Raw genomic sequence first — 116,792 nt, 5'->3', positions numbered from 1 at the left:
AGCTCTTATCCTCGTCATTAAGTAATTGATATGAAAAATGAATTAAAAAAGAAAACTAGTTCTGTTTAACAGAAATAGTGGGAAAACTTTTGGCATGACAAAGTCAAACATAGTCTTCCAAAGTCAACTACGGAAGTGAGGTAATTAAGAACATCACAGTTACACAGTCTTCCATTACAAAAGTGGTTGAGTGACTCATAGTTAATTGTGTTACACGTGATTAATGTGAGAGAAATCATTGGCTTACACTTGCAAGAAAGGAAATATTAAGAATCTGTTTATAAGGAGTTAGTTAGGGGTTGAGAATTCAATGTGAGATTTATGGGAAGAATATCAAGAGTTTAATAGTTATATAAATTATTAATTTATATGGTAAACTTCTAAGTTAATATTTTTTATAATTGGTATAATCTTTTCTAAGTTAATATTTTACTTTATTTTTTTAATTTTAATCTTAAGAGTGAGTTTTTATCCTTAAAAAGTACAAGTTAACCATAGTATTAGGTAAGGGAACTTAAATATTAAAAAATGTAAATATATAACTTCAAAATTGTAAAAAGGAAAATAAGTTAAAACTTTTGTAATGAATTGTAGATTTCAAAAAATAAATGTTATGAATCATTTAAATGCCGGATTCATCTTCATAATATTTTTCAACATTCAGATCAGTTCAAAATTAATGAATAATAAATATAACAGTTTTATTATAATTAATGATTTTATATTTGTTTGATACAGACGTGGTGGCAGAGAAGCTAGTTCGGCTATAAAGGAATTTACTTTGGGGGTGGGGTTCTGATGGTTGGAAGATCGCTTGGGTCTCCTGGAAAAAAGTTTGTGAGCCTTGTGATTATGGGGGCCTTGGTGTTATTGACCTTAGGAAGTTTAATCTGGCTTTGTTAGGTAAGTGGATTTGGAGGTTGGGTACGGATAAAGGAGGTTTGTGGAAAGAAATCCTTGTTTCTAAATATGGTGGTTGGAAAAATTTGAGAGAGGTGGGTAAAATCAGAAAGGGTTCCCTTTGGTGGAAAGATTTGATGGAGGTGTGGGCTTCGGAGGGTTGGGGAAGAAGTTTTGAAGATGGTTTTCAGTGGGATGTTGGTGATAGGAAGGGTATCTCTTTCTGGGAGGACAGTTGGCTGAGTTGTGGAGCTTTGAATGTCGTTTTCCCAAGACTGTTTTCCCTTAGTTGGCTAAAGATGCAAAGGTGGCTGAGCTTGTGAATTGGATTGATGGTGTTTGGGTGTGGCACTTTGTTTGACGTAGATCCTTTTTCGAATGGGAGAAGCCTCTGGAGGAGCAATTGGTTCAGCTGTTGCAAGGGGCGAAGTTGGAACTAGGGAAGGAAGATTGTTGGATTTGGAAGGCTGGGGGTTCAAAACTTTTATGGTTAACTCAGCCTATGTTCAAGTTAGGAAGGATACAGTTGGGGAGGTCCCTCCAGTTTACAGTAAGTTGTGGAGGTGCAAAGCCTTGCCTTCTGCTTTGTTCACAGCTTGGAGGGTGATAGAGAATAAGGTTGCTACTAGGGTAAATATGGAAAGACGCGGGGTGGTGATTGAGAATCCTTTGTGTTGTCTGTGTGGGATGGTGGAAGAGTCGTCCAGTCATCTGTTTTCCGTCTGCGATTTCGCTTGGCGTGTTTGGTGTCTTTGTTTTAAGTGGCTAGGTGTATCCTTCGTTATTCATAAGGATCCTTTGGCAAACTTTCTACAATTCAGGTTAAGTCAGGCTTCAAATTCGGTTAATGACGTTTGGGGTGCAATTTGGGTTGGAGTTGTGAGTGGTATTTGGAATCATAGGAATTGTGTGTCCTTTGATAGGGTGGTGGTAGATGCGCTCGAAGTATTCGCCTTGGTACAGGTAAAGGTTTGGTCGTGGATTTACGCAGAGTTTCATTGTGCTTCCTTCGGGTACTCTAATTGGGTTTTGAACCCAGTGGATTGTATGAGGATGATAATTTAATGTTTTCCTATAGTTAGTTTGGTTGTTCCTTAGATATTCAGGTAGGTGTTTCGTGGTAGGAGTATGGTAAGGTGTTTTGCTCTTTATGTATAAGGGTTGAACCACCCCTGAAGTGGTTCCCATTTATTTATTTTTTTATTGCCGATAAAAAAAAAACAGACGTTCTTATATGGAATTTTGATTCTATGTATGTAATGATGAGTATTAACATAAAAATAATTAAAATTGAGTTATTATTAAATTGGTTACTATAAATATACGATAGAATAATATTAGAATTGATATTTATAATCGAACTATTAAAATAATTTATAGGATTACTCAGTATTTTGATCGATAACCAACTTATTAATATTTTTTGAGATATTTAGATGTGGGTAGATTAATAAGCTTTTAAAACTTAAAATCCAAATTATTAAACGATTTGTTATTTTTTTGGGGGGATGGACCAACTTTATGATTTTCTAAACTTTTTTAGTTCAAAATTTTATGTCTGTCTTTTTGAACTCTTTCTTTTAACTTGAGTTGGAATTCATACATAAATTATAGGTCATTGCATGCATGTAAATAATGAATTGAGATTGCTATCTTATTATGCATTCTAAGGCAACATTTTGACTATATATGATGTAAAAGTTATTATAATCCTTCTTTTCTCATGATGAAAAATCTCATAACTCACTATAAAGCGTAAACTTTTAAAAGACTTAGCATGTTGTTAGTTGAGATATTACTCAAGGTAGTACTTGAGTATGGAACAGTTGATTTTGGAAATCATTATTTTCATGTGTTTTGAAACAACATTTTTGTTTAAAATTGTCCAATAACAAGTTAATATCTTATCATTTTTTAACAATCGTTTAAAAAATATAACTTTTAGGGAGTGATTCTTTATATATCATAAGTTAAATACTATTTAATAAAGACTCCGTCACCAAATGTCAAAATTTGGTAGAAATATTGCATAACTATAGGAAAATGAAATTTGAACGATGGGAAGCTTAATTTTGCATTTCCCAATCAAACATTTTATATAGAATGGTGTACAATATTTATTACAACACAAAAATATTTCAATTATTTGTATGGATCAATGTACATGGTTATTTAAAAAATTGTGCACAATATTTAAATTAATCTGTAACACAGTGTTTTTTTTTTTTTAAACCAACAGAACCCTTCTCCCTGTCACGCACCATTCTTTTCCTTTCTTCTTTCTTCCTTCATCTCTTTTTTCTATTTTTTCTCTTAATTTCTCACTTCATACTTCATCTATTTTATAATCTGATCATACAACGTTGTAGTTAAGGACTTAAGGAACATCTCTACCCGATCAGATTTTCAAACAGAGTAAGTTCATTTTTACTCTAAATATCCTTTGTTCTCTATTTTTCCTTATGATTTAGTCATCAATCTTGGTGGGTCACTTGAGAAGTTTAATCCTCTCAACTTATTCTATTATATATTGATTTTTTGTTGTGTTTGGATAATTTGCATTAGGCCCGTAAATATTGAAGCTTATCCAGACTGTGGGGAATAAAATTTTAGAAGTTGTTTGGAAAGCAAACAATTGAGATAAGGGAACCTAAATTTAATTTTTAATAAAATCCTAGGCTAGAAGATCTGGATGTGGAAGGGGCGTGGTCTCAATATTCAATTTCTCTTGTAGGGATGTTGTGTGTTTATATATATTGGGTTGTTTGTTTATATATTATTTAAATTTGTGGAAATATTAGGTTTTGATGATTTAGTATTAAAATGTTGTTTTTTTTATGTCAAATAGACTTTTGAATATTGTGGATCACTTTTTGAATGATATTGTATGACAAAATGGTATGGAATTGAATTCATACAATTGGGATAATGTATAGACTGAGGTTTGTTGTGTATTAAATATTGATGCCTATGTGGTAATAACTTCACCGATGATCTAAGTCACATAGACTAAGATATCAAGTGGTGAGAAGTTGATGGGGAAGTTCATGCACACCGTGACATATGAGATGTACGACTTGGGTTGTATTGAACTTACCATGATCCTTTTTGTTGGATTCGCTGGTAATTTTTGGATCAGGTGTTAGTATCTGGTAGGACTTACTTAGTACGGGTCTTCCGAAAGACGTTGTTTGTTGAATATTCTAGATGTGTAGATCCAAGTGAGATTTGTGTGATTATTTTATTGTTGAGATTTTAAGAAAATCGAATAATTTGATAAATTGATAATGTAATTTGGTTTTCTCTTTGGATTTAAGTGTGTATATTATAAAATTCTATTTTCTTTAGCTTACCCTTATTTTTCTTGTTGTGTTTGAACTGCGATGACTGTACTATGTACACGAGTAGATGACCATACAGGTGCAGGAGAGCTTTAGAGGTTTTAGAGTTTTATTTTGAACTATGAACATGTAAATATTTGTATTTCTATAAATCCTAATCATGTATTAGGAATGTTTTGAAAAACTTCAAGTTTGTATAGAAACTTGTAAAACTTTGATTGTAATAGTTTTAGGTAAATTATGAGGTGTTACATAATCAACAATATTTAAACTCTTTATGTAATTAGCTGTATAACTCAGTACAAAGATCGAAAATATTCATTTATGTATTTTTATATAAAAAAAATGTTAAAGACATTAAGAGCAAGTTAAAGATATTAAGAACAGTCTAAAAATCATTAATATTTAAAGTCAAACAAAATATATTTAAGGTGTGAAGTTGAATTAAATATATTTTCATCTTCATTAATAAAGAATTACGATGAAGTTGAATAAAAAGTCCTAAATTTGTGTAACCAAACTATGATGCTGAAGACGTTAAACTAAATTAGAAATGTTACACGCATTGGACTCAACTTAATTGCAACATCCAAAACTTATAATACAAATACAATATTTTAATCATATTATTATTGGATAATTTAAATATTTTATTATTTAATAACAAATTGTGGAGAGACACTCAAATTTTTAAAATACCTATTTGCTCAACTCTTTTATGAAACATTCTAAATTTTATTCTAGAACTCACTTTTTAAGTGATTGACTATACACTTACATTATTTATTATGATGATTTGTGGGTACTTATTAAAATATGGATTTTATACTTTTTAATAAGGATAAATGATTAAATGATTTCAGACAGACTAGTGTTAATGTTAATATTATAACACAGATAAATTTTATTATTTTATTTCACTAATTATAATTTAAATGTGTTATTTTAATATTGGTTTATACTATGAATTTATTAGTTTTTACAGCTTTGGAAAAATTCCAAGTAGGTGCAAGAATTAATCTTCATCTGCTTTCATGAGTTGAAACAAATTCATGTGCCCAAAAATTGTCATACGCTTATAGTTGGTTTGATTTTTTTTAAGGGTGCGTTTTTATTCATATGAGGCTACAAATTGTGTGCATTCACATTTTATTGATTATTTATTTCTATCAAAAGAGTGTAAAAGATGATAAATAACAAAAAAATGATGGTAAAATTTTCACCCGTTGGTGACATGTTTAATGGTGTGTTTGTATGGCAACTTGAATCAGCTTCCAAAATTAAAAAATTGAACTCAAATTGTTTTGGCTTTCAACTTGGAATTGGAATTGATTGAGAAGAAATTGAATCTAATCAAATTATATAATAAGTAAATTAACCAAAGTTTGATTATTCACATTAATGGAAAGGGATTGTTTTGTTTAAAATTTATTTAATGGTATTTATGCCCTGAAAAGAAAATAAATATCCGACAAGAAGAATATCATTTACAAAACAAAAGGATATGTTTTTTAACATTTTAAATATTAAGATAGGAAAAGAAACATTTATTGTTTTTAAAATATACTATATTATTTTTATTTGGTAAGGTGTCTCTAACATATTTTTTTTTATTATATGTTCCTTATGACTTTAATTGTTTAGCATGATGAATCTACTATTTTCGATTAATGTGAATATGGTAAGTAATATTTCATATATATATATATATATATATATATATATATATATATACTATTATCTTGTATATTCATTCAATGATAAAATAGGAAATGAATTTTATAGTAACTTTTAATTTATAAAAAAATATGGATAATTAATAGTATATATATAAGTATAAATTAGTTAGTGGTTAGGATTAAAATGAATAAATATAAAGAATCTTGCATCAACTATGGTAAAAGGCATTTATTTCAATCTACTACAAAATTAATTTAGATTTCGCCATACATTAAAAAAACTAAAAAATTGATTCTTATATTTTGTTGAGGAATTAAAAAAACATTTTAAAAAAGACCAAAATTATATTTAAATTTATTTTATTATTTATAATTTAACTTAAATTTTCTGATATTTAATTTATATTTCACGTGAGTTTTAAAAATTACATGTCACGAGTTATAAGTGGAGTGATGACATTTATAATAAAATTTTATTTTAATATATGAAGTTATAAAACATTCCAATATTTTTATTTATCTTTGATAACCGTATATTCAAATTGAAATAATATTTAATTATTATTTATTTAGTCACTTTTGAACTTAAGATGAGTAATTTTGTGGGCTTTACGATTAAATTATGAGTTTGATTGGGAAAACATCTCTCGAAACTAATGTAAAATTTCTTCGAATGCTTTCCTTGATCTTCAATATACTTCATATTTTTTTCATCTTTTGTGTTGCTTATTGATATTAGTTAGTTATAAGACCATCTCATAGCCTTTTGTATAGCATAAATACAATTTATTTATGGATCAAACCCTCAAACATAACATGAAAATGAAAATGGAGAATAGATTCAATTTTTAAAAAATAAGAATGTAAAATAAGATAGAACATAATATTAAAAACCACACACAAAACAATTAAATATAGTTTAATTAAAAACTTATATATATTTATATGTCTCTTATATATAGATTTAATCATGACTCAAAATTTATTGGTTTCGTGTCTTTTAAGTTAATCTTCACTTAACGAACCCAACATAACTTATTTTTGTTTAAAAAATACTAAAAAAAATGAATTTTAGTTACATTTTATATTTTTTAGTTTCTGATTGTTTTGAAAAGATAAAACAAATATTTGAACTAAACAAAAGAAGGGATTATTAAAATAATTCTCAATATTTTTTAAGAATTATTTTATCTTATTGGAAATTCAACACAAAACCAAAACCGGTCTCTTTTTTTATGGTTTTAATTTTCTTACACATCTAGAAAAATTTATGCTCATAATTTTTTTTAATATTTTGGTTTCACAAATAAAATGTGTTATCTATAATTCAATTATTGAGATACATAAAATATCATTTTACATTAAAACTTACATATATATTATACTATAACTTTTAGTTTTACTTTTTTTTATAATTTAAATTTGTAATTATATTTCTTATTTTAGCGTGCTTCAATGCATATATAATTAAGAAAAATGTTTTTTATACACATTCAAAATATAAGAGAACAAAATAAAAGAAAAAAGTAAATGTTTATGTACTTGTGTATAGACTGGTAGAGTTTAGATAATACTTTGAACTGATTGTAAAATTGTTGACATGTTAATTGCCTCATCGCTCTTCTTTTCAAGTATTCTCCTTTAATTGCTAGAGTTTGGTTGTGTTTGACTCTTCTCCTTTAATTGCTAAAGCTCGGTTGGGGTTGACCTAAAAAAAGTGTTCTGACGATTAAGTAAGTACTTTATGTAAAGACGGTATAGTGAAAACTGATTAAAATATACCTTAAACATTTGTAGAAAGTTTATTTATAGTGTTTAGTCGTGCACATTTGTTGTGATGAACAAAATCTATCAAATATTTAACTGATTTATAACATGATCCCTCATTTATAGAGATATATTTGAATAATATCTTTAATGAAACAATATTTTTCACTAGACCAATGTTAGTTGATTTTTCGGGAATGTCATCCGAATTTGATGGGACATGATCATGATTCGAATGAAGTTCTCATAACTATCATTGTTGTCACTTATCAAGTGTCTTAAATGTCTTTTAGCACGGTCGTTTACTGTTTGGTACTAACCGGTATAATTTATAAAATATATGATTGATAAGATGAGAGATAAAAATAAACAAGAGAATATATATAATAAGTGGTTAAAAAAATATGAAAGTGTTTTATTGTCCTTAAAATGTACATAAATAAAACAATAATTTTAATTTATTTGTAAAAATAATACAAAAAAGTATCATATATATGCGGGTATAAAGCATTTTAATTTAGAAAGCAACAAAATACTAATTGATAAGAGAGTTATGTTCGTGACGAATTATAAATATTACACTATATATCTAATGATGATTTAAAAATAGTTAAACATTATTAAAATGAAGGAATTTAATTGCATAATTATTTATAAATAAAAAGAAACACGTGTCAACCTATAACTGAAATAAAACTAAGTAAATTTAATTCCACTTTCAAGTTAAATTCAGGTTAAATCACAAGTCAATTTTTTATCTTAATTTCAGCCATCTTACTCTTTTTAGTCGTCAGATTTGAAAAAAATTGTAATCTTATCCATATATTGCATTCTGTATGAAGGTGTGAAACCAGAAAACATAAAATGTCTGCGTAAAGCATTACAAACTTTAGCCACCATTTGGGATAATGATATAGTAACCATTTTAATGTTACTATATGTTTTCCAATATTGGATAAATGACAGTGATAGTTTTCAAAGATAACCAAATTTGTCAACTAAAACATCATTCTGTATCCACGTTATCACTACACTTTTGCACTCATCAAATGGATTTTATTAATTATTTTTTAAAATCAACAAATGCAGTCAACGTTTCATCCATTTTCAACTATACAATATTTACTCCACAATCACCATAAAATATTTTACATACTATGATGATTTTCAAATACTTTAATCATTTGTTAATATGTTATGATAATTACAAATAGAATCACTATATATAAAATTGTGCCCGTATATATATATATATATATTTATGTATTTACCTTTTACATATATTAACAAGTTTGACTAGATTAATTACAAATATTGATAGTTAAACATTAATTATTATTTTTAAACGAGGAAACAAAATTAATCGTGCAAAAATTTAATTTAATATTTTCATTCTTAAAATATTAAATTTACATGTAAAATTAAAATTGTATTTTATTTTCAACTTTTAGTTAGCAAATTATAAATATACATCTATATTAAAAAGCTCTAAATTTAATTTTGTGATTATTAAATTCAAAATTACCAATCTATGTTTTAGATGAATTATATCTTTAAAACTTTTTTTTATCGTATTATTAATATATTTTTTAAAATAAAATTTTTCATGTTACACATTTGTGTGCAACTTGACCTTTAACTGTGCTAACACCTCAAGTAACAACAATAATTTGTCATTACATAAAAAAAATATTATTAAAAAAAAATACAAAAATATGGGAGGACTAGACCAAAACCCATATGTTAATAAAAAGCGATACATATGTAGACTATATTTATTCATAAAGAATTATAAAAATATATTAAATGATAGTCTATTATACCAATGAACAAATTATTTATGAATAAATCATAAATTAATCAACTTATCTGCACACACATTTCCTTCACGAAAAATATGAGTAACCCTAAACCTATTTTTTTCACAAGAATTAAGACAATTATTCCATCAATTAAGAAGCATCAAAGGAACATTGGTTGGTCCTAGTAGTAAATACAACACAAAGCAAAGCAAAATCACATTCCAATCAGACATTAGTAAGCCCCATCTTTTGAGTTTCCTTCATAGTATGTATAACTCCATAAAACTCAGCAATCAGAGCAATTTGAACTTCAAGAAACACAGAGAAAGCTTCAATAAATTTTCCCATACTCCCACGGAAAATACTTCCACAAGTAGCAAGACCAGGATATTCCTAACAACCCCATCAATGTTAATTTTAACCAGTTTGGTGAAGGAAACTCCTATCTAACAAAAAGAGGACGAGAAACTTTAACAGTACGAGTATTAATACAAAAAAACTTGATCACGTTGAAATCCAACATATAATTTTTCATTAAAATTTTAGACGAATTTTCCACTAGACGAGTTAAATCTTTAATAACTGAAATAACTTTAAAAACCTCAATTTTATCCTGTAAACAAGCATAATTACTGATACGTCATATCATTAAAATTAAAAAAATTATCACAATATCTTATTATTAATATAAAATTCCAACTAATCATAAAATATATGATATTAATTGAATGTAACTACAAAGTGCATTGAACCAAATTAAATTAATGATGTGCATTTATAATTTAGTCTTTAATGCAAACCAAACTTTAACAGTTTTATGGGATTCTTTTTTTCTGTGAATTATGTTAATTCCAAACCATTTGTTCTATCTCTTCTCTACTTTTTTCCTAGCTAATTCAAACATTTACATGATAAACAAGAAAATATTGTTGGAATATAGAAAAAAAAATTCCAGTGCAAAAATAAGTGTATACTTTCTCTCCACATCAATACACATTTACCTTCACGGCATATTCACAACTCGTGCTAAGTACTGCAGTTTTGACTATTTGTATAGTTTAATAATTTGAGAAAATTATATTAATCATTTATAAAATAACTGTTGAAATGGACGTCTCATCATCTAAAAATGAATGCAAATAAATTATTTATAAGATTAAATTAAATTTAAATTTAAATCTGTAATATAATATTATAATTATTTAAAATTTATTTTAGTTATACTTATTAAATTAATATGGTCTCATACACGAAATAATAATATTGATCGATGTAAAAAAGAAAAATTAAATTTTTTAAAATCTTATAAATTAATTTTATGAAACTAAAATAGATTAAATGAGATTTAAAGTGTATTTTTTATTAAATTATATGTTTATATTTTATTTTTACTTTTATATGAATTTATTCACTTATTTATAAATATTATATTAAATATTTATAAATATTATATTAAATATTTATAAATATCACATTAAATATTTGAAAAGAATTGATAATTTTGATGAAAAGGCTGTAAGGTTGGAAAACGTGAAATTAATGTCTGCAGTCCTGCAAAATCTAGGTTGGTGTGAATAGCTTTTGATGTCTAAAAATGAGAAAATAATTAATTTATTATTGATAAAGATGATTGCTCCTTCTGAAAGAATGAAAATGAAGGAGGAAAAAGTAAACATACCACATCTGTATACAACTGAGCATTGATTTGCTTCACCGGTGAGACCGAGTAGCGTGCCAAAATTCGACGCAATGAATACAAGACAGAATCAGAGTCAGACTACTCAGAATTCACTTCAGAAAAGATAATTCAGCTATCAAACAAGTCTTATGAGAGGTTGCAACACGTATTCTATTGTATTGTATTGAATTAAGAAAATGGACAGAAACAAACACCGTATTTTAATATATTATTTTTTATTAATTAAAATTATTAAAGTTTGTATTTTGATCTCATAAGTTTGATAAGTATAATTGATACAAATATTAAAAATGTGGTTAATTAGTCAAATATTAATAAATTTTGAAGAAAAAAAAATTAAGTTTGATGAAAAACACGCCAACCAGTATGTACAAAATTTGGTGGAATTTATAGTATTTTTTTTTTATAAGAAGGCGTATTATTATAAAATATGATGGACACCTATATGTATCTGGCTAAACTGCGCAACCACCAAAGGGGAAATACTAACTTACGCACATGGTGTCCCGTGGTAGGAGCAATTTAAAAAAGACGATTAATAAATAAATAAAAAAGTAGATTTAACTCGCATGAAAAAGAAGAAAACGTAAAATCACTAAAATCATCGATATCCCCTCTTCTTGAAAATAGAGGAGAAAGAAGAAAGCACAAGAAGAGAGAAGAAGGAAAGAAGCATGGTTTCTACGAGACGGAGTGGATCTCTCTCTGCCAACAACTCCAAACGATCTTCCTCATCGGAAAGCAAACCTCCTTCGCCGAAGCGTCAAAAGGTTCGTCTTCTTCTTCTTCTTCCCTTTTTCTTTCCCTTCTTATCTTCGATTCACTTTATTCCGGACGCTTCGGTTTCGGAGATTTCCGGCATCGAAGCCGTTACTTAGCGTAGATATCTGCGATTGAGGCGTTGCAATTTCTTCCAATTTTTTTAGGTCGACAATGGCGGTTCGTCGGAGAAGCCGGTGTCGACACCGGCGGAGAATTCAAAGGATTTACGTACTCCGGAGCCCGTGCCTGATCCCGGGGAATGTGGCTCTGCCGACGTTCAGATCGCCGGAGCGGGTTCCGCCGATGTAGTGAGCTCCGGCAAGGTTGATGCTACGCCGGCTGTGCCCGTCACGGCACCGATTGCTGATGCTGCATGTTAGTATTCTGAATCTTTTTGGTTTTTTTGTTAGTTTCTTAATCGCTGCTTGTGTTGTGAATTGATTCAATCATTTTTTTACATTTCTTTCCGTCGTTTTACTGTAAAGGCCCGTCCTTCTCTTCGTGGAGTGTATATCAGAAACAGATTCCGAATATCGAGGGAGGACCGTGGTGTAGGTTCTTGTCTCAGTCTGCACAGGTAAATTCGTGTTCAAACGAGTGAAGTGATTCATAAAAGTTTCGAATGTAGTAGTCACTGTTCACGCTTTTTGAGTGTTGACTCCATGTGAAGCATGTGGCGTTTTTGTTTAGTTCTAATCTTTTTGACTTGGAATTTGTGTTACTGCTGCAGAATCCTAATGTTGCTGTTTGCATACCCAATTTCACGATTGGTTCTAATAGAAGTTGCAACTTTGCACTGAAAGATCAAACTATAAGTGGAAATTTATGCAAGATCAAGCACACGCAGGTACATTTGAAGACTATATAAGTTTACTCCATGAAGCTTTGGATCATTGATTAGACTCTGTGTATGGCTAGGCTCTCTTTTGTGCTCAAAAGTATGCACATGTTAGTGGATCATTGTACCCTGTTTCTTCTACGCAAAGTTTTCTTATACAGTAATCTCTATAAATACTTTTTGAGCTTTGATTGCTTTTTCTGCTCTTTTATTATTTTTAGTTATTTGAGGTGAATATGATAGGATATGTAATTGTTTCTGAATATGATCAGCGTGATGGGAGTGCTGTAGCTGTGCTAGAAAGTACGGGTAGCAAAGGATCTGTGCTAGTAAATGGGACGCATGTGAAGAAGAATACCAACTGTGTGCTTAACTCGGGTGATGAAGTGGTGTTTGGTGTTCTTGGAAATCATTCTTATGTATCCTCTTCATTTGTTCAGTTGAATGGGTTTTATTCTCAATGAGAAGTATCTAGAATACCAATTATCAATTGTTTCTTTTTTGTCTAGATGTTTTATTTTTTAACTTACAATTATATAGGTGATTTTTCTTAATTAATCTTCAACTTAGATTTTTCAGCAACTAAATACTGAGGTTGCAATTAGGGGTGCAGAAGTTTCTAGTGGTGTTGGGAAATTTCTGCCGCTTGAAAGGAAAAGTGGAGACCCTTCAGCTGTGGCCGGGGCCTCTATTTTGGCTTCTCTTTCCATCAAACAGGACCTTACAAGATGGAAATCTCCAACTCATACCTCTAGTAAACCTCACCAGGGTTCTGATGTCTCGAGTCATCCTGTCCTTCATGATAGTACAGAAATTGAGCTTGACGGCTCAGAGTCAACTCCAAATGTGCATACTGATAAAGCAGCAGATGCTCAAACAAATGAGAAGAATTCAACAATGGATTGCAATCCGGATGCTGGTGCAGAGGCAGGCAATGTAAAACTCTCTGGGGTGAATGATTTCCTAAGGCCTTTCTTCAGGATCTTAACTCGACCTAGTTGTAAACTGAAATTGAGCAAAAGTATCTGTAAACAGGTATTGGAAGAAAAAAATGGGACGCTGGACATGCAGGCAGCATCAACTTTGGGTACATCTGTGCGCTGTGCAGTGTTTAAAGAAGATGTTCACGCTGCTATTCTGGATGGAAAAGAAATAGACGTTTCTTTTGACAACTTCCCTTACTATTTAAGGTATACTTTCTTCTGTTTTGTATCTATAGTCATGTTAGTTAAGAATTCCTAAAGATACGTTTCTTGTGCCAAGCTTTTTTCTAAATATTTATCCTAGGTGTTCAGGCACTAATTTATTATTTGCTTTCACTTTTCATGTTTTTGTTTTCTTGTAATATCTATATATTTAGAATGTAAAGGATATAACATTTGACATTTAATTTAAATTTGTTTGCTGAGGTTCATTTGATTTTTAAAAAATTTAAATGTTATTTAGACTATGTTTAATTTTTGTAACTTGATTGAGTCCTTCAACTTGATTTACTCTTTTATTTGACGGATTATTAATTTATACTGTATTTATGTTTGTATTCATGTCTTTTTGTAGTGAGAGCACAAAAAATGTCTTGGTGGCTGCTTGCTTTATGCACCTAAGGCATAAAGAGCATGAAAAATTTACTTCAGATCTTACAACCATAAACCCTCGTATTCTACTCTCAGGACCTGCAGGTGTGTGAATATTATATTACTTCTCTCCATCTTTTTCTGAAAGTATTTGTTCCCTTAATAGCCAAATTTTGCTGGTTACAGGGTCAGAAATATATCAGGAGATGTTGGCAAAGGCACTTGCAAAATACTTTGGAGCTAAGCTGCTCATATTTGATAGTCATTTGCTTTTGGGTGTAAGATAAGGCTTTCTTTTTGGGCCGGGTTCTTGATTTTTTTTTTTGCTGAAAACTCTGACAAGAAACTTCACTTCCTGTGTTATCATAGGGTTTATCTTCCAAGGAAGCCGAGCTACTCAAAGATGGACTAAATGTTGAAAAATCCTTCAGCAGCACTAAACAAAGTCCTACAGCAACAAAAGTGGCTGGGAGCATGGATCCACCTGCTACTGAAACAGAGACACCTAGCTCTTCAAATGCACCTTCATTGGGCTTTGACTCTCAACCTAAGTTGGAAACTGATAACATGCCATCCGCCTCTGGGACAGCCAAAAGTTGTTTGTTCAAATTAGGTGTGTACTCTTCTAAATTTATTCTGCTTTGGTTTGGTTTTACATGAAGCATAGCTTTTGGTGCGACATTCATGTCACACACACACACATATATAAAATGTGTATACTCAGTCAAAATGTTATCTTTTTTTCCGGCTTCATTATGGTTGGGACATGGCCATTTAATAAATGAAACCGCACAGTGGTTCAGTCAGTTTTTAACTCTTAAGCAAATTTTAATAATAAAAAAGGAAATAAGATGTGTGCTTTTGTCATATACATTAACCCATTTGCTCTGACCTTTTAATTTCATTTTAATACATACATACATATGACATTTATCAAGATTACTATCAATATTGAAACCTATATGTATTTATGATGTTATGAATTTAAATTATAAGTATATGTACTGTCATATGTCTCAGTATGTGCTTTGTACCGTCATCTTAAGCTAGTTGTATTTTCGATATATTATCAATGCAGGTGATAGGGTGAAATTTAGCTGTTCATCTTCTTGTGGCGTATATCAAACATCTCCAAGGTATGGATTTGTAGAAAACTTAACTGAATTGATTTGTTTCATTGGTATTTTGTATTCTATTTTGCATGTTAGTTGAACTATTGAGCCCATGCTACCCATGAATACTTATACTGTCAAAAGTAGTGTAATAAAAGGACCTTTATATGCCCAATCAAATTGTAACTAATGTGCTAGTTTTTATATGTTATCATTATAATTTTTATTGGTGATTTCATATATAGGGGACCGTCTAATGGAGGTAGGGGGAAGGTTGTCTTACTATTTGATGATAATCCCTTGTCTAAAATTGGTGTGAGATTTGATAAGCCCATACCCGATGGAGTTGATCTTGGCGGTGCGTGTGAGGGAGGTCAAGGATTTTTCTGCAATGGTAATGTGCCACTCTGATACAACTTTTATATCTTTAGAAATTATATATTGTATTTTGATCCATATATTATATAATGTTGAATAATACTAATTTTATGTTTCCAGTCACTGATCTTCGCTTGGAAAGTAGTGCTGTAGAAGAACTGGACAAATTACTTATTCATTCGTTGTTTGAGGTTGGCATTTACCCTGCCTTGTAGTCTAACAATGTCCTTAAATAATTTTGGTTTCAATCTTGCAATTACCGATATATATATTCAATTTTTTTCCAGGTTGTTTTTAGTGAGAGTAGAAGTGCACCATTCATTTTGTTCATGAAAGATGCTGAGAAGTCTATTGTAGGAAACGGAGATTCATATGCATTTAAAAGTAAGCTTGAAAATCTTCCAGACAATGTGGTCGTAATAGGTTCTCACACTCAAAATGACAGTCGTAAGGAGAAGGTATTATGTTTTCTGTTTAAACTAATCTGTAAACAATAAGAACCTATAATGCAATATATTTAAGTCTCTTCTTTTAATGTATGTGAATAGCTCTGTACCAACCTTTTGATTTTGAGCCCTAGGCTTCTTTTGGATAAACTTGTCTATTATACACCTTAGCTTTTGAAGAAGTTAGTTGAAAATAATTTTATGTTAAGTGTTGGAACTTGGATTAAATAGTCTTTAACATAATTTATTGTAAAGGTGTTGTGTGCTTTGTGTTGCACCTAGTTCCTAGATGAAACTTTTCAGTTTCTCTTTTCTTCCCCCTCATACATTGTATTTGATGTATCTAAAGCTCATATAAATGAGATCCTAAGAGAGGGAAATAATACACTCTCTAAATTTCTAATTCTTATGTATTATTCTCAAGTTGGCATCAGAGTGTGTCGATCATGCTTTGCTGGTCTTTGTCTTCTTCGGCATTGTTTTTGACGGCGCTGCCGCCATTTGTCGTTGTTTGCCGTCACAAATTTCTTTGGTGACCATCGGATTTAGAGTGTCTCTCCGGGCGACAATCAACCCCACTGGTCCCTTAAACAGAGCTTGCTCCATGCCCTACCATGCCCGCATTTTCCATTCGTTGCTGCCTCGTGCGTGCTGTCCACGCACTGTCTTCCTCTCATAGGAGTGGCGTCGCGCCTCCTTGTCATTGTTCTGACCATCGATTCTTCTTTTTCTGTGTGGTTGAAACCTAGGGTTTTCTCTCTGTTGGTCTTTATTTTTCTTTCTCTGTTGGCCCCTTCAGACCCCGCAACAATGTCTTTTGACTCTACTGTCTTCGTCTTTGGAACTCTTGCCATTACTTCTAAAAAACTAAATGGAAAAAATTATCTCTCTTGGTTTGCCTCAGCTGAACTGTGGTTCCTTGGCCAAGGTTTCCATGATTGTTTAGGAGAGAGGAGTTCAGTTCCTTCGGATCAAATTCAACTGTGGAAGAAAACTGATTTTCAGCTTTGTCTTATACTTTGGCAATCAGTGGAACCCAATATTTTGAGCACTCCGAGGTCAATCAAAACATGTAATTCCTTTTGGACCATGGCCTAAAATATTTTTGCGAATGATAACCAATGCCTTTACAATTTGGCTAATCAATTGGTTTCTCTCGAGCAATCTAATAATGACATGAGGTCTATTATTGCTGAAGCTCAATCAGCAGTTGATGAATTGAAGATGTTCCTGGAAGTTGACTCATTTGAAGAGAAAAAAAAGAAGTTGGATAAGTTTTATATGGTTATGATCCTCCTGCAATGAATTCAAATTTTGATCATGTTAGAGATTAAATTTTAACTGGTCTAGAAGTTCATGTAATGAATTCAGATTTTGATCATGTTAGGGATTAAATTTTAACTGGTCAAGAAGTTCCTTTTATGGAAAACTTGACAACAAATGACTCCTTCGTCTTCTTATGATTTTTGCACGTGGAACTAGAGGAGGCATGGTGGTAAAGGACATTATCAATGCACATATTGGAAAAGAATAGGCCACACCCAGGAGAATTATTACTCTCTACATGGTTTTTCTGATAAGACAACCAATATTTCCAAATGTGAAGGTTCTGAGTCAAAGTTATCCAATGAACAGTATTAGGAATATCTAAGGTTGAAATCTAACCGCCAAGCCTAATAATCTACAACTCCCAATTTGTCAATAACTTGCATTTCAGAATCTGTTGAAAGTCAAAATCCATGGATAATTGTCTTTAGGTGCATGTGATCATATTTTTGGTAATATCTCTTTGTTCACTTCTCTCTCCTTTCCTAAACCACCTCATTTTATAACACTAGCAAACGAATCTAAAGTAGCCTCTCAAGGAATTGGTCAAGTATAATTGTCCAGTTACCTTTGAAGCCAACTCTTTTGTTATATAGGAACAATGTACGAGTTGGATGATTGACGAAGGATATCTTGTGTTGCATCTACATCTCCTAAACTGCTGCATGAATGCTTAGGACATCCTCATTTGACAAAATTAAAGAAGATGGTTCCTGAACTTAGTATACTCCAAACTTTGGAATGTGAATCATGTCAATTATGAATATCAGGTCTTCTTTTCCTAAACATTCTGAATCTAGACGTGACTATGCTTTTTCTATCATCCATTCTGACATTTAGAGGCCAAGCTATGTGTGATCTTTTGGTACTTTCATTGATGAATTTTCTCTATGTACTTGGATTTATCTAATGAAAGATCATTTTGGACTTTTGTCTATTTTTATGTCTTAATGAAATCACAAATCAGTTTGGAGAAGTAATCAAAATCTTGTGGAACAATAATGCCAAAGAATACTTTTCCTTTGATCTATCTAAACTCTTAAGCTCACAATGGTTTGCACCAGTCCATTTGCCCTCATCAAACACCTCAACCTAATAAAATTGACTTGTAAGGTTAGGTTTGTGTCCACTTAAATTGTATTATTTAGTCATATCTTTAGTCGATGTGTATGATCTCCAACAGGAATCATTGAGGCTCTAGGTATTTGTTTAAAAGTCTGAAAATATAGGGACTTACATGCTATAACCTTTTTTTAACATGAAAAGTCTATAGTAGTCAATTCTAAATACTGCAGTGTAGAGCAGCTGACCTGAAAAATGCTACTGTAGGTAGTTTGGAAGACCACTATTATGAAGTTTTAAGATGCATATTTCATAATTTATAATTCACACACTGAAAAATAAAATAAAATGGTCAAATTAAAGACATGTAATTAGTGATATAAAGTCAGGATTTGAAGCTTAATAAGTATGTCATATCAGCAACGGTGATGGGCATGATGGAAGATGGCCGTTGAGCAAGCCTAGAGATGAAACGAAAGAACTAATTTTAGGGACAGGGAATATCTAGGCTGTACTTGTTGGCTATAAATAGTATTGGATTCACTGGAAAGTGGCTATGGGCACAAGAGATGACTTGAAACTAAGGAACAGAACGAGACTGCAGAAGTCAGCAGAAGGTAGAAACTGTCATCACATGTTTGAAAATACTGGGAGAATATGGAAGAATTCTAAAGAAGGGTGGGGGGTGGAGGTACCCAGCGAGGTGTTTATGGCTCCAGCCATGAAGCATTAGAAGCGTTGAAACTCAGCAGTCTAATACAATGTACCTGGAAATCCTTGTGATATAATTGATTGATGGCATTGTTGAAAGTAGTTGTTGTTGTTGTTGGTATAATTAGTCTCCAAAAAACCATTTTTTAGTAGTTGTTGGCTTGGCTTTCTCTATCCCTTTGCTTTGTATTAAGATACAATCTGGATTATGTATATATTTGATTTATTGAATTTACTTCCTTCACTGGTTTAAATTCATAAGTGATTATTTAATTGATATATAACTTTTTTCCCCTGCAGTCACATCCTGGTGGTTTGCTTTTTACAAAATTTGGTAGCAATCAGACTGCCCTTCTGGACTTGGCTTTCCCTGTAATGACTAATATCCTTTTTTCACTTCTATTACTTCTATTTTGGAGGAGAGAAACAGGAATTGCTGACCTATGTTTGTACTTTTGTGTATTACGCTTTTTACCCACGACCTTAATAATACTATTTTTGAGCTTTCTGAGTGAAATAATTGTTGTGCTCTTCAATTTTTTTAGGATAGTTTTGGACGATTGCATGACAGAGGGAAGGAAGTTCCAAAACCAAATAGAACTTTGACTAAGCTCTTTCCAAATAAAATTATAATTCACATGCCTCAGGTATATACAGTGGATTGTTTGTCATGAATTTTATTCTCCTTATACAATATTCATAATATATTTTCTGGTATAGGATGAGGCTCTTCTAGCATCTTGGAAGCAGCAACTGGATCGAGATGTTGAAACTCTCAAAATCAAAGGAAATTTACATCACTTGCGTGCAGTGAGTGCCTTGTGTGTTGCTTGTAAATTTAATTTATTCAGCATAATTGAAAGGTTTTCATATCATCACATCTGCATATTTTGTGTAAAAAATAAAGTTGGAAGCAACACTTCTTCATCCTATTATTTCACTGTGGTACTAAATAATTCAAAGTAGGATTTATATATGAATGGATGGGATACCAGTTGAACATCCAGTACAAGTTATGTTTGCCCTTGGAAGTTTGTCTCCCTTGCATGTATGACAATCACCACTTTTTAAGGTTTAGAAGACGAGCTCTTGTATCAGTTGTGGAAGGATGTTTCGCTGGTCTGGAATTCTATTTTTTCTAAGGGTTTTTACCTTGTCTCTATCATCTCTCTAGCTTTGCCTAGTTTGGCCATTAAAGTTTTAGTTCGTGGTTGGTATTTTACTTTGAATTTTCATTTTTGTATGAATTTTAGAAACTGAGAAGTTAGTCAGAATCTACTATGGCCTTTATTTGATTATGTAATTTCTTACTTGTGCATATATAGGAAAATTTAGATACATCTGATTTATTTGGTCTGTTTTAATGGATGTCCTCCAATAACTGCTATAATTTTCTGAGGTTCATTTTATATGAATTCAGATTTAGTTGAAAGTCAAGTACCTTCTGTAAATTTTTTTGTTTGAATAAGGGTGCATAATGGGGTTACTTGACACAGATGTTGAACCGAGTCATAAATTCATAATGTTAATTATTGTTGTTCAGAGTTGCTGTTCTGATGTTTTAAATTTTCAGTAATCATAGTCTAGCTCATTTTATTTATAGGTTTTGGGACGATGTGGAATGGAATGTGAAGGACTTGATACCTTATGCATTAAGGATCAGACACTTACAAATGAAAGTATGTTCTAAGCATTCAGTTATTTTGGATTTGTCTAGAAGCTCTCTCCTATATCATGTTTGCCACATTGCAGATGCAGAGAAGATAATTGGTTGGGCTTTAAGTCACCACCTCATGCAGAATTCAGAAGCTAAGCCTGATTCGAAGCTTGTATTATCATGTGATAGGTAATTGCTAGTTTACACTGCTTGTGATTTGATATATTATATTTAGTTAATTGTATTTTACAATTTTTATATGGTATTCCTCCAGCATTCAGTATGGAATTGGGATCTTGCAGTCCGTCCAGAATGAGTCCAAGAGCCTGAAGAAGTCTCTTAAGGTGATTGTTTGTGATGTTGATGTCATTCCAGCTTTGCCCTTTAGTATTTACAAGTTACTCTGTTGGTAGAGCTCGTAAACACTGTATCTTAGAATCAAGTTGCTTGTTCAGGATGTAGTAACAGAAAATGAATTTGAAAAGAGGCTTTTGGCTGACGTTATTCCACCTAGTGACATTGATGTTACCTTCGATGATATTGGAGCTCTTGAAAAAGTCAAGGATACATTGAAGGAGTTGGTGATGCTTCCTTTACAGAGGCCTGAGCTTTTTTGCAAGGGGCAATTAACCAAGGTTCATTTCCTTTAAAGATTGAAATTTGTTTTATTGTTTAAAAGGTTTTACGTTTGTTCTCTTTACTTTGGTTGACTACCTGTGTTGATTTGATTGATTGATTTTGTGATGTTTTAATTTGCATTAATCTTTTAGTGTTCTTCCTCTGTCCCCACTCCAAAAGTGAAGAAAACGAAGGAAGTGAAATCGGTTGCCATGTATTAATTATGTTTGATTGTCATACTTGACATCTAGGGTTTGCCACATTAAGATCTTATATTGACCTCTGCATTCTGCAGGATATGCAACTCATTTGTTTATTGAAAAATTCCATTAAGTGTGAAAAGCTAAAGGCAACTGTTATAGTTTTTTTGGAGAAAAATTGGAGCGTTATTTTCCATAATCGATAAATATTTCTTTTTGGCATTACAACAATTAAATAAATCATATAATTTTGATGATCATCCAACTGACTATCAAAATATATCCATTCTGCTATCTCAGCTCTGAATTACCTTTTGTGCAGCCATGCAAAGGTATCCTATTATTTGGACCTCCTGGAACAGGTAAAACAATGCTTGCAAAGGCAATTGCTACTGAAGCTGGTGCAAACTTCATCAACATTTCTATGTCAAGTATTACATCTAAGGTTAAATTTGTACCCCTCTTAGTGTATTTTGATCTCACCTTTATCAGTTTGTTGTGCATATCAACTTACATTCTTGATTTTTGTTTCGCTTTAGTGGTTTGGTGAGGGTGAGAAATATGTGAAAGCTGTTTTCTCTCTGGCGAGTAAAATTTCTCCTAGTGTTATATTTGTTGATGAGGTAAGCCTTTTAACTAAAGTGTGTTATTTTTTTATTGATTCATTGGATATAACTTTTCTATCCTTGTTTCAGGTTGACAGCATGTTGGGTCGAAGGGAAAACCCAGGGGAGCATGAGGCCATGCGAAAGATGAAGAATGAATTCATGGTAAATTGGGATGGCTTACGTACCAAGGAAACAGAGAGAGTTCTTGTGCTGGCAGCCACTAACAGGCCTTTTGACCTAGATGAAGCTGTTATAAGGAGGATGCCAAGAAGGTGAATACCTTGTTTAATTGTGCTTCTACTCCCTTTTCCATTGTTTTGTTAACTTGAGGGGAGACCTAGCATATTATATATATTTTTTAAAATATTTGTTTTCTGCAGATTGATGGTAAATTTGCCAGATGCTCCCAATAGAGCAAAAATATTGAAAGTCATACTGGCCCAAGAAGAATTGTCTCCTGATGTTGATTTGGATGCAGTTGCTACTATGACAGATGGATATTCCGGAAGTGATCTTAAGGTTGCTGGTGTTATTTTTCTTGTTACCCTATTTAGAAATTAATTGATAACTACCTAAACATTTTGGGAAAAGAACCAAATATTTAAATATACATCAAACATCCCATACTACCTACTTGATGTTGGACTTAGACACTCCACGATACCCAAATAATCATTAATGTCAACTTTTAGTCAATATCTGATTCTTGCTCTTGTACTGCAGAATTTATGTGTTACTGCAGCACAACGGCCTATTAAAGAGATATTAGAAAAAGAAAAAAAGGTACGACTCTTCTATATGCTAGTGTTATTATGCTTGGTATCTATGGGTTGAATGCATGAATCATTCCGTAAAGTCTACATGCTATTTGTATGTGGTATTTAAAATTATGACCTTAGTTGAGACAGTGCAATGATAGACCTGGATAGTTTTTTATTTCTTGATGATCTTGGATTTTGAACACATTCCCTGATTAAGTTGTTCGTCAGTGCTTTTTAATGAAAGAGAATTATAGTATCCTTACAAAATATGTGTTTATGTTTAAAAGGAACTTATGCTTACTTATTTTGTTTTGATGTATGGCAGGAACGTGTTTCTGCTCTAGCAGAAGGTCAACCAGCTCCAGCGTTGCGTAGCAGTGGGGACATCAGATCATTAAACATGGAAGACTTCAAATATGCTCATCAACAGGTATGAAATGAAATTCCATTAATAGCCCTCTACCGACCTTTGAGTTGTCCCGTCTTTCACTTTTAGTAATACAATACTTTGTACATTTTATGGACGCAGGTTTGCGCAAGTGTTTCTTCTGAATCAGTAAATATGACTGAGCTTTTACAATGGAATGAACTATATGGAGAAGGGGGTTCAAGAGTAAAGAAAGCACTGAGCTATTTCATGTGAGTTTTTCTTTAGCTGGCATGTTTTTCCCCAGTGCTGCCTAGCTCTCCTGAAGCCTGCATTTATAGTTTGCCAATTTTTATGGCTTCCCAGGGGTTTGCTGTTGAGCCATTTCGTTTGTAAAATGAAATATAAAATTTTATTAAAAAAGTAATTTTAGTACATTTGGGATGATGGGTTTTGGAAGTAGGGAAGAAGCCGTCCAGAATTTTGGTCTGTTGCGCTACTTTTGTTTTGTTCCTCATCCCAATGCAAAGGAACATCTTTTTATTTTTATTTTTTAAAGTTATAAAAGTTCTACTAGATGAAATAGTCAGGTTGTCATGTGCATAATAAGCATTTAGATCCTGTCTCTATCTGTTTTATTACTTTTATGTACATAACAGACGTGTTAGATCCTCTTTTATTCATTCTTGCTGGATGCTAGCTATTGAAGATTTTTATTTGGATTCTGCAATGTTCAGGATACCTCTTTTTACTAGTTTTTATTGTTTTTTAAATAAGTTTTTACTTTCAAGTCGGATCAAACCAGTTATTATTAGTACCACTTCCAAACAATCAAATCAATACTAATTTAACTTTTGGATTAAAATAATAACTTAAATATTGCTTCCGTTTTTGTTTCTTTTTCATATATATATATATATATATTTTTTTTTATGTTGCCAAGTGCTTTAATTTTATTTTATCATCTAAACTCTCGTATGTAAGTTTAAGAAATTAATGATGTGTAAACTAACAATTGTGAAAAAATAGTGTATTTTAAATAAAATAATTAGGTAGTAAAAACTAAACTTGTATAAAACCTAAACTGCTTTTACGTATCATTAATATAATTTTTAAAATTCATATAAAATGTATTGTAAGTGGAAATAAAAATTTGAAAAATAGCACATGATTGTAATGTAACCTATTCAGCTTAGTTTTAATGGATTTAGTTAAGTTCATTTTGATAGACTATTTTTAAGATTTAATCAAATAATTCAATTAAATATAATTGCTCTGCATATAATTTTATCATAAATTCAAATTGATTCAACTTGCGAACGCCTTTACTTTTTATTGAATGCTTTATAAATTATTTTATAAATGAACTATCACGCCAAGATTTTTAAGTGCCCGGAATGTTGATGTCGACCGTTGGAGATTTTGATCACTAATGTTAGTTACAGGAGTACTCGGAAAATTTACTTGTGGGGTGCAATTTTAATCGCTTATCACTGAAATATGTAATTTTTTTACTACAAAAATTGGATAAGTAGTGACTTTGAGACGATTTTGTTAAAATGAAAGTGAAATCATGTGATCCAGGTACAACTTTAGTGTGTATGGTAAAATTGTGTTGACAAAAAATATTTTTCAATTTATTTTAATAGATTAAACGACTTTAGTTGTGCACTTCTTATTTGATGGTGAAAGTTTCTTTTATTTGATTATGGATACTTTTCCGTATTTGTGTTTAGAAGGTTATGGTGTTTGATTCTGATTGGTGTTGAAGTATTTGTAAAAGATCATTCAATATTTATGTAAATACTCAATATTCAATGGTTGAGATAATAAATGTTATTAAATACGTATCTTGGTTAATTTATTTATAGGGTTGCGATGGTGAGTTATTAGACCCTGTTAGTAGAGGATTCACTACTAATCAATTGTGTTAGTCCGACATAGTTGAAGGATAATTACGTAAAAGATGTTGTAGATTAAAAGGTTTTATTAGGTTAGTACATAAATGAAGGAGAATAATAATGTTTCTCAACATTTGATTCCCATTAAGTTTCCCTTTAGTACTCCCCTAAAAGGTATGATTTCCTTTGGAAAAAAAATACCAAAATCGGTGACTACAAAATCATAACCATAAATGTAAGATTTTGTTGAAGATTCTCCTACGTCAATGACGATTATGACATGTGACCTTGGTTGAATGTCTGAGAAACGATGCTTTCCTATATGTGATCTTGAGTTCATCTTTAGCGATAATAGACCTCAATTTGTTCAACGTGAGCCTCTTGGATGGTTACAACATGTTGATGTTGGTGCCTCCAGGATAGTTCCAACTATAACCACACTAGCACAAAGTGTTGGAAATCTCAACAACATGTATTTTTTGAAGCTTAGGGTTGAAAATAGATTGAGGTGTGAAAGAGGATGCATTACCACTCAAGTCGTGCAGTGTTTACACGACTTCAGTTCAACCTTTATCAGAAAAATTGTCATAGACACAATTTCATATAGTAATATCTAATCTTTGAAAGTAAAGTTCTATTTTTTCATTTTTTTTACTTTCATTGTTGTAATATGATTATATATATATTGTTAAGAGCATGTGGTATGGTTAATGATGCATTTAGGTTAACACTGGAAGAACAAATGTCTTTTTTCATTAATTTGGGAGATTGTTAGTTACCATTTACATAATATGTTGAATGTTATCATTGAATTTGTTGATAAATCTTTAGTGCAACCACTAAGAAGGGAAGTCCAACTAAAGATCATGAATAATAATAATTTAACTCATATTTCAAAGTAATATTTTTTAAACTTTTGTTAAGATAATCTTGTGTGTGACATAAATTAATTTTTTTAAGGTTATAGATAAAATCTGTGTTCGATTTAAGGTGCTAAAAAGGCACGTTCCTCATTTTCAATATAGGAAAAAGTAATAAGCTAGTAATTTCAACATGAAATTCATATATTCAAGTTGAGTGGAAAGGAACAACATTATATTTTAAGATTTTAAAGGATGCACTTGTTAGGGAGCATCCACTTATCATATTCAATTACAAGATGACCATAATGTAGCTGAGAACTTATTGTGTGTAGCAAACTATTATTTGATGAAAATTGATTTCAAATTAAAAGGTCAAATTATTACACCATATTGTGAAGTCAAATAACACCTTAAAGAATATTTATAAATGATCTAAAAAAGTTCACGAAAGTTGTTTAATCATATTAATTATTTTTTTAAAAGTATAATTACCTTATTCACAATCAATATTCAATTTAGTACAATAATTAAAAAAAAAAATCAACTTGGTCCCTATATTTTTAAAAATGTATCCAATTGGTTCTTTATGTTAAAGTGCACCTTACGACGTCAAGTGTTGCTTATGTGGTAGAGAGAAGTGAGATTGGGTGTTCTCTGAGGTGTGAGGTGTCAAGTGGCGTGGATTGAGAGATTAGTTTAGTGAAAAATCAATTTGAGGATTAGGGTTTTTGGAATTGCAATTGGAGGCTAATATTTTCTAATTGAAGCAATGAGTTTCTGAATTGCAGGTTAGTAATCCCATAGAAAGTTTATAACTAAATTGTACAGATGATTTGTAGGATTTGGGTGCTGATGATGATGAAAGTGAAGAAACATTTGTGCATGATAGAGATCCTAATTGCTATAAGTCTTGCAAAAAAAGTATGGTTGTTAAAGTTTCGGAAGATAGGAAACAAACAATTGTGGAGCATATATTGGGAATGAAGGAGACACTAGTCTTACTCGAATGTCTTATTCAAATAGGGGTGTGAACATATACAAGAAAAGGTATAGCCTGTCCCTCTAATTGTGAAAGAATTAAAGCTAGTGGGTTATAAGGCATTTCTCTCTCTTCGGCTTGTTAAAGGATCTAACTCGAAAAATGAGTAATTTATTTCTTACTCATATTTTTGATGTTTTCATTTCAATTTCAAGGGAATGCTTATGATGTATATAGTTGTCTGGCGATCCGAAAAAGAGTTGGTAGATGGGGATGTTTTCTGCCCACTGGAAGAAGGGGGTCTTGGTTGTGTATGGAAGAAAGAAACAAAGGTTGCATGATGAAACTCGCGTGATGATGTCTAACTAGCAATTAGAAAAATCCTAATCCCTAATTGATTTTCACTAAACTAATATCTTAATCCACGCCACTTGACACCTCACACCTCACAGAACATCCAATCTCACTTCTCTTTGCCACATAAGCAGCATTTGACGTCGTAAGGTGCGACTTAACGGAAAAATATCAATTTGGATATATTTAAAAAATTATAAGGATGAAATTGATTATTTTAAAAATCACTGTACTAAATTGAATATTGATCCTAAACATAGGGACGAATAAGGTAATTATACATTTTTGAAAAATATAATCGAGAGTGTTTAGGATGCTAAAAAAGAGATGTCATGTTTTATATGCATTTTACATGTCTATGCTACATTATTAATTTCTAATAGGATTTATTAATTCCAAATATGTGTTTTGAACTTTGAATTACATGTGTTTTTCATTATTATTTTTGTTATTACGCAAATTTTTGTAATAGGGTGATACTAAACAAAGAAAAATATCTATTATCAAACAATTAATAGCTAATGAATCTTTTAGTTTACCAAATGGATGAATAAGATGAGGATGTGTTTGTTGATTGCAATAGATAAAAAAAGAAAATGAGTGAAAACAAAGTAGATAGTGGTTGGGTAGACCATGCATATGCAAATGCAACTGAAAATTTAAGACAATTTGGATTTACTAGAATTAACAAAAATAGACAAAATAGTTTAAATGATAAATGTCAACGAGTTTATAATTTGTTTATTAGTCTAAGTGACTCTACTTGGAGCGATATCTCAAAAGGGTTTAAGATTGAAAATGAAGTGTGTGAGAAATATGTGAATGTATTATAAGTTTCATGACATTCTTTATATTACCCAATTACACTATATTTAACTAAAACATTCTTTTTACATTAGGATAACTTAAAGTCAATAACAACTAAATTATGGGATGTCAACTATGTCACATAAAACATGGTTGGCACAACAAGACAAATCCATCAAAGTGTGACCCACAAAAAATTAAGTGTGGACTTGAATGATGCACTTTGAGAAAATCTTATGAAAAGTAACTTCATGAGAGCATTTGAAGACATATTGTTGTCAACATCATAGATGAATTTATATAGTTTGTGTGTACCTCAATTCATCCTTTTTTGGTGGAACTTGTTCATCCTAAGACATAAGGATAAAAATCCATATGGTGGATCTGATTGATATATACTTTGAAAACTAACAATGAGATTAAAGAAAGTAAATGATACCTTAGGGGCTAAAGAAATTATCGTAAGTGACAAAGTGTAAATGTTAGTTTTGAAAATTAAGAAACTAAATAACCTCATGAATGAACAAGTTAACATCACAAGACATAACTCAACCATACACAGGTTGATATAAGAGAAATGTTGGCGATGATGGACTTATAAGATGAATAAGTACTTCTTCAATGTCATGAGTTTTTATGCAACAACACCAATGTCACATGACACAACTATTTGAAATGTCATTACATTTAGGACTAAACCATCCATTAGAGCTTATGAGAAATTGTTTTTTGTTAAAGTAATGATCACAAATATGTATTTTTTATTTTGTATTTCTATTATAGTATAGTGATTAATTTCATAACCACGTTGTAAATTTAGCAGGATAGGTAAAAATGTCTTTTAACTAAGGTAATGACAAACTTATGCATACTATTTTTATGGTAAAAGTTGATATATGTTTTATTATGTACTAGTTGACCGTGTCTAATTTTGAGATTTAGGTTTTATGTAAATTTAAATAATGAAATAATCATTATCATAAAAAAGTAAAAAAGAATGAGAGGATAAGGAAAAAAAATTAAGTAAAAAGTTCCATATAAATTGATGATATTTTTCCTCCAAAAATTTTCACTTTGAAGCATATTTTAAATCACAATTGGTACATTTTAGTACAACACATGGATTGATGAAATATACAAATAATTTTTTATAAAGACAAATTGTCCACTTGAAAGTATTTGACTTCTTTTTTATTTTATTTTCTAATCTTTATTTTTTGCTAGTATCTAAATTTTTAAAAGTTGAATCTATTTGTTTCACATACAAGTATTACTATGATATTATCAATCACTTTTAATGAAATTTAAAAACCAAGATTAGTTAAAACTCTGAAACTAGTTGAGGGTGATTGATTTGATACATTAGGGACACATGTTTAATCTTTCTAACATTCCATATGAACTTAAGTATGACCTATATATAACATTTATTTAATTGATTAGACCAAAACTCATTTAACTTGATGGTTGAGGAAGACTAATACATTATGTTTATATTCTTATTTTAAATGTCTCAGAAAATGATTATACACAACTTATGTAAGAAGACATTTTCATATTTTTGGTCATGAAACAATTTTCAAATTAATTCACTGTAACATATAAAAAAAGTACAATGACATCTCTTTCCTTTATAATATTCTTATTACTCGCATCCTGCAACATTATTCTGATTTGTTATTCTCAAAGAGGGTGATAATTAGTTTAATGAAAGATCTTTGCAAAAATGGAATGTGATTGATATTGTTAGTGTATGAGAACATTATAGAATAAACCATAAACATTAACATGACATTGAGGAAGAAAACCTTCCCAACAATGATGAAGGTGTTCAGATTAATTTTTTTTTTGGATTAAGGAGTAGAAAGTTGAGGGTGTGGGAAGTGGAAATGTGAAGATGTGAAAAGAAAGTGTGAAGAAAGTAAAACAAATAATAATTAATAATTAATTTTGTGCAATTTTAGTTAATTAAACTAATGTAAAATTTCAATTATAAATAAAAGAATAAAATAATGTAGAATTTAAATAAATAAATAAATAAATAAAATTGAAAATTGAAATATAATTATATTGTTTTTCATTTTATTAACTTAAATTATTTTTTAGTTAAATTAATGCATTTAGATAATTTTAATATTATTTATGATTTTTTAAATTATATTATATATATATATATTAAAAAAAACACATACTTGAACAAGAGCATAAGAACATCTGTGGCAGAAATCAATACATATTTTATTAGAAAAAAAAAAATTCACACAAAACACAAATTCAAAAATTCTGGAAAAAATATGAATATAAATTACCCTATGCCTTAAAAACACAACCTAATCGATTATCCAAAGGTTTCAGAAGTATAATCGACTATGCCTTCAGTTAGAATTCAAACATAATTGATTAAGCTCATATTTACACACATCAGATAATCAATTATGCTCCAAATAAACAACACATAATCGATTATGTATTTAACTCCTTTCAATAACATAATTGATTAAGTGTTGTGTTACCTTTTTCAGTGGTACTTGACTAGGCACGTTATAAAACTCACTGAATGGCAAGCCTGATATCAAAGATGCAGTAAGAAACTCACTCTCGTAGCACTCTGCTAACTCACGAAGCTCTCCAAACCTACTCAACGAATGCAAAAGTCTGTTTGAATGAAGAGTTTGTTTCAAAGCAATATGTGTTTCAATGGAACAATGTGTTGTCGTGCATGACATGCTCGTATACAATGATGCTCTTGTCATCGTGCATGGCATGGCAGTGGATGGAGTTGTTGTTGTAAGATAAATTCACTTTAAAAAAAGCAAGGGAAGCATGGTATTTGTTCCTCTCTGAGGTGGTTTTCTCCTCACAAATCCCTCTTTTCTCTTCAAGCTTGAGAGGATCGACGACCTCCTCCACTTTCTCTCCCCCCGCTCCCTCACCCTCAAGTCTGCATTAAACCAAACAGGAGTGACACTCTCTCATCTGTCTTCAACTACAGTATCATCCACACATTGAAACACATCGTAAGAGAACACAACCCAACTTTCACTAGTTAAATGTAGATTAATATTTATGAACTACAACAAAATTTAAATTATTTAATCAATGTTTTAAGAAAGATAATAAAATATTCGATGATTTTAAAAATATATATTACCCTAAACCCTAAGAACTTCATGATACCATAAAATATGCATCATATATATATATATAATTCCTTTGGTTGATTTTTAAAGAATTAGTATTTGGTCATTTGTATCCATACTATGTCTATTAATGTAACCGAAAGATGTCTAATTTTTCTTTCTTTGAACTTATACCATTGATTATAGAGGACCCATAATTGAGTGATTAAACCTTTATAATAATTAATTAGTAGGCTATTAACCAAAATATGAATGAACGACTTACAACAAGAGTAATATTATAGTTGTAAAAATAACAAAACTATCATCGATTTTTCATATTTTTTAAATTAAATTTATAAACTTTCTATTTAATTTTCTAGTATCTTTCATCTAATATAAAGAATTTTACTTTTCATTTTATTTATCTTTGTGTGTTTTTTCTTTCTTAATTTTATTGCTTAATTTAAATAACGACAAAAATAATCTTTAGTAACATTTATTTATTTTTATTCATTATATTTTTTATACAATTTAAATATATTTTTTATTCTATTCATTTATTTATTTTTTATACTAGATTATTATTTTTTTACTTTTGTTTTGGTAGTGAAATTTATGATGGGATGTTTAGTTTTTGTAATATCTTAAGAAAATATAAAAATTTCAACATTTCACTACTAGAAAATCATAAAATAGAAATCAATTTTAGAGAAAAAAAATAATTAGTTGCTATAATGACTAGATTAGAGACCATTTTAGAGACTAAAAAAATTTTTGGTTTCTAAATTAGTTTATATTATTGTTAAATAATTTCTAAATTGATATTTAATTAGCTACTAAGGTTTTAACTACCAATTATTTAGATTCTAAATTTGGTAGCAAAAACCTTAGTAGATAATTAGATACCAATTTAGAAATTATTTAATAATAGAAATTAATTTAGAAACAAAAAATTTTAAAATTTTTAAAATCGTCTTTAATTTAATCATTATAACAACTAATTATTATTATTTTTTTAAAATTGGTTTTTATTTTATGATTTTTTTTTAGTGTTTAAAAAATTGATGTGTTCCATTTTATATAATTTGTTTAAGTCTTAATGCATATATCATTGTAATTATCTTTTTATTCCTAGGAAGGGATTCATTTAATCAATTTTTTTTACATTACATGGCATTACTAGTAAAATCTTGACACATGGTTAAAAATAATTTTTATTATTTTTTATTTTTTAAAGTTACATTTTTGCTTACATTATTTATCATCATGTTTTCACAACATTTTTCAAATAAAAAATCAAATCAACTTTCTCATAAAAATATAAAATAAATAAATTTTTATTATATGTGTTAATTTTTTATTAATACACCACCATACCATATACGTAGACCACTGAGGGAATAAGACTAAATTTTTGTCTTCTAGAAAGTAGTAAGTTAAGTCGAATAATCTTAAATAGTTTTAATTGTAGAATTATAACTGAAAAACATTATTATATATATATATATATTTATAATAAGCTATTATTGATAATAATATGATAAACCATTTTTAATTATAAATTACATAATTATAAAATTTTAAAAATTATAAAAAATACACTAAAATCATACAATATATGAGATAATAATAATATAAATGAGATAATAGTTATAAAAATATATGAGATAATAGGTAATAATAATAATATAAATGAGATAATAGATAATAATAATATAAAAAAGTATAAATGGAAAAATTGCGAAGGATTTCGTGATTAGAAAGAAGAGGAACAGTCTGGTAGGCATAGTTGCGGTTTGCTGATACCAAATTTCAGCCAGTCAGACACAAACAACCAAACGGAAGGGAATCATAATGGCGGATCCGATCCCGGCACCACCAAGATCCGCCACGGACCTCTTCTCCGATCCCCTCGACGCCCACCCGCTGTGGTTCAAACCGGCGTCGTTCCTCTCCCCAGACTTCGATTCCGAATCCTACATTTCGGAGCTTCGTACTTTCGTCCCCTTCGACACGCTTCGCTCCGAGCTCAACAGCTACCTCTCTTCCCTAAACCACGAACTAATTGACCTTATTAACCGTGACTACGCTGATTTCGTCAATCTCAGCACCAAGCTAGTGGACGTCGATGCAGTTGTGGTGCGAATGCGGGCCCCGCTGGTCGAGCTACGGGATAAGATCGAGCAGTTCAGAGGATCCGTTGAGGTTTCGCTGGTTTCCATTAAGAACCGCTTGAACCAAAGATCGGAGGCGGCCTCCGCTAGAGAGACTTTGGAGCTTCTACTTGACACGTTTCACGTCGTCTCTAAGGTAGTATCGTAATTTTGACTCTTTAGTGTTGGTTACATGTAGTGGAATGGAATTAACTATTTAGGTTCTTTAATGCAAGATCTCCTGAAGCATTTATTCTGTTTTTGGTGAAAGTTTTTCAGGATGAACCTAGTCTGATCTCACTCTTAGTTCTGATATGATGTATTTATGATTATGAAAAAGAGTACGCTCAGTGAAATGGTGTTAGATCTATTGGATCGCTAGTTATCCGAGTATCATCTATAGATGTTTAGTTCTAAAAAATTTACGCCTTAGATGTCTAGTGTTTGATGTGAGAGATCTGCGTTGCAGGTTCTACAATAACTTATGATATTAAGTAAGGTGCAAATCCCACCTTACAAGTTGCTTTAGTAGGATTCACTTAGGATCAAAACCCAAACTCTAAATATTTGGTTGAGAAGGAAGATTAATAGATTATGCCAGTCTCTGTTAACCTCTGTAGTGTGAGCAAGGGTCTCTAGTGTCCATTTCATTCTTAGGTTTGGATTGGTTGTTGATTACACTATGGAGGTTTCTAGAGCTGGGTAAATTAATCATAGGTACGTTGCATTTGACACATGGTGTTTGTTTTGACTGTGTCTTGTATTGGTTTTGAAATGTTGGGATTGGGACAAAAGGTATTTGCTCAAAATTCATTTTTTATTGTATAATTTGTATGTGGCAAATTTGTTGATTGCAGGTCGAGAAGCTAATAAAAGAGCTGCCTAGTGTACCCACGGATTGGTCAAATGGAGATGTAAATTTGTCAGAGAGGAATTACTTGAGCAATGGAGTGTCTGTGCAGCAGGTTGAGAATGAGACAAGTATCAGAGAGACTCAAAGCATGCTGTTGGAAAGAATTGCCAGTGAGATGAACAGACTAAAGTTCTATGTCACACATGCAAAGGTTTGTTTTAATTTTTTTTTCAATTTTATTGATTGTTCTGTGTATTTATGCGTTGATGCTTGTAGTGACAATTGGAATCATTTGTAGTAAAATTTAGTTGGGAACGGAGTTGGAATTGGATGCAGAGGCTTGGTAAGAAGCCAGCGATATACCGTTTTTGGGTGTGCTGGTTGTTATTTCTCATTGTCAACTTACACATACTGCCTGTTGCCATTCTGACAGAAATAAACGGGAAACTCTTTCTTGTCAACGATACAGTATTCTTGAATTTGATGCATTATTGAAATTAATGCAAAATCTGTTTCTTGAGCATTTGTCTCAGGTTTGTGTGATGGTGTGTACTTAAATTGTGTGTAGACAAGGTAGTTGAAGCTTGTAAAGCAAGGTTATTGAATCAAGATTCAAATTTTGAATCACCAAGCAAATTTTTTAATCATGAATCTTAGTCTTGTATCAAATAGTAAGATTTAGTTACAATGAAAAATTACTTAAAATATATCATATAGATGATATAGTGTTGAAATTTAAACATCTTAAAGTGTGTATATGTATATATACACTGAAGTCAAACAAAACAAAATTATTAGTTTAATAGAGTACATGCATTGAATGTGAGTGACAAATAATGGTGGAATAATCAAATTGGATAATCACAAGTTTTCTTTCAAATTCCTTTTCATTTTAAAAATTTAACTCACATGATTATTTTTTTTTGTAAGAGTTGATGAAAAGGTACAAATCTCCAAATGGTTGAATGATTCATTCATGTATAGTAAGATACAAAGTTAATTAAGATTTATCTTGAGATATGAATTGGTAGATTGCCAAAATGTATTGAATTATAAGATTCAAAGTGTGAATCGTCCCATAACTAGTAAAGTGATATTTTGAAAATGAAATTTGGTTTAAGAATCGCATTGTTGGGTCCTGCATTAGTTAATAGCCTTTTGAGTTTTGTCAAATATATGTGGTAGATAGAAAGAAAAATTGATATTTATATTCATTTTATAACAATAGATAGACATGTGCCCTTAAAGTTTTGTGAAGGTTTAATGGATGCTTATGTATTTAATCATTTTTTGTCTTCTACTAGTGTTCTGAGTTTTGTGATTCATTGTAAAATAGAACTTTTGTTCAAGGCCTTGATACATTCTGTGCTCATCTCTTTTTCTCTATTATGCCAGTACAGAACCTTCCTTTTATTGAGAATATGGAGAAGAGGATTCAAAATGCAAGCCGAACAGTAGATGCAAGCTTGGGACACTGCTTTGTAAATGGTTTGGAGCACCAGGATGCAACTGCAATTTACAATTGCTTACGTGCGTATGCTGCTATAGATAACACCAAGAATGCAGAAGAAATCTTTCGAATTACTGTTGTGGCTCCATTGATACAGAAGATAATTCCACATGGATCATCAGCTGCGGTGGCTGGACCAACTGGAGATGGTCTTGAAAATGATTATCAACTAATTAAGGAATGCATTGATAAAGACTGTAATTTTTTATTGGAAATTTCTTCAGCTGGTATGTTGTTTGACTTTTTTTTGCTACTTACTTTCCAAGAACAAGTTGGACCTTTCTGGTCATTACATTTCCTCAGATATCCTTATGATCCTTGCCTTTCATAACTGCAATTATTTCTTCGACCTGCCAATCCTTGCTAAGGCATTCATTTGTCCTTCTTCATTTTGAAAACTTAAACTTTTTTAATCATCTACATGTATTGTTTGCTAGATCATCTGTGTGTGGTCATGCTGTGTTTTTTCTTATGTTTACATATCTGAAGCTTGGTTCTGGTGCAGAAAATTCAGGTTTGCATGTATTTGACTTCTTAGCCAATTCAATCCTTAAAGAGGTTCTCTCTTCGATTCAGAAGGGAAAACCAGGTGCATTTTCTCCTGGAAGACCGACAGAGTTCTTGAAAAATTACAAATCAAGCTTAGATTTCTTGGCTTATCTAGAAGGTAGTCATATGGACCTCATTTCTTTTTAACCTTGAGAAACAAAAATGAACAAAGAAAACACGCACTTCAAGTTTTAAAGAACTTTGTTGATTTTATATTTGATTTATAGTGTACATTTGCTAAATTGTATTATTCATACATGTCTTTAAGAGTATATATTCACTAAGATTACAACATTTATTTTCTTGCAAGGCTACTGTCCATCCAGATCTGCTGTTGCTAAATTTCGATCTGAGGCAATTTATACTGAATTCATGAAGCAATGGAATATTGGAGTATATTTCTCTTTGAGGTGCCTATGCTGCTTTAAAATGTTCGTAACTTTAGAATACATGTTTTGCTCTGTAACATGGAAATCATATCTGCAATTACCGCAGGTTTCAGGAAATAGCAGGGTCTCTAGATTCTATGCTTACAACATCCACTCTTATCCCTGTTCAAAATTCAGATGGTGGTGAAAAAAATTACCAAGGTTTAACATTAAAGCAAAGTGTTACTCTGTTGGAGAGTTTGAGATCCTGCTGGAGAGAAGATGTTCTTGTCCTTTCTTGTTCTGACAGATTCCTTCGGCTATCCTTGCAGCTTCTTTCTAGGTCAGTTAAATGTGGGATGTTAAGAATTTGTGTTGTTTTTTTTTGGTGCTGACTGAACAAAAACCAACTTCTCTTTGAACATGCAGATACTCAAGTTGGCTCTCATCTGGACTGAATGCACGGAAAAACCACAACACAAGCACTGGTTCTGGGTGTGAATGGGCTATTTCAGCTGTCATAGATGACTTCATTTTTGTATGTATCGAGCCTTCACTTTATTTTTGTGCCAAGTCGTCATGCATTAATTTAACCTGCATTCTGTATGCACAGTAAAAGTTGGTTCGTTGCTTCAAATGTTCTATACCCATACATCCACAAAATTTTGCTCAAGCCTTCTATCAGACTTTTTCTGAAGTTCCAGGAATTGGTAAAATAATTGACAATGATCGTGACGGAATGACATTATGGATATATGGATTGTTTCCATATATGCAGTATGCTATGTGAAGATATTGGTTGTACTTTTCCTGAAATATAACAGATGCTAAATCATTTGTAGGTCATTCATGATATAAGATATTTGGAGGAGCAGGTTCGTGGTGATTACCTACAATACGTGCTTCAGCTTTTGTCTTCATGCTCCCCTGATGTTCTGGAATCAATAAGGCAGAGCATTTTACTGGGTGGTCAATCATTAAAATCTATAGAACCTTTAATCATCAAAACAGTGGTGGAGTCACTAGTGGAAAAGTCAGTTGAGGTGGGTGTATAATCGATGTTTATTCTTTAAAGTGGTTGCATTGTTCAGATATGAGGGTGTATATTACTATATAATATTTGCCATCTTCTATATCTTTTTTTTTCTTCCATTCATTTTTAATTTATTCATTTATTTTTCTTGTTCAAATATTATCAAGGACTTGAGACAAATGAAAGGTATAACAGCAACCTATCGGATGACTAATAAACCTCTACCTGTGAGGCATTCACCATATGTTTCAGGGGTATTGCGTCCTCTTAAGGTATGGTTAAGTATTATTTTCGCCTGTTTTCCTTCTTCTCATGAGTAATTTGTAAGAAATATTTTTTAATTTTCAATGGGAGTGCATGTATTACACCTTAAAGCATTAATATATATTGATGGCATGCCTATACATCCCAGGCTTTTTTGGATGGGGAGAGAGCTACAAGATATTTAGCTAGTGACACTAGGAACGAAATACTCCTTTCTGCTGCAACGGAGATTACAGACCGTTATTATGAATTAGCTGCTGACCTTGTTAGCGTGGTATGTGCCCAAATCCAAATTGCACTATTGGAAATTTTGGATCTCTTCGATTCTACGTTAATTTTTTTTTTAAACTGTTATCATGAGTAGGCAAGAAAGACAGAGTCTTCGCTCCAGAAAATTAGGCAGAGTGCACAAAGACGAGCTGGAGCAAGTTCAGATATTTCAGATAATAATGTGTCTGACACTGATAAAATCTGTATGCAGTTGTTCCTTGATATTCAGGTTGGTGGCATGATACTTGTTATTATCGTAACCAGTGTGATCTTCTCATTCTTGGATTGTTAATGAGTTTGAGTGTCCAGCTAATTCTTGATTGCTTTCATTTACGTAATTCCTCTTGCAAATTGTCACCAGGAGTATGCCCGTAACCTCTCTGCACTTGGGGTTGAAGCAGCCAATATTGCATCCTACCGTTCATTGTGGCAATGTGTGGCTCCTGCAGATAGGCAAAACACAATTAATCTCTAAGAGTTTGCTCCAGTGGAGTTGATGCGGCTTGTAGATTGTTTTCTTTTTGGGTCAAGAGTTTCTTTTTGTAATTTACTTATGAAATCCATATTGCACAATAATCACAGGTTATCACGGTTCTAATATTGGAAGAAAAAAGTATATTGCTGGTAAATGTTTATTTGTTGCATGTTTTCTTATTATCATTCTTTTTAATAGCTTTTGTGCAACCTTATGGCAACGGTTTTTGATGGTCTGGCAGATTGAAATATACGCTTGTATACGCCTACGCTTCATTTGCTTGTCGAGAAATTGTGGGAATATTAGGGAGAAGAAATAGGTGATAACTAGAAAATGGGGTGTATTTGATAGAGGGAAAATGGTACGGGCACTTTTTCGCAGAAACAAAATAGTAATTATGTTTCTTAAAAAAATAGTTCATTTTTAGTTGTCTTAGTGTAGTAAAGAAATAGTTTATTGTTTCGTTCATAAATCATTTTCATTTCAATAATCGATTGTTAGAATGAAGAAAAAAACAATTGATATATCATTCTATCATCTTTTTCTGTTTTCTGCATTTTTTTTAGTAAAGTGAACACTCTAGATTCAAAAAGCAACTCATTTTTTTAATATTTTCATCTGTTCATTTCCTTTCTAATAAAATAGTTAAATGTTTGCATTTCTGTGATAGTCCGTAATGTAATATACCAAGTGCCAGAAAACATTGAGTTTCAAAAGAATTTTGAAAGGTTTGACTGTATACAAAGAATATATATAACGATTCCTTGTGTCAGTTTTAGATAAAAAGCTGGAAGGATGGCAAGTTTTCAGGCAGCAAAGAAACAAGTGGTGAATTCGTGATATTTGTAGTTTAGGACTACGCAAGGATAAAAGGCTTACCCATTACACCCACGACTTGAAACGAAGGTTTTCTTGAATCTGGTGGTTGTTCATGATTATATGTGTTTACTCATCAAAATCAACATTATACATTATTATTTGTACAAATGTATAGAAAAAAAAAATCCACCAACTCGGTCGGTTAATCTAGGTTGACTCAATTGAAAAGAAAATTCCAAAAAATACATCAGACTCAAAAGAATCCAAAACCAGTTATTGTCAAGAACCCTTTTTAGCTGCTGTGAACAAAGGATAACAGAAGCCAAGCTCACTAGCAAACATGAAGTTTTGCCCCGACCCTAATCTGGTTCCGTATGGACAATTAAGTCAAACATCATCTCTCTAAGGGTGTAGCTGCTCATATATAGAGCACTGAACTCCAACATCTGTTCCTGTTTTTTTCCGTCGTAATCTTTTTGTTTTGCTTTCATACTACAAATCGTCCGTACCAAAGTAGCGGTCTCCAAATTCTCCCAACCCTGGTATAACCTGGAACTGGTCATTTAATCCTGCTTCGATCTCCGATGTGACAATTTTCAGATGCGGAAAACGTTTACATACACATTGTATTCCCTCAGGAGCCTGAAATGATTTTTGAAATTCACTGTACTGGTTTTTTCATCAAACAAAGGGTCTTACTGCTGCTCAATTGACTATAACTCACAGAAATGAGGTTAAGGAATATTATCTGGGACTCTGGAACTCCCTTCTTTATGAGAAGCTCGATTGCTTCGCTCGCAGTGTTACCTAGATTATCATTCAAGTGCTTAATACCAGCAGAAAAAAGGCGCGGTGTCATGCATAAATGAACAGAAAAAAAAAAGTGAATGAAGAATTCGGTTCACCGAAGCTTCGTAAATTAATGGTCTAATGTGTTCGGCGATCTGGTACAATCTTTGCCGCATGTACCGGAGTAATTGGTTGTACAACAGCGTTCAACAATAAGACATTAACAAATCTTATAGTGAAAATTTGGAAATTTTAATAAATAAATAATTTTTCAGCGTTAAGTTTTATGTAAAAATAACGAAGACGATGCATGCAAAATGATAACAACTCACCTGTACCAAGTACTGGGTCCATGAGAAGAACATGTCTCTCCGAAATATCTCTAGGAAGCTTCTCATAAATAAGCTTGTGGAGTGGAAAACATTGCAACAATTAGCATGTGCAGATTCTATCATCTTAAACAGAAATCTAACATATTAAAGTTAGATACGAAGGTTAATACCTGGGTTTCATCACCATCGCGGTGAATCAGAATTTTTCCGATCTTTATTCCTTTACAGCAAGCACGCAAGGCATTTTCCATACTTTCGCCACTGAAACATTTTAAGGGAATTCTACGTTCATAGAGTTGCACAATTACTGACATTTTTATTTTTTAAATAAAATGACTGAACTATTAACAATAATATAGAAACAATCCAGCGTCAAATTCCCATGAAATCACATAGACATGCATTACACATCTCAGCTTAGGATTGGTTTCAGACTGAATAATTTTTTTATCAGATCAAATTATGTTTTATTTGAAATTAAGATTTAGCAATGGACAATGGTATCTTATGTATCTTATAAGAAAATTCTAATGAGTTTGTTTTCCAACTTTGCTGTAAGACTAAGAACATTTTAATATAACCAGTTTTAGAAATTAACAATGAAGGAGTATGGACAATCTTTTTAACAGGGAAAGATACCTTCGAACAATGGATACGCCGCACAATTTCTTACAAAAATCAACTCCAGTATAAATCGAGCCTGAGAAATAACAAGAACAATTTCGGAGTCTGTGTATTTACAATCAGCATGAAAATGTTGAGGTGAGGACGGTAGCAATGCTAAGCAGTTTACAGCATTATTCAAACAAAGTTTTGTTATTTAATAACACTTTCTATCGTATTATGCTAAAACATGAATAAATTATATTACTTCTTTAGACACACCTGTAGGTGTGATAACTTGTTTTTCTGTAAATGGCAAGTAACCAAGACCGTGTTCCACTACCTGTGAAGTCGGTGATATTAAGATTAGTTGTTAAGAGCGGCTGTAGAACCTGTATAAAGCTCATTGCCGTTACCTACCAAGCGAATTAGCCGATCTGAATAAAAAGCAAAATCATGCTTTGATATGTCCCTATCACGAATAAGAGTGTGCATGCCTCTGGTCTGTAAGAAAACTTCAAAATTAGAAATAAATTAGCATAAGACATTTCCTTGGGGGAAAGAAGCAAAAAGAAAACTTTTAGAGAGGAGGAAGAAGCAAGATGAAAATCACCTGGAAAGTAGATTTTAGAACATTCAAATTCGGATATATTTTGCAGAGGTTATGTTGGCCAAGCTTAGTACGGATATGTTGAACAATCAAGTCAATTGCTACACGATTCTCTCCCCCGCGAGGTATTATGATGTCAGCATATTTTTTGGATGGAAGAATAAAATCTTCATAAGCAGGCTTAACAAATTTTGCATACTGAAAATGCAACAAATATTTTTAACATCAGCCACTAAGTCTCAGAAATTAGAGTTAAAACCAAACAGAACCAAATCAGAGTACAAGATCAAACAAAGTCTTTCATGCAGGCTATAACGGTCGCATGCACCGATGAGATTCAATCTGTTAAGTACAAATTTCAAAGTTACTTCCCTCCAACCACTGTATTACCATTGGCACATTGTTTCGAGCTCTCTTTCGTGCTTAAGTACATATATAGGACCCCAGAACAAGACATCAAAATATTGTTTTATTCCCACATAAAGATTTTATTTTGCCTTTAGGACAAAAAAGAAAAACCATTTTAAAAAGAAAGACAACGTCATAATACAAGTAGCATTCGTTGGTCACTTACTATATCATATTTCAATCCGATTTTGACTTAAAAAGCTTGTCCTTTACAATTAATGCGACTGAATCATTGTATAGGACAACGGTTTATTCCCACATAATTAGTTTTCAGAATAAGCATTGGTAGCATTATTTATTTATCATCGATAAAAATCAAGCTAACCTTCTTTTATCATCTCAGCAATTTTAGGATATCGGTTCAAAAAACTATTAAGTTTTGATAAAGGGTAATCCTAATTCCCAGTTCCTGACGATTGTCAATCTGGTGAAGTTAAGATATTGTAAAGAATAAAGATAATAAGTCTTGCCTGTTCCAGTACCGATTGTACATCTCTACCCCTCTCAACTGTATCACGTTTTATTCTGCGGGCAAGCCTCACATCCGGATCTGCGTAATATGCATTGCAATATCAGTGTGACGAGAAGAACATATAAAACCACCCACATTTTCAAAAGAAAATTGTTGCCATTTATATCTCTATTTACTGACGAAAAAAATCTGCCAGAGAGGATCAAGAACTATGGCTGGACAAGCAGAACATGGAGCAAACTCTCCTCGCTGTGCTAAATCATCTGATTTTCAATGCTTAGTCATAGTTATTTAGCGTACTCTTCCAAAACGAATGGAGCAAGCATGTTGGTTTGTCCATAACAACTGCCTAATTATACACATGAAAACAGATAACCCGACAGGATGTATAGATCCAGAGAGAGATTCATGGTGTTGAAGAAATTACAATACAACAATTTATATTACCTCAAATTATCCAAAAGCTTGTTTATTTTTGTTGAGTAAAAGTGATGTTAGAACTTGAAAGGCTGGACCACTATACCTATAGTTCAGACCAGGTTTGATCAATTCCAACAATAGTGAAATTTTGTAAAAATGAAGTTATTCCATGGGATCTCAGACTGAACAAGGCTTAGTATATGGATACATGCTAGATCGAGGTAAGTACTAAATACAGTATGTACCATTTTCCCCTTGTCTCCAAACATTCTTTTTTTTTTCCTCGTGACAAACAAAATTTTGTATATTTTAAACTTCACTCATCATGTAAGAGCAATAGATGGGAAAAAAACTTGAAACGATCTAAAATGTAAGAGCAGTAGACCTCCATCAACAAATATCTTCATATTCATCATGTTGCGGACACGTTGTTCATGAAAAACCAATATACCCTCCATAATGATTACATCAGATGCATTGACCTGCCAACCAATAATAAAATTAATAACAGCCTGCCTAAATTTTCATTCTATTCGAATGCAACACCTCCAATCATAATTATCTGAAAATATCTTCAACTCAGGTCCAATAGTGAAGAAAGGGTGTTAAACTTTAAGATCATTCAGCAATGGTATGAATTCGAAAACTATACCCTTTCTTCTTCTGAATAAAACAAATACAATTTCAGGTATGCTTAGCTTAGATAGATACACAGGCAAGTCTAAGAAGGGTATGAATGATTTCGACCTGGCTCTCTAGGAGCACTGTAACTGCAGATCATCTCGCTACTGGCATAATTGAAAAGATTCAATCTGAGAACAAATGAAATTAACATTTAACATCTCAGTTTAGGTTAACGTGTCAGAAAGAAGGGAACCTGTCGGGATCTGTCGGTAGATCTCTGATGAAGCTTGAAATCATATATTGGAATCTGAACAGACTGTCCAGATTTAAGCTGAGCGAGGGTTTCTACTAGTTGCTCTGTGTCAAATGCATCTACCAAAACATAACACACGTATAAAATTAGAATTCTAGAAGATCTATTCAATAATCTCAATTAAGTTTCTAGCAACCGTACTAGGATGATCAAAGTTATACTCATGAACGCGTTGCAACTCATCATTCGTCAAACCGCGGTAGAATGAATCCTACAACAATAACAGATCATCAAGTTATTACTAGTAGTAATTAACATGAATTCATTTTTACTCGGTTTCAGATTTAGCATAATGCAAATAACACGATTGGCATTACAAAGAAGAAATCCAATGATTCAGTTCATGAATCCACTACGATCCAAATCCAATGCCATCGCATCACAATATTACAAACAGAGACCTGACAGAGGAGCACAACTCTGTGATCTTTCAGCTGCTGAATGATAATGTCGCACACAGTGGTTTTCCCCGATGCAGTGCCTCCAGCGACACCTGATCCACGTTGACAACGCAAATCGAATCGAAGCACACACAAACAACACGTGCCATTAGATCCTCTCCGATGAGAAAATGCAAGAAAGTCATACGTTCAGATTTCCGTTTTCAACTGTAAGATCTTATCCATCCGTAAACAGAAGCAATTATATGATAAAGCGAGATGTTAATTCAATCAGAGTATAAAAGAAAAATGAAAAACAGAAAAAGAAAAAAGCAATGCTGTTTGGTTTCCAAGAAAGTGAAACGCTATTTATTTCTTATTTTCTGGTGAACCAAACGGATTGAAATAAAAAACGGTGAACGTAAGAAGAAAAAAGATTAATGGTTGTAACGTAATATGATACATATATATACATATAGTTACCAATGATGAAGGGAGGGTGAGAAGATGATGAAGAAGAAGAAGAAGACGTCGTTGAAGGGTGCCAACCGGAGAAGTGGGAACCGGAGGAAACCTCTATGACCATATCTATTGGAATGCGTTTCCACTGTGCCTTTCTCTTCTAACGCTCTTATATACGTATGCGTTTGCGCCCTCTATCACCGCTCGCGGTTCTTGATCAAATAATATAAGTGAAATCAATACAAATGAGATGGTGGTGGAACGAATAATTATGACCGATAAAAATTCTTTTATCATTATTTTAGTATTTTCTATATATTTTAATGAATGTTTTGATTTTTCACAAGTTTATGAGTTAGGAAAGTGATTTCATCAAGATCAATTTTTTATTTTTATGTTTTAGATGTTTTCTAGGTTATCAAAGTTCCTTTAGGAGAAAATTAACTCTAAGAAAAGTTAATTAAAATAAATATATTCAGTTGTATTATGAAGGAATGTTGCATTGAGTTTGAATTTAACTGTTGGATCATATATTTTTTTGTGTGGAAGAGTGAGGGTTGAATTTTTTTTTATTTTGTGTGTTTTAAGTAAATTAATCTTGCATTTTAATGTTGAATGAGTGTTGGTTTGGTTAGAACTAAATTCTATTTGTCTTAGATGTAATAATGCACTATTGTTATGAATTGAAATGAAAAATCCTAATTTTTGGGTTGTCACGTAAAAGTATGAAAGTATTAAAATATACATGTGCTAAGTTGCATTGGGGTTTAAAATTGTCATTTGAGCTGTATTGGATTTATAATCATGTTAGATTGGAAATATTTTTTGATTTGGGTGTTTAAAAGATATTGGAAAAGGATAGAAGTGTGTAGAATGACTTTTGGTTGGTTTTTGAAATTGGTCAGATTTTTGGTGCGTTACATGCAAGGAAATTTTTGGGGTCTATCATATTCAGATCAAAGAAAAATCCCCAAAAAAAAAATATTCGTAATTGAATCTGATTCTCTAGGACATTTTGATAAAATGTAAAGCTAAAATCGAAAATTAATTTTGTGAGAATATTGGTTAAGTGTTTGTACTGGTACAGTTTTATTCCCCCTTAATATCTGTTTATTCAAATAAATCAGGGTTTCATGACCAAATGCATGCAAGAAGTAGAGAATCTTCGATATTAGAAGTAGCATTAAATGCTTCATTATATACGAAAAGAGCACATTAGCATCGTTATAGTGATGGAATTTAGGTAGGATATAAGGTCTTAAGTTTTCATTTCAGTAAAAATTTGTATATAAATCAGAAATAGTGTGATGATTTAGATAGGGTTAAAGAAACAAAAATAGTGTTACTTTGTATGAAATGTAATCGATGTAAAACACACGTATACGTTTTCTACACTTTGCTTTATTATTGAAGTACATTCCGAAACAAAAAAAAATACTTCCTTTATTTTCGTATATGCTTTGTATGACATTTTTATAATTGATTTATTTTACTCTTTATATATATATATATATATATATATATTAGATAGACAAAAGAATCACGAGTGTATTTGAATAAATATATTAATTAGAGTTTTATTGAATAAATATGTATATGTATAAGTTATTTTTGTAATTGAAGAGAAAATAGAATCACCCTAATAAGATATCTTTGAGAACTTGTTGAAATAAAATGGACATGTGTTACATACTTACCGTTTATTTCATAAGAATAATTCAATATAAACAAAAAAAAGTGCTTTTTATTATTAAAAAAATATTTATGAGTTAGATTGGGCTAATTTTATTACTAGATTATAATTAGTTGAGACAATTCTTAAATATAGGTTTTTAGTGCTAATTTTTTTTTTAAATAAATGTATTTAACTATTTTTGTGTTTTTTCTACTTCTTTTATTTATTCTACTATATTTCTCTTTCATTTTTTACATTTTTTATATGGTAAGAAAAAGTGTTTTTTTGTCATGCTAAATGTAATTAACATTCTTTATAGTACTCGATTCGATCTCGCCAATGACATAATACTTACAAAAGTACTATGATGTCCAAGTTAGAATTTAGTATAAGATAGATGAAAATAATAAATATTGTTTAATGGTATTTATCTCTGTTGTGAATGCATGTTTATAGAATATGATGGATAATCAGTTATGAACATGTGTTAAAGTAGATCGCAAAATTAATCTTGATATTAAAATAAAAATTTATACATTTAATTTAATTGTTGTTAGTTTCTTAAAAATCAAACTCGATCCTATCATCATATATTATTCGATTTTACAACTGATAAAATATTCGATATAGTAGAACACTTGATTATTGGTAATACATCACCATTATTACCTATTATTTCCTTTTCTATTTGAGATAGGTGAGATGAATTGGAAATGTAGTGAATAAGTTAAGTGTATGGTATGTTTAAATTACAAAATCGACCTTCAACTAAATCAATCTAAAAAGTTGATAAATTAATTAAGTTTTTTTTTTTAATTAGCCTTCAATGTATGTGGCCTGAGAAAAGTCATCATCAAATTCCATAATGGGTCACTGTCAACTTTTCTATAGATGGTCTATGTCATCATTTGCATAATCTATCTTCTCTTATCTATTGATTACTCAACTTCCATGTTATTTAGATTAATTTCTCCCAATTCACTACTCTTTTCCTTCTCAACCAATTTATTTAAACTGTATTAATTAAATCAATAATAAGAAACAATTAGCTTCTTTACAACGCCATTTAATATGATATTTCTAAGTTCTTTTTCCCTCATAGATACTCATGTATTAAAAAATAAAAATTAAATATGTTTTTTCAATCTAATTTGTATTCATTCTTGTTTGTATATTTACTGCACGTTACAAAAATGTTAATGTGGCTGATAGTGGTGGGGTTATCAAGGATCATGTGTAAGAAATAAAATTTTTAAAAAAAAGTAAGATATATCCGTAAAAATAAGAAATTATGTATTTTCAAGATAAAAATAAAATAAAATATTCTACAACTTTTAAACTCCATAAACAATGGTGAACAAGATAATATTATCTGATGAGTCACACACATGACATCACTGACGGAGGATTATAGGGATGAGATACCGTGGTCCCCAAAATGTTTAATTTTTTTATATATAATAACAAAAATTGAATTATGAAGATTAATTTAATTTCTTTTTATAATGCATGTTATTTAATTTTAATACATATTAATACATAAAATTAAATATAATAAAAAATAAAGTAATTAATATTACGAAGTGAACTTTAAGCCTAACTCAACCCCATAAAACCGGTTCATAGGGTTGAGGTTTGCACCCACTTATATATTATGAAATGTCCTTATCCACACCCCTCACGTCGAGAGTGATAGATAGAAACTCGTGCGTGGGACTATATATTATGGGTGGTCCGATAGCGACCCGATAGCGGGTGACACGATAGGCCCAACACAAACACTCGCTAGGATAGGCTCGAAATGGCTCTGATACCATATTACAAAGTGGACTTTAAGCCTAACTCAACCCCATAAAACCGGCTCATAAGGTTGAGGTTTGCACCCACTTATCTCTAGTCGATGTGGAATCTCCAACAATTAATGCATGTATATAGGAAAAAAAAGTTTAAGATATGTTTTTTATATTATTTTTTCTCACTGTTAATATAAATTCTTTGTTTATTCTTATTTGTTCTCTTTTATTTATAAAGTAAAAAAAGAAAATAAAGTAAAAAATTATTGTTTCAACTGATTTCTCTCACTTATTTGATTTCCTTTCTAAAGAAGAAAAAAGGTAATTTTGTCTTGATTCTCTTAACAGTGAGATATTAGTTTCATGATATTTCATACATCCAAATTGTTTTACACAACTCACTAATGAGTATTTTTTTTAGTTTAATTGTTTTAAGCTAAATAAAAAATAAAATAGTATGTAAAAAAAATTGTGAATTGTTATTCTAAAGAGTATATGAAATTATAGAAAAACTAGAGTTTTTAATGATGTTAGGGTAAATGTCGTGGAGATTTTATATATATATGTACGAAATATAATTTGTCATGTTTTAGTTTTTTTTTTTAAATTGGTATTTATATCTGATTTAGTGTATGAGGTGTATCAGTTATACATGAAAATAAAATTTATCTATAAATAAGTGAGGTGGTGTGTGCTTTTTTGGTGTTGGTATTTTGTTCAATTGTTTGTACTTGAATTGGTTGAGGATTGTGAAAGGTACATATATGGCTGTAGGTATATTGTACTTTAATCTTATATATAAGTATTTTTATAACTAGTTTTTAACCATGAGTTATTTATTATAAGTTTCTTTTTTAAAATTTTAGTTCTGATTTAGTTATTCATAATCTAAAAAAAATTTAAAAATAAAAAATCATCTTTTAAATATACATCATTTTTTATAATTATATTAATTGTGTATTAATTTTTATTATATTAATAATATATATATATATATATATATATATATATATATTGAGGATATTATCCTAATCGCATGTGTATTGCCTGAAAATATGAAGACATGGATGATGTCTTAAATTCCTTTGCTTAAATAATGCAACTCGACACAAACAGAAGGAAAGTGTTCAAATAAGACTATATAAGTCAAAACCGAGTTTGAAAAAAATGAAAAACTTATACAATTACATGAATCAAACACACGTTTAACACACAACAATAAAGAACAAAGTTGATTCGATAAATTATTCTTTACAGGGGCATAAGTTATTTTTCTAGCTTCCTAATTTTATCTTCAAGCATTCGAAAATATAATCCTATTTTCCATTATAAAAAGTAAATGAAAGAACAAGTCTGAGAATCGTAGATATTGATACAATCAATAATTTTTTTATTGAAGGATTTCTTCCAAAAAAAAAAACAATTTACAAATCCAGGATGTGTATGGATGAACAAAATAAAGAATTAATATTAAGCAGAATGTACAAAAAAAATGAATAAAATTGAAAGACAGCAAAGGAAGGTATAGACAGTGGAGCTAGAATGATGATTATTAGTTCATCATAACTCTGAACTCTTCAAAGCTAAGCATGCCATCCCCATTCAAATCAAAGCGAGCAATCATGGCTCTGCACTGATCCATGGAAGTGAAATCACCCAACTTCTTCAGCATCCTCTTCAAGGCTTTGGGGGTGATGAAGCCACACCGTTCCGTGTCGTACAAATCAAAAGCTTCCCTCAAATCCTTCACCTTCTCTTCCTCTTCCACTCCCTCCATCATCTTCATCAAATCCTCCAAACAAAGAAACCCATCGCCGTCAGAATCCAACCCCTCAATCGCCATCTCAACCTCTCTCACCCCAACCTCCCCACCCAGCATCCCTATTCCGTTCCTCAGCTCACTCGCTGAAATCTTCCCATCACCATCCCTATCCAAGTACCTCAGCACTCGCTCGTATTCACCACCCTTCATCATTATTTCTCTCAACAAACAATTAAACACGTGCACAATTAATCTAAGTTGTTGTCGTTAAATGTTTGTTGCCGTGGGGGTTTTTATATAAGCTTTGGCTTCTGTAAATTGCGCGTTTATTCTCTGGAATAGTGTGCGAAGAAAGAGAAGAAAATACTGAGGTCATTACATATGCACTTTGAAAATTTACGCGTGGCCAATGAGGGATAAGGAAGAGATAAAAAAAAGTCATATATCGAAGAACAATTAATGGTTATGGTCAAAGGAATAGTGAATCATTATTTTATGGCTGTGTCTTTGCAAATTGGAATTGCATGTTGGCAAATTGGCTTGGTGAGACGAGGAATGAGCGTGTGGGTGGCTCAATTATTATTAAATCTTATCCTTTCCCTTTCTTCTTTTCATTTTATATAAAAACTTCTCAGTAACATCCTCAAAGCTTCTAGCCTTTTCAAACATACCCATTTTCGCTGATTTTTTCTCAATAAATATTCTTATATCACAATTGTTGGTTTTAAATTCTCAACTTTAAATTGTGTTCATATTTCAATTGGATCGAGTACATACTGTAATTATATTAGAATTTGTGATTTGTGCAATGTTGTATAACTATATTATACATTTGAGATGCATATTGAGATAGGACATTTTATAGTATATATGAAATATATATATATATATATATATATATATATAAAAGTCTTATCTTATAATATAAATTTTGTATGTAAATGGTGTTAAAACAGTTATAGAAAGATAAGAGAGAGGGAATGTAGGAAAATTATAAAATGGTATTTTGTTGTTTGTTTGTTTTAATAAATTGATTGTAAAAATAATTTAATTTATTATAGTACTTTTAGTAAAAGCTGTTATGATTTCATTATATATGACAATTTTATAAACTTAATGATCATTTTTTTTTTTTACTTTAAATAGTTTTTTAATAATAGAAAATAATTTTATCAATAATGTTTTCTTTCACCAAAATTTTCTTAAAGTTGAATTTTATGTTTGGATAAAAATAATTAGAGGTTAATTTATTTTTCTAAAGAATTTAAATAACTTTATTATGTTCTTATTAAAATTATATTAATTTTATTATTTAAAATTATATTTTTAAATTATACTTAAATGATTTTGTGATGCTGTCCCATAATCAGTTGATATCACAACATAATAATTTATTGAAGTCGGAGTATCAGATTAATATATTTTTTTCTTATTAATGTTTATAATTTTTAAATTAAATGATTTTAATTATTTTATTATTATCATTCCCAAAGTTATTTTTTTATATAGATGGGCAGACGTTACTCATAACTTATTAACATCATTAGTTTTTTTATATTGACTAAAATTGCTTCTTTAGTAGCATCAATCAAAATATATTGTAGTTACTTTTTTCATGGACAATGATAATAATTTTTTCGATTAATATTAATATCATTATTTTTTAATTGATGTCAACAAGAGTGTTTTTTTTTATCAAGAGTTAATAAATTAATTTTTAATCCATATAAGTTAGAATTTTTAATTGATATTGATAAAATTTATTTTCTCTGTTGACATTACTGAAATTGCTTATTTATTAATGTAGGTCATGATTATTTTTCAATTGATATTTGTTTAGGTTTTCTAGATCAATATTAGTAGGTTTTTTTTATCTATTTATATATTTTGTATGTTTGAGTTTGTAGTAGTTATTTTTTTCAATATTTATATAGATTATTTTTTTTATCGAAGTCACTAGTGTTGTTTTGTAGTAATTTTTTATTTGATAATAATTGAAACACTTTATTTAAATTAAAATGAAAAATTAATAAATTTAATTTATCTTTTAAAAAAATATAAAATAAACTATTTGAAATGAAAGAAATTTAAATTTACTAAATCTGTAAAAAAAATGCATCCAAATATAAAGTAAAAGAAATTGGTAGCTCTAACTAACATTTATAGTTCTCTAATTTTAAAATAAATAAGCACATCCATCCTACTTTTAATAAACTGATACTTACATTTCTCTCAATTTTAAATAAACATTAATCTTGATATCTTTTAATAGACAGTATTCATATTCCTTATACTTTAATAAAGTGACAAACACTTCCTTTATTTTATTTTAAAATATCATATAGATTAAAATATAAATGTAACTAAATATTTAAATATAAAATTAAGAATAGCAAAAAAATAAATATTTTAATTATATTATATATTAAGATTAGATAAATTTATTATTATATTTACATATTCTTACTTTAGTAATAATATAAAAGAAATAAATGTTTATTTTAAAATTAAAGTGTGGTATCTTTTCTTTATCCTGCAACAAGTTTTTGTTTCTCTCCGTGAGTCTGACAATTTTTCTTGAATAATGTGAAAGTCAAACATAAATTCCGTATTACATAAATTGTATTTAAAACGTGGACGTCATATAATAAATTATTGGAAAAGATTAGGTGAATTTCTCCATAATTAAAGTATTCGTTTTTTTATATAATGTTTTTCTTTTTATATTTTAAGAATAGGAAAATAGAAGATAAGTTATGAAATGATAATGTTAATTACAAAATTATTTATGCTTAAATTTATGCATACGTAATTCTTTTTCTCAATTATAATAACTTTATTATGTTGACAAACTAAAAAAAAACTCTTTTCTTATGAGAGTTGGGCTTAAAGAATTATTGAGAATATTTTTTTTTATCTTTTATAGGTTGGTTGTAGTGTTTTTTAGTTTCCTTCTTTGCGAACTCTTCGCTCTTTCTTCCTAGTCTCGGTTCTCAGTCTTTTCATAACTCAGACTCGGAAGTACTTGCAGAAAGCACTTTGTCGCTCAAGTCAGCAAAGGTGATCGGTACTCGGTTCTCAGAGCACGGTATATAATGACGTATATGATTATTGAAATATGTGTTATTTATATTATCTTTGGTGGACTTTCTTTATTGGATTAGGTTAAAGAGTTGGGCCGCATTTAAGACTGCATTACCTAACTCTTAATTGTTGAATAGTTTCGCTTACTTTAATTGAGTGTAATTGAATTTGTGTTATCGATCAACCTTATAAACGTGGATCTTTATTTCGGTCGGTCCAGCGATGAGGACCGAGACGTGACATCATTCGTACCTCATCGATATAAAAACTATATAACAATGCCAATGATTAATTTTAGAGGAATTTGAACAGGAAGTTCAAGAATGCAAATTTTGTAAGTTGACACAACAACAAAATTTCTAAGTCCTTTCTTTGAAGAAATCATAAGGTAGCTTGCAAATTTCTAATTTGTTTACTCAAATATTCTCTTTTCAATTCTTTGAACATGAATTTGACTTTAATATATTATTAATAGAAAAAAGTTATACTATTATATTATTCAATAAATTGAACCTTTAAACTAAAAGATTTTATAATAATATAGTTTTAAATGTTAACATAATTGACTTTATTAAATGATATATTAATTTTAAGAGTATTCATTGATAATTGATACAATATTGTAAAAGAAACATCTTGTAACGCAGACTTTACTTTATCTGCTATTACTTTGAATTCGACAACGACTTGACTTAACCGTCACTTTCAAACCGGAAGGAAATATTCTACTAGTAACAAATAGACGATAATGTTGTGGCCTAAGTTTCTTGAAAAAAAAAATAATGATATGGATAATTTTTAATGTAGAAAGATATTTTTATTTCAAAAAATAAAAATTTATGAGACTTAATTCAAAATATAATATGTTTTTAGTGTTTTATTATAATTTATACTATTGTAATAAGGTGAATATTCATTTTTTCTTTTATTTATTGTATTTTTTTATTTGTTTGTTTTTATTTTTTTCACAAGTTTCTTTTAAATAAAAAATAAAAAATATATTCATAAAGAGATTATGAATAATTTAATATTTGTCACATCTTAAAAATATTATCTTTAATTTTTTAGTTGAATTTTATAGTTTTTAGATATAATTTCAAGATTTTGTGAATGTTTATCATTAAAATATATTTAATAGATCAATCACCAAAATTCATTGGACATATCTTCCATTAATTTTAATGTATTTAAAAGTTAATTAGATATTTATTAATTAAATAGTTTATTTTGGTTAATTAAATAGATTTAAATCAATATATGCATATTTATTAAAAAAATATAAATGCGGGTATATAAATACTATTTAACATGATAATTTTTACACTCACACAATATATAATACATTTATTATATTTTATAACTGTTAACTTAATATTTTAACTCTGAATTCTTAATTACTTTCAATAATTCTTTTACATATATTATGTAACTTTTTTTTACTTATTCATTTTTTATTGCTTTAAGAGCAACTTTAACATAGTTGTTTAAAACATTGGTTAATATTGTTTTATTATTGAAATATATGGTATGTTTCTATACACTGAAATATATGAAACGTTGTTGCTTATAATAACAAGGTTTTACATATCTATACTTATATATAAAGGATTTCCCTCTTAATTGCTCTTAATTTTTGTTCCTATTTTATCCTTGCTTAATATTTTGTTTTATCAATTTATTTTGGTTATTTGGACATTTTGGATTCTCCACTTTAACTGCTCTAAATTGTTTTTCTATTTTATCCTTACTTAATATTTTGTTTTATCAATTTATTTTGGTTATTTGGACATTTTATAATTTTAGAAGTTAATAAAACAGTTTTTTAATTTAATTTTATTTGTTCACTACTTAACTGACAGGAAAGTGGAAAGATTTGTACGTTAATTTATTTTTGTTCTCACTTAACTCGCAGGAGAGTGGAGAAATGAGTTACTTTTCTGTTTTAAACTAATATTCTTCTTTATTAAATAAACATTTTTTTAATTTTAAAATTTTATTTTATTTGTTCTCATGGGCAGGTGAGTGGAGAAATTAGTTACTTTTCTGTTTTAAAACTAATATTCTTCTTTATTAAATAAGCGTTTTTTAATTTTAAAATTTTATTTTATTTGTTCTCACGCAGGAGAGTGGAGAGATTGATACGTTTTATTAGAGAATAGTGGAGAGAGAGGGGTGAAATGTGGGTTTATGCACGGTTACTTTTTTTTAGGCAAAAAAAATGATATATAAGAAAACTATGAGAGAGGAAGAATATAGAAACATCTTAAAAACTATTGTCTGATGCTATTTGATATTCTTTCTACAGAGTCTCAAGTGCGCGCAAATTCAATTTTGGTATTCTTTCAATAAATTCAATTTTGGTGCGTTTTCTTTCATATTTCTCAAGCACAAGAGGAAGAAGGAGATAGAGAAGAAGAAATCGTGAAGTTCCAATCTGTGATGCTCAGCGGGAGCAAACGCCTTCATTGTTGACCCTTCCAACATCTAAATGCAAGCGCACACAGTCTCACAATCTTCCTTGGCTGTCACTATGCCTCCCGCCTCCTCAAAATTCTAATTTTGAGATTCTGAAACCGTGTATTACTATTCCTCTTCACATTTCATCACAGCCACTTCACCATGTATTCCGTCTCATGTTTCAAAAACTCTAATTTTTAGATTCTGAAATGTGTATTGTTAATTTTTTTCATATTTCATCTCTTTTATTTATCTTATTTTGCTTTTCCTATTTCTTTAATGTATACATTTTATTTTATTTTTTCCAATACAGATATTTAGTTTATTTTATAAATTAATAACTTCAATTTCTTTACTCATTAAGAATCACATTATTAAAATAATATTACATTTGATTTATTGTGATAAAAATATATAATTATTTAATTATTTTAAACATATTTAATTAATATACATTTGGTTACTTTTCAAACAGTTGCATAGAAAGAAGAATGTCTCTTCAAATTTGAGAGAAAGAAAAATATTAGTGGAAATACTGGAGAAGATGAACGGTTTTGAATTGCAAGAGTGGTTAATGTGTGTGACATTCTTAGGAAATAAAATTTGTAAAGAATAAAACACTTAGAATGATGATCAATTACTCGCATTGGTTAAGCCAATTCACACAAAGTATAATAATTTTACATAATAATGATAATGTCATTTTTTATTTATAATATACTATAAATTTATATTGTTAAGATAATTGTACAAATAATAAATTTTAATATTAAACATAAATATATATATAAATGAAAAAATAAAAAATGCGGATACACAGGCGCGTGAGCGCCTAATATACTATAAATTTATATTGTTAAGATAAATGTACAAATAATAAATTTTAATATTAAACATAAATATATATATAAATGAAAAAATAAGAAATGCGGATACACAGGCGCTCACGCGCCTGTTTTCCCGCTAGTTTGAAATAATAAAAATATATATATTTTCAGGCCATCTAAACAACTCATTTTTATGTTTTTTTTTATTGGATAATAGTTAATAGAAGTTCTCAAAGTCGAAAGTAGAATATAAGACTCACCGAAAATCATTTAAAAAGCTCAATAAACAACTGTATATTAGGGATGTTCTAATTCAAAATGATAGTTCATCCACGATCTTACTGTATAATAATAATATATGATTGGATGATTGTATAAATAACTTTTAATTTTTTTAACAAACCTTATCTTAATATATGAAGATATTGGTTGTATGATATAAGTATTATCACCTTATTTTCAATTTATTTAAGAAAAAGTTGAAATGACTGTGTTGTGAAAATTTATGAGTGAGAAATATTATTCTTGTAAAAAGGATACGTGTTTTTGAATTAAATTAGAAAATGTCAACATATATAAGAGAAAGATGTGGCATCAGAATTTTCACCAAGAAAGTAGTGTTTAACAATAAGCATCGCAAAGCCTATTCCTACCTGTGCCAAGAATAGAATCATGTGATTTTTTTAAGCAAACCAAAGTATAATTAATATTCAATTAACTCTCGAATTGCAAAAATTAATTTGAGTTGAGGTCCTTCACCAACGGAGCATACTTCGGATCTTACATAATATAAGGGTGTTCTATGTGATCATAAAAACAAGAACATGAAACGGGTTCCTACTTAGTAATATCACTTTGCTAAAATTTCCATGAAAAACCAATCATAACATAATAGCTGTCTCATTCATAAATCAGAAGAGAAGATGGTAAAGAGGTATCAATTCTCATTTCTTGTTTCTTCAGTAAAGTTACATCTTGAGTAACTGGTAGCCATGATTAGATTTAATTTAGTTTTCAAATACAAAAGTTCGAAAGGCTTGCTATAATATTAAATTCACATAATTTGTGTTTTTACATAGGATTTGTTCCAATAGTTGATCACAATTCATGATATTTTCTTTTCCTTGGAGATTAATAAATTCATTTTGTGCATTTGCTCCCCGATTTTTTACTTCGTTGCCTTTTACTTTCTAATGAATAGTCTTTTGCAATGTTGATTATTCAATTTCCATATTTCTTATATAGATGATCCATGGATTTTTGTGTAATTTAGGTCTGGAGCTGTCATGCAAGATGTAGATAGCAGAGATTATAAACAGCGAAGAGCAAAAGATAACAGTGAGGAAAGTTATGAAGGAGATCTTATCAACCAATTACCAGAGGGAATCCCTGTAACCATTTTATCAAAATTGCCAATAACTGATGCTGCTAGGACCAGCATCCTCTCAAGAAAATGGAGATATCTATGGACATTTTTTTCTGGACCCTTGGAATTTGATGGTTCACCTATCATGAAAGACATGAAAAGAGACATTAAGAAGGCTGCAGAAAACAGGCATTTGCAGATGGCAATGGAGATCATGTATGATGCTGAAAGCCAAACATATACAAGTTGGATCGATGAACTGTTGAGTTCACTTAATGGTTCAACTCTACAAGGATTGAAATTTTGGTTTCATGTGGGTCCTGGGTGTGATACTGATAAGTGGGTTCACTTTGCCATTCAAAAGAAGGTTCAAAAGCTTGAGCTGTATTTTGGGAATACATTTGAATATGTTCTTCCATTGCACTTGTTTAAACTGGAAAGTTTTAATTCCTTGCATGTTTTACGTCTGAAATGCATTACTGTGACCGAAGAGATGCTAGAATACTTACTGCGGTGCTGTCCATTACTTGAAACGTTGAGCTTGGCTGACTCAGTAGTTCCAAAAACTATGAAGGTTTCGGGTCAATCACTCAAGCTGAAATCTCTAGAATTGGTGAGATGTTGGGAGCTGCTAAAACTTGAAATTTTTGCAGAGAATTTGGTGTCATTCAAATACTACGGATCCCATTTGGATACAGAATTCAAGTGTGTTCCTAGTCTTCTGGAAGCAACATTTGGAGGATCCTTTGTGGAGTTCACTAGAGAAAGCTTTTTACCACATTTGGAAGTGCTTACATTGGATATTACACAAAACATGCCTGAAGTGGTACCCTTTTTTAACCATTCCTTTCTTTAGATTGCGTTCCTTGTTCACAAGAGTGATATCATTTTTCTGTTTTATTTTCAGATTTGCTCGCTAGGTCAACTTCCCAAGTTAAAAAATATGAAGCATTTGGAGTTGGTTGCCTGTGTTGATGATGGCATCACACTTGGTGCTTGTGCTTTGTTATTAAGGCAATCACCTTCACTATGGAGGTTCACACTAAAGGTGAATATCCTTTGGCAGTCAAAAATACTCCAGAATATCCGTGATTTGACTCTTTTTATTGTGCATCAAGCAAGGTATAAAAAGCTAGAATCCTCATATATTTGAATCTGACTTTTTTTTTTTTCATGTTCCAGATGATACACACCAAACCCTCTTTAAGAATAAAACGCAAAATTACAATGAAATGTCAACACGGTCTCAAGGAATTGGAATTGATTGGGTTTTGTGGAGCATCATGTGAGGTTGAGTTAGCTACCTACATACTGAAGAATGCAGTTGATCTCCAGAAGATAACCATTGACACAAGATTACCAACTAGACCGAAATTAAGACCACTGGGGGAGCACTTCAAAGCTTGGGATCGTGAGGAAAACAGAAACCGTGCTAGGGAACTGCAAGAAAAAGTACCACCTTGGATTGAATTTGTTTGTATTTGAAGAAGGAATACAAGCTCAAACATCATTAGTATTGGTATTGAAAAAAAAATACTTTTAAAGGACTAAACAAATATAAATTTGCTTTTTCCATGCATACTACTATTTATTTATCTTTTTTGGAATCTTCTCTATTACCACTGTTACTACTACTAGTTGGAAAAAACAAATCTTTTATTTCATATCTGGCTTTGAATTTATTATGGTTTGGATCTACTAACAATCCATAGTACTCTAGCTTCCATAATGAAAAACATACAGGAGATGAAATCAAGAACATGTTGAAATTAAATTAACACCTAGAAGCCCTGCTCAAGCATTGCTCGAACCCTCATAGGAAGACCATAAAGCCGGATGAAGCCAGCAGCATCAGCTTGATCATATATCTGGCCACTTTCAAATGAAGAAATATCTTGCCTATACAGGCTAAAGGGACTTGTACGACTGGTTACAATAACAGAACCTTTGTACAATTTCACAGTCACAGAACCTGTTGTGGTCTCTGTGATCTTCTGCATAAAGGCATCCATGGACTCCCGAAGCGGATCAAACCATCTGCCAGAATACACTAACTCTGCATATTTAAGGGCTAATGAATCTTTCACTTGTATTGTTTCTCGATCAAGTGTCAAAAACTCCAACTCACGTGCAGCAGCAAACAGGATGGTTCCTCCAGGAGTTTCATAAACTCCACGGCTCTTCATTCCCACAAGCCGATTCTCAACCATGTCAACCCGGCCAATTCCATGCCTTCCACCAATCTCATTGAGCTCAGCAAGTAATGATGCTGGCGAAAGCCTCTTCCCATTGACTGAAACAGGAAGCCCCGATTCTATCCCAATTGTCACATATCTGCAAGGCATAATAAGTGCTTTTAGAAATGTAAAAGTACAAGTGTACAACATCATTAAAAAAGTAATAGAAACATGAAGGCTATATTAGTTAAAGTGAAATCACAAGAAACAAGCTTACTCTGCTTGATCAGGAGCATCCTCAGGGTCTACAGACATCATGTACATGTCCTTCTTGGGCTCATTAGCTGGGTCTTCCAAAATATCTCCCTTCAATTCAATGTCACACTTCATATATCAGAAAAAAGCAACATGACATTTCATTTGCAAGTAGATTTCTATCATACCTCATGGCTAAGGTGCCAGAGATTCCTATCCCTGCTATATATGGATTTCTTTGTCACAGGAACAGGTACGTTATGCTTTTTAGCATACTCGATAGCATCTTCTCTCCCTGTAATATCCCATTCCCTCCATGGAGCCACGACGTTTAGCTTGGGGTTCAGAGCAAAGAAAGTGAGCTCAAATCGAACCTAAAAGTTTGTATAGAAATGTGTTAGAATAAAATCATTAACATGAATCAGTGTTGTGAGCCATATATTAAGACTTGCCTGATCATTGCCTTTTCCGGTACACCCATGGGAAACGGCATCAGCTCCAACTTCTTTGGCAACATCAACCATGGCCTATCAGTCAGCAGATATCAATCAAAATTCCACTATCATCATTGTGATTCTTCTTCGGTATAAAAATAATGAACACTGCACAAAAAACTAACAGAAGGAATTGCCTTTCCCAACGAAGATGAACATACAAAACTTCAAGCAGAAATACCTTTGCAATTACAGGGCGTGCCATTGAAGTCCCAAGCAAATACTTCCTCTCATAAACTGCACCAGCACGTAGGCAAGGAAATACATAATCTTTTACAAATTCCTCCTTTAAGTCTTTTACCACTAATTGACAGGCCCCACTGGCTTTAGCTTTCTCTTCTAAACCTTCCAATTCTTTTATACCCTAAGAAACTTAGCTTTGTTATGACATTCATGCAGCAATTAAACAACAAATTGACTAAAGCAATTCCCCAAATCAAAAGTGCAAAATCTTAAAACACCCTTTAGAATAACAGTTTTACACAGCAACAATCTTGATTACAGAAGATGAATTCAAAATCTCAAAAGTCACAACATACTTGGCCAACATCAGCAGTGAAGCAAACGACTTCACAACCATAATTTTCTCTGCAACAACAAAAATCAATAAAAGAATATATTATAATAGTAATAATAATAATAATAATAATAATACAAGCTAAAAGGTTAATTGGCATTGACACGAATCACTAATTTCAGTCCCCTGCTTTACTACAAAACTGAAGCCTGGTTAATAAAACCCATAAGATCATCAGCACATTCTCAACATGGTCTCAGATCTCCATTCAGACATTCTAATAAAAATCTAAACTTTTTTTTTATGAAAAACTTGTGATTGTAATAGAAAACTGGGAGGAAAGAAAAAGGAGAAACAATTATATACCTGAGCCATGGAACAACGACTGATGTGTCTAATCCACCACTGTAAGCCAGCACCACCTTATTCAATTTTCCACGTAGGCCACCACCTGCAGCTGCTTCAATAACTGCATGTCAAGTAACAATTTTGGAATTGGGAAAAGAAAGAAATTCACAAACAATGGGACCTGTTGTTTGAAGGGAAGGAGTAGTAACAGGAGATGCATTCAACTCAGCCATTGTTACAAAACACACCACTGCACAAGGACAACCACTGATACTGTATAAAACAATATTTGTTACAGGAGCAGCCCTTTTTATCGCATATATATCTCACAATAATTTTATTTTCAATATAAAAAAAATCTCCAGTTTTAAATAAATGAATTTTAATTTACTTTTTTATTTAATGGGACTATTCTTCAAATACCTTTCGTTAATCGAAGTTTTATTTTCAGTAATTCTCTTTTATATTTATTATCATATAATAGTTTTGAAAAAAAAACATTGTAAATAAAATCCCATGCATATTAACGAGCTTTATTAATTTGCATAAATAAGTTAATTTTCTTATACAAAAAAAAAACAAAAAGAGAGAACAGGGAAAAAAATGAATGGCAAAAATTAATTCCTTGATGCAAAATTGAAGCACACTCACCAAAAACAAAGAAAGAACAAAAGTTAGACAGAATGGGACCATGGACAAATAAACCCACCAGAAGGGGCAAAACCCTTTTGTTATGTACTGTAGGTGATGGTAAGTTACGTAATTGTACTTACAATAGATATAGATATAAATTTATAAATTCCTAGATCAAAACTAATAATGCTATGCCAAGAGTTTAAAATTTGAGTGGATTAAGAAAAATATATTATTTGTTACCAATTGACTTTATGTCTAAATTATCAACATTCCTAAAGCCAATAATAGGAAAATATGAATATTAAAATATATTAATAATATTTTTAATTTTAGATTAACATGTATGAATCGAAGATAAGTAATTATATGTAATATATTTAGTCACAAATTTTAATACTAAATTATTAAACTATAAGCAAAAATATTATCTGTTAACAATTTATGTTTTTATACCTCACTATATTGTTTTATATTATTTTATATTGTACTACATAAATGTAAGAAAAAATATTTATAAGACGACAACAAAAGCTTGAATTTTAAGCAAATAAAGAAATATTTGTATACAAAAAGTATTATTCTAAATATAATTTCTACGAACATATGAATGGCGATTTTTATTATTTATTTGACTAGGAATATTTTTCATTTCACGAATATGTTTATTTACTTTCCTTCAATTCTTTTATGTAACTAAACGAGAGAGAAAATCATCTTATCAACGTTATTAAAAAATATCCTATCTATTCACCTTTTGTTTTCATTATATTTAGTTTTAGAATGTTAAAACATCAATGTACACGATTCCTGATATCTTCTAAAGTGATTCGCAAATTTTATTAGCTAAAGAGAATAAACCAGTAAGTGTGAACTGGTTTCTTACAATTTGCTATGCTAAACTGCAAGAGTGATCTCCAATTAATTTTTTGTACATTTGGAGTTAAATAAATAGAAACATTATTTGTTTCCTTCTAAACTACTGTCTGCAAATATCACCACTGATAACAATGATAGTCAAACCAAACAGACTTCTAAAAATCTGATATGAACTCAGCATGAATGTTAAATACTATTCCTTTTATTAGGATTCTAGAGATCTACTAACAATCCACAGTACTCTGTAACTTCAATCCACATTTTTAAACAAGAAAATCAAGAACATGTTGGAATTAAATTAACACCTAAATGCCCTGCTCAAGCATTGCTCGAACCCTCATAGGAAGACCATAAAGCCGGATGAAGCCAGCAGCATCAGCTTGATCATATATCTGGCTGCTTTCAAATGATGAAATATCTTGCCTATACAAGCTAAACGGACTTGTACGACTGGTTACAGTAACAGAACCTTTATACAATTTCACAGTCACAGAACCTGTTGTGGTCTCTGTGATCTTCTGCATAAAGGCATCCATGGACTCCCGAAGCGGATCAAACCATCTGCCAGCATACACTAACTCTGCATATTTAAGGGCTAATGAATCTTTCACTTGTATTGTTTCTCGATCAAGTGTCAAAAACTCCAACTCACGTGCAGCAGCAAACAGGATGGTTCCTCCAGGAGTTTCATAAACTCCACGGCTCTTCATTCCCACAAGCCGATTCTCAACCATGTCAATTCTGCCAATTCCATGCTTTCCACCAATCTCATTGAGCTCAGCAAGTAATGATGCTGGTGAAAGCCTCTTCCCATTGACTGAAACAGGAAGCCCCGATTCTAGCCCAATTGTCACATATCTGCAAGGCATAATAAGTGTTTTTAGAAATGTAAAAGTACAAGTGTACAACATCATTAAAAAAGTAAAAGAAACATGAAGGCTATATTAGTTAAAGTGAAATCACAAGAAACAAGCTTACTCTGCTTGATCAGGAGCATCCTCAGGGTCTACAGACATCATGTACATGTCCTTCTTGGGCTCATTAGCTGGGTCTTCCAAAATATCTCCCTTCAATTCAATGTCACATTTCATATATCAGAAAAAAGCAACATGACATTTCATTTACAAGTAGATTTCTAGCATACCTCATGGCTAAGGTGCCAGAGATTCCTATCCCTGCTATATATGGATTTCTTTGTCACAGGAACAGGTACGTTATGCTTTTTAGCATACTCGATAGCATCTTCTCTCCCTGTAATATCCCATTCCCTCCATGGAGCCACGACGTTTAGCTTGGGGTTTAGGGCAAAGAAAGTGAGCTCAAATCGAACCTAAAAGTTTGTATAGAAATGTGTTAGAATAAAATCATCGACATGAATCAGAGTTTTGAGCCAGATACTAAGACTTGCCTGGTCATTTCCTTTCCCTGTACACCCATGGGAAACAGCATCAGCTCCAACTTCTTTGGCAACATCAACCATGGCCTATCATTCAACAGGTATCAAACAATATATATATATATAAGTGGAAGATAAGTGCATTGATATGATTTTTCTTCGATATAAAGAGCATAAACACTGCACTAAGAGCTAACAGAAGAAATGACTCTACCAAAGATGATCAATATACCAAACTTCAAGCAAAAGTACCTTCGCAATTACAGGGCGAGCCATTGAGGTACCAAGCAAATACTTCCTCTCATAAACTGCACCAGCACGCAGGCAAGGAAATATATAATCTTTAACAAATTCCTCCTTCAAGTCTTTAACCACTAATTGACAGGCCCCACTGGCTTTGGCTTTCTGTTCTAAACCATCCAATTCTTTTATACCCTATAAAATTTAGTTTTGTTATGACATGCAAATGCAGCATTGGAATAAAAAATCGGATAGAACAATTCCCCGAGTCTGAAGTTTAAAATATTAAAACACCTTCTCCAGTAACACAATTTTGCACAACAATATTCATTACAAAAATAAATTGTAAAACTACCAACATACCTGGCCAACATCAGCAGTGAAGCAAACAACTTCACAACCATAATTCTCTCTGCAACACCAAAATCATTAAATAAGAAGATATTAAAAAAGAAACAAAGTAACAGGTATATTGACAGAGATAAGAATCACCAATTTAGCTCCCATGGTTTACTAAAAAACTACGGTAGCATTAGTTAAAAAATCCTCAATAAAATCTCAAAAATGGTCTTTGATTTCTTTTTACACATTCTAAGAAAAAATTTAAATATTATTTTTTGAAGAAAAATCAGTAAAAAAAAAACTTGATCTCTAAATTGATTAGTATTTTTCATTTGGATTTCATGATATAATACAAAAGGAGAGGGAAAATCTAATATTGCAAACTTGCAACGGAAGGTCTAGTAGAAAAATGGAAAAAGAAAAGAATGAGCAACATCTATACCTCAGCCATGGAACAATGACTGATGTGTCTAAGCCACCACTGTAGGCCAGCACCACCTTATTCAGTTTTCCACGTAGGCCACCACCCTTTATGGTTTCAGAAACTACCTCTGTATCACTGCGAGCAGCTGCTTTAATGGCTGCATATCAATAATTTTTTAATATCATTAAAGGCACGAAATTTAAATATCGTATAGCTCCAAATCAGCATTTCAAGCAAAAAAATCAAGGTGCCCCAAATGAGCTCATGTGTTTTCAATGCAAACCATCGATATTCTAAGAAGCCACAATTACCCCTCCACAAACTTATTTGTCCATTGCTATCATTATATCATTTTGGGAAGAAATGCTGATTTTAAAATGCAAGTGAAAACAAACAAGTCAATTCCAGCAAACAAATAATACACTACAAAACACTATATGTAAACAATGAACAAGGTCTTAATTAAAGATTCAACCATATAGAATAATAAGATACTAAAGACTAATATTGGCTTAATTAAAAGATCCACCACCACTCAGAATGTAATGTGTTCACCCCCATTGAGTCAGTTCAGTACAAAAATTAACAGAGAACTTATACTTAACCCAAGATGAAAACTAACTTAGATAAGCTCTTATTTAAAAAAGCAAAAGAATTTTATCATTGAAGAATATGACCTAGCTTTTAAGCACAACCTATGCCCAAAAAGACCCAAATACATACAAGTGGTTCTATAAAGCTCAAAGTTATGCATCCTGGAAATACACAACCACGAAAGGACCTTCACTGCTATCCCAATGAACACTAGGACAAAGAACACAAAGCTAATTGTGCACATATAGCATATTGCATAATATTGCCGCATGGAAAGAAAAATAAACATGTGCAGCAACCCTACAGGCCACACAGAAAATGATCCCCCTGATTGTCCACCATATGATCGTAAGCAGTGCACATTTGATAGCATGCACATCCTACGGGACGAGTTCCACCCATGATATGTTGCTTGCTTCATACAATGTATCAATTTCTAATGCTTTAATTAAAATGTCCACTGCAGCATATAAACACCCTTACATGGATTCAGTTCTCCAACAGAATATAGGCTAAGCATATTTTTATATCTAACCAGAAGCGAATTAAGCACAATTGCCCTGCTACCCTGCCCAAATCAGTAGAAAGAAGTCACGAAAACATACGGAATGACCCACACCAAAACCTGGAATCTCAACAACGACGACAACCCTGCTTACTGAGTTGACAACAGATATCTGCAGAACATTTCAATACTTGCATCACAATTTGGTGATGTGAAGTCACTAAGGCCAGACCCCAAGCCCTCCATATTGCGTTGTTTGTGCTAATTAACCGCCTAGATAAGCTCTTAAAACCAGATTTTCTAAATAAAGTGAATAAAGGTAATGCATACAGATGGGAAATGGAGCTAAAGTTGAGACAAAATAATCTCACCTTGAAGTTTCTTGGCACCAACACTTGTTCTTAGCCCCAACTACAAGCAAAACACAGAAATCCAAAATACAAAAATAAGACCAACATAGCACCCACAAAAACACAAATGCAAAGGGAAATGCACTTGCATATGTTCGTAAACATTAAAGTTTTAACTTTTAGGAATCACCTCTTTGAATGACGAAGTCTTTGCCTTCCAAAGCTGATGATACAGGAGGCGCCCTGCAAAATAGAGATCAACGGAAAGAACAATAAAAAGGAGAACTTTTAAGCATACATAATGAATTAATGGTTTCTGCAAATCCTCTAAACACAATAAACCTTACAATGACAATGGAAATGAATGAAGGGTAACTGATCTAACCAAAATATCTTAGCATTTAAAAGCGGGGGTCTTTCAATATTATGGTTAAAATAATCAAGCAGAGAGAACGATGCAGAAGTTGGAAGCGAAAAAGAAAGAAAATCACAAAAAGGGCACCTGTGGGATGTAGTGAGGGAGCAGTTACAGGGATTGAAGAGGGAGGAGAAGAAGCTTTCAACTGAGCCATTGTTGCACAACACTGGTTGAGTGAGTGAAGGGATGAGTGACAGTGTACTATGTTAGTTTGAGCGGCGTCGTCCACCAAAAGAAGGGTTTTTCAAGTCACATTAACACTGTCGCAGCTTTGTGTCAGACCCTATTTATAAGGTTAGATTATTGAGTAGGTTAAAAATATTTGTTAGAATAATTCTCTAGCTTCAATCAACCATTATCTATCAATTGATTCCTTTGTTGGCATAGTTTTTTAATTAAGATATTTAAAATAACCAAAGTATCTTTGCAATAAAAATGAACATGGTTAAATGTTTATATATCGAAATGAATTTTAAATTTAAAAAATGTTAGAAATTTTGAATAAATAAATTGTATTTTAAAACAACAAAATATAAATTACTCTGACATTTAAATCATTTTATTTGTTACTTTATATTATTTATTTATTTATTTATTTTATTATAATATAAATATCAATAAATTATTAATTATATAATTTCAAAAATAATAAATTATATATAAACATAATAATTATGAATATAACTGATTATTAATGTAATTACATAAATATTTATAATATAGTTTATATAAATATATAATTAATTGTGTTTTAATATTTATCACAATTAGTTATTTCTTTAGATATAATTAATTATACATAGACTTTCATATAAATCTCTTTGTGCAAATAATTTAATGCGTAGATATTTTTTTATCTTTTTAACTTGTCGTTTTTCGTAGATTTTCTTTTCTTTTATTTTCATCTTTGTTATCTTTCTACGTCTTGAAGAAAACAATTTTTACTATTTTAATTTTTAAATATGATATACAGAGCAGTATTTTTAAATTGTTTTTATATAGAAAAACAACAAATTTCTGTCAGACCAATCTTACTACAAAAATTATACAACCAATAATTTCTGTATATAATAATATCATAATTGACTAAATAAATAAATACCTACATAAATACATACATGACTGTGAAACTTTTTCGTATAGAATGTTGAAGTCATAATAGATGTATTTTGTAAGCCCAATTTACCAAAATGTTAAAAATTGGATTTAAACTAAGGTCCTGTTTGTCGATGGAAAGAATGTATTCAAAACCAATACACAGCCAAAAACACACGGAAATCGGAAAAAACAAATCAATCAAAACTTTTTTTTCTGAATTGCGAAAAAATTACAATTTACTAAATAAATATATATTTAATTAATTAATTAATTACAATTTATTTTTTTATTTTTTTCATTTTACCCTTAAATTATTATTTTTATTTAAAATCAATTTATAATTTAAATATAAAAATATAATAAAATTATAAAAAATTATTATTATAAAATAACATAATTAATCATATTATATATAATAAATTATAAATATAAATAATAATAATAAAAATATTTTTTAATAATATAGAAATAATAATATTAATTATAAAAAATAAAGATAAAAATAATAATATTTTTAATGTAAAAATAAGTTTTTATCAAATATTTATAATTATAAATATTTAAATAATATTTTAATTAAAATAATTATAATTTATAAATAAATAAATTAAATTAATTTTTTAACAAATTTTATATATAAGGATAAAATTGTAAACTTACATTCTTATTTATTAAAAAAAATATAATTTCAATCATACCTATCACATCACTCACAAACTTTCATAAATTTTTCCTACACTTTCCACTAATTTACCTTAATCCAAACAACTAAACTTTCCTTGTATTTTTCCTTTAAATCATCTCAAATTCACTCCCTCATTTCCACTCTCTCATCCAAACAAAACATAAATGAAGAGTAACAAAGTTTATAAATAAATGAGTATGAAATAAATTATTATTTATTTTCTATAAAATTTATTTTTCTGAAAGTTTGCAACTTTCAACAATTTTTTAAAGTTTTATATTGGTATTTTTTAGTTTTATGAACAATTTTTATTCTAAATATATATAGTGAAAAACTCACTTTTTTTTCTTATATGAATATATGGGATTTTTTTTCAATGTAATGATTTGTTTCTTATTTCACCTACTAACTTTTGTGATATTGATTCAATTTATAATAAATTTTTTCTTAAATGGTTGTATAGCTACTAATTGTTATGGGATAATTGATATAAGATTTTATCGAAAACAATTGTTCCATTAAGAAAAAAAACATGAAATTTGTTTTGATACCAATTCTTAGATCAAGTGTTTACCATTAAGTCAAAAGTTATAATCAATAGCCAAAATGTATATTTTTACTAAGTGTCACAATTCAATTGTGATTTGATCCCTTTCGTTTTTGTTATGAGACAACTAATGCACTCTACAACACTCTTAAGCATAAAATTCATCACTTGAGCAATGATAATTATTGTTAAGATAAAGTATTATTACTTAAACGACACATTGATCATTTGATAGACATTGGTCATCATTCAAGTTGTGATTTCATGTTTGAACGAGAGAGATGTCAATATAATTCTCTCTAATATGATACTCATCATCTAAGCCATGAATATTGAATAGTCGTTCAAATGATAAAAAAAAATCAATGTTTCTAAATGAATTTGAAAGTTTGAAACTCATTACAATAATTTATATCGTTCAAGTGGTAAGTTTTAATTACCTCTTTATCAAAAATAAATTACTTCATTTTTATTGATATTAACTTCAAAATTTAATACACTTTAATTTGTATTCGAACTATTCGATATATGAATTTGTTAAAGGAATATAATGTTATATCTTTATTGATATATTATAAATCACATCAATAATTAAAAATGAAATGAATATAATGTCATATATTTATTAATATATTATAAATCACATCAATAATTAAAAGTGAAATGGTTGAGAAAATAAAGTTGAACTTTATATTTTTTATTTTTTATTTTTAAGAGACTTTATATTGTATTTATTAAGAGATGTCAATATAATTCTTTCTAATATGATACTCATCATCTAAGCCATGAATATTGAATAGTCATTCAAATGATAAAAAAAAATCAATGTTTCTAAATGAATTTGAAAGTTTGAAACTCATTACAATAATTTATATCGTTCAAGTGGTAAGTTTTAATTACCTCTTTATCAAAAATAAATTACTTCATTTTTATTGATATTAACTTTAAAATTTAATACACTTTAATTTGTATTCGAACTATTCGATATATGAATTTGTTAAAGGAATATAATGTTATATCTTTATTAATATATTATAAATCACATCAATAATTAAAAATGAAATGAATATAATGTCATATATTTATTAATATATTATAAATCACATCAATAATTAAAAGTGAAATGGTTGAGAAAATAAAGTTGAACTTTATATTTTTTATTTTTTATTTTTAAGAGACTTTATATTGTATTTTGAAACTTTATATTGTAATAAATCATAGTGCTACCAATCACGTATAAATAAAAATCATTACATGCTTGATAAGTATGTATGGACAATTAATCTAAAAAAATAGATATGAGTACTTTGATATTTTACATTGTCTCAAATAAATTTTTCATTTTTGTTCACGTAAGTTAGATACTATGTTTGATAAAATGAGACTTAATATATGTGTGGTTTTATTAAGCATTTTGCAAATAACAATGTCTATAATCTTATTATTCACGAGGCAAATACAAAAACCTTATGTGAGTCTTTGTATGTCTTTGAATGAGGGAGCAACAATTATACTTATTGAAAAAAAAAATTGAATTGAAGTTCAAGGAGAATCTCATTACAAAACACTTGAGTAATTTTTAAGTGTGCTTTAATAAGTTGTCAACTACATATATTAAATTTGATGACGATGTATTGAGATTATTCCTATTGTAAATTTTAGTTGATACTTATGAAACATTTTAGGTTTCCTTAATCAATGTTGCCTCTTGTGGTGATATTTATGTTGACATATAAAAAAAAAACTATGTTCTTAATGAGAAGATAAGGAGAAAGACATTAGGTATTTCATCTCAATAAGAAATTTTTGTTATTGAAAATAGGGTGAGAAGACATAAAAGAGAATTGCATGGTGACAAAGATAAAAGCAAGAGCAATTATAGGTCTCAATACAAGAATGTAGAGTATGATTATTGTCACGAAAAAAGACACAAACAAAAAAATGTTTTCTTTGAAAAAATGTGAATAAAAATAAGAAAGGAAAACAATAAGGCAATGATCGTGATGATGGCTATAGTGTGGCTACCATTAATTTTAATGATCTTGTTATTCTTCGTGATCATGATTCAATTAATATTGTATGTGATAAGAGCATGTGAATAAGACAATGGTGCTACGTCATGTTACTGTCAAGAAGGAGTTATTAACATTTTATACTCCATGTGCTTTTGGACTTTTGAAGATGAACAGTGATGGTGTGTCTAAAGTGATTGGTGTTGGTGATGTGTGCTTAAAAAACAACACGATAAATAATTTTTCTTGAGATGAAACGTGCTCCAAATGTCTATTTTAATTTGATTTGTCTGCAAGTACTTGATTTTGGTTATGATAAGTGTTTTTTATTTTGGAAAATGGAAAGTCACCCAAGGTTAATTGATTGTGGCTAAAAGGGAGAAAATTTATAATTTGTATTGGATAAAAGTTTTGGTTTAAAAAAATAATGTGAATGTTGTAGATATGAAGACATATTTATGACACCAAAGGTTTAGCTATATTAGTGAAAATGGGCTAAAGTTTTGAATAAAAATTATGTGTTTTCAATATTGAAAAGTATAGAGTTGAAGAAATATTCATGGCTAGTAAACTAACTAAAGTATCATTTAAGAATCATCCTTCCTCAAGAATCTAAGTTGGTGCATTAAGATGTTTGTGGTTCATTGAAGGCAAAATCCTTTGACACTTTATTTGTTACCTTTGTTGACGATTATTTTAGGAAGTTATGAGTTTATGTTTTGAAGACAAAAGCCAAGTGTTAGAGAATTTTTAAATACTTACATGCTAATTAAACAAGAAGTTGAAGTGCATCCATACTAATAATGTTGGTGAGTATTGTAGACCTTTAGATGTTTACGGTAAACAACATGGTATTGCACACGGGAATACTCCTCCTAAAAGTTTAAAGGTTTAGTAGAGAGGATAGATAGAACATTGGCTCAGAGAGTGAGGTGTATGTTATCTCAAATTAAGTTTCTCATGTACTTTTAGGGTGAGGCATTGTACACAACAATGCATGTTATTAATTTTAGTTGTGTTGTTGATTTGGACAATCAAACAAAATTTGGTTTGTGAAGAATGTAAAGTGCCAAATCAACTCAAGCAAATTAAGCATAAGACCCTAAGCTCTGATAACCACATGATGTGAGTTGATTTTAGGATTGTTCATTTAGGTGACACTTTAGATTTATGATTGAGATTTTTAGGCAATTAAGAGTGAAAACCTAAGGAAAATCCCCACTGGACATTAACTTAATCAAGTGGTTAAGTAGATGTGAAGGTTCATTTCACAAAGACAAAAGGAAAAAGACAATTATAAGGTGAAGATGATGACAAGATATGGTGCGGATTTAAACAATGAAAGCAATAACAAAAGGAAAAGACCGAATAGAAACGAGGAAGCAAAACAAGAACATATTTATGAATTGAATGGAATGACATTGGAAGGAAAAGATGAAGGAAAAGGAAGCTTATGAGAAATGGAGTTTGAGATGATGAGCATGCCACTTGGATGATGAAATGACAACAAGATAAGTGTTGGAAGCCGCCACTTGAGAGCTCTCAAATTCTCACAAGATAAGACTAATGACTAAGAGGAACAAACCTCATTAGCATCTCACACAAAATGTGCAGAGTAATTTTTCTCTATTTCATTTAACTTGTAAAATACACTAGGTAGACCTCTTATTTATAGGTGAAAGAGCCTCGGAGAACAAGCTAAAGGGGTAGGATGGGAAAAGGAAAAAAAAATGGGCAGTCTTAAGGTTTGACTAAGTCAATCCTGCATCCTAGGTTTGTCCTTCTAGAAACTATGTAAAAATGTCTTCCAAAATGGTTAGGAACAATCTAAAATGTTACCCACACCTCCTATTATGCTAATGGTACCTTATTCTAGCCTATCTTTGCTATTTGGACCCCTAAAGTTAACCCAACTTATTTACAACATTTTTCTAATCATTAAGAAGACGAGCAGGAAGAACTTTAGATGCTCTGCTCTATGTCCAATTCTGCCTCTGGTGAGCTCTCCACTTTGAGATGACTTCTCATTATGTAAATTAGCATCCTTAGACATCTCCTTATTGACTTGATTTGCATCATTACATAACCAGACATATTAAGTAAATGACTCTAATTGAATCAGTTGATACCAACTTTACATCAATATATCATGCACACGTTTGCATGTTACAATTAATAGCTTTTATGTCACCATACTAAAAATAAATACGTAAATCATTCATCACATGGTTTATTTTTCACACATTTCTTCTCCATTTAAGGGATATTTATTTTCTCTTCTCTTCTCTCCTTTCTTTCTATATGCATTTCACTACAAACATACTTAATCAAATGTAAACTCTTTATGTGTCTCCAAATCTACTTCAAGAGTACATATACCCAACCAAAACACAACGTAGTAAATATTTATGGACACAATTCTATGTTTTAACAATCACTTATTTGATATTTATTTAATTTTATATCTACCCATGTCTATCTAGATTTACCTAAAGTAATACAATTTTTCTTTATCCCATGATATTTTTTAGTTATTATGTTCTCGTCATTGTTTGAGTTATTCTAAAGTATTATTATTTATTTATTTAAAAACAACATGTAAGACAAATTAAAATTTGAGATTAAGAAATATTTTTTAAGAAAACATTCTTATATAAAGAATATCGATTTTACAGTAATTACTTATATACAGTAAAAACAATCATCCATAAAATAATGAAAAATATAAATATTTTGAAATCTGAATAGTTATTCCGCCTATTTCCTTGAGATAAAGAAAACCTAATCTATTATAATTACTTATTGTTTATAGAAAATACAATAATAAAATAAACGAGTTATGTTTTATGAAGCTCTCACTTAAAAGACTATGTTTCACTTCTTGTGAGCTCTGGTAATTGAAAAATCATGGGTAACTGGTCTTACCTTTTCCGCTACAAATGCATGCATTTACGATGTTATTTATGAAACTCTCACTTCAAAATGCGTCCTAAAATTGAAACAAATCTGAAATCATATTATTAATAAGTCAACCATGATTCCTTAATATCAATTCAATACAAAGCAATTTATAGCATAGATCCAGTAATTCAGTCTCGGAGATAAAACCTCTGAGTTGATATGCAATAAAAAAGTACAAATTGAGTAAAACATAATTGACCAAGGTCTTTTTTCATCTCCATCTTCTTACACCAAACTCTAGATTTTGGGTTTCTTTCTACTAGTTTTTCGCAAGTTGGTGTTGTTTGAACGAAACAATCTATGCTGCATCATGTCTAAAAGGTGTGACTTCAATTGTTTGTTTATAACCATCACATGTTTTGCCATGCTTGTTGCCCATTCACGATTCTCTGCACTTGCTTCCACTGTCATTTCTAACTTTGTCACTGGTGGTATATCTACTTTCTGCCCAAAAGAAATGACAATGAAAAACAACACCTATAGCATGCATATAAATCCAAAACACATCACAACACTATCTGTTCGAGTTTTTGTATCCTTAGCTATAAAAATATAATGCGACAAATATTTTGTTTTTCTTTTTGTGCAGGTAAATTAAAGGGACCAGTCATTTTGATTACTTATTCCACTAAATTACTAAATAAAAATAAATTTTGAAGACAAAAAATAATTAATTATTATATTAACTAAATTTTGTAACTATGTATTTGTTGTGGTGGATATGAAACATAATAGATTGAAGTGTAGTATTTTCTGGTTTTTGGTTGTAATGGATATGCAACATAATAGATTGAAGAGTATTCTTTCGTGAATTTTGGTAATGGTGGATCTAGAACATAATAGATTGAAGCGTAGTGTTTCTTGGATTTTTGTTGTCACAATTACAAAACTACTTAATAATCTAAGTACTCTCGAGAGTTTGTTGGTCTTGGTCTTTTTTGTTGGTTGTTGTATCATTTTGTGATGTTTTGGTCTTCTAGTTAGGTTTTTATGTTTAAGTCATTTCATTCACATGTTGTATATAGGTTGGATCATTCCTTAATTGTCTCATTTTACTTAATATAATTAGTGATAAAAAAATACTAAAAAAATAATTATTATCTAAATTAGTTTATATTATTGATAAATAGTTTTTGTATCTAATTAGCTACCAACTTTAGAATTTAAATAATCGATAGCTAAAAATTGGTAGTTGATTAGATATCAATTTAAAAATTATTTATCAATAATAAAAACTAATTTAAATAATAATAATTTTTTTAGTATCTAATTTAGTGAATATAGTAACTAATGAATTTTTGTCTCTAAAATTAATTTATATTTAATAATTTTCATATTTAGCATTTATATGGATGTCATGTAAGTTACATTTGCATGCGTTATAAAAGAACTCGATCATGTTCATAAATTGAGGTTGTTTAGGGAAAGAGAGAAAACCTGTTTTTCAACAATCTTTTGTTTCAATAAACCAGAACTATCAATGGCACTTTGATTTCCTCTGTAGGGTGGACATAAGGAAAGGAGGGTGGCAATTCCCTGGATTGAGTTTTGCGGATGCTTGTCAAGTTGAGAAACGCTATATTCATTGGAGGCTCTCCTGTTTCTTGGTGTAGAATGCAACGAAGATAGTGAAACTACCACAAGATTGGTTACTCTCCCTGCGTTTAACAAAATAATCAACTATGCATTTATACCAGTTTTGAAACATTAACCATAACTATCATGGCTTCTACAAGCTGTTATTTATGTAAATGAATATTAAATGATCTTTGAAATACAATTTAGATGAAAAATCTCATTTTACATGTGAAAATGGATTAGACTTAATTCCATTATCTTTCATATGGTATTCAAATCTATTTAGTGAACTGGTTTTGCAAGAATTAGACTTAATTCAAATATCTTAATATTTTGTCCTATAAAATGTTTTACACATACCAAAGTGACTAGTAAATTTCTATCATAAGATCATGAAATAAATACATATTTGGATTGGTTATTACCTTTTAGGAGACTAAACCTTCTAATGATTTGCAAACTGGAGATGTCCCAGGTGCAAATCGAATAATCTTCAGAGGCAGATATTAGGCATGATCGAGATGAGGTTAAGGCAGTAATGGCTCCACTACAATGTTGACAAATTTTTAAGCTGGTTATATTCAACCTCATTATGTGAGCATGACTACGAGTTTTGAAAGTTAGGATGAAAACTTGACCTCTTAAAAAGAGGTTGCTTTGTAGTACTAAATGGTTTGGTTTTAAAACAAGGTAATTTGAAGCATTCCAACACTTCCATGGAATTTTACATGTTTCAGAAATAGCTATGAAATGACAAGTCACCAAACATTCGAGAAATGAATACTTTTGTTAATAGTCAATACTTAATTACATGTTTTGTGATGAAATTATATCCTGAATAAATAATGCAGAAAATGAGAAGCTTTAAGCAGTATATATATATATGTTACTTGTGTCCTTTCAATTCAAGTGGCTGGACTTCAGTGCCAATAAAAGGACCTTCTCTCCGACCAAAATCGAGCTTCTCGACAAATATTGTTCCTTTTTCTGTTCCGCAGAACAAAAGACTTTCTCTTTGGTGAAGGGCAATTGCAGTTATGGCCAAAGAATAAACTTTAGTTTGCATATGTTCTCCTGAGATAAAATCCCAAACCTATGGCAAATGAAAAATATCATCTCATGGAAATCTTATAATTTGTATTAGAAGTAAGAGTGTAATTATACAGATTCATCACCTTGCAGGTGCCATCAAGGGAGCTTGATATTAAGACTGAGAAGTAACTATTTGGTGTAGTTAAAAGGCCTGTTATGGAGGACGTATGTCCTGACAAACAAAGCATTGGAGGTGGCGAACTTCTCGTTTCTTCTATGTCTAACAAGCTTCCATTGAATCAAACACGACAAACGCATCAACATAAATTTGTTTAGTATCTATTTCATTACATATATTCGTGAGGGCAAATGTTGTCTGGGAAAAACAAATTCAGTCTTTTACCTAATCAGGGACCAAACACAGATCATTCCATCATCTGAGCTAGAAATGAGAAAAGAGTTGTCAGATGAAAATAACATGCAGTTTATAGATTTCTTATTAGCCATCCAACTCTTCAACAATTTTCCATTGGTCACCTGTAATTCACAACAAACATATTAGGATTTCGAGAATATCTAGGATTCATCTGATGTTCTCAGTGAAAGATCGTGTCATTGAATATTATGACCAAAAGAAGTTGGCAAATTTCAATCGATTTAAGCCAAAATTAATATATGTGTAATATGCACATGATATGAATAAAAACACAGATCAATGAATTGAAAGTTACTACTAATTAAGGAAATAAGCTTTTAATGTGGTCATACATACATCCCATAGATAAGCAGTTCCAGAAAGACCTGCTCCAGCAAGATATATGCCATCATTTGTACAAGAAAGTGGCCCCATAGCCTCCACTGTGTAACACAGAAGTGGTTGTTGAGGCTGAAACATAAAAACAGTAACATAAATATAAAAATGAATTATTTTGCATAAAAAAAATTTAAACAATCCATGATGGAGATTCCACATCGACTAGATCTTTCAAAATATATAAGTGAATGCAAACTTTATCTCATTGAGTCAATTTTATAGATTGAGTTAGACTTAATAATTCAAGATAATAAGCAACTTTATATTATTAATTTAGCATGACAATCATGACATTATAAGTTACTTAAGTATTTTTTTTCTTCAAAATTAAACAATTTCATTTAGAATATGAGATAATTTAAATACATTTTTTATAAATGATTTTGGAATTGTTTTCCAAATCAAAATATGAGTTTCACCTTGATAAAACCTTTGGTACAATCCTTCATTTCATGATTTGTTGAGGTGTAACTCCAATTTTGATTAACTTTCATCTAAGTGTTCTTCTTATAATCTTCACATCTTATCTTAAAAATCACAAACAAATCTAGGAAACCTAATAACATGAGAAGAAAAAAATCTGGTATGTTTCCAAAATTGTTACTTGGTATAGACTAGAGTTAATTATGTCAAACACTAACAATAATTATGGTGTGTGTATTTTATATCAATTTTCTGAAATTCAAAATGATTCCTTAAACTAGGATACAAAACTTTGAAGTCCAATGCAACTAGATCTTTGCTCTTTAATGCAGACCTTTATCACGCAATTGCAAAGGTGAGACATCAAATTTTATTGGATAACAACATAAATAAAACACCTATAAAATTATATTTATGTTTTGAGTAGTGATTGATTCACAAACCATTTTATTAATTTTATAATTAATAATTTAATTTTAATTAAATAATTTGTTTTAATATTTTATTATTAGTTAATGTTGTTGGAAGGTCGTAAGAGAAAGTGTCAAAATAACATTTTTCCTAATTATGTGTCTTTGAAAACACAAATAACTTTGTGGAACTTTATAACTAAAAAAAAGTAGTTCAAAAGCATAAAAGTGGTGTAGTTTTCTCCCGAAATTATCATAATAGGAAAAATAAGTTATTATAAGAATAGGTAAATTGTGAGGTAGAAACACAAGTTTACACTCTATTGAAATACGCTCGACTTCTGAGTGAAAAAAAAAAAATATAATTGTGACAACTTTTACATAACTCATTTGTTGTGGCAATTTTTGTTAATTAAATTTGTGTTCAAATACTTTTTTTTCTTGTTATAGTTATACCATAATCGTGATGTACTTATATAATTTCTTCACAACAATTTTTTCCACACTGAAAAACGATTTTTCAATAGAACGTATATATTTTTGTCTCACGACTTATTTACTTTTGTGAACTTTTTCATCAAGTATTATTTTCACTTTTATTCATCTAGCATTTTTTTATTTATTTATTTAGTACTGTTTTTAACTTTTTTTTCATATAACAATGTTTCTACTTTTAAAAATTTATAAAACTGTAGTGAATTTAAATATTTATAAAATTGAAATAGAAGAAAATTTAAAAAGATATTAAGTAATAGTCAAAATTAAATAAATTGTTTGGATATTTTATAAAAGAAAATATTAACTGTATGGTTTAAAAAATTATAAATAAAAATTAAGTTATTGATGATATGTGTGTAATAAAATGAATAAATTTTATTATTTGGTTTAATAAAAAAATAAATGTATAAATTATAATTTTAAAATAAAAATTAAAAAAAAAATTATATTTAAATTGAAAAAATATGTAAATAATGAGTTATATATAAATATATGTCATAATTATAATAACAAATATGATTATATAATATTTCTTATAAATTCTTATGGTTTAGGGTTTAAGTTTGTGGTTTAGGGTTTAGATTTTAGGTTTATGGTTTATGATTTATGATTTAGGTTTTAATATTTAGGGTTATGGTTTACATTTATTTTACCCATAATATTTACTTACATCAAAATATCTATAAAATATTTTATTTCATTCTCTTTGTATTGATATTTCTTCATAAATTTTTATATATTTAATTTTTAATTTTCAAATTTTCGTCTATTTCAATTTTATAAATATTTAAATTCACTATAATCTTATAAATATTTAAAAGTTGAAATAGTGATATTTGAGAAAAAAGTCAAAAACACACTGCAAGAAAATCATGAAATAGAAACCAATTTTTAGAAACCAAAATAATTAGTTGCAATAGTAACTAAATTAGAGACCACTTTAGAAACTAAAAAGAAATTTGGTTTCTAAATTAGTTTATATTATTTTCTATTATTGTTAAATAGTTTCTAAATTGGTATCTAATTAGCAACCAAGGTTTTAGAGACTAAATTTAGAAACTAAATAATTGGTATCTAAAACTTTAGTTGCTAATTAGATACCAATTTAGAAACTATTTAACAATAATAGAAAATAATAGAAACTAATTTAGAAACCAATTTTTTTGTTAGTTTCTAAAATGGTCTCTATTTTAGTTCCTATTGTAACTAATTATTTTAGTTTCTAAAAATTGGTTTCTATTTCATGATTTTCTTATAGTGACAATGTTAAATAGATGCTAAATAGAGAAATCAAAATCAAAAGACGTTGGATCAGAAAATAAAAGTGAAAATAGTGTTTAGAGTTTAGAAAATAGTGAGGAAAAAAAAAGTCTACTTTTGTAATAAAAAAGTTTCTCAATTTCAAAGAAAAACTGCACTTGATAAAAAGTACAGTTTCTAAATTTTCTATTAGAATTATGGTGTGTTTATTTCATTTTTAATCTTTATTGAATTAAAAAAAATCAAGTTTTTTAACATTTTTTTTAAAATTCAATATAATAAAGTTTAAGTCAAAATCATATAAACAATTATTTTTTCAAAATTGAATTGCCTGTATTTAAATTATATTAAAAAAATTCAGGTTTCATTATTTGATTTTGCAAGTCAATAACAAATATTTAAGAAACTTAATTTAATATTGATCACTTTAATGATCCATTTAAAAAAACAAATAAAGATTTTTATGGACATATCTTGCTGGTTGATATACGAAAATAAGAAATGTTAGTAAAACATCAAATACAATTTAACAGTAAAAACTCTTAAAATACAGGAACTTGCCTCTTGATTAACAATTATATCCTGATTTACAATTTTCAATCAGTTATAACAAAATCACATAAAAAAATTAATTATAATAGACAAAAGACAGTTTATCTAAGAAAATATATTAACTCTCCTCGAATAGGAATTGATCACTTAGAAATTGACAAAAATGTAAATGAAGACAACTTGATACAGTTGTATTTTTAGTAATTTTTAAAGTAAAATTTAAAGTTTTACACTGATAATTTAATTTATAACGTTAACTTTTTTCGCACAATACATAAAAACTAGTCCTTAACAAAAATCATAAGATTGATCTTCATAACCGTGCACACGGGTGAAACCCATATATATATATATATATATATATATATATATATATATATATATATATATATATATATATATATATATATATATATATATATATATATATATATATATATCGTTTTATAAATAAATAAACACATTATTACACTACCTTCATTTTAACAAATCCATAATTTATTTTGTATTAAAAATCTCACGTCAATTAAAAAAATAGAATAATTTATAGTATATAAATAGATATAAATCTTAAAATTTAAGTTGTTCTTAATAAACTACGAAAGTCATTTAAGATTTTCTTTAAAGAACGAGAGTCATTTAAGATTTTCTTTAAAAAAATTTGATTGGATTTATTAGTTCATTTTTATTGATAAATATATAATTTTACATACAAATTTTTAATTTTAATATAATACTGTTGTGTTGAAGATTTCATATCAATTAAATTTAAAAAATATTTCATCTTATAAAATTAAATTATATTTAAAATTTAGTTCTTATTTACTTAAAATTCACTTCATTCTAAGTTATTTTTTCTAAGTTATTTAAAATTAAAGTACACTTCTTAATACATAAGTTATAGTATATTTACTTCATAAAAATTTAAATAGGTGATTTTTTCTTTAGCAAAATTTTCCATAACCATTCGATTCACACTTCCAAATCTAGTCTAGAGTTTAAAATCGCAAGAGCAGAGTGAAGCATATGGCAACAAAGAAAAAGGAAAACATTCACTTTTACAACAATATATTTAGAGTATGAAAGAAAACTGAAATTAAAAATAAAATGAAATGTACTGTGTTGGTTGGAATGGACAAAGAGTTGGAATTTTGAGTACCTTGTTCAAGGCCCAAACTGCAACAGCTCCATCGCCAATGGACCCGTGTTTGTTCTGTTGCGACGCCACGAGGTAGCGGTTCCTCAAGCACAACATGCCGAAAGGTGGCGAGGCACAGCTTGGAATTTGAAGCAGTTTTTCTCCCGTTTCCAAGTCCCACATCGACACCCCTATTTTCATGCTCTTGTCACTGCACGCCACCACCGCCTCTCCCTCTCCCACCATCTCTCTCTGCTGCATCATCTTCTCTCAGAGACTATGAGAGAGAACACTTCCAATAACTATTTGATTTGTAATGAATTAGTGCGTAAAGACGAATTCAATGATGGGTCTTAATACATTCAAAACGCTCACTACAGTTTCAGAAGTTATTATTTACGATCATCGATGATGATAACTGTTTTAATCAACGGCGAGTTTTGGTTCTCTTAACATTTGGTCCATCGTTGCTATCTGAATTGGATTATACTGGAAGATTACTTATTTTCTTCGTTTTCATGTTTTCACGCCAAATACATTGAGATTATAAAAGTAACGTTTAAAAATAACATTGAAATGTAAATATTCATGATAATAGTTAATACTTGTGGAGTTAACTTTATTATTATATAGTTCATTTTAAAAGTTATATTATAAAATATTAAATAATTATTTTTTACTGTTATTTTTTAATATTTAATAATTTTAAGTATATATTTAACTATTGTTTTAACATTGTAAACAGCAGTTTACATAAATTATAGTAGTAATTGACTTTCTTTTATTTGTAAATTTTAATAATGTGATTTTGACTGAAAAACATGTTTTTGAAATATCCAAATAAACAACTCATCATATCAGTGTTGATTTTTAAAATTAATATGTGGAATTCACAATTAGTTTTTTTTTTCTGCGCTAACATTATATTCACTAAAATCGTTCGTATTGCTAGTAAAGGGTTATTTTGACTATGATGGATTATTTTATTTTATTTTTACCAAAATGGGGTCCATATAAAAAGAATTACAAATTTAAGCAAGTCATGCCTAATTGGGATGACTTTATATGTAGAAGTTGTTTCAATTAGGCACGACTTCTACCATATCATACTAAAGTCGTGCTAACTTGGTACGACTTATGCCCTATCATACTGAAGTCGTGTCAACTTGACACGACTTCTGTCACGTCATAATTTTTTATTTTATTTTTAATTTTATTGTTTATATATTGGGTAGTAAGTTATGTAATGTTAAAAATTAATTTATTCTCATCATTACGTGTTCTATAAAATCATTACTTCTAAAGCTATTTATTTTGCAAATTCACAACAATAATTCTCTATTTATTTTCTAAATATAATAATTTTTCATTTATCTATTTATTTCCAAATTCAATAACAATTTTCTTCATTTTTTAATTAATCAAATAATCAAGTTATTGTATTACATTACCGTCAAACATGATTCATACACGATTATCCAATTTTTTGTTCCTTAAAAACTAACACTCTTAGAAAATTATGTATCAAATTAATTTTTAACATTACATAACTTACTATCCAATATATAAACAATAAAATTAAAAAAAAAATATATATATATATATATATATATGACGTGCCAAAAGTCGTGCCAACTTGTCACGACTTCTGTATGACAAGGCATAAGTCGTGCCAAGTTGGCACGACTTCAATATGACGGGGCAGAAGTCGTGCCAAGTTGGCACGACTTCAGTATGACATGCCAGAAGTCGTGCCTAATTGGAACGATTTCTGCATATGAAGTCGTGCCGAATTGGCACGACTTGCCTAAATTTGTAATTTTTTTAAAACGGACCCCATTTTGGTAAAAACCAAAAAAAATAACCCCATCATGGTCAAAAAAAAAACCCTAGTAGAGTGATATTTTTCATGTGGTTTTAAATATTCAATACAATTATGTAAAAGAATTAAACGTATATATTTAACAGTTTATTACAAAATAAATGCAATACAATAAATGTTTTAATAATATAAACTTGGAGAGCATTTAATTAAATATAATTCTTTACTAAGATTATATTGGAGTTATATTTATTTATCTTTAAATAGTTTTTATAAATTTAAACTTAATAATAATGTAATTTAAAGTTACAGTTTTATGATTTTAAAATTAATAATTAGCTTCATAACTAAAATATTTTATGTATATTGTTACATAATTCAATAATAAAAAATTAATGAGATTGACCTCAAATTTTTCTTTCAAAAAATATTTTCCTTGTTAAAATATTGCTTTTTAAATTTATAAGTCAATATACGTGTTGAATGAATACTATATAACTATAGATATAAATGTTTAAATAATTAATTGCACTCATATTTTTTGTTTTTTTATTGGCAAAAACTTGATAAAATTAAGTCAGGGTATCTTATGGATTGTATCTTATTAACGTCAAGGATAAATGATAAATATATATTTATTCACACTCAATAACTTTAATCATATATTATTGAACTATAATAATAAATAAATTTATTGTTTTAATTAATATTCATATAATTTGGTTTATTTGGGCTTAACTATTATTTTTGTTGTGTTTTTTTTAGAGTAAATGCTCTTAAGGAAGTGTTTACCTTTGTGAATGGGTCAAATATGCAAAAAATTCAAATTGTTTATTTGAATCAAAACAGAAAACAAAATATGAGGTGAAGAAGGAGGAAATAAAATCTATAATATCTCATAAACATAATTTAAAACAAATCTTCTGCGAAAAGGGGAAGCTTTATAGGGTTTTCTTAGTTTATTTTAATCTCCTAAAAAATTGATTTTTGTGAGAGGTTGTAATTGAATGCATAATTGAGAATCTTCCTTATCTTAAACTTTAGTTTCTTAGTTAGTTTGCATTGTTTTAATTAATTTATTGGGCGCATGTTTCAATAGGGAGGAGATAAGCATTCCCATAGAATATATGCATGGGACAAAGTGGGTATTGATTAAACCAGTAGACGCATGCTTTACTGGTGAGTTTCAGTTGAATAAGATTGACGCATGTTCAATCTGGTTTAGCTCTGTTGGAGGATCGAAAAAAGATTAATATTTAGGAAACCTGTGAAGAATTCAATGATGGAAGAACTTGGAAATCAACCGCTTTTTAATTTTTATTTTAATTTCTTTTGTGCTTTTTGCACAACTATCTCAACCCCTTTTATCTTTATTGTTATTGCCAACTTTTCTTGCTTGCAGATAGATTTTAAATACTAATTTACTGATTTCACTATAGGATTCGTTGGGAGACAACTTGAGGTTATCTGACCACAATTATATTGTCATCTCTTTAGTGTTAGACAGGTATACATTGAAATCAATTTAATTTGACAACAAAATGATAACTATCAATAAGATAAACATCAAAATCCTTAAGAACCTAGATGGTTAAGTAGCAAAAGTCTACTTAATGTGCCTCTTGTTGAGGACCTTGATGCCTTATTCTTGAGTAAGAATTTTATTCATATCTTTTTCTTACTTAACATTTTGTTTTTGGCTTACCTTTATGAACGCTCAAACATTTGTTAACACCCAAGAGTTAGAGCACCAAGTTCATGACCTCTAAAAGGAGAAATTTGAAGTTGGGCTAACTCTTCAAGCGCAATCCTTAACAATTGCACATAGCAAAAGAAAATAAAGAATCTTGAGACCTGACTGGGGATTTTGAAGGAAAGCCTAAAAGTTGTCATTACTCTTCTTAAAGAAAAACTAAAAAAGACTAATGAGAAATTAAATAAGGTTGATGAGATAAGCAACCACCTCCAAAAGGAACTTGATCAATCTCGTTAAGGTGAGGTAGATCCCAAAACTGAAAATGTCAAGTTAGCGGATGCAAACCTTGAAGGTTACGCAAAGTGTTTCAAGAAGGTTATGTACCAGACTTTACACTTTTCTCCATCTATCAACTTAAACAACTTTAATTTGGAGAAAGATATTGTTGATGGAGAACTAGTAGATTATAAATAATTTGTACGCACTACATGGTCGTCATTTTTTATAATTATAAGTTTTTTTGTAATTCTCTTTGTGATATCAACTAAGTTTATTTCTCATAATCGATTTTCATTTTACTAAAATATTGACAACAAATTTTGATTTAATTTTGAACAATGATCATTTACTATTTGGTCTAATTTATGAAATTTGTTATAATTGTTTGACCTTGATTAAACACTTTTATTTTATGATCATTCGATCTCAAATTGCTCTATGACAGTTTGGTCAACGTTTGTAAAAAAATTGATGATTGTTTGATATTGGTTTGACATTGTTGATTCGATGACTGATTAATTTTGGAGACTGCTTTTTGAGCTGTATTGGTCTTCGTAAAAATTTTGATGATCACTTGATCTCAATTTGGTATTGTTGATTTGATAATCGTTTGACTTCAAAAGAGTGTTTGTTTTGACCTGTTTGGTTTTATAACCTGTAAAGATCCTGATGATCATTTGATCTCAATTAGCGTTATAAACTGATGGGAAAAAACGCACGCGGAAGTAACACACATAATCACGAATCAACTGCAGAAAATAAATAAAACAAGATTTAATGTGGTTCGGTCGTCAACTGCAACCTACATCCACACGAACAACTATTAGGTTTTCATTTATGTTCTTTTGCGTACAAAATTGCAAGCACAATGATCTCTTTAAATAAAGATAATAAAGGGGACACAATGATTAAACTCACCCACTAAACATGGTGTCTAGTCATCCCAACCCAATTTCATACCCAACATAAACAACTACACACATACAAAAGGAGACTTTTTAAGAATGAGAAAAAACATTTTATTTTAAGAATAAACCTCATTAAAACCTTATCCAGAAAAAGCATCTTTAGATATAAAAATTGAGCTAAGGAAAAATAGTACTTCATCCTCATTATTTCAACTATAATACATTTTTAAATGAATAACATTGCAAGTTCTCGATAAGAGTTTACCATTTAATTCTTCAAGCTTGTAAGTCCCATTTTGTAATAAGTTAACTACTCGGTAGTGTCCTTTCCAATTGTGTGCTACCTTCGTGTCTATCCTTATAGTCTTTTACGAGCTTTCTCCACAATAAGTCGTCTTTGTGAAATAATTGTTCTTTGACGCATGTATTGTGACGTTGTGTTGCCCACTCTTTGCAACTTCTTTTCTTACATGGACTTTCTCTCTTATTTCATGAATGAGGTTTATGTGAACCTTAAGGTTGTCCTCATCAAGTTTGTTCTGCATTTTATTTAAGACATTTTGTACATTCTCCTTATTTTTCCGAAAAAAAAAAGTTTCAATTTGAGTTGTCAAGATAGTGTCTGTTAGGGGATTCATTTATGGGATTGGTGAAGAGGATACAATATATTGACTTCTTGTCAATACCATAAAATTTGTGGTTTAGGAAAAGTTTTATCTGGATCCCATTGTACGCACCAAATGTTCTTTCTAGAATGGAGTGTTGGAGTCTCGAGGTGGAAAAGAAAGGTTGGCATGGCAAGCTGAGTTCTGGATAGGCTGATGTTGGTTGAAGATAAACAAAAGAAAAAAATTCATTTATAGAAAACTCTATGACGTTCAAGTTAATAAAAGTATTTAAAAATAAGTATATAAGAGAATATAATTTTTTTTTGTCTTCCACCTAACTCGTGAGTTTTTTTTTTGTTTGTTTTTAATATCCTACTTTTGGTTATTATGTGTAGGTTTGAGAATGTATTGCTTTTAAGAAGTGCGAGTTAAAGAAAATAAGTTTGTATTATACTTGATTTTTTTGGATTATTATCGGATCTAGTAGAATATACAATACTTTAAAACAACTTACATTGATGTTTTTTCTAGTTGGAAATTATTTACTTCACTAAAGAAATATTCAAAAATATCTACTATCAATCTAGAAGTGAATAGTCAATATTAAACTTATTTATTGTAGTTTGTTTGTTTTGTGGAACATTAAAGGAGTATTTATTTTGAAAAAATTATACTTTTATACCATATAAGGAAAAATATATTTATTTTACAGTCTGGTTTAACGATATAATAATATATATTAATAATTTATATTAAAATATAAAATAAATATAATTAAAATATTAATATATTGAATTGTGAAGTAATTATCTTTTTCTAAGAGGTATAACTTATCATCTCCTTATATATTTTTTGTTATCTTCTACATGTTATTACATACATTATCCATTTAATTGTTTTAAACTTCCTTTTATATTTTATTTAATTATCTTCTACATGTTATTAGATACTTTATCCATCTTAATTGTTTTTTTTTAAATAAAAGTTTTCATGTTAGGCATCACTATGCAACTTAAGATTTCAGCTAGGCTGACACCTCAAGTAACAACAATCATTTGTCATCACATGAAAAAAAATATTATTAAAAAAAGAAAAAGAAAGAAAATACAAAAATATGGGAAGACTAGACTAAAACTCATATGTTAACAAGAACGATACATAGGTATATTATACATATTCATAAAGAATGCTAAGAACAGACAAGATGGAAGCCTATTATACAAATGAAAAAATTCTTTATGAATAAATCCTAAATTAGCCAACTTATCAGCACACGCATTCCCTTCATGAAAAATATGAGTAACCCTAAACCTAATTTTCCCACAGTAATTAAGACCAGTCTTCCATCGATTACGAAGCATCCAAAGAACATTTGTCTTAGTAGTAAACGCACCACAAACCAAAGTAGAATCACATTCCAGCCAGACATTAGTAAGCCCAATCTTTTGACCTTCCTCCATAGCATGTACAACCCCATAAAACTCAACAACCAGAGTAGTCTGAACTTCAAGAAACGCAAAAAAGCTCCAATAAATTCTCCCATACTCCCACAAAAAATACCTCCACAAGTAGCAAGACCAGGATATTGTTGAAGATGATTGCTGCCCCTTCAAGACATGTGTTTAATGAAGACTTTTATGTACAATACTTGTATATTTCTTTTTGCTTTAAGTATGTCTTAGGTAGTGTTTAAAGGTTGTTTAAGAGTAGGTTTTTTTGCTAAGTAACTCACCTCTTAACCACTGACCATGTGATAAGAGCAAACACAAAATTTCTTAAACTGTTTTTCACATGTTTTACAAAAAACACGTTTACTGCATAAAAATAAATATGTTCTTTTCTAAATAAACAGATTCATTTTTAAATTGGTGTCTTGGCTAAGTCTTGTGAAAATTAGATTTTGTGCATCAAGCATTTTGACTAAGTCTTTTATCTTTCAAAACGACTGTGTTTTAAATAGTTAAGCTTTTTATGTTTTCGTTTTGAAAAATAAATCTGTTCATCTGTAAATGAATAGATTCTTTTTTTACTCTAGTGCCAAGTCTACCTCAAACGGTTTTAAATTTTGTCCCTGTATCAGAATGGATGACTAAGTCTCCTCACATAACAAATTCTCTAACTGCTTTTTGAAAAAATAAATCTGTTCATTTTATAACAGCTTTAACTGTTTTTCAAAAATCTGTTATAAGTTGGTTTTCTATAAAATGAAAACTTGTTTCTGCGCTTAAACATCGATCATACAATTGAGAAAACGAGTTTTGCATCAGAGAATTGAGGGTTGACAAAGAATTAGCATATGTTCTTGATTAAAAGCCACTGAAACAGATTGATTGTGATAGGTTACTCAATTAATTGTCAAGCTATCAATTGAACCTTAATCACTTTTTTTCTTCATTATATCAGTGTGTATCTGGAAAAATCAATCTGCATAATCTTGTGATTAACTTGACTGTATAAACGTTTTTCAAACACAAACAGTGCCAAAATAAATCTGTTCAATTTCAAATAAATCGATTTATTTTCTGTACACTGTGATAAATACTGGTTCTGCAAGAATCTTTTAAAAGATCAATTCACCCCCTCTTGAACTTTGGCACTATTAAACCCAACAGATATCCCCTAGCAGCTCAATTAGTGTTAATTTTAACCCAGTTTGGTGAAAGAAACTCCCATCTAATAGGAAAAGGACGTAGAACTTTACCAGTATGAGTGTTAATACCAAAAAACTTGAGCACATTGAAATCGAACATATCATTCTTCATTGAAGCTTTAAACGAATGACCCACTAGACAAGTTAAATCTTTAATAACCAAAATAGCCCTAGAAACCTCAATTTTATCCTAAAAACGAGCATAATTCCTCATACGCCATATCCAAATAGAAAAAGTTATCACAGTTAGCTTAATCAATTTAACCAACGAACAACCATAACTCTTAATAAAATAAAGAAGATCATCCTTATTAGAGAAAAATGTGTCGAACCCAACCCCAAATACGCAAAGCATTAGCATATCCAAACAATAAATGTTGAATATATTACTGGTGTTTTTCACAAAGCGTACACATAAAACAAATATGCAAACCTTATATTTTATTTAATTATCTTCTACATGTTATTAGATACATTATCCATTTAATTGTTTTAAACTTCCTTTTATAGTTTATTTAATTATCTCTACATGTTATTAGATTATCTATTAGTTGTTTTAGACTTCCTTTTATATTTAATTTAATCTTCTTAAAAGGGTAACTATTGACAGCTTCAACGCTCTTAAATTCATTTTGACAAATTAAATAAATTCGTCTTTTTATTCCCTTTAAGATCTCATTAACAATTTTTCCCACAGTTTTGTTTTAAAAAACTAAAATTACTATTACTTTTTCAATCCCATTTCACTCATGTATGTTTGAGAGAAAAATGGGAAGAAACTGAAATTGTTTGGATTAAAGTCTCTATAGTGATGATGTGAAGAAAAATTATTAAAGTTTGTGAGTAATGTTATGATTGTTAATTTTTATTTTTTTTAAATATTTAAATATAAATTATCATTGTCTTTAAAGATATTTAAATAATAAAATATGAAGAATTCTTGTAAATATTTAAAATTAGTTAAAATTTTGTAAATTATTTTCGGAACTTTTAAATAACATTTTTTTTTATAAAAGATACACTTACTTGTCATTATCAAAACATGAAAAATTTTCATAAAAATAATTTTTTTCCGTTATAAAATTAATTGTAATATTTGAAATTGTAAAAAATGGTTGAATTTGTTTATATAATGAATATAAAAAATTACTTATTTAATTAATAAAAATATAATATTACAACTAATTAAAAATAAATTACTTATTTATATACAAAATATGTTTAAATTAAAAAATTATTAATCAAATATTTTAGTTAAAAAATTAAAAATTATATATGTTTAAATTAAAATAATATTAATCAAATAATTTAGTTAAAAATATAAATTATGTAATTATAAAAAGTTATTACAAAAAATAAATTTATAAAAAGTTAATTTTAACAAGTAGATTTAAGTTACTTAAAATTTTGAAAATTATTTCCAATATTGTGGCATTGGTCCATGAATGTTTACCTCAATCAACATAACCCATATACATATACATATATATATATATATATATATGACTTTGAGTACTGGTAGGATGCTTGATGATGTTAATAGTATACTTGTTCACCATGTAACTCGTTATGTCATTTAATTTCGTTAGCCACCTCTTGTGTTGCGATGACTTGTAAACGAGCAATCTCTACCAAGTCTGATGCCACTTCATTACCACAGTTCATGGCAAATTTTTAAGAGTTACTATTTAACATGGCAAATTGATTATCAATTATATCAACCATCGATGGTTTTCTCTTTGATCCCCAGGTAAGGAAGTCCCACCTGATGACTAGGATGGTGCAAATGAAGTACACTACTGGTTGATTTAAGAATTATCCCTCCAACTTTTTAATATGTAACTGGAATTTTGTATTTAATTTTTTAATTTTTACTATATGTGAAAACTCACTACATCCACAATAAATATAATACCCCAAATAAAATTAGTCTTTGACCTAATAGAATAAAAACATATTCGTTATAGAAAAAAATTGTATCTCACTTTATTAAACTATTTCAGTTTTTATAAAATACTTTAAATTTTTTCATTAAGATGTTTTCATGTTATGGTGCTTGAAAAGTAATGTAATAATAAATTGACCTTATTATATCATGCAACACATGATAAAATATCGTGACAATGATATGCCTCTTCCATATTGTTGTTTAATCACACATGTCATGTTGCTGTATGACATGACTTGATGGGAGAATCATCAATCACGTTAGGATGGATAACTTTTTTGAGAAAAGACCATAAAGAAAATGAATATCTTTAAGGTCAATGGTGTTTGGCAACTTGGAAAGCCTGGCGACGAACATGAACAAGAACACGAAGACATTCCATCGCCTCAAGAACATGTTACAGGCGATCATCCTCAACCCAAAATCCCCCATAATTCGGATGTTAACACAAATTTGGGGGAATCCAAAATATACAGGAAAGTATATCAAACATGAGGTTGGATATCAACACACGAATTGAAGATAAACTTCATCAACTTAAAGACAATGAAGAATTTTGATTGTGTTATTATTATTTTTTATGTTGAATTTGTCAGTTAAATTTAATATGTTATTGAACATTACTATGTTTGTAAAAATTTTAAATTTTCATGACACAACATTCGGTATCTTCATCTAGGATTCTAATTTAATGAATCTATTGTGTATTGTAATCACCTACTATTTCATGTTCATCCAATGTTTATTAGTGATAAACGAAAAATGTTATTTTATTTTCTTTGTTTTATTGAATACAAATTAAAATAAAATATTATACATTATTTTATAATATTTATGAAAATATGTGAATTTTATCGTGCTAATATGTTTAAATTATATATTATTTTTAAAATATATAAATTATTCAAACTATTAATAATATTAATTATTTTATTATTATTATAATTATTAATTAATATAATTATACATATACAGTATACAAAATTATATTAGATAATTTTTTTAATAATTTAAAAAATATTTAATTATACAAGAACACATAATTATAAATAATAAGAATAATAAAATAAAATTATAATATCAACAAAAATTATATAATTACATAAAATAATAAATATTATTTTTATAAATTTTAATATACTTAATAAATTTATTTCAGTTTAATACAAAATTATTTTTTATTAAAAAATATAAGTAATTATGAATATTATATATTAGAAAAATAATTAACTGAAATGAAAAAAAAAATTATATCATAACACATTATTCAAATATTATAACACATTATTCAAATATTTTTTAATAATAAAAATAAATTTATTTCATCTTACAAATTTCAATAAATATTTTTAGAATTCATTCTATCATTACCCAACTCAAACTATCTCACAAATCTTTTCTAATCTTTACACATTTACTTATTTTCTTTCCCCACAAATCTCTATACCAATCCAAACTTTATTTTACCTTGCCACTGTGTCACACGTGTGGTCCTAAAATATTATGTTTCAATACACGTTCGAACTGGTGTCGCTAAGCTAGGACAAAAAAACCCATAGCGATAAGAAAGATATTTCGGGAAGTGAAGTAGCTGATTAGTGTAATAAAGTGAGTATGTATCTCTTTCCCGCTTCCAACGCTGGAATTAGAGAAAGAGCAGAAGGAGCACCCTGCAAAACCCTCTGAACATTACATTATTAGGGTTTTAGTCTTTCCTCTTCATCTTCTTCCTCTTGTCAGAATGGCCTCTTGCATTTCTCTTTCTCTCTGTCCTCACACCTTCTGTTGCCGCCACCGTCCTTACTCTACGCGCCGTTCCCTTTCTTGCTCTCTCTCCTCTTCTTCCCTCCTCGGTAATCCTCCTTTTCTTTTTCACCAAAACCTCGATTGAATGGATGCGGTTCTTTTGAGTTTTTTCAATTAAGGTTTCACCGTATTGAGTGGGATATTTCGTGTTTATAATTGGATTCTTGTTCCTCCTCACACAGTTCTACTTTAGCTAGGATTTTTAATGTTTGAAATGAAGCTTCCAAGGCACCACTACCACATTTGAAAGTGGTTTTGATAAGGAATTGGGTTTTGCTTAAATGAGTGACACTGTATCCACCACTCTGCCGATTTGACTTAAAGCATGTGTTGTGTGCAGTGTGTAGATAAACTCTTTTATAAATATTTCTTGAAGATGAATATAAGAAGAAAAAAAAGAGAAAAGTATTTCTTATAAGTTGTTAATTGTCTTTTTAAACAACTAGTATCAGCGAATTTTTATAAATTAATAAATAAGTTTTTACGTATATTAATTTTAACTTATGAAAAAATTATATAGAGTGTTCTTCTTGTTTTCTTTCTCTAAAAACGTGCTTATATACTTCTTGTTTTCTTCCTCACTAAAAATGCTTATTTAGATAAGTTTATCCAAATAGATATTGAACTGTAGTTTTGTTTCATTTGTCTGCCTTCCACTTTGTAGCGATTCTTTTAACTTTGCGTTCTTTTGTTTTACCTGTAATTTTAATCCTATGTATGGTTATTTATTCTTTCTATGGACTAGTTTTGTTTATACTGCTTGTTTTGTGCAGATACGGATGGACATAAAGTTCTGCGTAAAAGATCGAGAAGGATAGAAGGTCCGAGAAAAAGCATGGAAGATTCTGTTCAACGCAAGATGGAGGAATTTTATGAAGGACGGGATGGGCCACCCCTCAGAGTTCTTCCCATTGGTGGGTTGGGTGAAATTGGGATGAATTGCATGCTTGTTGGTAACTATGATCGCTACATCCTCATCGATGCTGGTATCATGTTTCCAGAGTATGTCTTACAACTCCATTCCCATCCTCTTCTCTCCGTATTTATGGGACACGAAGAGAAGAGGATACTTAGCCCACTGAATAAGTTTGAACTCTTGCATGGCATTTTCTTATGGAAGACTTTAAAATGTAAATACTAACTAAAGTTGGCATTGGATCCTACAGTCGAGAACAGATAATTTTTATATATGAACTCATTTAAAACATTAAAGATCTCTTTAAAGTCATAATAAAAATGCCACTGCATAATTGTTGTTTGCTCTGATTTATTTTTCTTTATGGGTGAACTGACCTTGATTTATGCATGGATTGCATATTTCAGCTATGATGAGCTTGGGATCCAGAAGATCATACCTGATACAACGTTTATAAGAAAATGGAGACACAAAATTGAAGCAGTTATTATAACACATGGTCATGAAGATCATATTGGTGCATTGCCTTGGGTAATGCTTTCTTTCTTCTCCTAGGAACTGCCAGTTTGAAAATTACTCCTTTTGTCAACTAGTTTTCTTTCATAGATCCAGTATGTTTGTATATTTGTAATGAGATATAATGCCCCATGTTTGATACATTCTACCATAATAAACTGAGGCTCAACTTAAAGAAGCCTCCTTAGTTTAATGAATGAATCAATGTCTGATGCCTTTGCTGCTATGCTATGACAATTAAAAGGTAATGCGATGGGCCTAGAGAAGACATACAGCCATTCAATAAATTAGTTCTCTATCAGTGGCTTTGTAGTATTTTTAAGGACTAACTAGGGCTCATGGATACATATACTGACTATTTGTAGTGTGCTTTTTACAAGCTTTGACATATGTCTAATCACGAATGTAGTAGTTGAGTGTACTTTTTTTGCAAATTGCTGGGTGCCTATATTCCTTGCTAGTAAGACTGGGAGAAATTTAAAACAGTCATATTTACAAATCTTTGTGAAATAGGATTGTGATAGACACCAACTGGTATGGGAATATGACTGATTTTTTATTCATTGAAAACTGGTGCAGAAATACCAAATTACATAGAACACTAATATCACTTCAATACAAGAAACGTCTTCCAAGATACTGAGAGCTTGTTCTCTCCCTTTCCCTTCCCAAAATACTTACTGTCGGATCCCCCTTTTCCTCCTGCCCTTCCCCTATTTTCTGCTCCTGCCTGCTAGTAATTGCCCAATGGCAGTTATGAAAATATTAGAAACTGCTAAAACGGTCAACAAATCAGTCCTATTCCAGAACCTTATTTCTGGTTCTCCTCTTATAATATTTACGTATAAGGTCTAACAGTTTGTTTCAGTTCTCCATTTTTTTCATTTCTTCTAAAGTAAATGAGTTATTTTTTTTAATATAAATTATTCTGATTTTACTTTATGTTTTCTAGTACACTATTTTTTTATTTAACTTTTTTAATCTAATTCATTATTCTATAAGTTATTTTAAAAGAATGTATTTTGACATTTCCTTTCATGACTTACATGTACTCTCGATTTCACTTTGATTTGGTCCATCAGGTCATCCCAGCATTAGATTCTCATACGCCAATTTTTGCGTCATCCTTTACAATGGAGGTAAGAAGAAGTCTTTTGTAGTCTTATTACTTTGTTGGTGATATGGTGCTTTTCATTTGTTTTTTCATATGAATCAACAATAATGTTTCATTAAAGGTGATAGGAGGATTTTAGTGTTAACATATTTTGAACTTGAAGTTGACTGACTAATTCTTGAACTCTTAACTCTGAGCCACTGTATTAAAATTATTAACAAAAATTGTGGCACAGTTTAGTTGTCGAAGTTCTATCCTTTGCATTGATTATTTTATTTGTTACAGTTCAGAGGTGAAACTCTTTTCTTTGTAACAGCTTATAAGGAAGCGTTTGAAGGATCATGGTATTTTTGTTCCATCTCGACTGAAAGTTTTTAGAACGAGGAAGAAGTTTATGGCTGGGCCATTTGAAATAGAGCCTATCACAGTGACTCATTCTATCCCTGATTGCTGTGGCCTAGTGCTCCGATGTTCTGATGGTACCATTCTCCACACTGGGGATTGGAAGGTCAGTATTTTTCTTTATTTTTCAACGCATTGTTCCTTTCTTCTGCCTTGAATCTTTTGTTGCTGAGTTAGTTGATTCAACAGATTGATGAAACACCATTAGATGGTAAAGTTTTTGATCGGGAAGCTCTAGAGGAACTCTCTAAAGAAGGAGTCACATTGGTGAGCCGCCTGTATCTTTAAATTATTATGATGTTTCTCTGTTGTACATAAATAGTCTTTTCATGGTGAATATGGCTCTCATGATCTTTATTGTGCTGATAGATGTGCACGAAAGGGTAACATCTTTCTGCTTTTTTAAAGTTTCTAGTTGCAGTCTTATCAATAACTTAAATTTTAATTTTTTTCAAGGAGAGTTGAGCTACACCAATCATAAGTTCATTTTATTTTATTTTATTCAACTATGTTTGTAAGTGGCTTTTACTTGAATTTGGGGTTGACCTGATGATTGACCTGACCTGACAAGGATATCTCATGGAGATATTGTGGTGAAACTAAGGAAGAGGAAGGGTTGGGTAAAATAGAGTCACTGCATTCAAAATAACTATATTGTGATTAGGGTTCATTGCTGTGTGTCTACTACATGTATTCTTCTTTAATTACAGTCAGTTCTGTCTTTATTTTTGCCCATGGATATAGGTCTGCAATTTGTTGTTGGTTGAACATGCTTGCTAGACTGTGTCGGTTTCTTATTTTTCAGTGTGCCTGGCTATTTATGACAATATATGTTGTCTTTCCACTTTTCTTGAATATTGATAAAGGATAGAAGAAAAACGGTGTTTTGGGTGTTTCTTTTCAGATGATGAGTGATTCAACAAATGTACTCTCACCTGGAAGGACAACCAGTGAATCTATTGTGGCAGATGCATTATTGAGGAATATTTCAGCAGCTAAAGGACGTGTTATAACGACCCAGTTTGCATCAAATATACATCGTCTTGGAAGTGTGAAAGCTGCTGCTGATTCAAGTGGTAGAAAGTTGGTATGTTCGTTGTTCTCACAAACAAGCCCACATAATTGATAAACAAGTATTAGCACTATAATTTCATGTCTATACTATCAGGTATTTGTTGGCATGTCGCTAAGAACATATTTAGATGCAGCTTGGAAGGATGGAAAAGCTCCAATTGATCCATCAACTCTGGTAAGAAACATTCAGCTATTTTATCTGTTATTCTGCCTAATTCATCATTCATTTCATTGTATTTGATAAGTGGACATTTTTCCATAAAGTAATCTTAAGATATGACTTAAATGATTAGCATATGGAAACTGCAGTTGGAGAAGTCCATTGATATTGTATTATCGATTAAGTAGTTAATGGAAATCATTGCTATTAAAATAAAGGAAAAGAGAAAATAGGATAATTCCCTTGTGTCTAATGAACACATAAAGTTATGTTTATAAAGAGAAATAACATGTAAAAAATATGGGATAAACCCATTACATATTGATGTGAGTTGATTTTAGGATTGCACATTTTATGGTGACACTTTGTTTATGAGTTTTGTTTTAAGCAAGATATGACGAGAAACTCAAAGAAGATTCCCACTGAATACAAACTTAACCCAATGATTAAGTGTGAAGATTCACTTCCAGAGGGCAAAAAGAAAAACACAATATAAGGTGATGATGATGATGAAGTGTGAAAATTAAAATGACATAAGATGGAAGGAAGCAAGATGATGACCGAATAAAAGAAATGAATAACAAATAAGCAAAAGGAAATGGAATTATGGAAGGCATAATGGAAGAAAGAAAAAGAGAGAGATGAGATAAAACTTATGGAGTGGAAGATGGATCACACCACTTGGAAGGATGGGAGCTTCAAAGATGAGTGGTGAAGAATCGCCACTTGAAGTGCACTACACTCATAAGATAAGACCCAAGAACCTTTAGGAGACTCAGCTCACTAAACACTCTGTTAGAGTTTTTTTTTTCTATTTAAAATTCAATGTGTCAAATACATGAGGCAAGACACTCTATTTATAGGAGAGAGTGTCTTGGAGAGCAAGATAGAAGGGTAGGGTTGTCATTTGTGAGAAACATCCTAGAAGGTAGGTCAAAGAAACCCTAAACCTAGGTGCAATGTCATGAAAGGTGAGCTTGGCACAAGCCCAAATTACTAAGCACACCCTACTCAAGTTACTAACCACATCCTACTCTAGCTTATTCTTCTATTTGGCACCCCTAAAATGAGCCTAATTTATTTTACATAAACTTGTCTTGTGAAAAGACTAGAAGGAAGAACAACTGATATTCTGGTCCATGTTTGATTCTTCTTTTGTTGAGGCTTTTATGAGGTTTGGTGGGGTCTGGTCTTATATGTTGAGATGACTGACCTAGTCGTGAAGTGTCTGTTGCGTCCTTGGTCATTTGCTTGTCAAGTTGGGTTGTATCTTATATCTAGAAATATCTAACAATATCAAATATCTAACATATCTAGAGATATCTAACAATTGCAATTTGCAAGTAGGCAAATAACCAGTTATGAATATTGCTTTGTTTTCTCTTGGACCTTGGACCTAGTTAGCCTTCCTTTGTACTATTGCACCTGCAGTTAGTTTTTATTTTCTCTGCAACCTAGTTGTACCTTGCTTACCTACCTAAACTTTTAGGTTAAGTGGTTCTTTGACACATTTCTATCTTAACATATTGACTGAATTCCTGTATATCCTGGTTTTTGTAAGAGCTTCTACAAATCACATATATGTTGCCTGCTATTAATTATGTCTAATTTTACAAAGGTGAAAGCGGAGGATATTGATGCTTATGCACCAAAGGATTTGCTAATTGTTACAACAGGGTCTCAAGTAAGAACCTTTTAAGGTCCTTAGACCATCTAGTTCCATTGACTGCTCAAGTTTATGACATTTGACCAAATGTATGCTATTGTGTCAGGCAGAACCACGTGCTGCCTTAAATCTTGCATCTTACGGAAGTAGTCATTCTTTCAAGCTAACAAAGGAGGATATTGTGTTGTATTCCGCCAAGGTATGATACCCGCACTTTTACATTTTGATTTATCTAAAGCATGTCCAGTATAACTAAAGGCTTGTTTATGAACACTTAAATTCTGAAAAATAATAGAACTATTTTTAAACCTATCTTAGGAAGGTGTCAAAGAGAAATTATTATCTGCTAATCATCCAATACCATTATATGAATTTACAACTTACTGTTTTTACTTTTAAATCTTAATTCATTCTAGTAACAATTTCTGATTTTTTTTCCCTGCGTGAAGAATAAATATAATTCTGAAAATTTCTATCTAAAAGTAATGTGTTTCTTTTTATATCACTATTAGGTTATCCCTGGCAACGAGTCTCGTGTTATGGAAATGCTAAACCGCATATCAGATATTGGATCAACTATAATTATGGGGAAGAATGAATGTCTGCACACATCTGGTCATGCGTATCGTGGAGAATTGGTAAGCTTTTTATTGCATTATTCAACATCATCAAATAATTGTTTTAGTACAAAAATTAATAAAATGAAGAATATCCCAAATTTTTAAATTCCATGCACTTAGTTGCTTTTCAAATTGTTCTATCTTTTGCGTCCTTTCTCTACTTTGTTTTAACAAATTGTCGCATGGATAATCAAGCCTTATCAAACTAGTTACTTTGGCATATTATTAAAAATGATGTATTTTCTGTAGGAGGAAGTGCTTAGAATTGTGAAACCACAGCATTTTCTACCCATACATGGAGAGCTCTTGTTCTTGAAGGAACATGAATTACTTGGAAAATCAACTGGCATTCGGCACACAACTGTGAGTGGTTGCCTCCCTATCCATGTTCTGTGATACACAAGCTTCCAGTGGCCTATAACTAGATTCAGATAAGCATTTCATATGAATTGTTTCATAAACTGCTGAAGCAACTGATGAGATTTATGCACCAGGTTATTAAGAATGGAGAGATGCTTGGTGTTTCTCACTTGAGAAACAAAAGAGTCCTTTCAAATGGTTTCATTTCACTTGGAAAAGAGAATTTCCAGGTTGGTGGCTCCCAAAGATTATGGTGGTCTCGTTTTTTAGGAATTTTTAATTCTGAGATTCCCTCCCACTTTTTCATGCAGTTGATGTATAGTGATGGCGAGAAAGCATTTGGTACATCAAGTGAACTCTTTATTGATGAAAGAATGAGAATTGCATTAGATGGCATCATAGTTATTAGGTAATCTTTAATGTCCTGATTAAGTCTAAGCCAAGTATAACTTTTTAATATAATGCTAATATTCATTTTTTTACAGCATGGAAATCTTTCGCCCACAAAATTTAGAAAGTCCAGTTGAGAACACCTTAAAAGGAAAAATAAGAATTACCACAAGATGCCTGTGGCTTGACAAGGGTAAGCTGTTGGATGCACTCCATAAAGCTGCTCATGCTGCCCTTTCAAGCTGCCCCGCGAGCTGTCCACTGGCTCATATGGAAAGAATTGTGTCTGAGGTGGTGAGGAAAATGGTGAGGAAGTACAGTGGCAAACGGCCTGAAGTTATTGTCATTGCCGTAGAAAATCCTGCAGCTGTTCTTGCTAGTGAGATAAACATGAAGCTGTCTGGAAAATTTCACATGGATGGAACATCGGCATTGAAAAAAGTGGTGGTTGGACGTGGGAAAGAAAATCAGAGAACCAAAACGCAAATAAGAGGTAACCTCAATTTACATTTGAAGAATACATTTAGAACTATGGAGGTCTGGCTGGTATGCGCTAGGTTTATGTGCAATTATGCATTTTATATGAAGGTTAAAAAAGGTCATGTTAATTGTATGTTTGCATTCTTCTTTTCAATCATTTTTCTTACGAACTGGATCATATTCAGAACTAAGGAGAAAAATGTAGTGTTTATTGATACATCAAGCAATCTCTGAATAATATGCATTTGGATACGGAAACAGAGATTGAGCAATGGGATAGAGCAATAATAATGCAGAATCCCCTTCTTTCGGTCTTTGAGAGACCAGGTCTCTCTTAATCTCAATGCTGATCACTATTGATTCCCTACTATTATTTATTACCTGTCATCTGCTCTTATTTGTATCCAACTAAACGAGAATGTGATAGATACCCCCTACTTAGTTACACTAGTTATGATGTTGGCTGAAGAAATGAAGCAGGTTGTCTATAAAGAGGGAGGTAGTGAGAGATCTCTGCGAGAATTAGTGCCTTTGAGCATTGAGAGCTGCATTCAAGAGGCAGAACAGAGGCACCGATGGAGCTGCATCTGCTTTGATACCAACTTGAGAAAGTTTTCCAGACTATTGTGCAAATGAATTTTCTGAATAACTCAAGTTACTCAGCTTATCTAATAATTACAATTTTGTATCCATCTGCTTTGATACCAACTTGAGAAAGTTTTCCAGACTATTGTGCAAATGAATTTTCTGAATAACTCAAGTTACTCAGCTTATCTAATAATTACAATTTTGTGTTTACAAGGGGATTAATTATGACTCTAGTGCATTGTATATTATAAGTACACGAAATAGCTATGTCCATGAGTCTAATATTACAAGGAGATTTATTTCAATTGATATTTTTTCTGTTACATTTTTTTAATATCATATATTTTTTCTTACCCTAGTTCTATTATTTGGTGCAGAACGAATTGATGTCGGTGGTATACTACCTACTGAAGACATTGCTATCTCAAGTGGAGTTGAGGATGACTTATCGGATGCGGAAAATTCAGATGATTTTTTTAAACCACTTGTTGGATCCTCTCCAGTTGAGAAGTCAATTAAAGCTAACAATGGTTATGTTCCACAAAAGGAGAAGCCATCCCCTTTTAAGGATGGTAGTTCTGAAGACACTGAAGAAGAATGCAATTCTGTAAATACATCAAATTCCGAACCTAAATCTTCAAAATCAGCAAAGAAAAATAAATGGAAACATGATGAAGTTAAGAAGCTTATTGGCATGCGTGGGGAGATGAATGACCGATTTCAAGTTGTGAAAGGAAGGATGGCCCTCTGGGAAGAAATATCTCAGAATTTGTTGTCTAATGGGATCAGCAGAAGTCCTGGGCAGTGTAAATCTCTCTGGACATCTCTGTTACAGAAATACGAGGTTTGTTTCTTCATATGAGTGACTACATGTTAATCTTATAAAGCAAATAATTCAGTTCCTAGAAATAATCCTCCATAATTCTTGGTTGTTTATGTTTAAGGAAGCCTCTACATTGGATGGTGTGGAAAGGGGAACAAAATCCTTATTGTGATTGCTGTCATTTTTAACTTGTATAAATTTTGTTCATAACAAAAAACTCACTGATTGGGCCAAAATTAGTGGTGCCTTGGAGAACTGCATTTTGGCCCTTTGACTTATGCCAACCATCAAGCAGAACTGTTTAAGTTTCATCGTGTCTCCATAACATATTTTCAAGGCTCCATAACATATTATCAAGCATCTTTTTGAAAGCTCTGCAACTGTGTCAGGAGCCTCACCCTAGAAATGATTTTAAATTGTTTCATTTTAGGACTCTTCTTGAGATTAGAAGAGAATTATATGTTCTCCAACCTACTTTCATTTTCAGGCTTTACGGCTGGCTAAACTTAATGACTCCAAAATATAGGATTCAAAAACCAAAAGCTATTGACCATCTCCCTCTTTGTCACAATCTTCAAATCATATTCTTCTCACATCCAAAACCAACCCATCATCCACCTCTACAGTTATCTCGGCCAACCCCTTACCCATCAAAAGCCTAACTGCAACTTAATTACAAGAAAGGCAAGCAATCAATTTGTGTTAAAACCGTGATGAAAAATACTACTCTGGCCACAAGTGCTCCTTCAGTCGTTTTTTATTGTTATTGGGGGATGATTTTTCCTCTTCTACCATCCTTCATCCACTGGATGGCCACATTATAACCAAATGATCACATACACTTCAACATTTCATTCCAAGCTCACATGGGATCCCTTTCTACCAACATCAAAATTGGAGGGTTTCTTGAAGGTTTACCTGTCACTATCTTAGTGCAGACTCTGTTCTCACAATATTTTGCAACCATGTTTGGCCACACACCTCCATTTGTGTACTGTTTCAACCCTCAAATTCTTTTTTATGATTATTGGCAATGGGTAATGCAAACTTTGCTCCTCCTATTGCCCGTGGGTTACTCTCTCTATCCAATCCACTACCTTTCTTGTCCCTTTCTACTTAATTCCTATTGAACTTGGCCCATATCCAATCTGATTCTCTCTTTTGCTAAAATGGCTCTCACGTTGCTCTTAAGGACTCTGCCTCATCATCTCCTATTTCCTACTCCTTTCACCAATTTTGTCACCTCCTCCATCGTGACTCTATACTATCCTCCACATTCTTGCATATCACCACCTGACCCCAAACAATTCGTCCAACTATCATTAACACTATTTTGGAATCTTTTGCTAATGTTTTAAAAACACCCTATGGCCTTCACCTAACTCATGATCATCAAATTCCTCTCCTACCCCAAGTTGCCCTTAATATTAAATTGTACCATTGCCCCTTTGCCCACAAAAAGACTATGACCTCTCTCATTGACACTATTAACTGCAAGGGATAATCAAGCCTAGTAATACTCATTTTTCATCCCCATTTATTTTGATTAAAAAGAACGACGAGTCTTGCTGTTTCTGTGTGGATTATACAGTTTCAATGCCATTACAGCTAAAGACCATTTTCCCATTTTCATCACTGACAAGTTGTTGGATGGGGGGCTCCCTCAGGCTACAATTTTTTTGAGGTTGGACTTTTGTTTTGGCTATCACCAAATCAATGTGATCTCAAATGCTTGTCATAAAACAACTTTTTGGACGTTTGAGGCCACTTCGGATTCTTAGTCAGGTCATTAGGGTTGACCAATGCTCCATCCACTTTTCAAGCGGCTTCGATTGATTTACTGTGACCTCACTTACACAGGTTTGTGTTGGTATTTTTTTATGATAGTATGATATACAGTAAATTAATATACGATCATTTAGTAGGCACCAAATATTATTCTCCAATTACTACTAGTTATCAATGTTATGTTAAGCATTCCAAATGTGTCTTTGGTGTCTACTTTGTGGCCTACTTGAGACATATCATTTCCCACAACAGTGACCCCAAATAAAAATCAAGGCAATCCAAAATTGCCTCCCTCCAAATTTGTGTATCACCCTGCTTGAGTTTTTAGGACGTATAAGGTTCTACCATAAATTCATTTCCTGATATGCCACTCTTGCACTGCTTCTCATCTGCAACAATTTACAAGGATATAAAAGGTAGAATAAACTCTTCCAATTTTAAAATCTACAGCAATGGTAGCTCTTCCTCTTCTCCTTGTAGGTTTCTCATCCACCTTCTTGATAGAAACAAACATTTTTGGCACTGTGGTTCGGGTTGTTTTGTCATGAAATGACCATTTGATCTCTTTCTTTATTAAGAAACTTAGCCCTTGCATGTAAGTTGCCTCGGTGTATGTTGGTGGAGATGTTTGTTGCTACAAAAGCAGTAAAAAATGGTGTCAATATTTGATTGGTAATCACTCTCAAATCATCATATACCAACAGTGTTTGAAGAACTTTCTTACCCATGTGTTTCACACACCAGAGCAACACCACTGAATCGTCAATTTATTGGGTTACCATTTTGATATTTGTTACTGGCCAAGACACCACAATACAACAACAAATACCCTTTCACGACCACCATCACCCACCAACCTTTGTTCTTTTAGCCATATTGTCACCCATTCCCAACATCCTTCAACAACTACAATAATTTTACTAAACACCCGAGGGAAAAATAGTAGTTGCAGACATGCTATACTTCCCATCATCCTAGTATTCCTTGCGCAACTACCTGTTCTACCATCAACAATGATTGCTTTTACTCCTATGTATCTCTTTGTTACGCCAATAAATTTTGGTTGAATACCATTCCACCTCACTAGGGGGGCCTAATGCATCAAGGCTACTCTTGCTTGTTTAATAGCATCTTTATTTTTGGCTCTTGATGTATCATTACACGAAGTTGTTCATCAAACCTTTTCGTACCAACAAAACAAACCTGATAACCAAAAGAAAAGGGGTCTCCATCAACCCTTCCCACCCCTACTTCAAGTTTGGGATAACCTAACCACGAACTTCATTACCCACTTACCTTCATCCTTTGGTCATACGATTATTTGGATGGTTTGCATTAGACCCTCCAAATCGGCTCGCTTATTTGCATTACCCACCTCCTTCATAGTCTCTTGTTTAGCTCACCATTTTTCTATTGGGATTTGCAATTTTCAGAGTCTTGATGTCTATAATCTCCTATTGTGATGTGTTGTTTCAATTAGTTTGGTGAGATTTTCTTCGCTGACAACGAACACAACTTACCATCCATGAACCCATGTGTTTCACACACCAGAGCAACACCACTGAATCGTCAATTTATTGGGTTACCATTTTGATATTTGTTACTGGCCAAGACACCACAATACAACAACAAATACCCTTTCACGACCACCATCACCCACCAACCTTTGTTCTTTTAGCCATATTGTCACCCATTCCCAACATCCTTCAACAACTACAATAATTTTACTAAACACCCGAGGGAAAAATAGTAGTTGCAGACATGCTATACTTCCCATCATCCTAGTATTCCTTGCGCAACTACCTGTTCTACCATCAACAATGATTGCTTTTACTCCTATGTATCTCTTTGTTACGCCAATAAATTTTGGTTGAATACCATTCCACCTCACTAGGGGGGCCTAATGCATCAAGGCTACTCTTGCTTGTTTAATAGCATCTTTATTTTTGGCTCTTGATGTATCATTACACGAAGTTGTTCATCAAACCTTTTCGTACCAACAAAACAAACCTGATAACCAAAAGAAAAGGGGTCTCCATCAACCCTTCCCACCCCTACTTCAAGTTTGGGATAACCTAACCACGAACTTCATTACCCACTTACCTTCATCCTTTGGTCATACGATTATTTGGATGGTTTGCATTAGACCCTCCAAATCGGCTCGCTTATTTGCATTACCCACCTCCTTCATAGTCTCTTGTTTAGCTCACCATTTTTCTATTGGGATTTGCAATTTTCAGAGTCTTGATGTCTATAATCTCCTATTGTGATGTGTTGTTTCAATTAGTTTGGTGAGATTTTCTTCGCTGACAACGAACACAACTTACCATCCATGAACCCATGTGTTTCACACACCAGAGCAACACCACTGAATCGTCAATTTATTGGGTTACCATTTTGATATTTGTTACTGGCCAAGACACCACAATACAACAACAAATACCCTTTCACGACCACCATCACCCACCAACCTTTGTTCTTTTAGCCATATTGTCACCCATTCCCAACATCCTTCAACAACTACAATAATTTTACTAAACACCCGAGGGAAAAATAGTAGTTGCAGACATGCTATACTTCCCATCATCCTAGTATTCCTTGCGCAACTACCTGTTCTACCATCAACAATGATTGCTTTTACTCCTATGTATCTCTTTGTTACGCCAATAAATTTTGGTTGAATACCATTCCACCTCACTAGGGGGGCCTAATGCATCAAGGCTACTCTTGCTTGTTTAATAGCATCTTTATTTTTGGCTCTTGATGTATCATTACACGAAGTTGTTCATCAAACCTTTTCGTACCAACAAAACAAACCTGATAACCAAAAGAAAAGGGGTCTCCATCAACCCTTCCCACCCCTACTTCAAGTTTGGGATAACCTAACCACGAACTTCATTACCCACTTACCTTCATCCTTTGGTCATACGATTATTTGGATGGTTTGCATTAGACCCTCCAAATCGGCTCGCTTATTTGCATTACCCACCTCCTTCATAGTCTCTTGTTTAGCTCACCATTTTTCTATTGGGATTTGCAATTTTCAGAGTCTTGATGTCTATAATCTCCTATTGTGATGTGTTGTTTCAATTAGTTTGGTGAGATTTTCTTCGCTGACAACGAACACAACTTACCATCCATGAACCCATGTGTTTCACACACCAGAGCAACACCACTGAATCGTCAATTTATTGGGTTACCATTTTGATATTTGTTACTGGCCAAGACACCACAATACAACAACAAATACCCTTTCACGACCACCATCACCCACCAACCTTTGTTCTTTTAGCCATATTGTCACCCATTCCCAACATCCTTCAACAACTACAATAATTTTACTAAACACCCGAGGGAAAAATAGTAGTTGCAGACATGCTATACTTCCCATCATCCTAGTATTCCTTGCGCAACTACCTGTTCTACCATCAACAATGATTGCTTTTACTCCTATGTATCTCTTTGTTACGCCAATAAATTTTGGTTGAATACCATTCCACCTCACTAGGGGGGCCTAATGCATCAAGGCTACTCTTGCTTGTTTAATAGCATCTTTATTTTTGGCTCTTGATGTATCATTACACGAAGTTGTTCATCAAACCTTTTCGTACCAACAAAACAAACCTGATAACCAAAAGAAAAGGGGTCTCCATCAACCCTTCCCACCCCTACTTCAAGTTTGGGATAACCTAACCACGAACTTCATTACCCACTTACCTTCATCCTTTGGTCATACGATTATTTGGATGGTTTGCATTAGACCCTCCAAATCGGCTCGCTTATTTGCATTACCCACCTCCTTCATAGTCTCTTGTTTAGCTCACCATTTTTCTATTGGGATTTGCAATTTTCAGAGTCTTGATGTCTATAATCTCCTATTGTGATGTGTTGTTTCAATTAGTTTGGTGAGATTTTCTTCGCTGACAACGAACACAACTTACCATCCATGAACAGATTCTCAGCTGTTAAGTCTTTGTATTCTATTTAAGAGCAATTGCTCCTCTATATATTTTATATTTATTGTACAGGATCATTGATTTTGAATTGTAGGAGTAAATTATATCCATCATAAATTAGGATTTTCGGTTTTTAAGTCTTTGTATTCTATTTAAGAGCAATTGTTCCTCTATGAATAATATAAAAAATGGCACAGATGTTTGGCCTGCATTGTAGGACTGTTGTACCGAGGTATTTATCAACGTTTTGGAAATAAAAGGGGGAGAAGAAAGTTTGTTGTTTTTAGCATAGGGTCTTTTATCTTTTGCTTTGCTCACACCGTCATGGTATCACTACCCCAAATAATGTTTACAACTAAGAATTAGGATTGTGACACAGCATCTCGAGTACCTCAAATGGAAAAGGTTGTGTTGCCTATAATACAAGTGTACAACTATTATGAGTATGTAATGAATGAATCAATAGTAATAAAGCCACGTTTTCCAGTTTCAACAACTCACATCTTTATTTCTTTTTAAAGCAGGAGGTGAAGAATGAGAAAAATGGCAAGAAGAAATGGCCGTATCTTGAGGAAATGGAAAGGATTCTGTCTGATAGCGAGACACTGGCATCTAAATGATCATTAAGGTGATAGACCAGACAAGAAAAATTTGCAAGAGTTTTCTGCATTATGATTGGTAATATGTCTAAACATGGTCGCTGGGAAGGTAATCCGTTAGCTGCATTATTCTTCCATCTTGAACTCGTTCATTGAATATTCATATTTTTGAGGAGACAGACAGCATAAAAGGAATTGACATTTTACGTAACACAAGTTAATGAGGAGATCATGCTGGTTCCGTGGATGATTTATCCCCCCTTCCTCCAAAAGCTCCACGCCCACCCAGTGGCAGCACTGTAGGATCGTTTCGATGGTACTGACTGACATTGAAAAAATATTTTAATGATAATGAACAGTTAATTAATGTAACGAGATCAAACTACATTTCTCTGTTAATTATCATAATTGATTTCATTATTTTTGTTAGTGGCGCCGTCTTGGAATGAAACAACTATTTAGTTTGCATCTTGGCCACATACGACAGTGAAAAAGTGAGTCTTGGTTTTACTTGCCCCCATGAAACTTGTAGGCTCCCTCTGTTATGAAAATTAATATAATCACTGAACAAACCGGAAACCTATTTAAGGCAAATGCTTCCTACACCCAATCATTTTTAACCTGCACCCAACATATTTTTTTAATTTTTAAAAATGCCCTTAATTCCAGAAATAAAAATCCGGAATTGAAAATAATATATTCTGGAAAAATAAATCCGGAAGTGATTATTGAGTTCCGGAAATAAAAATCTGGAAACAAAAATTAAAATTCTATTTTTGACAAAAAAATTCAGAATTGAAAAATAATACATTCCAGAAAAAAAAATCCATAAAAGAAATTATTGTGTTTTAGGAAATAAAAATTCGGAAACAAAATGAAAAACTCATTTTGAATAAAAAAATCTGTAATATAAAATTTTGTTCTGAAAAAAGAAATTCAGAACACATTTTGGAAATTTTTTTTAAGGACAGTTTCGTCTTTTCCGCTGAGATTGGGTGCAGGAAGCAATTGTCCCTATTTAAACCTTGCATTTTGTTTTTTGTTTTTTTCAAAATCTTTGTTCTTGAACATTAATTTGCTGATTATACAGTAGGAAATATGTAAATGTTCAAAAAATAGTTCTAAAACATCTCGGAAACTAAATTCGGAAATGTTGTAAAAATATTTAATTGCAGAATTCAGTTTTTGAAATGTATTAACATATAACTGCTTCAAAATCTAAATTCTTAATAAAGAGGACAACAATTAGAAAAATCAATTAGAAATAAGTTTGTAGAATAAGAAAATACAATTCAAAAACTTGTTTTTGGAACGTTGTTGACTTAATTAAAGTCAGTAAACCAATATATTTAATACAAAAAAATATAATTAACAAACAGGATAATGCATTATATAATACTTTCACAAAGCTGTGCTTATGTCGTGGATACGATAAAAAATATTAATGATATAAGAGTAGAAAATAAGTCATTAAATAATACAAAATAGGAAACAGAGATGAAATATTACAAAATAAGTAAAAATATATAAAACTAAAATTTTCTTCCGACACTTTTATAAAAACAGTTAACTAATTGACTAGATTAAGTAAATAATTAATAGTGTTAATTTTATTTTTAATTTATATATTTTCAATTAATGACAACATTGACGAGACAAACTTTAATTATTTTCTCAACAACTAATTATAAATTTAAAGTCCTTTAATCTATGTCATTAATATGTTTATTGTGTAAAGTTCTATTAACCATGACTACGAATGGCCATATTAAGCTCTTAAAAATGCTTTTCGTAGAAGATCAATTTAAATGTGGCCATACAATTAATCTATTTCACTCTTTATTTATTGAAACTCGAATAAATTGTTCATAATTAAATTAAGAATATTTTTTTTGTGAAAAAATTAAGTAGTGCAAAATACGTTGTAGATTTACTCTTATAAAAAAATTATAAAACGAATCTTAAAAAGTATGAGTATTATATAAAGGATTAAAGGATAAACTAAGGATTAAAGCTAGTAAATGTCTTTAAATTATCACTATAATATAAACATATATTATATTAAAAATAAAACTTTAAATTTAACTCAATCTTATAAAATCAAATTATAAAAAAATATTTTTATTTATTTATATATTATAAAATGTTTTTATTAATAATTTATGTGAGATGTCAACTTTTTTTATTTATTTATATATTATAAAATGTTTTTATTAATAGTTTTTATGAGATGTCAACCTCATGTTGTTAAATGTGAGTAAATATGAATATGTAATGAAAAAATAAAGCAATTGTTTTAGGTTTAATTACCTTTTTCGTCCCTATATTTATAGTCAATAGTCAATTTGGTACAGTGATTTTTAAAAAAATTCAATTTGGTCCCTAAGTTTTTTAAAATGTATTCAAAATGGTCATTTCTGTTAAATATCACCAAACGGCGTTAAGTGGTGCTTATGTGGCAGACACGTGTAAGTTACGTGGATGGTGCTTACATTACTTTAGTGAATACTGAATTAGGGTTTAGGTTATTCAAATTGGGGATTTCGAATTTCTGATTTAGGGTTTCTAATACGAGGATTGCTCCCCTGGTTGGATTATGTGGTGCGCTTCCCTGCTTCGATTCCATTTGGAGGTGTGTTCCCCTTCTGTGGTGCGAGTGAATTCAGAGGTGCGATCTTGTGGTTTGTGATTCGTTCGTGGGCGTAAGCATGGGATGCAATTTTTTTAGATGGTGCAAGTGCATTGAAGACATTGGGGATGACAAAGATGGAACTATTGCTAGACAAATATGGAACTATTGCTAGACAAATAAACAAGATTTGTAGCTTGGAAAAGCGTTTGAAGATGTCAAGAAAGTGGATAAAGATGTTGTTAGTAGGGTTGTGTGTTGTTGTTGTTGTAATAAACCTTGCTATGTTGATTATTTTCTTGAGTGACGTCTGAATGTATGTTTTGGTTGGGATTATGATTGAAAGAATTAATGTAATATGTATTGGTGTGTTGAGTTGATTATGTCTAGTATGTAATATGTATCCTGAGATCTGTATCAATGAAAAATGAATTTTAGCAAGTGGTTGGCATAGAAGTTATGTATTATTTTCTTGTTTTGTGGTGCTGCATAATTTTGGGGTTGAATAAGTTGGCATTGTGGAAAATAAGAATGGTGTAACCAAATTAAGATGCAGATTCATTCTTGAAATCAATATCAGAATAGACTAACATGGGTTAGACTTGCTTAGCTTGAACATTAATGTTAAATACTACATCTAGTATACATCTTAAGCTTTTACTTTTTTATGAGACAATAAAGTTCAGCTATCCTGTGTCTGAATAAGGTGATATGCATCTCATAATGGTCTAATGGACAATTCCACAATGGTTGCAGTGAGCGAAGTAAACTTCATAATTGAAACTATGTTAGTTAACTTATTTACAATTCCCAGGGCCAAGGCTGCATTGTAAACTCAAGTTTATTATATGTAAATGAAACCTGATTGAAGATTTCACAAAAGTGATGTGAGGTACATCAAATACGTTGGTTTTTGTTTAGAATATATTTATAGAAAAAGATAAGCAGTGATATTCTCAGAAAAATTTAAACAACATTTAAAAATGTGCAGCCGCTATATAAGTTTTTTCTCCAAGGACTTGAGATTGAAAGGTATTATACAATTGAAATTAAGAATCAAACAGATTAGTATAATGAACAATTAAGAACTCTGATTTGGACAACACAGCAGGAAAATTCAGAGCAAGCAGAGGCCAATCTCATAAAAGACTAAATAAATGAAGGAAAACTGTGATGTTATAATAATATAAAGGTAAAGTATGTAAAAGTAATACAAAAGATATGTAATACATTAGAAGATAAAGCACAAGCATATTTTCTTCACTAATGAATCCATAAGAGCTACCACAGTTTGGTCCTATAATAATTGTTTTTCAAAATACATATGTTTAGAAATGAGTGACTTCCAAAAACATTCATGGCTTCCAAAAGCGGCCTCTGATGGACTGTAACTTAAGCCTCGTGTTGGGTCTTGAAAATGTTGCAGTTGTAGCTGCCTGACTTGGAGCTTCCTGAGATGGCCCTGATGCCCTTGTAGCTGCCTGACTTGGAGCTTCCTGAGGTGGCCCTGGTGCACTTGTAGGTGCTTGACTTGGAGCTTGCTGAGATGGCCTTGGGTGAGATGGTCGTTTTGCACTTGGACCTTGTTCAGATGGCTTTTCAATGCAAGACTTTCTATTGTGGCCAAGCTTATGACAGATCCCACATTTTTTCTTTAACCCAGTTTGGCCTAACTGAGTCTTGTTCTTCATTACCTCCCATGGCTCTAACCTTCTCTTCTTTTTTGGACCAAATGTTGCACATGGTGGACCCTACATCATAAACAACTTTGTATATATTCTCTAAAAGTAACAAAAAACAGAACCACTCTGAAACTAAGTTAAAAATTACCAACCTTATAAAGGAGCAACCACAAAACGACACCACAGTCTGGATCGCAATCGCTGCCCCTTCACCACCTCTGGATCGCACCACATAATCGCTCCTCCAAATCGACCATGGGAACGCAGCTCACCATTGTAACTCACGATTGCACCACAGAATCGAATGAGGGGAGCACACCTCCGAATGGAATCGAAGCAGGGAAGCGCACCACATAATCCAACCAGGGAGCAATCCTAGTATCAGAAACCTAAATCAAAAATTCGAAATCTCCAGTTTGAATAACCTAAACCCTAATTCAGTATTCACCAAAGTAATGTAAGCACAATCCACGTAACTTACACGTGTCTGCCACATAAGCACCACTTAACGCTGTTTGGTGATATTTAACAGAAATGACAATTTTGAATACATTTTAAAAAATTTAGGGACCAAATTGAATTTTTTAAAAACCACTGTACCAAATTGACTATTAGCTATAAATATAGGGACGAAAAAAGTAATTAAACCATTGTTTTAAACTTTTTAAATTGGTTAGCCAAAAGATCCAAAAAGAAATTTTGCATTGACAAATATATAAATTAATGTAATTCTTGTGTGTTAATTGCAGGTTAAAATATTTTTTTGTGTGTGTAGCTGTAGTTGCCACTGTTACTACATATAAGTAGCCGTCTCCCATTTACTCATTTAATTTATGACACACTTGTATGGTATAAATTAATAATATATTAATTTACATATATATATTGATGAGCATTTATATTTTAATGATTTGTACATAAATGACTTGTTATTATTTTGTAAATTATTTTAGAAGTTCCATTATTAATTTATTAAAAAATGGCTTATTAATTCTTTAATATTAATTAAATATTTGTTTTATTTGTTCAAATACTTGATATATACTTTAATATTAACTATTTTTTTATTTGTTCAAATACTTGGTATAACATTTTTAGTTTTATTTTATTCAAAATACTTGAAAAAACATATTTAGTTTTATTTTGTTCCACTACACAATGTCATTTGCTACATATTACGTGAAATAACTTATTCAATTATTATAAATATTTTTTTATTTAAATGGTTTAATTATAAATTATTTCCTGTCTTAATAGTTTTGTTTGATTCAAAAATAAAATAAACTTTTTACGTAAATGAATTCAATAACTGAAATAAAATATACTTATTTTTATGTTAGTTCTTCAATTAATCGGCCTAATTTTTTTTATTTGTTATATTGGATTGGTTGATATTGATATTGATATTTTCCTTTTAAGTATTGTGAAATGATTTTCTTTTTATATCTATGGATGGATGATAAATTATCTTAAAGTAATTTTTTTTTGTTATTGTCATAAAATATACAAACAACGACATATTTATTTTACGATAATCTATACCATCAATAGACTATTTTATCCTTAATAACTATTCTTAATAAATTAAGTATAACGATAAGTTTTTATGATTTTTTCAAATAACACATGAAAAAAATATAATTAAGTATATAAAAAGGTTTAATTATTGTTAAATACATTGGGGATATAAATGTACAATTTAGTTTTCTTGCTCAAAGTAATTGAATGTCTTTAAGGAGTTGCATAAGATGGTTTGTTAAAGAGGATCCATAATGTAAACCCTATTTGTTTAAGGCTATGCTCGTCTTTTCATATTGAAATTGGGTGCAGTGATATGATGCAGAAAATAATTGCCAAAACTGAGTTGGTATTGTGGGCCCATGGATCCAAATTCAAAGCCCAGTATAAGTCACCAAATGTAGAGGCTTAGTTTAATTGGCTAAAAACCCGACCCATCGACTCCAACCCGATCCATTGTTAAACGAAGCAGTATTATTTTTTTCTTTCTTAAACCCTAAACCTCGTTACCCGGTAGGCCGCAGCAGCTTCCTTCAAATGCGACTTTCTTATTCTCTTCTTCACTTCTAGGGTTTCAGTCTTAGGTATTCAATGGCACTGTTCCTTCTCTACGAATCTGCTTCGGGCTACGCTCTCTTCGAGGCTCATGGCCTCGACGAAATTGGTCAGAACACCGAAGCAGTTCGGAACTCCGTTTCCGACCTCAACAGGTTTGGGAAAGTCGTTAAGCTTCGTTCCTTCAATCCTTTCACTTCCGCCCTTGATGCCCTCAAGCAGTGCAATGCCGTCTCCGAAGGTAAGCAACCCCCTCTCACTTCACACTGTTATTCCCTGCGCCTACTTCCATGTTACGTTCATAAACTTCCGTGGTACCAAGTTTATTAGTGTAATCGTGATTTTATTCTGTTG

At 30.7% G+C, this 116,792-nt stretch overlaps 11 protein-coding genes across 26 annotated transcripts in view; 6 read left to right on the top strand and 5 right to left on the bottom strand.

The window, feature by feature from the left end:
- Positions 1-1,037: 1,037 nt before the first annotated feature.
- On the top strand, positions 1,038-1,965 carry LOC137805656 (uncharacterized). The gene is made up of 2 exons (XM_068605598.1): positions 1,038-1,163; positions 1,267-1,965. Exons 1-2 carry the CDS (start codon positions 1,038-1,040, stop codon positions 1,963-1,965), a joined length of 825 nt encoding a protein of 274 aa, XP_068461699.1.
- A 9,784-nt stretch (positions 1,966-11,749) lies between these two features.
- Positions 11,750-24,338, top strand: LOC137807962 (uncharacterized). 3 transcript variants are annotated; one of them, XM_068608840.1, is made up of 28 exons: positions 11,750-11,958; positions 12,115-12,325; positions 12,436-12,527; positions 12,681-12,797; positions 13,061-13,207; positions 13,359-13,739; positions 13,824-13,978; positions 14,346-14,467; positions 14,549-14,640; positions 14,732-14,975; positions 15,441-15,498; positions 15,720-15,868; positions 15,973-16,043; positions 16,140-16,310; positions 19,698-19,769; positions 19,943-20,044; positions 20,118-20,207; positions 21,001-21,076; positions 21,150-21,243; positions 21,329-21,398; positions 21,510-21,689; positions 22,195-22,317; positions 22,412-22,495; positions 22,568-22,752; positions 22,861-22,999; positions 23,204-23,263; positions 23,567-23,671; positions 23,771-24,338. In XM_068608840.1, exons 1-28 carry the CDS (start codon positions 11,863-11,865, stop codon positions 23,882-23,884), a joined length of 3,600 nt encoding a protein of 1,199 aa, XP_068464941.1. In that variant the 5' UTR covers positions 11,750-11,862; the 3' UTR covers positions 23,885-24,338. The 3 variants fall into 3 exon arrangements, with proteins under 3 accessions (XP_068464941.1, XP_068464942.1, XP_068464940.1); XM_068608841.1 differs by having other exon boundaries at positions 11,753-11,958; positions 13,359-13,724; XM_068608839.1 differs by having other exon boundaries at positions 11,753-11,958; positions 13,359-13,978.
- Positions 24,339-33,374: 9,036 nt separating this feature from the next.
- Positions 33,375-39,263, top strand: LOC137807960 (conserved oligomeric Golgi complex subunit 2). Its single transcript, XM_068608837.1, has 12 exons — positions 33,375-33,944; positions 34,645-34,851; positions 36,041-36,377; positions 36,656-36,817; positions 37,010-37,109; positions 37,195-37,410; positions 37,497-37,605; positions 37,910-38,110; positions 38,268-38,372; positions 38,513-38,638; positions 38,729-38,863; positions 38,996-39,263. The coding sequence occupies exons 1-12, from the start codon at positions 33,489-33,491 to the stop codon at positions 39,107-39,109; spliced, it is 2,268 nt and encodes a 755-aa protein (XP_068464938.1). The 5' UTR covers positions 33,375-33,488; the 3' UTR covers positions 39,110-39,263.
- Positions 39,264-40,001: 738 nt separating this feature from the next.
- Positions 40,002-45,582, bottom strand: LOC137807961 (uridine/cytidine kinase UKL1, chloroplastic-like). The gene is made up of 14 exons (XM_068608838.1): positions 45,363-45,582; positions 44,901-44,992; positions 44,641-44,710; positions 44,440-44,558; positions 43,948-44,044; positions 43,141-43,220; positions 42,266-42,460; positions 42,073-42,156; positions 41,935-41,995; positions 41,689-41,749; positions 41,220-41,310; positions 41,050-41,122; positions 40,653-40,735; positions 40,002-40,570 (listed from the first exon to the last, which is right to left on the bottom strand). The coding sequence occupies exons 1-14, from the start codon at positions 45,463-45,465 to the stop codon at positions 40,421-40,423; spliced, it is 1,359 nt and encodes a 452-aa protein (XP_068464939.1). The 5' UTR covers positions 45,466-45,582; the 3' UTR covers positions 40,002-40,420.
- A 4,779-nt stretch (positions 45,583-50,361) lies between these two features.
- LOC137805655 (probable calcium-binding protein CML31) lies at positions 50,362-50,781 on the bottom strand. The gene has a single exon (XM_068605597.1). It carries the CDS (start codon positions 50,779-50,781, stop codon positions 50,362-50,364), a length of 420 nt encoding a protein of 139 aa, XP_068461698.1.
- Positions 50,782-58,080: 7,299 nt separating this feature from the next.
- LOC137807958 (putative F-box/LRR-repeat protein At3g42770) lies at positions 58,081-60,428 on the top strand. Its single transcript, XM_068608834.1, has 3 exons — positions 58,081-59,131; positions 59,213-59,353; positions 59,488-60,428. The coding sequence occupies exons 1-3, from the start codon at positions 58,226-58,228 to the stop codon at positions 59,788-59,790; spliced, it is 1,350 nt and encodes a 449-aa protein (XP_068464935.1). The 5' UTR covers positions 58,081-58,225; the 3' UTR covers positions 59,791-60,428.
- LOC137807959 (argininosuccinate synthase, chloroplastic-like) lies at positions 59,944-62,411 on the bottom strand. Of its 2 annotated transcripts, none has more exons than XM_068608835.1 (8): positions 62,278-62,411; positions 62,115-62,205; positions 61,771-61,819; positions 61,413-61,595; positions 61,190-61,264; positions 60,926-61,111; positions 60,760-60,848; positions 59,944-60,639 (listed from the first exon to the last, which is right to left on the bottom strand). In XM_068608835.1, the coding sequence occupies exons 1-8, from the start codon at positions 62,327-62,329 to the stop codon at positions 60,087-60,089; spliced, it is 1,278 nt and encodes a 425-aa protein (XP_068464936.1). In that variant the 5' UTR covers positions 62,330-62,411; the 3' UTR covers positions 59,944-60,086. The 2 variants fall into 2 exon arrangements, with proteins under 2 accessions (XP_068464936.1, XP_068464937.1); XM_068608836.1 differs by having other exon boundaries at positions 62,115-62,199.
- A 1,379-nt stretch (positions 62,412-63,790) lies between these two features.
- On the bottom strand, positions 63,791-68,204 carry LOC137807957 (argininosuccinate synthase, chloroplastic-like). Of its 2 annotated transcripts, XM_068608832.1 has the most exons (11): positions 67,962-68,146; positions 67,650-67,702; positions 67,481-67,520; positions 67,264-67,281; positions 66,029-66,167; positions 65,608-65,656; positions 65,257-65,439; positions 65,017-65,091; positions 64,753-64,938; positions 64,587-64,675; positions 63,791-64,466 (listed from the first exon to the last, which is right to left on the bottom strand). In XM_068608832.1, exons 1-11 carry the CDS (start codon positions 68,029-68,031, stop codon positions 63,914-63,916), a joined length of 1,455 nt encoding a protein of 484 aa, XP_068464933.1. In that variant the 5' UTR covers positions 68,032-68,146; the 3' UTR covers positions 63,791-63,913. The 2 variants fall into 2 exon arrangements, with proteins under 2 accessions (XP_068464933.1, XP_068464934.1); XM_068608833.1 differs by lacking the exon at positions 67,264-67,281 and having other exon boundaries at positions 67,962-68,204.
- A 7,162-nt stretch (positions 68,205-75,366) lies between these two features.
- LOC137805943 (protein ROOT INITIATION DEFECTIVE 3-like) lies at positions 75,367-83,278 on the bottom strand. The gene is made up of 8 exons (XM_068605820.1): positions 82,907-83,278; positions 78,563-78,676; positions 78,194-78,327; positions 77,934-78,078; positions 77,649-77,851; positions 77,184-77,305; positions 76,618-76,838; positions 75,367-75,624 (listed from the first exon to the last, which is right to left on the bottom strand). Exons 1-8 carry the CDS (start codon positions 83,147-83,149, stop codon positions 75,418-75,420), a joined length of 1,389 nt encoding a protein of 462 aa, XP_068461921.1. The 5' UTR covers positions 83,150-83,278; the 3' UTR covers positions 75,367-75,417.
- Positions 83,279-94,320: 11,042 nt separating this feature from the next.
- On the top strand, positions 94,321-110,483 carry LOC137807956 (ribonuclease J). Of its 12 annotated transcripts, none has more exons than XR_011080632.1 (18): positions 94,321-94,649; positions 95,376-95,604; positions 95,926-96,049; positions 97,117-97,173; positions 97,465-97,656; positions 97,740-97,817; positions 98,455-98,637; positions 98,719-98,799; positions 100,403-100,468; positions 100,557-100,649; positions 100,963-101,088; positions 101,320-101,433; positions 101,565-101,660; positions 101,742-101,839; positions 101,916-102,313; positions 103,266-103,732; positions 109,980-110,163; positions 110,235-110,483. XR_011080632.1 is itself a non-coding variant. In XM_068608831.1 (18 exons), exons 1-17 carry the CDS (start codon positions 94,538-94,540, stop codon positions 110,073-110,075), a joined length of 2,610 nt encoding a protein of 869 aa, XP_068464932.1. In that variant the 5' UTR covers positions 94,321-94,537; the 3' UTR covers positions 110,076-110,083; positions 110,235-110,483. The 12 variants fall into 12 exon arrangements, 6 of the variants coding, with proteins under 6 accessions (XP_068464932.1, XP_068464931.1, XP_068464929.1 ...); XR_011080633.1 differs by having other exon boundaries at positions 110,228-110,483; XR_011080631.1 differs by having other exon boundaries at positions 109,977-110,133.
- Positions 110,484-116,388: 5,905 nt separating this feature from the next.
- The window catches only part of LOC137807955 (nucleolar protein 56-like), a 3,652-nt gene continuing 3,248 nt past the window's right edge, over positions 116,389-116,792 (top strand). The window contains exon 1 of the mRNA XM_068608825.1: positions 116,389-116,679. Within this exon, the coding sequence (XP_068464926.1) occupies positions 116,475-116,679 (205 nt within the window). The 5' untranslated portion in view covers positions 116,389-116,474. The remainder of the gene's footprint in view (positions 116,680-116,792) is intronic.

This window comes from Phaseolus vulgaris, chromosome 3 (genome assembly GCF_000499845.2).
Source record: "Phaseolus vulgaris cultivar G19833 chromosome 3, P. vulgaris v2.0, whole genome shotgun sequence".
NCBI classification, from domain to species: domain Eukaryota; kingdom Viridiplantae; phylum Streptophyta; class Magnoliopsida; order Fabales; family Fabaceae; genus Phaseolus; species Phaseolus vulgaris.
This window is presented reverse-complemented; position numbering and strand designations above follow the sequence as displayed.

Excerpts from the sequence above, each read along its gene's own strand:
- LOC137807960 (XM_068608837.1), top strand. The coding sequence starts at position 33,489 with ATGGCGGATCCGATCCCGGCACCACCAAGATCCGCCACGGACCTCTTC. Across the intron at positions 36,378-36,655 it reads ATTGGAAATTTCTTCAGCTG|AAAATTCAGGTTTGCATGTA; the intron begins GTATGTTGTTTG and ends GTTCTGGTGCAG. Across the intron at positions 37,110-37,194 it reads GGAGTATATTTCTCTTTGAG|GTTTCAGGAAATAGCAGGGT; the intron begins GTGCCTATGCTG and ends CAATTACCGCAG.
- LOC137807961 (XM_068608838.1), bottom strand. The coding sequence starts at position 45,465 with ATGGTCATAGAGGTTTCCTCCGGTTCCCACTTCTCCGGTTGGCACCCT. Across the intron at positions 44,711-44,900 it reads GAGTTGTGCTCCTCTGTCAG|GATTCATTCTACCGCGGTTT; the intron begins GTCTCTGTTTGT and ends TTATTGTTGTAG. Across the intron at positions 41,311-41,688 it reads GGCGTATCCATTGTTCGAAG|TGGCGAAAGTATGGAAAATG; the intron begins GTATCTTTCCCT and ends AAAATGTTTCAG.
- LOC137807958 (XM_068608834.1), top strand. The coding sequence starts at position 58,226 with ATGCAAGATGTAGATAGCAGAGATTATAAACAGCGAAGAGCAAAAGAT. Across the intron at positions 59,132-59,212 it reads CACAAAACATGCCTGAAGTG|ATTTGCTCGCTAGGTCAACT; the intron begins GTACCCTTTTTT and ends TTTTATTTTCAG. Across the intron at positions 59,354-59,487 it reads TATGGAGGTTCACACTAAAG|ATGATACACACCAAACCCTC; the intron begins GTGAATATCCTT and ends TTCATGTTCCAG.
- LOC137805655 (XM_068605597.1), bottom strand. The coding sequence starts at position 50,781 with ATGAAGGGTGGTGAATACGAGCGAGTGCTGAGGTACTTGGATAGGGAT.
- LOC137805656 (XM_068605598.1), top strand. The coding sequence starts at position 1,038 with ATGGAGGTGTGGGCTTCGGAGGGTTGGGGAAGAAGTTTTGAAGATGGT. Across the intron at positions 1,164-1,266 it reads GTTGTGGAGCTTTGAATGTC|ATCCTTTTTCGAATGGGAGA; the intron begins GTTTTCCCAAGA and ends TGTTTGACGTAG.
- LOC137807962 (XM_068608839.1), top strand. The coding sequence starts at position 11,863 with ATGGTTTCTACGAGACGGAGTGGATCTCTCTCTGCCAACAACTCCAAA. Across the intron at positions 14,468-14,548 it reads TCTACTCTCAGGACCTGCAG|GGTCAGAAATATATCAGGAG; the intron begins GTGTGTGAATAT and ends TGCTGGTTACAG. Across the intron at positions 15,499-15,719 it reads GTATATCAAACATCTCCAAG|GGGACCGTCTAATGGAGGTA; the intron begins GTATGGATTTGT and ends TTTCATATATAG.
- LOC137807959 (XM_068608835.1), bottom strand. The coding sequence starts at position 62,329 with ATGGCTGAGTTGAATGCATCTCCTGTTACTACTCCTTCCCTTCAAACA. Across the intron at positions 61,820-62,114 it reads GTCGTTGTTCCATGGCTCAG|AGAAAATTATGGTTGTGAAG; the intron begins GTATATAATTGT and ends TTGTTGTTGCAG. Across the intron at positions 60,849-60,925 it reads TCTGGCACCTTAGCCATGAG|GGAGATATTTTGGAAGACCC; the intron begins GTATGATAGAAA and ends ATTGAATTGAAG.
- LOC137805943 (XM_068605820.1), bottom strand. The coding sequence starts at position 83,149 with ATGATGCAGCAGAGAGAGATGGTGGGAGAGGGAGAGGCGGTGGTGGCG. Across the intron at positions 78,079-78,193 it reads TGTGTTTGGTCCCTGATTAG|CTTGTTAGACATAGAAGAAA; the intron begins GTAAAAGACTGA and ends ATTCAATGGAAG. Across the intron at positions 76,839-77,183 it reads AAGGTTTAGTCTCCTAAAAG|GGAGAGTAACCAATCTTGTG; the intron begins GTAATAACCAAT and ends TGTTAAACGCAG.
- LOC137807957 (XM_068608832.1), bottom strand. The coding sequence starts at position 68,031 with ATGGCTCAGTTGAAAGCTTCTTCTCCTCCCTCTTCAATCCCTGTAACT. Across the intron at positions 67,703-67,961 it reads TCCCTCACTACATCCCACAG|GGCGCCTCCTGTATCATCAG; the intron begins GTGCCCTTTTTG and ends TCTATTTTGCAG. Across the intron at positions 64,939-65,016 it reads CAGGGAAAGGAAATGACCAG|GTTCGATTTGAGCTCACTTT; the intron begins GCAAGTCTTAGT and ends ACAAACTTTTAG.
- LOC137807956 (XM_068608828.1), top strand. The coding sequence starts at position 94,538 with ATGGCCTCTTGCATTTCTCTTTCTCTCTGTCCTCACACCTTCTGTTGC. Across the intron at positions 101,089-101,319 it reads ATGCGTATCGTGGAGAATTG|GAGGAAGTGCTTAGAATTGT; the intron begins GTAAGCTTTTTA and ends TATTTTCTGTAG. Across the intron at positions 102,314-103,265 it reads AACCAAAACGCAAATAAGAG|AACGAATTGATGTCGGTGGT; the intron begins GTAACCTCAATT and ends TATTTGGTGCAG.